Source organism: Copadichromis virginalis, linkage group LG11 (assembly GCF_057382275.1).
Source record: "Copadichromis virginalis isolate Kocher_CV1m ecotype Utaka linkage group LG11, C_Virginalis_male_GT1.1, whole genome shotgun sequence".
NCBI lineage: Eukaryota > Metazoa > Chordata > Actinopteri > Cichliformes > Cichlidae > Copadichromis > Copadichromis virginalis.
The window spans coordinates 17,018,510-17,162,688 of NC_140628.1; the positions used below are offsets into that span (position 1 = coordinate 17,018,510).

Below are 144,179 nucleotides of genomic sequence, written 5' to 3' on the forward strand. Positions count from 1 at the left end.
CGATCACATTATTGCGGATCCACAGACAAATCACCTTTTTAAAAGACATTTTAAGAGGTTGCCCAGAAAGGCAACCAGATGGGGCCTGGAAAAATCCTGTGCCTTCTTTTATTTTCCATCTGTAATCATTCAGCTTGATTTGCGCTCACTCTTGTGATGCATGAAGTGTTGTGCAAGGATTTATAAAATTCAGCGACGGGACAGATGCTTGAGTTTAAGACATGTGAAAAGTGAGAATTGTCTTTAAGTGTCTGTTTATACGATCGCATCACATGATCACTTTATCCTCCGCATCAAAGTCGAAGTGTTTAATATCACATTTGTAGTTCACTCTGAGAGCTCTGTCTTCTTCGTGGACGAGAAAAAAAAAAGCCTCAAGACATCCAAAGCAATCATTCTTGTCTTGTTTGCTGTAAATGTTTCGGTACATATGCAGAATGTTTATGTTGAAGTACGCTGTAGCGCGCATTAGGGATGCTCTTAATGGGCTACAGTAAAAGCCCTTGCTAGTCAGGAGTTCAGGCAGGTGCAGACTCTTACAGTAGATAAAGGAGCCTGGCACTGCAGATGAGTTCACGACAATCACTGTGAGGCTTTTAGACGCCTTCTCCAAGCTCAATCTTCATTTCCCCTGACACTGATTTTGCAATAAGGATCCGGAGAAAAGGGGAATGTCCATCTATTCATTTTAATGATCCCTCATTATTGACTGCTGGCAGGGAGGGGGCGGGCAAAGGTAATGATTCTTTGTCTTTGCTGGCCAATCACTCCTCTTAAAGGAATAAGACTCTGAATAAGGCCACTAATGGATGCCCAGAGTGACCTAAAGCTGACCCCAGATGCAACCCCTGCGATCTGACTTCCCGAAACGATGGACTGTGAGTTTGCTTCTTTAGTTATTTATTAATTCGTTTGTTGTTGTTGTTTTTTATACTTATAAAGTTTTAAAACCCAACATAAAATTATCAGTAAAAGTCTTGCCACAAATTCTTTGTCATCTGTGAATATGAATTTAAACTGCTCCCTAAACTAACATTAAAAGTTACCATCAGAACCAGTTGAGTTTAATTAACCTAAAGACTGAGAACAATAACAGAAGATGTTAAAAATATTTTTAAAAACTGAAGTATTTTAGATGATATGAACGTTCTTAAAGATATTTTAACGAATTTTTAGGGATGTATGTTTAGATCTTTCATGGAATATAACTCTGAATTCAAACTAGTTCCTACAAGTTGGAGAATTTAAGCAGGTATTAGTCTGGCTTCAGCTGCTAATATCTGTGTAGTAATCTGGTAAGGATCTAAGCTAGGCTTAACAATAAGAGAGCTAGCCACCATCCCTCCTCTCAAATAACTCAGCATTGCCTCTCTAACCTGAGGTGTCCCTCTGATGTACTTGTTTCTAATCTTGTCCATCCTGGTAACATCCAATGAAATCTCTTTCTTGATGATCCACATGTTTGAATTGGCAAAGATTTTATGCCGGATGCCCTTCCTGACGCAACCCTCTCCGCCTATTCAGGCTTGGGACCGGCTACAGGAGTACCCTAGATTGTGCGAGTGCACTCCTAGTAAACAGCCTCACCCTCTCCAAAGCTTCTTGTGTCTTAAAAGTCACTGAAATGAAAATAAGAAAAAGTTGTTTTACTGTGTTAATTTGTGATGTTCGTGATCATGCTGTTTTGCTAGGATAAGAACTATTCTGCTTTCCTGTTTCCAGTATTTACTATGGCTAATCTCCTTGCCTGCTGGTAGATGTGATGTCAATATACTGTACTCACCCAACGTTCAGCGACAAAATAAATAAAATAAACTCTTTGGCCACTAAAACCTTTTCAAATGCAAACCTAGCATATTTACCACAGAGTACATTTCAATGACTTGCTCATCACCACATCTCAGTGAAAGCAGTACTGACTGTAGCATCTCGGGCATCATTTATGCAAAATTCTACTGTGCATAGCACAGCATCACTGATAGCACATTACTGAGCCTTTATATGTGTGTGCGTGCACCTCAGCCATTCTTACTGTAGCTGTCATCAGCCTGTCAAGGTAATGAACCCTACTTTACTGCTGCCTCCAACAGCTCTTTAAGGCATACTTCACACCCCTGAAGAAATACACTCAGGTATTAGCTGCTCTGCCTGCATTCTCTGGTAGCTGATGGGTGGGCAGGGATGTTATTAGGAGCATTCATCTACAAGACTCCCCAAGCAATACTATACAGAAACTGACCACAAGACAACCCTATCATCCTCAAAGATTACCTGTCTCCTGCACTGTATATGAATGTTTTATCATAAAAGCTTTCTCTTTTTTGCTAAGTGCCTCCTTGAGTGTTTGCTTTTAACTTTTGATTACTTTGTCTTGTTTGCGTAGAAGAAAAAAGAAAAAGATAAAGAAAGAAAAGGCCCCGCCTATTTGAATATAATGGACTTAACGGGAAAGGTAGCCTCTCCTGCTTCACTGAGAGGATATATAGCAGGGGTTTAATCTTACTCAGAGGGTGTGAAAGCTTGGACAGTGCAGCAATATCAGTGCCTCAGAGTCTGTTGAATTTCTGCCTTGACATTGTCAAAGTGAGCCAAGCAGGTGAGGAGAGAAACGCAGAAAACAGACATGACACAATCACATAAATAAAACAGTGTGGCAGGCTTTGTATGGGATCCACATGTTTCCATCTGTCAGGAAATATAGGATGTCATGCATTACAGTGTAAAAAGACTCATTTACAACCATTGAAAGCAATCCATCTCTGCTTTTGATGTGGCCCATCACATCTTGTTTGGCTTTATACATATATATATATAAATATACATGTGTGCGTGCGTGCGTGCGTGCGTGCGTGTGTGTGCGTGCGTGCGTGCGTGCGTGCGTGTGTGTGTGTGTGTGTGTGTGTGTGTATGATAGCCAAGTTTCTCTTTTATGAAGTCTTGAGTCGTTTAGAAGAAAAAATGTTTTTCTCTTTTTTGGTCTAGACGTTGAGGTTTCCAACCCTTATCCAACCCCCTCCTCCCTTTTCCTCCTGCTAGGTTTTACCAGACGTCGCGTTGTGAGAGGGGAATGGTCGATTGCATAACGTCAGGCGAGACTTGATCGTTCCTGGCCTTCTCACAAAATTCAATCATTCTCTGCATACTCCAATCCCATGACGGCCCATTAAAGAGCAGCGCGGGCTAGGATTTCCCCTCATGTGTTTTAAATTTAAATTACTGTCACAAAGTCTGCCATATGCAAGAATCGAGGAAGACAAGGAGCTTGGGGGAAACGGAGATATCACAATATTTAAAGGAAAAAGAGAGAGAGAGAGACGAAGATAAGAAAGGCTGCACTCTTACACTTTTGCTTATTATGTTGCCTAAATCATGCTTCCCCCTTCTCACCCCACCCACAGTCATATAGAGCAGGCTTTCTGATCTGAAGTCTTATCTTAATCTCAATGCATTGTTCTTTGGCTCGTTTGGATCATTACACAGTTTCAGAAAGAGTGCATCAAAAAATGCTTCTCCGTTTTCAGACAGTAAGCTGTTGTTGAGATGATTCCAAACCGTTGTGCAGCTTTTAAACTCTGCACGCCATAAGTCACAGAAACTACAGGAAGCGATAAGGAGAGCAGGTGAAGTATGAGACAGCAGGAGATGATGACCCCAGATGTTCTCCGGAGAGCCACTGGGATCTGAATCAGCCTCTGACTGGCCATGAGTTCCTCATTCCTGTTTGTCTATGTGGAATAGAGGAAGGACAAACACACGTGTGCAATGCACACGCAAAACAACGCACGCACACACATTCTCGCATCCACCTACATGCATAAGACATTCTCTCCCGATTTAATGTGACGAGCATATGATGCACCTTGACTCTAATAAGCTGGGGGAGATGCATACTGCTGATGTTGATTCATATATATATATATATATATATATATATTTTTTTTTTTTTTTTTTTTTTAAATATATTATATATGTATATATAATTTATACATATATATATATGTATAAATTATATTTTTTGGGGGGGAAACCCCAATATCTAGGCAGAATCAGTATTTCAGCACAGGTGAATGTCTGAACATCTCAGTGCTAATTTAGGTTTGCTTAATTTATCCAATTTAACCACAGACGATCTTCCGTCAGTGCCCCATTCACCAGCTGAGGTTCAATAAAGCGACACTGAGAGTTCTTTTTAGAGCTCACACCCTCAAATCAGACCACAGCCATTTAAATGTTAAGCCTTGACTGCAGCTATGAGAAGTTCTTGGCGATATATTTTTTTTTAATCAAAAAGTGACATCTAGTGGTGATTTTGTGAATTACATAGATATGTAAGATTCAGATCAAAGAGTTTTTGGTAAATTACAACTATAAATAGGCAGCTAATTGGCCTAAAAATATTGTCTTTTTTTTTCTCTAAGCCAGCCATTTTTCAGTGTTTAGCAGACCAATGTGAAGGCATTACCTTTTAGATTTCATAAAACAAAATTCATGTGATTTGAATGCCTTTGATCTGCATTTAAACACATGTGACCTGTGGAGTACATCAGTGCTGCCAACTGTCGACGATCTGTTGATGATATTTTTTTCTTTTCTGTTATGAATGTAGTCTTTTACATCATTGGCCACTTCATTAGGTATAGCTGCTACACCAGGTTCAAGTGCTAGTTGATGTTGTATCTAATAAACCAATGACATGGCAGAAGCTCAGTGCCTCAGTGCAGTCAGAAGGGGAGGTTTATAACACTTTGAGTTAGTGATAAAAGTAAAATATAATAAAATAAAACAAAAGTTTGTACGCCTTATGTATGAAAACAGACCCATTCATCGACAGTGTGCCTTATGGTCCGAAAAATACAGTAAATTTATGAATAGATATAATTTATCTCAGGGCTGCAGACAGCTTGTTCCAAAGAACAGGACCACAATAACTAGGAACAGTTAAAAGATCTGCACGTGATTAACTGAGGGGTCTAACTCAGTTGTAAACGGTGAGCAACTCAGCAAAGTATTGTTTGGCCAAACCATTGAGAGGTTTTTTAGCTAGTAAAAATTATTTAAACTTTGAACATGGCATCTGTTGCTGGTGCCAGATGTGCTTTTCTGAGTCTGAGTATTGGTCTGAGTATTTTAGAAACTGCTGGGATTTTCCTGAACAACCATCTCTATGCTTTACAGAGTCATTGGCAGTTTCCTGCAAGAAAATGGCCAGACTGCTTAGAACTGACAGCAATTTATTTAACCAATCATTATAAGAGCATCTCTGAATGTGCAACATGTACAACATTGAAGCATATGGGCAACAGCAGCAGAAAACCCACATCAGGAGACACTTCAGTCAGTTGAGTCAAACAGTCAGTGGAGAAGCAAAGTTTGGAAAAACATCGGCTGGTCTGATGAGTTTAGATATCTGCTGTCACATTATGGAGGATGGGGTCATAATTTCGATCAAACAACATGAAAGCCTGGATCCATTGTGCCTTGTACCAGTGGTTTAGGTGGTGGTGATGTAATGTTGAGGCCTTGGATTGGAAGAAAGCTGGTATTAAGGCGCCCAAGTTGAGTGTCGTTTAAACAAACTGAGTATTGCTGCTCAGGATTGTCCATTCCTTTATGATCACATCCTCTGATGGCCACTTTCAGTAGAATAATGCACCAGAACTCATTCAATTCAATAATGTTTCTTGAACATGATATTAACTTTAAGGTATGCAAATGTACTCCACAGCTACCAGATCTCAAACTAATAGAGTACCTGTGGGATGTGCTGCAACAGTAGGTGGCATAATCAAAAATCCACTGATACATATGATATTCTGTGTCCACTTCATTAATTTTACATTATTTTGCCTCTCAAAATTTGCCTAAGATGCAAATTAGCCCGAATGTTTAATTTTCTTGCCTTAGTCCTGTTAAGGACTGGTGGCTGGTCCAGGGTTCTTACTGCCTGCAACCCTTGGCAAAATAGTTCAGAGGATGAATAAAATGTATGTATAGAGCTCAGTGTAGGGATGAATTACAAAAAGAAGAAGCAATTTTCTGGATAAAACAACATGCAAATTTGCAATTTTTTTAGACAGTAATTAAACAAATGTTTTATTTGGTATTGTTCAACAGTTTCTCCACTTCAGTAACATATACAAAGCACATTGTAGTTTTATTTAAACAACACAGTAGTCTATCCCCCAAAATGCCCAGGTCATTTTATAGAATTGAGGCACATTTTAAAGGCGACAGTACCATAACTTCTTATAAAGCAAAATCAATAAAGTACATGTTGAACATCATCATCTGACATGATGCTCAAACTTCAAGTAAAATAGCTTTGACCTTTTGAACCAACAAGGTTTTGTATATTATATTGATATATTCAGTGGCAGAACACTATTTAGTTTGGTCTTTTTGTAGTCTGAGACACTATAGATGGATATAGTGCTTAACAAATTTATTAGATCACCATCCAATGTAAGGTTTGTGCCACAGCAGCTCTATATTAATAATACTGGTAATTACCAATATCATTATTTTATGTTTCTTTAATGAATTAAAGAGACTGCATCAATTTTTGCAAGTAGACTTTTCAAATTTTGTGTTTCACAAAAAATAAATAAATAAATAAAAATAAAGCTTGTCTTTCAATTATTTTTCAAAATTAAGATGACAAATTATACTCATTTACTTGTATTACTGAACAGAAAAGTTTGTTTTAGTGGTTGAATGTTGTGCTTGATTCTGACTTCTCAGATAAGGTCCAGTTTGTCCGTTCAGATTTGGGTATAAAAGTGTGAATTCAAGCTTTGTGAAATTATTTGTGTTTTCTTGTTTTTATGAGAGGTGGTCCAAAAAATTTTCTAAGCACTGGGTGTATGTGTACTTCATACATCATTAACTACTGATAAAGTATATGAAATTTACAAACAGAACTTAGGTTAAAAAAAAACACGGAGTGATACTGTGGTGGATTTTCATCTATAACTTGCCAGCTCTCTTACAAGTTGGAATAAGTGCAGTTCTACTAAAACAAGTGCAATTAATGCTAGAATTCTGTACAGCAGAGTTGAACTTAAACACATTTTACATCTATGTTGGACACTTAGTGTTGCAAGCATCACCCGATTTAAAAAACTGATAGAAACCAACAAGTGGAAACATGGTTAGAGCACCAAGCATTGAACCCAGCTGCACTACAGCTCCACACCACACGAGGGCACTGTGGCCTTCATCCCTCAGGATCACCCCAATGATGACTTTGACATAAGACAGGGTGAGGACAAAGAGTATCCAGGCCAGCACCTGCAACAGAGAATTTGTTAGAATTGTGCATTGAATGACTTACTCTTACTGCTACTACTCTTACTGCTGTAAGTAATAAGTAGGAGCTCAGAATATCCTGGTTGGAGCTTGGTTAGCTTAGTAGCATTCAGTGCGTAGCCGCTTGGTTTCTTATTCAGTTTGGTGACTGAAAAAGTATTTTAGCAGTTAACACCATTTTAGTATTAAGTACTTTTGCTCCGAAAAAGTGTATTAGGAAAGGCACATCTGACAGCAAAGTGGAGGCATAGTTGCCTGTGCCAGTGCACAAAAACAATGTACTCTTTTTGAATGTTTGACTCATTGACTCATTCAATGGACTTTCACAGCTCTTCCATGACAGCATCAAGTAGATGAGACTAAGCTGACTTAACATTATATTGTAAAACCTGTCAGTCACACTACACACCTTAATCACAGGAAATCTCATAAATGCTAAGTGAGTATTGCAAATGGGTGGTGGCTTCATGCTTTTATAAGATGCAAGATAGAGCATGAAGTCTGAAATTTTATTCTGTGTACACAGTAAGTACATGCAAGAAAATAAAGAGTCTTACTATGACTACAGTTCCAGAGGTACTGTGGACCAGCAAAGGACAGGGACTTAGAACAGCCATGCCCATAATGTAGGCTCCAAATCCAGTCCCAAAAATGGTCAAAACTCCCATGAAGACAAGAGACCTGGACAGAAAAGATTTACAAGCTATTGGTGACTTAGAACTTATTTCTTGGATCTATGGTCTTGATTAGTATTTTATAATTATTGTAGTTTTTCTATAGCTCACCTTATTGGTATGAACATGGCGATGAAGCAAGCCACAGGGTTAGCAACAGCTCCCATGGTGGCAGCTAGATGGTAAGCCTTGTTCCCGTAAGGCATGCATGAGTAGGACTGCACTGAAGGCAGCACTGCATTGGTCAGAGCATTGACCCAAGCCAACACTACAAAGATAAAGACCACCTCAAAGATACTATATGTCCCCCTCCCGAAAGAACTCCTAGGTTCCCTCTTGCCAGCCTCCGAGGGGCTGATCATGGGCTTTTGCTCTGGTGTCTGGGCATTCAGAGATAGGCCTTGTTCTTTCTTCTCACGATCAAGTTCCCCACTGAAGTACCGTTCGCTTTTTCTCTCACGAGCCACAGCTGGGTGGTGATTGAGTAGGAGGAAAGCGACCAGACACACGACCATCATTACACTAAGGAATATGAAGAAGACCTGTGCAGAGAATTTAGCAGGCTGGTAGATGGCCTGTAGCATTCCATTGTCAGTTATGTTGGAATTATTAGATAAAGTGGCATTTTCACAGTGAACTACACCAACGCCTTGAATAAGTGCCACCACTGCAGGCACGAGACCACTGAGGCCCTCACCTGCAAAATACGTTGTGAGATATTGTGGACGCAGCCGCATCATGAAAGGAAGAAAGGTAACAGATGAGGTGCAGTCCACCACAGATAGCAGGAAACTCAATGTCAGCAGTGGAACACTATGCACAGAGTTTCCGAAGGTCACTGTATGCTTCCAAAGGAAAGCCAGAAGGAATGTAGCAACGATGCCCAATCCTACAATGCCGTAGATGACCGGCCGCTCATCGAGCACCCCTGGGCGGAAGCGGTGCATCAGCGTGATGAAGAGAGGGCCTATGTTGGCCATTTGGATGAGGACTGTGAGGTAGGAGGGCAGCAACCAGTGCTCTGGGATATCATTTACGATCAAGGGGAGCTCCACCCACATCCCATTGATGGCCACCCAGGAGCCCATTCCAAACAGACATGCCAGCACGTGAGTCAGCAGCGACATGATGCAAGCAGAAGTGAGCAAATGAAGACCTACAGAATCTGAAACATAGAGACACAGCATAAGCGCGACTGATTAGTGGCATTTAAAAGAACAGTCATTAAACCTTCAGGCAAAGAAATGTTTATGTGTATTTTGCATGCATTTGATGGATTATTGCTTTATTGCATTTATGTACAAATGAGCTTCAATGAAGTGAGTTGTAGAGTGTATCTTTTTTAACTGCAATTAGTTTAAGAGGCTTCATCGGTAGAGGTTGATTACAGTGGAGCTTTGAGCAAAGGTTGTCACTGATGTTCAGCATGTATGATGTTAGTCATGTTCATCGTGATTTAGGGTAACATTTACTTTTGAACAGTTTCTAAAGTTATCTTGTAGGGAACATGAATTTGTGCACTATATTTCATACCAATATATCAATTCCTGAGCCAAATAGTATATGAAAAGAAATAATACTCCATGGAAGTCTTTTTCTGACAGATTTCGAAACAAGTAAAAAAAATTCTCTCTGAAACAAAGCCTTCAGATAAGGTGGCATAACTAAACAACAGCAAAAGGACAATGAGCTTTTTCATCATCTTTATTCCATTGTTTCGACACAAAAGTTAATAGATGAGTTCTTCTATGGAAACAACACATAGAACATTGGTGTCATAAGTTAATACTGTCCCCTTAAGCAGAAATAACCTTGAGAATCTTGTGAATTATTTTCAACCAGCCTCTGATATCCTCTAGGTCTCTGATATCCAACCAGGTTGATAAAGCTTTATATTTCTCTTTATTGCTTCAGTAGCAATGCGTTCAAGAGTTTTTGTGCATGGACTTCCCATTTCAAATCCAAAAGATTTCAAATTGATTTAAAAAAAAAAAAATTTTCCTGGCAAGGCCTTAATACTCTGCAATTTTGCTGTAATAAGGGTCACATGTTAGAAGAATCTTTTATGACATCTTGGTCAAACTGTCTGCTTGTAAGCAAAAAAATTGGAAGGGCTGTGGGCAAAGAGAATACCAAAGAGAACACTTCTCTATCTCCCTGACAGCTATGTTCTCATGTTATCTGACAATCTTGGATCCACTTCATCGTCAGTTCGCCCAACTGTAAGAAATCTGGGTGTAACTTCATCGGACATTCAGTTATGATTAGCAGGTTGGTTGTCTTGTACAAACTTGTTTTTATCATCTGCAGAACATTGCCCATCTTAAATATCTGAAATGGAATTGAATTTACATGCCTGTATTTAATCACGCCTCGATTATTGTGATTTTGGTTGTGAGAGTTTTTCATGATCAGATGCCTCTCTGTGTTAGTGAACGACTATACCCATACATAACTACCAGGTCTCTGAGTTCAGCTGTTCAATGGTTGTTGTTGGTATCCAGGTCTAAGTTCAAGACAAAAGGAAACTGTTTGTGGTTCCCAAGTTATAGAGCTTGGTTCCTTTGGACTAAAGGGACCAGAGTTATTAAGGTGTTGAGATGTGTTGCAAATGTGGCAAAAAGAAAAAAAAGTACAAACATAAAGCAGTGACAAAATTGCATGCAAGAAGTGGAAGCTGATATTTCTGCAACTCATCCTGTTGCATTTGGTTTGATATTGAAATGAGCTGACAATTCCTTTGTTTAAGAAATGCGCCTCTTTTCTAAATCATCTGTAAAACTAAACACACCTATAAGCACTATTTGGGATTGCGCTTACACCCTGTTTTTGCCCATTTAGTAAATCTGGCCCAAGATCTTTGTACATGGATGATACCCTTAAAACGTTTGAGACGCACTGTGTAGGCTTGGTCTTATTTATCTTTATATATTACTAACATTTTAGTCATTGTATCTTATTTTATATTGTAAAGTGTCTTGTGATCTTTTTTCTTGAACAGCACTATATAAATAAACTTTACTTACTCTACTTCTGTCTACGCCGGCTCTCTCTTACCCTTTACCCGCCCTGTTGCTTGTCTCGTGTTTCTATGGTGTATTGATAGTCATGTGCTTTTGTGCTGAGGTGTTTTTTCTTTTATCAAACTGTTCTCCCACTAGGAGCTCAGTCTGAGTGGAGTTTTTTTTTCTCCTCCTCTTACCTCATGTAGTGTATTTTCGTTGTTTTTTTCCTATCAGCCTACCTTCTGACATGTCTGCCCAATGTGATGTTTGTGTAAAGTTGGTCAGAAGGTTCCTTTGTGAGTGCGCATGCGCCATTAGCGTGCTGCCTGCTGTAACCCCTAATTTCCCTCGGGATGAATAAAGTATTCTGATTCTGATTCTGACTTCTACTTGGCAAGCCCATGGAGGTTCTAATCACTAACCCCTAATCTGGAATCCCTGTTTTTTGGGGATTTCAATATGCTGTCATATACTGTGTTACTATCCTGTTCACCCACTTAAATGAAATCATGCATCATTACAGCTTAATTTGCCATTTGATTACACTTTTTTAAAGTCACTGTTTCAAGTAGGAGCCATTGACCTTCACAGCATTTGTCTTTCTAAGCTTCTTCCATCCTTCTCACATGTGCAGTCTAGAAATGGATGCCTGACCTTTCGCACACTGACACGGTGCTCCCATAAAAACACCATGTGGTTCTGACATAAACATATTTATCAAAAAGAAATCATTGTTAAGTAACTTTAAAAATAATGTAAGTCTTGATAATGACTATGAACAATTAGTGCCAATCAATTAAAGATATAAGCATGTTTTACGTTTAGGGTTGGCTATATAGCACAAACGCAATATATTGTGTCAAACTTCTAAAATACACAAGATTATATGTCATGTGAATCAGGAACGAGTAAGAATCTCTGGCTGTTACGTCAGGTTACCTTGATATAACTTCCTGATCTTCCTAATCTTGATCTGCAATCTAAACTTAATTATCTGGTGCCTTTTGTAACCATTTTTATATGCATTTTTTCATTTCTGTTACCTTTTAATGCTGGAGGGAAGCAGATGGACTACAGCACAGAACAGATGGACTGAAAGACTTGAGGCTTTAGGATCTAAGATAACCAGGCAATTCAATCACCCTTACTTCCGTCATACATCATTTCTATGCTGCTGTAAGTACACAAAATCAATCATCCTACCTGTTTCAGAACAAGGAACAAGAAACCACTCTCCCCTGGCTTCTCTCCTTCCAAAAACCTTCACTCTTGGCTGATTCGACCTTTTTTTTTTGTTACATCTGCCGCAAATGTGTGTGTGTGTTTTTATGCCCTCCCCTTTTCTAACCTCTCTACACACACATACAGGCTTGCATTCTGCTTCCGTTTTCCTCTGCACTTGCCAGGGGAGGGACTGCACAGGCGCACATGTCCTCTACCACCATGAGTTAGGTCGGTTTCAAAACCAGGCAGCCATGTGCTCGCTCTGTGTTTCAGGGAGCTTAGGAAAAGAGAGCCGGTGGAGGGGGAGGTGTCAATAAGAACTCCTCCCTTTCCTGTTTCCTCCTCCAACCAGCTTGGGACTTTATGGTCTCCCCTCCTTTAAACACACAGGCAGCAGAGTGAGTAGGAAGGTTACGGCTGCCTTTGGATTCACAGTCAGTAGAGTTATAGTTTATAGTATATAGTTAACTCCATGCAGCTGGGGCTTCATTCTTCTGCTCTCTAATTTCTAATGCTTTCACTGTATGACTATGGATTATGGATGACTGTTTCACAGTCATAGATGGTGTAGATGCAGTGATTCATCTAAGCAGACCAGTTTGTCAAGTTCAGCATGACATGGCACTTTAGCAGCCAAAACCTTCACTCTTGGCATATATAATTTGAATATATGGAAAGACTGCTAAAATAGGAACGGGCCAAATGAAGTAGTGTTCCAGTACTGCATTGCAATATTAATATCACTATCTTTATCATTGTCTTTATTTGGTTCATTTATTTTACACAAAATTAAATGAAAAAAAAATACATAAATAAATCAAATGACAAATCAAAAGTGAGTAGGTTGGAGCTACAGCCTATGTAACACATACACCTGACACAAAAAAAAATCAACGTAAGGAAAATGAAATCATCCACATCTTTAACATCTAATTTAAATACAGTTATGTCAGGGATTATATGAACTCCAAAGAACTATCAGCAAGTCTTAGATTAGCAGCTGCAGACGCAACTTTGTGGGAAAGCTGCTATGCTGAAAAGCCTTATTTGTTTATTAAAAATGAAAGAATTTTTCCTGTATTTCTAAAATGCAGATTATTAGTAACAATAATCTCTTCATCTACTAACCTTTCACATAAATCAAATACACTAAAAACTAAAGACAGAAAGTGCTTTCCATTAATCACTTTATACCTGTTTATCATTCTGAATTACAAAGGGAACACCTACCTGCTTGTGGGAAGCAGAGTCAGTTATAATGAAGGTCGCTCAGACGTGTAACAGCGCAGTCTCCTTCTGATATACTGTCTATAGAGTATGAATGCACAGTGAGATGTGGGCTTTGTACTTTACAAGAATCTGTGTCATGTGACCACTGAGGAGGGCTGAGCCAGGGGTTCAGTTTGGGAACCAAAGTTCTTAGCAGTAGAAACAGTTGGATAACAGGAAAAGGTACACACGGAGAAAAGAAACTGTAGAGAAAGGGGTGGAAAAGGCAATTTATATGTCATATAAAAACCTGTATAAAATCTTCTATGGCATTATTACAGCAACATGAAGGTTTTTCCCAAATTGGGTAGAGTAAATTCTGGCAGTCTAGCCAACCAGAAGATGACTTTGGACAGCTTTCTGACTGGCTGGTTCGTTGGGGTCAGTCTTGCTTTTGTTCAGCGCAAATTCCAGCTCAAATGAATGACCCCTGCTGACTACTAACGTCACTGGATGGCTTTTCATTTGAGTGTCCTTGCACCCACCTCAGCACTGACTGGTATTATATGCTCCTTTCCTGAAAAACAAAATTCTTTGTAATTTGATGACTGTTATATGAAACAAATTACTTTTGATACATGATAATTCTACATAAGAAAATCTCTCCTGTCCCTTAAATTTCTTCTCTGTTTGCCTGTCCAAAAATATATAACATGTCACCATTTCTTTAGTTGAATCTGTGAAAAATGCCAGACATGACAACAGCTGACAGTCATAAAATAGCAGTTTTGCACCAACGAGATGATTCCCAAATGGCTGTTAGCTGAAAACGGGATATATATTGGCATGGTGTGAAGGGTGTCCTTGAAAAAAAATTGTAGAACCTGGACAAGTGGAGGACAAAAGAATTGGCGGTGGCGAATAGCCTTCAGTAATAGTAATAAATCACACAGCAATAGTAAATCCAAGATACTTTAGTGGCACATCTCCCAGGTAGCTAGCACAACTAAAACAAGGTAGTTGCAGTAGGCTTAGGCTAATGTTAGTTTTTTAAAAATAAGATATTTCTTTAGGTTGGAGGTGGAGTCTTTTGATGCTGAGAGCAGCTTGGTTGCAGGCAAACAGAGTTTGCATTGCATGGTCAGCTCTCGCCCATCCCTTTCTTCTTTAAATGTGAAGTGATGTCGGAATTTCCAAGTAAGAAATAAATTCCTGCCCATGCACTGCTGGCTCTGTTGTCCTGGCTTCGGGTCCATTGTGTAACTAACGCCACCAACATTAACAGGACGCTTACATTAGAGCCTCTTATTGCGTGTTTTGTTTGGATTGAAGGAATAGCCAAACATATGAAACAGGAAAAGGCCGCCGTGTAATCAGTTTATTTCAACAGAGTAACTGTATTCTAATTATCACCTTTTTAAATGGTAACTGTAGCAGAATGGACGATCTGATTTCCTCGTGTCAGCGTTGTTCCCACATCATCATAATTAATGTTGTTCCAGGTTCAACATTGCAAGTGACCAATCACCTTCTTGTGACGTCATTCCTTTGCGACTTCGAACACCGGTACATGCATTCTATTACTCCCCAACACTGTTTGTAGTTAACACCAAGACTTACTAACTTCTGTTTTCAACCTATGCGCATACTTTTGGAAGCAGAGGGCTGACTGATGAAGAAAGGATTTTACTTATAATGGTAGAAGGAGAGTCAGACTTTTAGACATTAGAGCAGGAAGGAGGGAGTTCCAGAGCACATACCAACTTTTGTGGAGCTCAAGCAGGGATAAAGCGACAGCACGCAACATCAGTTATTGATAGAAATCAAAGTGTAACCTTCGGCTCTGAAAATCTTTTTGGCATTACGATATTCAGAAGGGGAAATAAGAGCCTTTTCAGTTTATTACTCACACACAAACACACACACTGTTTTCTACAGTCATTGACACACACACATGCATAAATGTGGAGTCCAAAATCAGCTAAATATTTCTTAAAGTGTTGAATTATATCAATTAATATTTGCTGAAAGTGCAGAAAACTGTGCCTCTCCTTTCTTTATCAATTCATTGTCAACTCTATAAAAACTGGGGCGAAAGACTTCAACAGAACCATGCTGGCCACAATCACCAAACACTACTGATTACATCAAGCATTAAATAGGCAACCGGGTTTTTGAAAATGTCAAAACACACAAACCACAGAGAGGTGCTCATGTCTGAAAGCACCCTTAAAACTTAAAACATTCTTATAACCAGTTAAAGAAATGTTGCCTCATGATAAATGTGTGTTTATCACTGGGAAATGAAGACTGATATCCAGTCACAGGACAGAAGTTGTTTTGAAAAACAAAAAAAGAAAAAAAAAACAACCAAAACAAAAAGCCACTCAGGACTGGAAGTAGGCTAAAGGGCACTCCTGTGACCTGGATTCATAATGAATATTTGTGTAGAAGTACAATACCCTGCTTTCTTTTTCAAAACAGCTGGGCCCATGTTTAAATAAATATGTCTGTGTTTTTGGTACTGCGTGTACTCTGCAACGGAGTCTGAAAGAGTCACCAACAGGAGGGCAATGTTCCTGAGAATCAACAGATTACATTTCTTTGAGAATCTATCATAAACACTTGACCTTCAGACACATTCTGTAGTTAAAGTGACTGACATGTTCTTTTAGCCTAATATTTAGATGTTTCTTTGTCATACCATGTCAGGTAATATGGCAGATTCAGTTTAATGTTATCAAACAAAATGTTTTTTGGAATTTAAAAGGAAATAATTAGCCAATCAGCTTATACTGCTATTGAATCTTGTTTTGAGCATCTGGTGCCCACCTGTAAGCATTGACCCAGCTATAGCGGTCAGTTGTCCAAGCATGCCTTGACAGAGAGGATTTGTCTTTCATTGATGCAACCCACATCCTCAACTCTGAACTGACAAATGCATCAAATTTGGCACCATTTGAGAAAAAGCAACGAGGCTTTCCAACAGTGTAAGATGTTCTGGGCCTACCCTGAGATCTCTTCCCAGTCTGGCATGGTTGGAAAACCTTCATAGGGAGCAGCCCATAAAACATCTTAACTTAATACCTGAACCACCTCAACTGTCAATGAATATGACAAATAGGATTAGAGATAAAGTTCAACCCTGGTGGAGCCCAACATCCACTGAAAACATGCCTGATTTTGTGCCAGAAATGTGGACAGCTCTGACTTTGATTATACATAGACCCCGTGGCCTGTAACAACAGACACACTCCATACTCCCACAGTTCACCCCAGTAAACTTTCTCCAAATCCACAAAACACATGATTGAAGGGAGGGTCAAACTCATACGATCCAGCCAAAAGTCCTGTAAGGGTGATGACCTGGCCCACTGTTTGGACAGAACTGGCAGTGCTTTTCCTGAAGATCTGGACCGAGGTTTGACAGTCAGCCGGAGAATCTTTTTCAAGATCTTGATACCCTGAAAATTTAAGCACACCCACTTTTTGGTAAAAGGCAACCACCACTCCACTCCACAGGCATTGTCTTAGACCTCCACGTCAACCAAGTGTCAGCCAAGACAGCCATACAATGGCCAGAACCTTTATCATCTCAGGATTTTGGAATCTCATCCTAGCCTGGCAACTTGGCACCACGGAGCTTCTTAACTACCCCAGTAACCTCTGCCATTGTAGTTGGTCTTCTGCCTCCTCCACAGAGGGCATTTTGGTAGTATTAGCAAATGTAATAATATTAATAGCAAACTATTTCATATTTTTATACAAAAGTTTTATTTTTTATACAAGTGGATGTAAAATTATTAGTGACATTCATCTAAAGTTAGACATCAGAATGAGTGCTGGGTATAGAAACATTTACAGTACAGAAAGATCAGGGTGCATAGCAATCGAAGTGAAATCTGGCTGTTGTAATTTTTTACAGTACAGTAAATTATCAACTGTCTCCAAACACGAGGCAAAGAGAAAATGTATTCCATCACGTAAAACATTTTTGACTTTAAAAAATTTAGTTGACAACTGCATAGACCAAATGCCATGACATAAGCTACTGAAGCTACTCAACCTCAGGTGGATCTAGTACAAAGGGACACTTACAAACATAGTGGTTACACATATTGTAAAGTATTAACTGGTCTATCATTAACCCGCAGAATAAAAGCTTTGCAACACTACCAGTGGATGATGATGATGATGATGATGGTGGACTTGTAGTTGATTATTTCTCAAGATAAATGTGGTTTGTTGTTTATTGCTGAAACAATACATACTGTTATGTCCAGGCTCATGTGTTGTTATTAAGGAAACTAGTGTTGAATGTTCTTTTTAACATCTTTGGAAGGCGAATAATGAATTAACAAATGCGAGAGTTTCTGAACTGATTGAATGGCAGAAAACAAAACAAAAAAACGATACTGTGTTGCTTAAAATGCCAGAAAAGCATAGAAACTAATAGAAATATTAAATATACAACCACTGCATTCTCATGACATAAAATTGTCAACATTATTTTTTTATGAACCCCAAACTAAAATTATAGTTTGTATAAATCATATGTAAGACATCCTCTTACTTAGCACGACATATCTACAGTAGTTGGACACAGAAAAGTGCATATTTATAAAGACAAATGCGCTAAAGAAATTTTTCTAAGTACAGTGTTATGAAGAAAAAAACACATCTACATGTTCACAGTAATGTTCCATAGAAACATACATCGAAAGACACAACCAGTCCTGAGAAAAAGAATCTCTACAAATCAACAATGGCCCGTCGTACTTCAGTGCATTGTTCGTTAAACAATCTCCAGTGTTTAGAGCATCCTTACAATAAAGAATAAAAATACATTTATATGAAAACATGCTGTCCAAAAAAATTAAAAGACAAAAGAAAGTGTGGCCCTGCCAACAATATCCTCATCATGGAATGACATAAAAACAAAAAAAAATATTACAAAGCTGACGGACGGCATACTGTACCCTTTATATAGTTATGATTTTGGTATATGAGTATTTTTTTTGGATGTTGATAGCAGAGTCAGATAACACAACACCTTTCAGTGCCATCATATGTGAGTCTTAGCACTATGTCACCTTGAATCAGTAACAGAGCGTTACTGACATCTCCCGACACCGTCCGACTTTAGCTCATCTTTAGCAGGCTTGGAAAATAAAAGCAGTTCTGATTAAAGCAATGCTCTGGCTATCATGCAGCAAGTATCCATGCAGAAATTCTTACTCTCTACGCAATCAGATACAAATATATGAAATGAGGAAAAAAGGGACAAAAAAAATCTCTGCCTTGCATCTGGACTGACCCCTCATTGTCCACACTGAGACATTCTTCTCACGCAGATTACCTAAAGCTGCACGCCTGTTAGCAGCACTTTTGGTGACCTTTCCTGTATTTTTCCTTCATTTTCACCTGGTCAAATGTGAATGATTCCATTATTTTCAGGCCCCTTCTAGCACCTAACTTTTGCTTGTCACTCTTTTGGGGCTTCAAGGCTGTGTTTGGGTTGAGCGCTGCAGCATACTCAGGGTGCTCAGAAGGAGAGATAATCATGTGGGCAACCTCTCAGTTTCGTCTAGAAGGTGCAAAAGAATGAAAACAGACAGAATCGGGTTAACACAACAAGTTTCTCAAGTTCTAAAAGTGAATGTTGCAACTTTACTGGATGCACGAGAAAGCAGTTTGCCTAAAAAAATCAAGCAAAAAATGAAAAATAACCTGGTGGTGATGGAGAGTTATCCTCCCCTGTTGTGGCAAACTGTAGGTCAGACCCCAAAGCAGCTATGGAGCTCCTGGGGCGAATGCAGCGGTCACCTGAGAAACTCCTACGAAGTAATGCCTAAAGCCAGATATGTTACACCAATTACTGATAAATGTCTCCATAATAAAATACATTTACATTTTTTCTGGTTGCTACTGTTCTTCATTTGAGAGGTAGACAGGTGCAACTTGATCCTACATTGTTATGGAAATTCTCTCATTTCAATATTAGAAAGATAGGAAGTTGCTTTACCCACAGCTTAAAGCTTACCTTGCGTGTCATGGGGCTGGTGGGGGCAGAGGCACTGCTGTACAGGCTGAGGCTTGAGTTGGACCTGCTGACAGTCAAACCTTTAGAGGTGCTCCCAGCTGGGGACAAGTACTTCTCTTTTATCTTCAGGTTGGTCCGACCTTTTACTGTTGGAGACACAACAGAGGGATTTTACAGAAAATGGCAAAACTTCTCATTATTTATAGATACACCTATTATTATAGTCAGCCAACATGTAGATATTAATAAGACTAAAGTTTTTTCACATACGCTGTGTTAACAACCCCTCCAACCCAACAAAAACTCAGTGAAAAGATGGCTAAAATATGTTGAAGACAACTTTGCAAGATGTCTAAAGAATGTTGAGATTTGGTTGAAGGGTGAAAAGAAAAAAATGCGTATAATTATAGTCTAAGGAGCTTGGAAAGAAAAGCGTCAAATGGTGGAGAGTCCCAGATTTAAACCCAGTGGGAGTTTCCCCCCAAAGAGGGACAAAGGACCCCCTGATGATCCTCTACCTAATCACATGAGCCAAGGTGTGAAAGCGGGTGTGGGTCACAATCAGCCAGGGTTTCAGGTGAGCTCATTATGAAACCTGGCCCCACCCTAGCATGTGATTTCCTGAGGTCAGATGGCCCAGGGTGTGAGTGGGCGTTTAGGCGTCTGGGGAGGGATCTCAAAACTGGATTATAGATGGCAGATAGTTGGTGTTGTAAACCCCCGCCTCTGTTCAAAGATGGTCGCTCACAGTGGACATAAATGGCTTATTTCACTCCTCCTTCAAACCATCTATCCTCTCTGTCCAAAATGTGAACATTGGCATCCTTGAAAGAGTGACCTTTGACCTTTAGATGCAGATGGACTGCTGAGTCTTGTCCTGTGGAGGTGGCTCTTCTATGTTGTGCCATGCGCTTGTGAAGTGGATGTTTGGTCTCTCCAATGTAGAGGTCTGGGCATTCCTCGCTGCACTGTACAGCTTACACCACATTGTTAAGTTTGTGTTTTGGAGTTTTGTCTTTTGGGTGAACCCACTCACACCCTGGGCCATCTGACCTCAAGAAATCACATGATAGGGTGGAACCAGGTTTCACAATGAGCTCACCCGAAACCCTGGCTGATTGTGACCCACACCCGTTTTCACACCTTGGCTCATGTGATTAGAGGATCATCAGGGGGTCCTTTTTCCCTCTTTGGGGGATACTCCCACTGGGTTTAAATCTGGGTCTCTCCACCATTTGACCTTAGAACTGAAGAAGCTTCTCGGATGAGAGGTGAAACGTCTTCAAGCAACTTAAAGAAGTCCAGACGCTTTTCTTTCCAAGCTCCTTAGACTACACTGACCTGGATGACTGAGAACCTTCACAGACATGTATAATTATACACTCTTCCTCATAAAGACCTTTACAAAGTCTTTCCATAACCAACAGATTCAAACCTGGAATCTGCCGTTCTGTCTTTCCACATGGGAAAAATAATGTTTTAATGTCCACAGGCTTGTCCTAATCAGCTTACCATGTGACAAATAACAACAGGAGCCCATCAGAAACAGAAAGTTTGCATTTTTTTCTTTAAATATAAGAGGTCAACAGCCAGCTGTGATCTAGTCATCTATTTGACCTTTACTTTTGACCAGATTTAACCCGATTTTAGCCTTGATGGCTCTACATGTAGATCTTTTTGATTGCAAAAGGATTTTTTTAGTGCTAAACATGAATTGGTCAGTTCTTGATATTAGTTTGTTTCACCTTTCACTTTTTAATCTAATTCACCTGAATGTCAAATGAAAAGGCCATTATTGGCCAACTAGATATAGCTGAAAAAGCAATGTTAAGAGATGTTTTATCCTTTATGGTTTGTAACAGCTTGTCTTTGAAAGAAAGGCATTTAGTTATGCAGGAAATAATGACTATTACAACCTCTGCAGGGATCATTTTTAACCAGGAATTCATCCAGAGCAGTCCAGCCTCCTCCGACTCTGACCATCAATGTGCTACGCAGGATTCGAACCATCCTCAGTTGTTGGGAATCTCCAAACTGGAGCAAACATTAAATAATATAATATTACCGTGTTACAAGTACTGATGGACAGAGGAAATCCATGTAAGACATAAATTTCCTCTGTGGTCGAGGATTTTAGCATTTTAAATATGAAGTTGCATATCTTTTGAATCAGTGACTAACAGTTGACTCACCCTGTATCTGTTGGCACTTATTTGCTCCACTTGAAACCTCTTGGGACAGTTACACTGTGCTACCTGTCGGCTCACCTAATAAAGGCAGGATAATGACAGCATGAGTTGAAAAACCTCATAAGGAGTACATTAGTTTAACTTTTTCTTAATTATTCCTTATGAACACGCTCTTCTTACCTCTTCATTGATCTGATCGGCATCCAGTGTTTTTCTGTAGGGATCTCTGCTGGGATGGAGCGCGCTCACAAACTCATAGTAGTCGATGAAACCGTCGTTGTTCATGTCAAAGATGTTGGCGACAGCGTTCATCTCTAGAGAGCTTGTGGGGAATTCTACAGAAGGAGTACAAAGCCTTATCTTGAACACCAGCCATGCAGATCTTAACGTAAAGAGTTAAAGCACTATAATCCAGAATGAGAGCTACATTAGTATCAGCAATGAACTGATTATTATAGGTAAGAAAGTCTCACTAGAGGCAAGAACATAATCGATGAACTCCTTCTGGCTAATCCGTCCATCCTGGTCCCGGTCGATGCTGCGAAACACGTCCAAGATCCGAGACTTCAAATGACTAATCCACTGTATGTAACGCTTTCGCCAAATGTTAAAGTCAAAGTTTGCAAATTCTTCCATCTGTGGGAAACAGCAAAATATCACAACCTTTTTAAATCTTTGAATGTCAAAATGTCTCTCCTAATAATAATTTCAAAAACATTTTTATTGTTTTGGCCACCTACAATGGTACCAGAGTCTCTCAACGTTATTACAGTTATGTTGCAAAAAGCACAATGACCTCTTTGAGCATTTGCTGGTGTTGTTCCAAGCGGTTTTGTCTCGCCACAGACAGGAGCCAAAGTTTCTGCCACTCACTGACCAGCTGACTGAGCTGTGGGGTCTGAGGGTCAAGGTGCTCCAGGGGGACTGGTATAGCAGGCTGCAACTTCATAGCGCTCCTTCTCTCTGGACAAAGAAAGTCATCATTCATCTCAGTCAAATGATACTGTATGTGCTTGACAGGTCATTAGCAGTGAGCTACTCAACCTTTAACCCTTTACGAATGCATGCACAGAATGCTGTTTTCACAGTGGCTTACTGGTGAGGGGCCGTTTGCTTGGGGAAACTTGCTGCTTCGAAATGCTCTTGTGTTTGCAGGATTTTGTGGCATGTTCTACCTCTGGGAACTTTTTATTTAACTCCTCCATGAATACCTGCGGAGAGGAGTCCATAACTGAGACTACAAAGTACAGTAAGCATGTTGTAAAACTGGGGGTTTTGCAGTGCAAACATGGTAAATAACTCATGCTCTCAAAGAAAAAGAACTCATACTGTGTGTTGCTCAATGAGTTTTTGGTTATACTCTGTGGCCTCAGGCAGAGGCTCTTGATCTCTGAGGCTGAGGGCTTCCTCTGCTGATGAGATCCAGTCCAGCAGTCTTTGGACTTCCTCTCTCTCTGTCTCCAGTGCTGTCAAACTGGCTTGGATCTTCTGGCCCTGCTGCTGGGCCCAGGTCTGAACCTGACTCGGAAAACAAAAGAGGGGGAGAAAATTACACAGCTCGCTGTTTATACATTGATAAAATGTCTTCCAGCATTCAAGCCATTTTGGTGACTGATAGCAACAGTTACCTAAACAATCAAATGATTTGTTTTTTAATATAATTAAAGGAAAATAGAACCTTGTGTGTATTACTTTGGCACAAAGGCACTCACTTCCTCGTAGCGTGTCTTAGTGACACTGATCCACGATTTTAGGGTGATTATGGAGTCTGGATGGCAGGAGGCAAGAATCTCCTCACCCAAACACTGGATGTTCTCAAGCTCCACTGCCTGAGCCTGCAAGGCAGACAGCGACTCCTGTGGCGGAGCAATAAAAAGACTTGGATGAGTTTTTTGATGCTCGAGGTAGCCGTCCTTACAGCTACGCTCAAGCACAGCTTTGTTTAACTGACCTTCAGCCAAACACTAAACTCTTATCAGCACCAGCTTCTTCTGTAGCAGAGTCTGTCCTCTGCACTCACTGGAAGCTGATAAGCTGGAAAAAAAATAATTTCTCTACAGGGAGTGACAAAATTTTATACTGACCTCATGCTGTTTGCGGAAGGAAAGCAGACCTTCCTCCTCCTCTGGTATGACCCCGTATTTTAGGATCCTCTCGGCCTCAGTGAGCCGCTCCATGAAACAATGAACGAGCCCGTCGAACTTTTCAGCCTAACAAGAACGAGGAGGGGAGTTTAGCTCCTTATTAGTGCTTCACATCATGTGTTTTTTCATGACTTTTGACAAAACTTAAAGAAACACGACTACCTGTCAGTTTTTGTGCAGAAGCTATCAGTATCAGTGCAAAAGGTTATGTCTTGACAGATTAAGTGACACAGTCGAATCAGCATTTAATACCGAATGTCAAAATTCCAGCTTCTACTTTTAAAACAGCTGTTGCACACACAGGACAGCCTCACAGCCTTTACTATTCGTGTACAACACCTGCTGAAGCGCAGCCTCCAGCCTGTCCTGCTTGCTGACTGACAGTTTGCACACAGCTTCCCAGCGGCCCTCCAGTTCATCCATCTGCTCCTGCAGCCAGTGAGCGTCGGCCGTGCTGCTCCTGGTCAGATCTCTCACAGAGCGCTTCAGGGTCCTAATGCATCCGGCTCGCTTTCCCAACTCCTTCTGGAAGGCCTGAGAGAAAGAGAAAAAAAGGCTAAAACCAACTATTTTATTTTACTCATGAGGAAGGACTGTGAAGAATGAGCTGCAAATTCAGAGTACAACAAGTAGCACTTAACATTAATTGTATGTATATACATTAATAATACATGTGATATACAACTGTTAGTAAACACTTCATGTACAAGACTGCATTACACCCTCTAATATGAAAATGAGGAAATGAATAACACTGCATTTAGAATGAAAACATTAGAATAAGTCCTGTGGGTTGGTTGCAAAGGCTGATTTTTTCCAAACTGTATTTGTGGGTACCTTGTGTTTGTCTATGAGATTGTTGACCATGTCTTTGTCTCCACCAACAGGTACGTCTTCAGCCAGTTGGGGTTCTGCTCTATACAGCCAGTCGTTCAGTGCCTGCAGAGCATCAGTGAATCTTCCTGAGAACAGCAGTGCTTCCTCTAGCTTGTGTTGCCTAAAAGAAAACAGAAAACACAAACACTTTGAGTACACTTTTTTTTTTGGTTATTTATCTGTATTAATGTGAATGTTTGGCTCATTTATTGGTAGAAATTCAGTTGTATACGGTATACAGTTCTGTACCTCTCCATGGACTTGCCACTGATGGTGTCCCATGTGTCTTTGAGTTCAGCCATTAAGTTCTCCAGATGCTGCCTATCGTGGGAGGTTTGAGCTCTTTCATGCAGACTGCGACCGCTCTTCAGTGTTGCCTCGTACATGGGCCTCTTTGATCTCAGTAGTTTCTGGAACTCCTAATTACAAGAGCGATCGGCAAATGAGTGACACATAAGTGAACAGCAAAGGTGCTTACACACATACAGCATATCACCATGTTTATAATGTACCTTTTGCTCTGTCAATTGTTGCTTAATCTCTTCGTGGGACACCGCAATCTCCTTATGTGTGTCTAATGTCTGTTCGACTTCTGTCATCCAGTCCACCAGGAGGCGCCAAGATTCATTAAACTGAATGAGATAGAAACATTTTATACAAAGCTCTCCGTGGGTGTGGCACATTATATTCATATACACGCGTGAGAAAGATCAAGGTTACATATCTCTGTATATTAGAGATGAAATATACCTGCTTGGCATTCTTTTTAACATCCTCCAGCATCCTTCCTCTTTCTGAAGTCCGCTGCTGTAACTTTTTGTATCGATCCTGGACGGTCATGATTAGGTTATGAATAACATCACAGTCGTCCTTTCTGCTGAGCTCAGTTAGTCTGAGGCCTGCGTTCTCCACTGTGGTCTTCTTCTCTCCATAATTGTTTACCTCATTCACCAGTGTCTGTATAGATAAAAGCATTTCATAAATGAAAAGCCAATACATATTACAGGGTTTAGATCTCTGGATTGGAAGCAATAAAAACAAAAATACAACAGGTATTTAAAAAAATAAATAAATAAAACCTACTCTGTGACTGTGCAGCTGTGCACAAACTGTGTCCAGAACAAAGCTAGGAGCTGGCAGGTTCCCCATAGACTCTTCACACTTGCTCATCTTAGTGAGTAGCTCCTGGACACTGCTGTGAAACTCCTTGGCCAAATTGAGTCCCTCTGTGAGCTGTGCCTGTAGAAAAAAGTCCTACACTCTGATTTACTGTAATAACATGTATTTGCAATAAAACACACTAAATAAAACACACTGGAACTGAAAACAAATCTCAAAGAGGCAGCGTGTTGACTGTGCTACATTAAAGGACCTTTCGCTCCTGGACTTTGCTGTAAACAGACGCCCATTTCTGTTCAAGAATCGACAAGCTGTGTTCGGTGCTCGATCCCCGCACAACACCGCTGCTCTCCAGCATCCTGTGAATGGCATTCTTCACATCTGTATAGGTGTGGAGCTTTGACTCCATCTCATTACACAACTCCTGTCACATCAAGTCAGGAAAGCCAAAGAATTAGAACCAATATCTTCACATGTATGTTTCCAGGATTATAGTTGACATTTTTAATTTTAAACTCTAATCAGCCTCACCAAGTGGGCATTGAGCCTTTCACTTGCAGAGTCCGGCATGCCCCACATGATTTTAGAAGAGGACAGTCTCAGTTCTGTATTCTCCAACCACTGTAAAAGGTCCTGAATCTCCATTGTAACATCTTGCACCTGTGCCAACACAATATACATATATCGTGCATCAACATTTGTTATAAATAAACTGAATCGTGTTTTACAATCAAAAAGACTTCTGATCCAGTGTAACAATATAATTCTGTCTTCACCTGACTCAGTCTGTTCTCTAATTCCAGCTGCCTTCGTTCAGTCTCACAGCGGACAAACTCCCAGCTTTCATTGAGATGCTCCAATCGAGATTGCAGACCATGTGGACCTTCTGCGGACCCAACCTCCAGCAGCCCCCTGCCTGCCTTGTTGAGGGATTCCACTGTGCGAACATGAGACATAACATCATTCCGCAACACCTTTGAGAAGGAAAAAGGAGGAGGGAAGAGATTAATGCATATGTATAGTATTTCCGCAATGTATTGCTTGGATTGTTTTGGGCTAAGTGTTTTCTGGTGTTAGTTATTTCTGACTCTTATAAGATGACTCAGATAGGTGGTGTGTAAGCATACAATAAACAAGACACACACATACACACACAAAGTTTCCAGCGTTGACAAAGTAGCCTACTGAAAGGCTGGATTGAAATGTTAGTCACAGTATATCTGTATTTATTAAGGCCACCACCAACCTTGTGTTTAGCCAGCTCTATTTCACATGCCTGCAGGTCAATGCTGATTGGCTGGCTGCCCTGCAGTTGTTCAGTGGTCCTGGAAAGCCAAGTGTGCAGCTCATCCAGTGTGTTTTGGAACTGACCGAGACCCAGCAGAGCACACTCTAACTGATGCTGTAAACATAATGAGTGGATAGTATATATCATTAGAAACATTGGAAACAGATCATTTTTACACATTTATTACAGGCTAGCTCACCTTTGTTTCAGTAAAATGTCTTTTGAAGTTGTGGCACAGCAGATATAGCAGCTAATAGCCACATTAGCATTAGCATTGCATCACTCTACCTGCTGTCATCTTCTTACCTGTCTGTTGACAGTCTCTGACTCCAGACTGTCCCAGCGCTGTCTGAAGTCACACAGTGGCGAGATTGAGCCTGGACGCTCTGAGCCTGGAGACAGCCGACACACAAACCGATGGTTCAGACTTTCTATCTCAATCTTCTTTTGGTAAAGTTCCCGCTTCAATTCCTAAAACAAGGGATACCGTACGCAAACATATACCAAGAGAACACATTACTTTTAATAGGCAAAGGTGCCGTTATGAATGAATGTAATTGCAGGTTCTAGGGCAGTATGGAGAATGAACCCACCTTGAGGTCACATAGCTGTTCTTTGACTGACTCCAAGTCAGTTCCTACCACGAACTCCTCTGCAGAACTCAGCTCAGCTGATTTCAACCACTCAAACAGTCCCTGATAGTAAAAAGATGTGGTGTGTTATTTAATATAGCTGTGATAATGACATGTATGTTATTATAAATTTATGCATACCATATAAATGGTTTTGTATTGCACTTGGACACATACCTGCATGGTATCTTGATAATGCAGTGCCATCTGCAAGGAGTCCTCCAGCTTTTTGTGACATTCATTCCATAGTTTGCTTAAGTTGTTCCACGTGCAATAGAGCTTTAAGCCAGCAAAAATATATGGTTTTATGTCAGTGCACAGTTTAATCAGCTGAAAAAAATTACTTTCAGATATGTTTCATACTTCATCTAGGCTCTTTGTGACATCTGGTTTGTCAGTATCCCCGCATGCTGACATCAGCTCCATTCCCAGAACGCCAAGACTGTCCAGATCTCCCTGCAAACTGTCTATATCCTCCCTGAGAGTCTATATTTTGAAAAAATGGAAAAAGTTACAACATGTCTTTCTAACAATATGGGTTCTTCACGCACGCTTCCTTTTAAAGTCTCCAGACCAACCTGCATGGTTTCAAGGCTCTGACGTATTGTTTCAGAGTCTGTTCGACTAGCATTGAGATCCAAAACCGCCTGCTGAGCATCATTAAGAGCAGCTGTGACATCGCCGACATCGCTCCAGTATTTAACGGCAAGGTCCAAGAGTTTGAGCAGCCAGGTTTCCCTCTCTTTAGCTTGATTATGTGTCTCATCCCAAAGCAGGGACAAGCTGGACACTCGCTCTTGAATTGCTGGGATCACAAGGATATGGCAAGCAAACTGCTTAGAATTTAAACTTTTCCACATAATTAAAAACATTGCAGCTTGTGGTTTTGTGTGTTTTCAGGAGATCTGAGAATATGGTCACCTGTGCTGATTGATCCATCCCCGGCAGCCCGAGTGTTAGCCAGTAGTTCATCTGCCTGTGTTTTGACGCTGCTGAGGCCTAACTCAAGTTTGGACAACTCAGCCAAGGTTTGCTTGTTGTCCTGCAGCTGCTCTTGGATTCTTGGCGTGAGACCTTGAAGTAAGGTGGGTGTCTGTATGCGACTGAGCAGGCGGTGTAGACTCTCTTTGATAAGAGTCATCCTCTCGTTCAGCTAGAGGAATAAGAAAACATTAAGCTGTGAACCAGTATAGGACAAACTGGTGAACATTTCCAAACAAGGATTCTTACCTGAGTGAATCGAGGCAAGGACTCCTCCAGTAGATTGGCAGTCTCTCTCACGCGGTCTCTAATAGCTCTATGCTGCTCCTCAGCCTCTGTGGCCTTGCGGCAGAACTGATCCCCCTGAATGGAGTTTAGTTCTGACAGGCGTTTTGCCAGAGAGCATAAACGTGCAATCAAAGGTCTATGTTCAGCTATAGATTCCCGAAGACCCTAAGCACAAGAGAGAAAAAAAAAGTTTAACAATGCAGAGAGCACTTTATTTACCAGAAAGCATTTGAAATGAACAGGGAAAGGACAAAAAATCCCTTTGTGTCACTTGCAGTGACAGGCCTGACACAACAGACCTGTCATGAAGTAAATTACATTAATGAACTATGGTTTAACAGATTAGCACATTTACCCAGAGAAAAATAGTGGCAGTGGCTATAAAGTCTGAAAGGACTTCATTGTTCACCAGCACAAAAAGGGTGATGAAAGAAGAGAAAAGCTGGCACTCTGATATGGGAAAGCAGGTTTCTTTACCTGTAAAAGGTCCTGTTGTTCCCGAAATGCCTCATAGCTAATTGTGGTGAGGGACAGCTGGCCAATCAGGGTCTGAGTTTCTTCAAGCCACGGTGAAACCTCAGCAAAGCCCTCAGAGAATTGATGGAGGAGTGACTGAGCATGCTCAAGCTGCAGGACCACGTGGGAATTGGTAGCTGAGGTGGTGTTGCATTGTTCTTGTAAAGCCTCAATTGGGGTCTGCAGGAGATGTAACAGTGGAAAAAATACATTCAAACCTCCCGAGTCATGTATGTGTTTGCTTCATTGATGAAATTTTAGTTGAGAGTGTACCCGAAGATCGCCAGTTTCCCCTTCATCGCTGTATGTCATCAAGATTTCAGTGATTTTTACCATCTTCTCAATATTGAACCGATGTTGTAGAATCTCAACTGCTAAAATCTGTACAGGTAACATTATATCAAGTTAAAATCAAGTTAAAATCAGTTACCAAACATTCCTATTGATGGACTTATAAAACTGTAGCATGTACTGTATAATATATCGTGTCTGTGTGTGTGTGTCCTGACCTTTTGCTCATAGACCTGTTCTGCGATGAGCTCTGGATCAAGATCAATAGTTTTCAGCTTCTCAAGTTTGGCTGCTGTATCTTTGAACCAAGCTATCTCCTTTACCACTGCTTTTTCCAACTGTTAAAAATACACAGTATTGTCACATAAACAAAACAATTATCATTCAAATACAAATAGATATGTTCTGAAGGCTTCCAACATCTTAAGTAAAAAACACCATGTGACAATAAAGAAATTACACAAAACCTAATGGCTTTCTCTCAGAGTCTTCAGGTCTCAGTTAAATCTTAAAGTTCATGAAAGTGCAATTAGAGCAAGACTGTCCTACAACAACACTGACTTGACGGCAGCTAATGCTTGGTCAAAATTAGATCAGGTGACAAGACAACAATCCCAAGAACGTCAAGAAACCTACAACAGACAGTCCCAGTTTCTTCTTGGGAAAATGAAATGCCAACCCCAGCTCCACAATAATATGACAGATCGATGAAGTCATACAGAAGCAATTACTTTATTGCTGCTTAGATGGCTCTTTTGAATTTGGTGGCGTACTTAGTTCTTCACATTACTTTTACAGAGTCCTGTGAAAATGTTTTTTTTTTCCACATATTACATTAGCTTTGCACTTCCACTTTTCAATGGCGATCAAGTGGTATTTCCTTGTATAAACCCTAAAAACCTTTAATTATGTGTAAACATTACCCTTTGTCTCTCAGCTGCACATAGTACTGCATCTCCAGCATGAGTCTGTGCCCCTGCTGCCCCCAAGAGCTCCCGCTCAATGCGACCCAGCCACAGGTGGAGGTCCTCTTGGCTGGAGGTACAACGACTGGAGGCCTCAAGCGCTTGTTCCAGTCTCTGCAGCACGTCCAGACTGCTCAGACTCAGCACAGAGCAACGAATACGCAAAGCATCCATCTTCTCCTGTACTTGCTGGGCTTCCTCCTCTGAAAGAAAAGGTAAATCCAGATTTACACAGTAGCCATTCATCAAAATAACCACCAGCATCACACTTGGCAGGTGTACTGCTGAGGATGCAAGGAAGTGCAGTGTTTGGTTTGAAGTTGTTTGAACGAGTGGTAGATCACATCTCAGTCTTCTCATATAATAGTGTTGATTAATCAAGGAGTTATCAAACAAGCGACAAGGGACAGACATGGGCAGAACTTCTATTATTAATATATCCATCTACAATAACTAATTTAAAGATGTATGTAAACATTACCTGATAATGCTTCCATTAGCTCATGACCTGACTTCTGTATTTTCCCTAGTTCTGCAGTTTTAACTTGAATTTCTTCAACAACAGCCTGAAGGAAGAAAAAAAGTGTTTAAAATGTATTGTAAAATCTATTCTTCTATTTAAACAATACAATCCACCTTTACTTTGCATGGCAGTCCATTCGCTTTAGATTTCTAACCTTGGCCCGGTCGGAGGCCTCTGTGAGATGCAGCATTACTCTTTCTGCATTTCGAAGTTCAGCTAGAGTCTGTTCCATAGATATGAGCCATTGCTGCAAGCTGTCCACTCCTTCCTGGAACAGCTGGGCCCTGGGAAGGATGAGCTCCAGGCTTGCCCTCCTACGAAAGTCCCCGTAATCAGTGAGTGATGTTTGTCTCGTGATGCAGTCTTGTCAAATCAATATTGATAGTAAAAGTGGTTCACCTTTGTTCTGCTTCCTGTTGTAAGGCCTCCCACTTCTGATTAAGAGTGGATAGTTTGACCTTTACTTGCTCCCCTTCTTCTCCCACATGGGCCTCCACCAGCTGAGTGCCTTCTGACATCATGGAGGTCATACTACGCCTCCGGTCTGTTAGGAGACGCTGCAAGAGCTGTGAAACAGCTGAATATCTCAGGTGAAGTGATATTATGTGGAATCACAAACACTATTGATACTGCTATACAGAAAACCTATTCTTAACATTTTATGTACGATTTCTGAGACACGACATTGCTTGCACCTGTTAATATTTCTTAAATCCGCCTCCCCTTTTATTTTTGCTTTTTTTGTTTTTCTTCCTGTTTTTGTGCCAGTCAGTGAGGGGGGAGTCCTGTTTCACAAACCTACATTATCAAGAACCAGACAGGTTTCACCTCCTCCAAAGAGCGCACAATGGGTGTGACTGCCGCTGAAAGGTGAGAGACTTCCCTGCTTTTATATGCCCTCAGGACATGTAGACAAAGACTTACTGAAGCTCATTGTGGTGATAAACACCACCCATTCACTGCTGAATAGAGCAGATTTACCTTAAAACGGAAGCACTAGAGCATTTTCCATGGATTCAGGACATCTTCCTATAGGTAATTCTTTTTGCCCACTGCAGAACTCAGTGGAAACATGAAACTATGATGCAATGTTGAACGTAACAAACCTTTTGTTCTTGGAGCTGTGCTTTCACCACTTTCACCTCTGATGATGGGGGTTTCTGATTTGCTGTGAGCTCCTCTATTTCTTTGACCCATTTAAGCAAAGCTTCCAGGTTTTGGAGAAATGTTTCAGAATCTGTAGAAACATCCTTTAGTGCCAAGGCAGATCTTGTTCCCTTGACAAAAGACCACAACATATCAGTATCAATTTCTTAACTGTGAATAAAAAATGTTTTCTTTAAAACAAGGTTGTTTCACCTGAAATATAATCGGCTTAACTACAACAGAAATATGATATGGGTAAAACCTACCCTCCATTTATCCAGGGTGGGATCCTGATCTGAGCTTGAACTTTGGAGCTGCAAAGTAAAGACAATCCTAGTGTTTTGTCAATTCATAAAAATTTTGATATAGAAATACCCAAAAAACATATTGCCTGTACAGACAGAGAGAGTTCTAGGATAGAAAGAATAATGGAAAGAGTGAAAAGAAAACCAGATACAACTTCTCATATTTGAGAGTCGTGTTGTTTTCAACCTCTGCAAGTTCCTCCGCGACACCATTCAAGACTCTCACGGTTCTGGTGACAATCGGGTTCCCTCCTTTATCTCCTGGTGGATACTCTGTCACTTCCACAATTTCTGTTACAGTTGTCTCTGTCACCTCTGTCACTTCTGTGACCTCACGTGATGCCACATTCTTCCAGGACCAGGGGCTTCCTTCTCTAGAGTCTCTCCTCTGGAAGCTGGCCCTCCTCTCTGCAGCGGTTTTCTCTGGGTGAGCCAGAGGTGATCTGGCGAACTCAGGAGGCACTGTCCTCCTTGTCAAGGTGCCATTTCGAGAAGTTTTTATGGGAGATGGGCTGCCTTGCCAAGCATTTTCTAGAGTACTGGTACTCCTGATTGTTGACGCAGGAGAGCTGTGAAGGGGTTTATCTGAAATGGGAGTTTCAGCTCCCTGCTCCCTTTTAAGATCAATTTCCTGGGGTTCCTTGTAACTCTCCACCTCTCTTTCCTTGCTCGCATCATCGTTGGCTTTGTCTTTGATAGTCTCTTCCTTTTTGGTCTCCCCATGTTGCTCTGCGGGCTGCCACTCTTTTCTTCGTTGGTAGCACTCCTTCAGAAAGTCCTCATCTGACCTGACATGCTTGGACTTCTGGCCCAGGCAGCTGGGCCGGCTGATGAGGTTGCCCATAATCCTTCAGCCCAGTGGCTAATGAGGTAATAGGTCAGGTAAGGGCCAGCGGCCATGCATGCGGGAGTTTCTTCAGCTACCTAAAATAAGACAAGGGGGTCATCATGCAATGAATAATTGCTCAGTTTGTGAATCTACAAAATAATACTTATTTTAAAAGCATAGCTTCCCAGTTTCAAAGGCACGAGTTACTCCTTGCATAGCTTACACGTCCAGAAAACTGCTAACAAATAAAGTAAATCAGTGTCTCACATTCTCCATTTGCTACATTTCTTTGCCAGTGTTGCCCTTTTCTTGGCACTGAAGGACCATAGGAAAATGCATCAGAGATACTTGGCCAGGATACTCCCCATCCCTTTGTCTAGATTTCACATAAACACCCGCAAACACGCGCACTCCCCTCTATGTCACATCACCAACCGAAATATTCTGGGCTTAGAAATCAATGTGACAGGCTTGTCGAGGATCCCACTGTTGAGCCTGGCACAGAAAAAGCAGTGGCAATCAGCCAGCGCTTTCTGTAACTCAGCCTGGACCAGTCCTGGGAAAGCCGCTAAGGATCTGATCAAATATGACAGCCATTAACACGCAGACATCGCCTTTCTAGAGGGTGACAACAAGAGGAGGTGCAGGAAAACTAAGCGGCATGAGAGTAGTGGGGGAGTTGTTGGTGTAACAGACACCAATCAGTAGCATACCTTACAGTATACACTGTTATTACACAGACTGATAGCTGGTGACCTTTATGGAAAACTAAAGCCTGACTCTCTCCTATTACCACACTACTACTGCAGAATTCTGAATACAAAAATGATCTGATCACCATCTAACCTGATCAAAATTACTACATGAGTGACAGTTTACGGTGTTAGCCTGTCTGCCTGTCCCTCAGCTCAGAGCCTTCATTGTTTTAACAGGAAGGTTAAAGGTGAGAGTAATTATCTCGGTCTAGTGGAGCTGAGGTGAGCCCATCAGGATAGCACAGGGAGGGGTGCTGTTGAAGTTAGGTCCTCCTCTGAGTCATGATTGGACTGGTCCATTCAGAATTATTACAGGTCATTTCAGGTCATGCTCGGTGACTAAAGATCTGTGGGGGGCCTCTATGGGTCATCAAAGAGGAAATTGGGATGTTGGCTCCTCAAACTACTGAGAATGCGGAGGATGTGGATGTACAGTGCTATAAAGATAGACAGTTATTCTGTATATTACACCCATAATCGATTGCTAAAATAATAGCCTGTAGATGCAGCTTCTTTATTTTTGCAGCTTCTTAGACAAAAAAGTCTACAGCCAAGGAGAACGTCTCTCTACTGTCAATATACAAAACAAATTTAAATCAGATCTGCCTTAGGCGGGCTTTTTAAAGTCCTTCATTTGGTTCTCCTTTTTTGTTTGACTCAATTCTTATTTATTATATATATATAGCTGTATGTGTGATGATGTTTATGAAAAGTTTCATTCAAATTGGCACACCCATAAAGGAGCTAAGGTTACATATGCTTGATCACTGTAGTAAGATGAAATCTGACAGTGTTTAACTGGATGGGAATCTAAATATGACCTATGTTGGTATGATGCCTCCATGTGCATTAAGCTAGCAATTACCTACATCATGCATGTTTCTGCTGAGCAGATGATGCAGTTAAGAAACCACAGGGGAGTACACAGTCAGATCAGAGAGTAGTGCCCAGACAAAGCCCCAGCCTGAAGATCAATGATTACCCAGTTAGGCCAGATCACTGCCCAGCAGTCTCCCGAGGAAGCGAGAGAGTGTCTGTGGCTCTGTCCATATGGGTTAACAATTCAGCAGAGAGGGTGTGCCTTCTCTGGTTACCGCACCACATGTGTGGTCATTTACTAAACTACACGGCTGCTCTTACAGTGATCTCACAGCACACTGTGTGAGGATATGCTGAGGACCACTTTCATCACATGCTACAGTAAAAAGGAGATTCTGTTTGAAATACACAGGCTTATGTACTCTTATTCTCATTATGTTGCCTTGACCCCTTAGACCTGATATAGAGTGAAAAAAACCCCAATAATCATTCAGTTTTTAAGGAGGACATGTACTAACACAGTGACCTACATTATTTCATGAAAGAATCCCTTCTCAGCATCCCTGGATCTGATATACACCTCTCACCTTTTTGCACAATGGTAGATGAAAGGGAGCCAGGCAACCAGAGAGCCACTCTACTATATAACTGATATTGACCTAACCATCCCATCACTTAACCACCTTTAAAATGGCCCTTAATTCAAATGGCCCTTTCTCTGCTCTCAGCTGTGATTTATGATACACGACCGCAGTCCATTTCCTGATGAATTCGATTATGACTATAGTATAGGGACTTGTATATAGTATAAAAGCACGAACATCAAAATTAGCAATATTCATTTATATGTGTGTATGCATTATGAGCATCTAAAATACCATATAGAGGATATTTGTATTGTATGTTTTTCATCATATTTATACACTGATTTGGTGTAATAAGCTCGATACGAGTGGACTGGTAATTAGTGGCGAACAATAATCATCAATCAGAACAGTAGAGCCTTAATGTTGTGTCACTGTTGTGTGCTGGTTTCTGTTGAGGGAGGTCCTGAAGTAGTAATCATTGTAGTGGTCCCTAATCAGGGATGGCAGCTGTGCATTCACCCATGAGACTCATAACATTTTAGGGTGGATAATGTACAAGGTTGCACACTGTCCTCTAAATGTGCAATACAGCACTACTATATAAAATACAATGTGCTAGTTGTAGCTGTTGTAAAAGGGGCATGTCTCCATACAAGGAATTGAGAAAATGTTCACAAAGAATATATAGCTGAACTAAATAAAATACACTTATGTACTTACATTTGAATGATCCATTCATATTGATGCTTTGGAATATTTTATTGCCTCTTGAACTGAGTAAATGCAGAAAATCCTTCAGTTGGATCTCTCACTGCTACGACCTCTTAGTTTAATCCCTGACCGGCAAAGTGCAAAACCAAAGTCTCTCTAGGCCAGCCCTGACTTAGTGGCAGTTTTGGCGGTTAGAAGCTTACGTGAATTACACTTACCCCGAAGCACAGTCGAGCCCAACAGCATGAGTAAAGGAATCCAGCTACTCCTCAATCACCGTTCAAAAAGAAGACAAAGATAGAAAAAAAATCCAGCTTTGTTTGAGCATCCCTTGAATGGCCTCCCACCTCCAACATCCTGAACTGAAGGCTCCCCGAATGCATACACATGCATGCTCCCTCCAGCTCACACTCAATCAAGTGCACTCATTCACACATGCTCGCATACAAACACACTTTCTAAACACACTCACACATGTCCTGATAACTCATGCTTTTCCGTTGCCCACAGTCACAGGCAAACAATGCCCTCCTCTCCCTTCACAGTGCACCCTTCCCCTCCCGTCACTTCACTTCTCCTCCCACCAGCTCTGCTCCTCTCCCTTTCTTCTTTGTTATGGGAGCTGCGATGGAGGAATTCTTTCCTTGTTAACGCCACCGATGGGATAGTGCGCCCAGATGGAGACAATGTATTCCAACGGCTCAGTTGAACTCCCACAGTTCCCAGCCAAGAGCAGTTTTCACATTGAGGTCAAATTGTGCCAGTTCCATATAACGGCGTGGCAGCGCTATTCCCACCAGTGCTGCTGATGCTCAGGTTGCTCCTGTACCGGGCAGCCTGGCAGCAAAGTGCCCCCTTTACCTTCCCCAGGCTTATTTTTTCTCTCTCACTCTCCCCCTTCTCATCCAACAAAGCCCCTCCTCTGGGTCCGACTGTGGCTCAGAAACTCCATGCTGCTTCTTCATGAAAAATGGGGTGGGGGGCAAAAAAAAGGAGAGTTTTCTAAAGACCCCTGGGTCGCCCTTGAAACATTCACATGGTAAGTGACAGCTGCCTCGGCCCATTCCCTCTCTCGACGGCGAGGGAGAGTAGTGCAGGCTACAAAAGAAGGGACCCACACCCACCCTGCCATCCACCCACTTACACATTCACCCCAACCCCCTTGCAGTCCCCGATTCCCCATTCTGAGGCAGTACAGCAGTCTCCACAGCAGCAACGAGGACAACTAATTACTGTAAAACATCTCAGATTACTTTTCAACTCACTTCCAGCCACTGCAACTCAACCCTGTAAACAAAGAGGCTGGAAGCAAACACAAAATAGAGAGCAACGGGAAGATAATACAGAGTCTTTTCTATGCTTTTGGCATGGGAAAGCAAGGAAAGACCCCTATGGTGGAATTCTATCATGCCCCATTTAAGGAAGTCACAATATTTGCCTTAGAAATGCAATACACCAAGCATTATGTATGCCAACGCCATTACAAAAATACATCCTTATCATTTAAGGTGAATAATCTGGGCAACCATGTTTTAACACATTTCTGGTATTGCTTCAAACATGACCAATGCCATAAGTAACGCCAAAAAATGTCTGGAAATGATGTGAAAGCGGGATACATAAACACATGCATTTATGCGAGTACCTTAGTAACAAGGCCAAGCTCTGCCCTCTTTATCATTTTTCCTTCTATCTTTCTCCAGCCAACCAAACAATCAAACAACTGACTAATTCTCCAAATGCACACATGCATGCACCTTGCACACACACTCTTTTTCACTCTGTCTCGCCTGTACACATCCACTCAGTCGTACATGTAGATACCTGCCACTCAGCCTGCTGCCTAAGCCACACTTCTCAGCCAGTGTTGCCATGAACTGCAATATCTTAACAGCAGCAGGAATGTTAATGTGCATTCACTGAACAGGTACTTATATCATAAAATCGATATCAATTGTTCTCGTGTGAAGTGCCTACTGTGTTACACGTGAGTAGAAATGTCTTGGAAGCTGTCACTGTAAACTTTGTTTGCATGAAATGTGCGCCGAGTCCTGGTTTATTCAGTTTGTGTCTCAGAGCGACAACGTAACTCCGTTAACAAAGAGTTACAATCAATTAAAATAAGCAATATACTTTTTTCATCCCTTTAAAATGAAACACATTGCCCGGCCCAAGATTACCGTTTTTGATAATCTACTTTCACTTTAGACTAAACACCAGACAACACAAAACTGGTCTAGAGTCAAACCAGCGGTCTAAATAATGTTAATTTCTGCTAAATGTTATCATATGCTAACAGCTTCAGCATCTTAGCCTTTATTTAACATGCTAATAACCATGATAACTAACAATTATTGTAGCTGCTGGAAATATTTCTGACTTTGTCAATCAACCCAGGTGCAATCACTATTTTCTTTTTCCTAAATTAATTCAGTATTTATTAAATACCCCAACAAAACCAAAAACCAAAAAAAGGTCATCTGGACCCAACGCAAAAGTATGAAAATCACCATGAGGATTCATCCATATTAATGGAGGTAACGAATATCTTTAGAAATATCTTGTGAGATGTAGCATGGACTGACCAATAGTTGGTAGTATATAAGCTGTTTGATAGCATTACTACAACATATACAGTAATAATATGTTCCTGATTCAAGACCGGAAGGAGCCACATAGCCAGGATATGGGGAGTGTCACAAGCTAGTCTACTCGTAGTGCTGGTCCCAAAGCCCAGATAAATGGGAGGATTGCATCAGGAAGGGCATCCGGTGTAAAATCTGTGGTAAATGAAACAGGGAGAGCCATCCACTGTGGCGACCCCATGGGTAAATAACCTAAAACGTGCCATTAAAACATATAATGTGAAACTGCTCTGTTGGGTCTATTAAAAGTGGATGTGGTGAGGTTGAGCTAACAGTAGGATTCTGTCCCTCTGTCTTCTGACAGCTAACACGGCTATGTTCTGTTTCTAAAATCTTTCATAGTGAAATTTTGGTTAAACAGTCATTGTTCTATTGTGCTCAACAGCATTCAAGACCTTCCTGTGTTAATGACACATGAAGAGTCTTGTGATGGTAAAAATAGGCTGTTTAATCTGCTTTGAATGTGTTTCAGGTTTTCGGTGATCCTCAACTCCTACAACAGTGCCCCACTTCTGACCCCCAGCCCTCTACAACTTAAATTTATGCAACTGGTGTTTGGAAAAAAAGGAAAGAAGTAGACGATGTCATAGAGGGAAAAAACTGGGAAAAAAAGCCTGTCACTGTGGCCAGTGAGAGAGTGGCTTAATTGAATAGAATGACCTCTGAAGGTCAAGTTATTTAACCTCTGAACACTCCAGTGCAGATTCAAAGCTTCGCTGTCTTGTCTTATAGGACAAAAGGCTTTCTGTATTACACACCCCTGGAAATGTACAGTAATACAGAAAGCAGTCACATACCATGAACACCTTTAGCTAACGGTTTAGCAGTAAAAGATCCACACATTCATTGATAGCTGTTTCCTTAGGTCACTTTGAGAGCTTTTGTCTTTAGCTGCTTAATGAGAAAGTAAGTCCCACATTCCCCGTCCCCCCTTTCTTCTTTTCTGAAAGGAGCTGGCAGTAAAGGGGCACTACTTTGCCAGGAAGACATTGTTGTAAATCCATGACACCTGATCCCTGCTTTCACCATCCTCCAGTCCCCTCAGTACTAATTAAATACTTTGCCAAAATCTCCCCTCTCCATTTCACAGTAGGTGCACATAGAGCTTCAAATAGTTCTCAAAAAGAAGGCTGGTGTGGTTAAAGAGCAGCTGGCACTTTGAGCTATGCAATGATGCAATAAGCTGGTGAAACTGTAGTGAAATCATCTCATTTTTCCTTCTGCCGAATCCAGATTCCCAAAATGCATGTGATAATGGAGTGGACACAGGTTTGAAAATTGATTAAAGCCCAAATTAATGTGATATCAAATTAGTGTCCAGTGGGAGCCTAAATTTGATCACAGATCCCGTGTGCCAAAGGACCTGAGAGAAAAGATTAATTTTACAGGCTTGTTTTCCCCCCTCCTCCCCTATCTCATCCTCTCTGCTGCCTTCAAATTAAATAAGACCTCAATAGCTCTTCTACAGAACATGGTAATTAGCCCTCTTCACAAGAAATGAAAAAAAGAGAAGGTCCCTTTTGAGGGTCAAACCAGAAGCACTATTCAGCACACACACACTGTCATTTATCACCAAAGAGGTCCTTTCCAAGAAAAGTGGATGAAAAGCTGATGGGTTTTCCTGCTGGGTTGCTTGGGCCCTACTGGGCTGCCTGGATACTGGAAATCACACCCGTGGGTGAGAGAAGGATTCAGCCACTCGAGGATAGAGGAGTTCAGCCACATCATCAAGTATGCATTTGATTCAATTGCTGCCAGGAGGAGAAAATTTAAAGCCATAAGTCTGCATTTTATACTGAGAACAGGAAAGCATGGGCAGTAAAAGAAGAGACCCCATACTGCTGTGGACAAAAAGTCTGTAATGGACGAGATTACCCAAAGTGCATTAAGATGAAAATGAATTAGATGCGCTACGAGAACAAAAAGAACATCAAATTGTTTTCAAAATAAGATTCAAGTTAAAATAAACAAATTTACTTCACGGCCATCTGAGCCTAATGGATTATCCGTTTGCCTTTTCGGCAACAAGCCTCGTCTTTCCTAAAGGTTATGACAGCGTCAGAGGAGGGTTACTGTTTGCAAGCTGTCAGGGACAGAGAGGCGCGGATAATAGGTTCTGATCTTTCACTGCCTTTCCTGAGTTTGTTTTGTTGTTTTGAAGTCGTCCTCACGGGGTTTAGTTGGGATGCAGAATCTGCCAAAGTCTGAGCTAAACCAGAGACCTTTAAAACACAAAGTGTCTTTATCTCATCAGCATGGACTGGGGGCGGGGGGAGGGGGGGGGGTGATGGAGAGAAGAACTTTTGACCTTAACCTTTATTGACAAAGCGTTGTCACTTTGACGTGTCAGTCACATTTTGTTCTGCCACCGTACAAAAGGAAAGTTGAAATTACCATCGCTGCAACTGCGGTTTTCAGCCTCTCTGATGCGTTTTCATTTTTAAAGTGCCAGTGTAGTGGGTAAAATTATTTCTACGGTGATATATGTAAAGAGAAATGTAGAAAGTGCAGCGATTGTGCTAATAATTTCATTAACACGTTAATCAACTTGCTCTTAAAGTGGCATTATAGGTTCAGAAGAGAGATGAGAAAAAGTGCAGGTAAGGCAAAGTGGACGGAGAAGTGTATGAAATTACATTCAGTTTCTGTCTTGTTAAACAGATTGGAAATTTTGCCACTTAATTAGTTCTATAACTTACAAGTTCAGATAAGCATGCAGTTCAGATTAACCATCCTGTGAGTCGGACAGAGTAAAAAGAGGTAGAGAATGATCTGCTGTGGTGTTCCCAAAGAAGTATTAATCCATTTAAAAAAACAATTTTTTACACTTGCATATCTCTGGTTGTGCTCAGTTGTCATGGTCCTGGGCCATGTTGGCCCAGTATTCTTAGTTTTTGTGTGTTTTGTATTTTGTTCTCTATTTATGCCTTGGTTCCTAGGTTGTTTAGTTAAGATGTTCCTTATTTGGTTACCTCCTGTGTGCCCCTTTATGTATCTGTGAACCCTTGTTTCCCCTCCTTGTGTTTATTCCATGTTTTCAGTTATGTCTGTGCTCTCTCCTCCTGTCTGAACCTCTGTGTACTTCCTGTTTTACTTTGACAGTCTCTCGTCAGTATGCGTCATGTTGTGTTCACCCCTGCCCTGTCTCGTTACGATTATCTGTGTCAGCTGTGTTTCCCATGTGCTCTCACTTCCCTCGTTTACCCTCTGTGCATTTATGTCCACATCTCCCTCAGTTCAGTGTCGTGTTCTCCCTCATGACTGTGTGCCCCTCCGTGTGTTTCCTTGTAAGTCAGTTCCTTAGTACTTCCCAGTTCAGTTTCATATTATTTTGTATCGCCGTTATCTTTTGTCAGAAATAAAGCTGTATTTTGAGTTCAGTCCTGTTTTTTTTCTGTGAGTTTGCGTTTGGGTCCTCATCCTGCCTGCACAAAGCCTGATCATGGCATCAATGTTAGCAAATAACTTGTTACGACTGCCAAAATACTACTACCAACTATGTTCAGGTTTCTCTGGACTGTAAGAAACAGATGCACAAATTCCATTTAGATTTTTATCACATTCATAATTTACAGTGTCCAATTTAAAGCTTAAGGCGTAATTGAGAGTTCATGGGAAAACAGAGTAAGATGCTTCATTGCTTGTTTTGTGTTAAGGAGCAGGTGTGTAACTCTCTCCTCTGCTTTGGAGAAGGGTCTGTATTGTGGCGGAGGGGATGCCAAGGGATGTCCTTATTCATGCTGCTAACTAACAAGTCCCTCAGGCCAGACTGGAACCAGCAGTGCAGCAGACTAACAGCATTACCATGACAAAGGTCTGTGGTCGGATGCAGTATGATAAAGGAATGGTACAGATAAAAGACACTCCTTTATTTCACTCCTTTATTTATTTCTCTCGCTGGGGTTCAGACTAAAGCTTCACTATGTTTCCTTTTGAAGATTAAATAATTATTTTCCCTAGAGAAGACATGGAGACTGAGATTGTGTTGGACGGCTGCATCAGATTTTAAGTTAATATGCGGCTAATCTGAATGATGCTTCTTTCTTGTGTCTTTGAGTTTTCTAAACAACACTGAGATTGAATAAGACCCTGAAGCACCGTGAATTTATTTGCGTCATTTATTGTATGATTTGCCCCTGTTGGGCAACTCTTGTCCAGCTGAATTGTAGAAGCAACAGAGTCTTTCTTCTGGAAAAACTTGAAGTGCTTTTTCTTCTTTTTCAGGCACACTTCCTGCAGATCTTTGTTCTGTGCTGTGAGCTTTGTCATCTCTTGGAAAAGCTCTTCATGCTGCACCTCAAGGTTTTTACACTTTTTCTCCAGTTTTTCTAATTTTTATTGCTTTTCCTCATGCTTTTCTTCCAGTTCCTCATATTTTCCTTCTCAAACTTTCTTTTCCTTGTCATTTTTTGTTTGTTGTACTTTGTCATGGACGGCCAGTAACTCTTGATGTCTGCTCTGCAGATTGTGAAGCGTACACGGGATGTCTTTATATGTTTTTTCCTTTTTCTGATCTGTAATATTTCCTAAAGTAATGTTTGTGTTTTTGTATTTCAATTGCAATTGTATTTGTTTATTTTTAATAATTTTAAATCCAGATATGTATAAAATTCATGCTCTACATTAATATAAATAATGCAAGCTATGTCTCAGCCATTGGAAGTATGAAAAATAAAAAAGGCTGAAGCTCACCAAAACCTTCCAGCTATGCGATAAGATGTGGCGCCGTATCTTTAACGTTGGTCCCCAAGGAAACGGTAGCCGCTTTCAGACACAAAATGTAAAATGTCTGAAGAATGAATAACTAAAAAGAGCTTCTGTTTTAAAAAACAAAAGATATACGTACAGGTTTATTCTGTTCCTTTTCAGTTAATCAATGCCTTGAAAATTCAGTCAGGACTGTGAAACCCATGCCCAGACTAAATCAATCAAATCAAACACCTCTTAATCCTTGTGTGCAACCGATTCACAGATGATTGAAAAGGTGCAGTCACCCCTCACTAGGAATAATCACATGAAATATTACCGTGCCTTCCTTGTACCCCACAGAGTCGTAATATGTTAATGTTATGAGCAGGGATAGCTTTCATTTACTGGACAATAGGGTAACCAAAATGAAAATGTTCCTTTATTCAAAGCTGAATTAATTATTTAAGTGATAATAAAGCACAAAATGCTGTGAGACAAGCAGAAATAGTAAATTAGCAAATTTAGATTCACATTTAGAGTTTAGCCATACATGGTCTCTTATAGTTGTATAAAACTGAAGTAATTTGACTAAAAAGTAACAGTTGATGGAAACATGACAAACTTCATGGGCAGCTAGACTGAAAGGAAACCCTTACATTTTAATAGCATTAACATTTATCGATAAAAGCAAGAGAGAGTCCAACATTTGAAGAGCAAAATGGCATTCCACTATGACCTGCATTTTTCTAATACTTGTTTGGTTTTTTGATTATTATCTTGCAATTTTCTCAATCACCAGTAACCCAGTTAGTAAGCCTGGTTGTAACTGGCTAACTGTAACTGGGTTCGGTTGCGACAAGTTGCATTTATAAATATTTGTAAAAAATTTGGTTGTATGACTAAATCTAATTGTGTTCAGTAAATGCCCACTTAGTTAGATCTGAATGCTTTTACCGTAAAAATCCTGCTTTCCTTTCTTTTCTTTTTTTTCCTGCCCCCTTGCCTCTTCCTCCCATCTGAGTCTGATGTCTTTTCAATGTGTTCGCTCATGTGTGCAGAGGGCCTCCAGTGCCAAGCACTTCTCTAGCCCGGTTGTCCAGGCCAGGCACAATAGGGTCTGATTCCCCAGCCCCTCTGTCCTCCTGTGGTCTAAAGAAGTCTCTCTGCAGGAGGGGACGAGGACCATCTCAGTGGCCCTCTGAGTATTTTGACAAACTTCCACACTCCTGCTCCTCTCTTTCAGTACACTCAAAGGTCTCAGTATAGTGACTTGCATGAGTCATTGGTTTAGCTTCCCTTTGATTTCTTTGCTCTCTTAGTCTCCACATCGTTTACAGGATCCAGTATACTATTGTTAAAACGGAGCCTAATCTCCATTAGGAAATTGAGCAGCTGAAGTAGAAGACATAAAGACAGAGTGACATTACATGAGAGTGATAGACAATAATGAGGGAAAAGGGCACAACATTGAGTGACAACACAATTGATAGTGATAAACAATAAAAATGATGTTCATGCATGGGAGTGTCTCTCTGACCTTGGGGGGAGTTGATTGCTTGTGTAAGTATGGACAGAACTGAATCTCTCATTTTCTGCCTACTCACGTAGTTGCCGGCCGCTACAACTTCAATTTATTAATTATTATAATTTTTTTTATTATTATTTATTAATCTAATACAATTATATTTATATAGTACAAGGTGCTTTATATTGTAAAGTAAAAACCGTAGAATAAAACAGAGAAAACCCCAACAATCAAATGACCCTCTAAGAGCAAGCACTTGGCGACAGTGAGGAGGAAAAACCCCTTTTAACAGTTTTAACAGGAGGAAACCTCCTAAAAAAACCTCCTAAAAAGCCGCAACACTGCCTTCAAGTCAGGGGACAGGGCTGCGTATAGGGCGGCCAGGGCAGACCTGAGTAGAGGCATCAGGAAAGCTAAGGCTGCCTATAGGAGGAGGATTGAAGATCACTTTGCTGACAACGACCCCAGAAAAATGTGGCAGGGGATCAATCACATTACCAACTACAGAAGCAATAACCAGGCAACATCTAGGACTGATGCCTCACTGGCTGAGGATCTAAACCGTTTCTTCGCCCGCTTTGAGACGACCAAGCCCTCAGCTGCCACACCACTTCCACCCGCCCCCAGCACTGGCACACTAACACTCAGGGAGCACCAAGTGAGGTGTGTTCTAAGGTCAGTGAATCCCAGGAAGGCGGCAGGTCCTGATGGAATACATGGAAAGGTTCTCAGAGCATGTGCTGACGAACTGACCGGAGTCTTCACTAAAATCTTCAACCTTTCCTTGTCATCAAACACCGTCCCGCCCTGCCTCAAAACCTCCACCATCATCCCCATCGCCAAGAAGACAGCTGTGGCCAGCCCAAATGACTACAGGCCTGTTGCACTTACGCCTGTAGTGATGAAGTGCTTTGAGAGACTGGTCTGTCAGCACATCAGGGCCGGTCTGCCTCCCACTCTGGACCCCCACCAATTTGCCTACAGGACAAATCGTTCCACCGAGGACGCTATCACCATAGCGCTCCACACTGCGCTGAGTCACCTGGAGCACCGAGGAAGCTATGTGAGAATGCTCTTTCTGGACTTCAGCTCAGCATTCAATCATATCATCCCGGAGATCCTGGTCCAGAAACTGTCTCACCTGGGACTCTCCACCCCCATCTGCCTCTGGATCAAGGACTTCCTGACAAATAGACCACAGTCTGTCAGACTCGGCCCCCACCGGTCCAGCACCATCACACTCAGCACCGGGTCTCCACAAGGATGTGTTTTGAGTCCCCTCCTGTTTACGCTCTACACATCCGACTGCTCCCCTACCCATCTCTCAAACACCATCATAAAGTTCGCGGATGACACCACAGTGGTTGGACTCATCTCAAGGGGGGATGAGTCGGACTACAGAGATGAGGTCAACAGACTGACTGAGTGGTGTTCAGTTAACAACCTCCAACTGAACACCACGAAAACTAAAGAACTTATCTTGGACTTCAGGAAGGGCAGAGCAGACCCGGCCCCACTTTACATTCACGGGAGCTGTGTGGAGAGGGTACACTCCATGAGGTTTCTGGGCGTGCAGATATCTGATGACCTCTCCTGGACTGCAAATACTACAGCGGTGGTTAAAAAGGCCCAGCAGCGTCTCCACTTTCTGAGAGTGCTCAGGAGGAACAACCTGGAGGAGAGGCTGCTGGTGACATTTTACAGAGCCACCATAGAGAGCATCCTAACGTACGGCATAACAACATGGTATGCAGGGTGCTCAGCTGCAGACAGGAAAGTACTGCAGAGGGTCATCAACACAGCCCAGAAGATCACTGGCTGCTCTCTGCCCAGCCTGGAGGTCACTGCAAACTCTCGGTACCTCAGCAGAGCTGGCAATATCATCAAGGACCACTCTCACCCCAGCAACCAACTGTTTGAACTATTACCGTCAGGCCGACGGTACAGGTCACATAAAACCAGGACAAACAGATTCAGGGATAGCTTCTTTCCCAGAGCTACCACCGTAGTAAATAAGCACAAAAACAATTGAACCTATTCCATACCGTCACTGTCATTATATTAATGCTGCTATCCTGTATATATTGTACATACTATTGTTTGAGTACTTACGATTGTTTTTTTTGTACTTTTTATATTTTACATTTATATTTATTATTGAAACTTGCACCAAGGGAGTGGCACTCCAATTTCGTTGTACTCTGTACAATGACAATAAAGGCTATTCTATTCTATTCTATTCTGCAGAACCAGGCTCAGGGAGGGGCAGCCGTCTGCCGTGATTGGTTGGGGGTGCCGAGAGGGAGGCAGGACAAAAGATTAATTTATTTGACTTCCACGAGTGTCTCTTCTTGAGCAATGAAATAAAAGTCCTCACCTTGTATTTCTTGTTCATGTGCATGATAATATGCTAACAAAATCACAATACCCTTCGTAAGCTTGCTAAACATTAGCATTGTCATAGCAATCATTTAGCAGGGAGAGATTAGTGCAGCTCAAACTGCACTGAACTAATAAATGAAAGTAGAATGAGAGTAGATTTTTTTTTATTCTAATCTTGTGACCTGATAATAAAGTAGCATTGCTGAATTGTTTTCATGTGTGATTAAAAATGGAATCCAAAACATATTTTTGTAAAAGTACTGTAGCTGGCATAAACAGGGAGTCAGGGAGAGAGAAAAGGAAGCAGAGGCACGACAGATGGATTTTAATTATGTAGACTTGCTTGGCAGGAAGCTCAAAGATGCTACAGATTTTAATAACAACATCAATTAATTAAATATACTATTTTTTCCCCTTTATAAAAGTGCCAAACACCTCTTTTTTTCTTCTTCCCTGGAAATCAAATACTGCTCTTTTGTCACTGATATCTCAAAGTTACATACAAGGTGTCCTTCAGACCTGCAAATAGTCACTATACATTACATTTAACTGCTATTGTGCAATTACACACTTTTGGTGCTCAGCACAGAGCTCCCAGAAGTGAACCTACTTGCTTCACTATCTGTGAGATACCAGTGGCATCTAATGAGCATCACAGTGTTCAACTCACTGGGATATTAACACAGTATAAACATACGCAGAGGTGCATTTTTTCACCAGCCCGTGTCATACGATGAACTTTAGAATGCAGGCAACAGCATGCAAGCAGACACACACACAGTAAGGCAAACTGACCCTGGGGTCCAGAGGAGGTAGCCTCATCTCCATGCTCTTGAGCCACTGTCTCAGTGCTCTGATTTGACCCCTGAATTCACACTGCCATTGGCTCATGTCCTCTATTTCCCTGCTGAATCAGAGAAGAACAGGAGAAAACGTTGCATTGATCACATTTTAGTCAAATACTATTACCACTGTAATTTAGAATCATGCACATAAGGATTGTACTAAATGAACTAATGATTGCAAACACAGCACTCAAACAGCTAACATCATTAATATTCATAAGTAAATACAGTTATTCATTGGTAATATTTAAATATTCATATACAGACCTGCCAGATCTTTTTTTTTTCTTTTTTTTGCAGTTTTATGACTACTTTTACTGGTGCGTGTGAACTGATGGCCTGTCTTGGTTGGTTATACTTTTTCATGCTAATAACAGTATTCATTTTGCTATATCCTGATAATGACACAATACACTGCTGTTTGTGGCTCATCATTTTATTGCTACTTATGTGTTACTGTTATTATAATGAAATTACAGCTACACAGATATAGTATCAGGATTTCTTGGTTTAAAAACTTTCCAAAATAGATCATTAGGAAGGCATGTGCTCTCTCTGTCTGCTGGGCTGGAACTTTGGTTTTCTTGTTTAACTATGTTCCAATCAGATGCTTTACACTTAGTGCTTACTACACAATTCAAGACCCTGTCTTTGTGTCTGTGACAAATGGAAATGCACTGGTCCACAAAGCTGCTACAAATGACCGTTGTCACAGGCTGTTGGTGGCCGCTGTCAATCTGGCAGTCATTCTTTTTTCTTTTAATGTGCCTAGATTGTTATCTGTTGTGGTCCAGAGTATTTCATTCATTCATTTTGCTTTTAAATTCGTTTACAGTAGCATACCCATAGCTCTGATCCTGTGAAGTAGCTCCTGGTGATCCAAACAAGTAGCAGCCTTTATCCTGCAAGAAACCAGTGGGTAAAATATACAAAATGATCCCTGTTCCAGTCTCTCTGCTTTAGCTGAGACTGTTAATGGAGCAATTCATTATTTTATAGCATTCTGTATACAGTGGGTTTTATTTCTCTCTGTGTGCTTACCTCCCGCTCATCAAACGCAGGGAGAGTTGGGGTCAATTCAGAGTAGTCAAGGGAGCTAAGTGAAGAATTCAGGGTGGTGAATGCCCCGGAGCTTCTGTTGGCAGGCTCTTCCATCAAACCCACTGGCTAATGTTGGCACACAGAGCAAACATCTGTATGCATGTAGTGTGAAGGACTTTGGGTGTAAACAAACATGCATACCCTGAATTCAGAAACCCCATTCTGGGGTCTTTTCACTCTGATTTATGAAAAGCTAGAAAAATAGAAATTGTATAGAAAATTGACTGTAATTAGTCGTGAAATGCCTAATGACAGAAACTCACTTATGTGATAAACAGAATAAACAGTGGGTTTAGGGCAGAGCAGGAGTTGGACCTGTGGCGCTTTCACCTGACTGAGCTGCTTCCTTGCAGAAAGTAGGTCTGTCTAACACTGCCCTCATGTGGTTGACTGTTATTTATTTTTTCCTTCTCTTCTATCAGTGATAAGGTACTTGTTTCAGGTAATAGTATCATATCACATAGGTAATAGTATTATATCACATCTACAGGCGTATTAAAGCAATTGTTCTATATAGAATACATACTTATTTAATCAAATATTAACGTAGTATTTATATTAATGTAAACTGAGGCAGAAGCAGTGAAAAAGTACTCTTAAAAAACTGGGTACTGATATACAAATGACAAGAATGCTTCTTCAGAGCATGTTTATTTACAACATAGTGTTAAGTTCACATACAAGAGGTTTTTTTGCCATGTCGCTGAAGCAACATCTGCCCCATAACAAAATCCAACCAGTTAGTTTGTCGTTTTATATATTGCTGAAACTTAAATTGGCACACTTAACACTTACTGAAGTTGCTTTTATTTTACACCAACATTTTTCCCCCCCAATATCCTTTAAAAAGTTAGTAAAACATGCAAGACATTCATAATATCAAAACCATCATGAAAACAAAAAGATTTACAGCAGTAAAACTTTAAAGATGCATAACAGAAATAGGTCATTTGAGAAAATAACTAAGCACAATTATTCTTTGTGCTGTCTTTGAATCTGCAAAAAAGGAAATTTGCAGCAAAAAAAAAAAAGGCAAAAGAAAGGAATTAATTTGAAAAAACATAAATTCATGCAATGTGGTGCTGAATCAATATCTCAGTTCTCTAAATTACTTTCATAGGTACTTCAGTTGAACTGGATATGTAGTCAGGAATAGCAAAAAAAAAGTCTAGATGTATTGTTTCGATTGAAATGTACACATAAATGTTTTTATTCTGAGTGGCTTTTCTCTAAAAATGCCAGGATATAACATAAATATCAGTATTAGCATTCAAGTAATAAATACATGGCAAATGGTAATAAATGAAGTGTTCCTAGAAAGGCTTCCCAAGATGATGTTGACTCAGCCTCAGCTTCCTTCAACAGTGATGTACAATGGAAGAAAGGACATACTCAATGGTATCTAGAAGCAAAAGGAAAAAAACTATGTAATCAAAATAAACCAAACAATGCAGCGAGAAATTAAAAAGAAAGCAATGAAATGAATACTGCAAAACAAATCTTGATGAAACAAAGCTTAATCTTTGAAAAACAATGATGCAATTATGCTCTGTACCTGTGTTACAGCATGAGGCTGGCATGGACTCACAGATCCATCCAAGGTTAGAAGATCGTATTCTCCAGCCAGTTGAGTACATGTGACCAGATGTTGGATTCTGAGTGACTGAGGCAGCTGTGAAAAAACAAGGAAGATGGTGAAAAACAACAATAATGAGAATAAACAGAGAAAGTTGACAAGTGAAATGACACCAAAGGCAGTGTTTGGGACTGGCTATTAGTTGTGATCAAAACAAACAGAAGAAAATGGGCAACGAAAGAAAAACAAATACAAATAATAAATTCAACTTACAAGAATCAAAATAACAGGAGCAGGTCTGTGGAGGGGATCGGGATCGAGTCTGACATCATCTTGGGATTTAGTGGGAGCACTTGAGTGATGATGGTTATGAGCAGTGTGTAAAACAATGGTGCAGTTAACTCAAAAGATGAAAAGACATACTGAATATAAATGGGTGTAAAAGCAAAGTAATGACAGATCTAAAACTGATTTCAGAACAGTGTACATGGATTTAATTGTGGAACTTGTTGTATTCCTATAGTGTCTCTTTGTGTAGTGTCGCAGATGTATTCTGTGCTGCAAGTTACTGGGTGCATAATGCAGTAACCCAGACAATTTGTAACATTAAAAAATTAACACATACTCTGTGCATACTCTTTACAAACATTCAGGAATTTTAAATGCATCCAAATATTTTAGTTAAAAACATTAGAATTATGTTAACATTTGGTATCTCTTTACCAGTACTGTTGAAAAAGATAAAAAATAAACAAAATTTCTAAGGAAACATGAAATATTCAAGAAATATTTCTGTTTGATATACAGGAAGTATATATTAGTTTCAGAAAGTATAAAGTATACATCTTTTGAATTGTGTTATATAAAAACTATAAACTCAAACAGCAGAAAAGGCATGCTTTGCTTTGAAAAATATAAACTCACTTTGTCATCTGTACCAGAAGATATGAATATTTTATATATTTTGCAATGCCTGGTTATGTTTCTACATCTAGAGCGCATGTTTAGACTGATGTTATATGAAAAAGTAATAACCTAGACAATTCTTGTTTTGGCCACATGCAGGGAAGAACAAATAAATTATATTTTCTGTTACTTTAACTATTTATTTCCTGTTAGAAATGCAACTGTAAAGTGCATTAGTACTGCTGGTTTCTAGTCAATATATAAAATCTAGAATCTGCGGCTGTAGCCAGAAGAAGATGTAAAGGAGGAAGATGAGAAGTTCATGCTAAAGCCAGAGCCAGCATCAATACTGCCTCTCCTGGAGCCTGATCGGGATCCGGTTCTTGAGCCACTCCGGGAGCCATAAGCCGATCCAGAGCCACTAGCATTGTAGGGACTGTAAAGGCCTTTGCTAGACTGGGAAGAGGCTTCCAGAAGCCTTAAGCCGGAGCCTTCCTCAACCATACTTTTGTCCATGGCATCTTTGAAGGAGATTTTCAGTTTGGTTTTTGGGCAGGTCAGATATTTAGAATAGGCACCGACATCCCTCAGTTTCTGGGCAGTGCGAGCATCGATCGTACCCTTCCTAATGGATTCATCTATTGACACCCTGCCCTCAACATCAGGCTCAATGAGTCCACCAGTTAGATATTGGACCTCAAGGAAACGCTGACCAGCCTCATAATACAGCCAGCCCTTTTTCAACGCCTGGGAGGCAGACATCTTCACTTTAGTTCTGGGGTCTTCAAATCCATTGAATGCTTTTTGAGCCAGGTTCAGACGATCAACCATGATTTTGTCCACAAGACCTTTTTCTGTGGCCTCTGCAATTGAGTATCTCTCTCCACTTGTGGGGTCAATTATTCCACCTGTACATGCCTGGGCCTCCAACAGTCTTTGACCAGTGATGTTATCTACCAGATTTCTGTGGATTGCCTCAGTGACAGACACTTTTTCCAATGTGTCTATGTCTAATATTCCTGCTACAGGGCCAGTCTCCTCTGTTGGGTCATTCCATATGACTGCAGGTGGTTTAATTGATGGTAGGGGGCTCATTGAAGAGGAGTAAGTGGAACCAGTGGTAGAACCAAATGAGGATGATCGTGAACGGAAGCCTCCCATGTTTCCAGAAAGCAAGTCAGCAAACTCTGTGATGGACAGGTTTCCAGCTCGGTATGTTTCAAGAGCCTTCTGGTCAATAAAGCCACGTGCAATAGCGTCATCAACATCATACTGTCTTCCTGACTTCCTGTCAATAATGACGGATTTTACAGTGCCATCAGAAGAAGTCATTGTGATTTCTTCCCATTCACACTCCTGCTCAGCAAGCTCCAGGTAGGTTTGGTGGTCAATGAGCCCCTTGCGGTAGGCCTCATACACAGTCATTTCTTTGCCAGTCTCTGGATCTACAATGACAACTCTGCGTTTACGTACTGAGGATTTGGAAGAGGTCTTTCTTTCCCGCTTCTTCTCTTTGAGTAGCAGAAGCACCAGGCCGGTGTCAGGATCAGTGATACACCTCTCCATCAGCTGGAGGTAGGTTAGGTTTTCCTCAGTGTTGGGATCAAAAAAGCCTTTGGTATCATCAGATGGATCTGTCAGTATCTCATTCATTTCCTCATCGAAGAAGCCACGATTGTAAGCCACCTCAACTGGCAGACGGTGACTTTCCTCCGGGTCAATTATTCCGCCAGTGGCAATCTGAGCTTCGAGTAGACGGATACCATGATCTTTTAGGATAAGCCCTTTCTTCATGGCCTGGAACAAAGAGATTGTCTTGCCTGTATAAGGATCTCTATATCCTGTTACTGCACGCTCAGCAGAGAGAAGCTTGTCTTTGAATTCTGGGCCTACTATTCCCATCTTTACTGCTTCATTGACAGTCAGTTTGAGGTTTTTGATTGGATCGATAACATATCCTGTGGCTGCCTGGGACTCAAGGAGTTCAAATGCAGTGCCTGGCCTAATCATGTTCTTCTTCATAGCCTGGTAAATTGACAGCCGTTCCTTTGTGGACTCCAAAAATACACCAGCAATACAGCCTGTGCCCTGCAGGTACCTTGATAGCCTATTACTAATCTCCTCTACTGAAACAAGACCTTCATTCAGGTCAGTGACGGTCTGCTGATCAATGATTTGTGAGCGAATCAACTCCTCAATTGTGATTTGTTTTCTCAGACCCTTGAATGTCAGCCGCTGGTCTCCCAATGAAAGCAGGCGCAATCCACCATCCAACTTGCATCGTTTGAGTAGCTGTGCATAAGACAGTTTCTCATCAGTGACAGGATCAATGAATCCTTTCACATCATCATTCAGTTTCTCATTGGTTTCCTTGTTGATATAGCCTCTTTGCATAGCGACATCTGTTGGCAGGTGGAACTGGAATTCAGGATCAATAATACCACCAGTGGCAGTTTGTGCCTCCAACATTTTGAGAGCATAATCCTCTGGAACGAGATCCTTTTTCATGGCCTGGAAAAGTGCTATGATTTTTCCACTGTAGGGATCTTTGTATCCTGTGACAGCTCTTTCAGCTGAAAGAAGTTTATCATGGATCTCAGGGCCAACAACACCCTTACGGACAGCTTCATCAACAGTGAGCGTTTCGTTCTTCAGTGGATCAACAATGAATCCTGTAGCAGCTTGGGCTTCTAGGAGGGTGAGGCCTATTTCTGGGTTAATAAAACCTCTCTTCATTGCTTGGTATATGCTTAGCTTGGAGGTCGAGTCTGTTGTGACGCCTGCGACACAGCCTGTCCCATAAAGATACTGCTTTACACTTGTCAACTCCATTATGTTACGGATGTCTCTCTTGCCCTGTTTAAGAAGGTTGTATGTTTCCAAATCAATGATGCGAGCATTGTAGAGCTCCTCAATAGTTATCCTTCTCCTTATAGTCATATATGACAGTGGACTATCATTTCTGATGATCTCTCTTTGCTCCATGATCTCAATAATGATGATGATCATCCGCTCTTTAGTGATTTTACCAGAGCGATATTCATCTAGGAGCTTCTGCCTCTCTTGCTCTGGAAGCAAATTTGAGTTCATGATATCCCAGAGATTCATGGGTTTATCAGCAAGCCCCTCAATAGGAATGTCAAGCTGGGTACTGGACAGCTCACTCTGTGTTTGCTCCTCTGTGTAGAGGTATGTCTTCTCTACAACAGTTGGAGACTGCGGCTTGGAGAGTGAGAGCATGTACAGGCCGGTGTCTTTATCTTTTTGGCATTTGTCTTTAAGTTGTCTGTAGGTTATAGTGTCATCAGTTTCTGGGTCAGAGAAAACTTTGTTTTCATCACATGGTTCAGAGAGGGTCTTGGCAATATCTCTGCTCAAAATGTTCTTCTGATATGCAACATCAGTGGGGACACGATGGCTTTTTACAGGGTCAATAATTCCTCCACTCACAATCTGGGCCTCCAATAGGGGCATCGCATGTTCCTTTAAGATTAGATCTTTCTGCATTGCTTCAAAGAGGGAGATTTTGTGGCCTGTGAATGGATCTTTGTAACCAGTGACAGCTTTTTCTGCAGAGAGGAGTTTTTCATGTAACTCTGGACCAACAACTCCTGACTTTACTGCTTCATCTACTGACAGGCATTGGTTTCTTACAGGATCTACAATGAACCCACTTGCAGCCTGAGCCTCGAGAAGTGAAAGGCCAGTGTTATGGCGGAGAAGCTTTTTCTTCATAGCTTGATAAATGCTGAGTTTCTCTTTTGTTGGTTCCAGGTAGAGTCCAGCAATGCTACTAGAGCCCTGGAGGTATTTACTGACATTGGGATTTTCACTGACTTTCTTGGGTGTAGTTTTGCCTTGTTGAAGCAGGTCAAAGGTTGGTTTGTCAATGATTTTAGACTCATACAGGGAGTCTGCTGGAACAGGAGCTCTGAGTCCCTTGAAGCTGGACTGTTCTTGTTTCTTGGCTTCTTTCTCATCTACAATTGTGATGATAATCTTAATTATCTTTTCAATTGTAATTTTTCCTGACCTAAACTGTCTGAGCAGGTCAAGTCTCTCTTCCTCAGTGAGGTATTCAGAGTAGATAATTTCCCACAGGGTCATTTTCCTGCCCTTAAATGGTCCAGAGTTAACTTCTACAGTAGCCTGAGTCATAGCCTCTTTGGTCTGGGCTTCGGTGTATGCTGTTTGTTCCTTAGCATTGATTGCTTCATCAGAGAGAGGGAGGACCCGCAGACCAGTTTTCTTGTCAGTGACACATCTGTCAAAGAGCTGAGAGTATGTGAGATTTTCTTTTGTGTTGGGGTCAAAGAAGCATTTAGTTTCATCATTTGGATTACTCAGAGCCTGCTTCATTTCATCATCAAAGTAGTTTCTCTTGCAAGCCACATCATGAGGAATGCGATGGCTCTTTACTGGATCTATGATGCCACCAGTTGTCATTTGGGCATCGAGTAAGCGGAGTCCTTGTTCTTTAGGTATGAGATCTTTTTTCATTGCTTGGAATAGAGATACAGCTTTTCCAGTGTATGGATCTCTGTAGCCTGTAACAGCTCTTTCTGCAGACAGAAGCTTTTCATGCAGCTCAGGACCAACAACACCTGCTTTGACAGCTTCATCAACAGTATACTTCTGATTGTGAACTGGGTCGACCAAGTAGCCTGTACCTGCTTGGGCTTCAAGCAAGTTCAAGGCAGGCCCGGGCCTCATCATGTCCTTCTTCATGGCTTGATAGAAGGACATTGTCTCCTTAGAGGAGTCAATGACTACACCCGCAATACAGTTCGTGCCCTTTAATGCTTTGTGGACAGGCTCCATTTGAGACACCTCACTGACAGTCATGTTGCCATTATGCAATTTGTTGTACAGATCTTTATCAATGATTTTGGATTCCAGAAGGTCAGTAGCAGGCACGGGTGCTCTCAGACCATCAAAGGTAATTTCATTTTTCTTCTCTTTTTCCTCAGCAACAGTGATAACAATCTTAATGATCTTTTCAATTGTGATTTTGCCTGTCTTGTACTGACGGAGGAGGTCCTTCTTCTGGTCTTCTGTAAAGTATTCTGAGTTGATTATCTCCCAGATCGTGACAGTCTTTCCCTTGAATCTACCAAATGGTACAGACACAGTTGTTTTGCCGAATACATCTTTGGTCTCTTCCTCTGTATATATACTAGAGCACTGCGCAGCTTTGTCGGTGATTGGCAGGAGTAACAGACTGGTCTCAGGGTCAGTAGTGCATCTTGCCATTAACTCAGAATATGTCAAAGGTTCCTGAGTGCTGGGGTCAAAATATCCCTTTGTGTCATCTGATGGGTTCTCCATGATCTTATTCATTTCTGCATCATAGTGTCCTTGTTTATAGGCTGTTTCAGTGGGCACACGGTGACTGTTGATTGGATCAATGATGCCACCAGTAGCAAGCTGAGCCTCAAGGACTCTGATTGCATGATCGTGTTCTATTAGCCCCTTTTTCATGGCTTCAAAGACTGAGATCTTTCCACCAGTGTATGGATCCTTGTAGCCAACAACAGCCCTCTCAGCTAAAAGCATTTTGTTGTGCAGTTCTGGGCCAATCAGTCCTTCCTTGACAGCTGCATTAACAGAAAGTTTCTGGTTCTTAATTGGTTCTAACATGTAACCTGTGGCTGCTTGTGCTTCAAGAAGGATCATGGCTGTGCCGGGAGTAATTTTCTTCTCTTTTGATGCTTGATAGATTGACATTTTTTGATTGGAGGGTGTCAAAACACCACCAATGGCATTCTTTCCTTTGAGAATGTTTCTTAGACTGTCAGTCTTGCCTAACTCTTCAACAGTGGTTTCACCATTTTTCAGTTTATCAAACTCCTTCTTTGGTAAGACACCAAGCTCATGAAGTCTGCTTGCAGGTACTTTGTCACGGATGCCATCAAAAGCCAACAGATCTGGCTTTTTGTCTATACCATCTACCACATCACCAACATTCTGACCATTGTAAACTGTCTTTGTTGTCTCAATCGTTGTTAGATGGATAACATCTTTGTGACGGACAGTTTCTCTAGTGTGCTGATCTTTTTGAGCATCCTCAAGCTGCTGTAGCTTCTCACGCAGTTTCTGGTTCTCTTCTGCCAGAATCCTTTCCTGCTCTAGTCTCTGCCTCTCGAGTTCTTGCATTTCTTTTTGCTTTCTAAGCATTTCTTCCTCAGCCTCTTTCTGTTTACTAAGGGCTGCATCCATGGTAGCCTGGAGTGTCTTTTTCTCCTGCTCCATCTGCTGTTTCTGGCGTTCCTGTTCATCTTTGAGAGCCTTGGCCTTTTTCACTTCCTCTTCAAACTGGCTCTCAAGCCTCTTTTTCTCATCTTCAATGAGTTTCTCTTTCTTTAATAGCATTTCCTTTTCTGTCATGAATGTCTGCTGGAGGACTGTCTTCTCATGCTCAATTTTTTTCTGCTGTGCATCAGCCATCTGATGGAAAAAAAAAAACATAAAAAGATAAGTTACAATATGTTCACAGCTGTGGCACCGAACTACGTTTTTTATTTTTATTTTGTTCTGTTTAATAATTGCAACAAATTTATACAATGCACTCTGCTTATGCTAATGGCGCAAAATACTAAATGAAATTATAATGTGAACATGTGTGCGTTCCTGTTTTTTCATGATTATGTTATCATTTTTTAGCCAGTCGTCTTCTTCTATCTATTTTTAGTTACCATTTTAATAAGATTATGTAAAAACTGTTGTCACTTCATATTAGCATAGCTAAACCTGAATCTAATGTCTGATACACATTTTGTTGTAACCTGTTACCCCTGGTCATGTGTATCCACTAGAACTCCCACTGTTGTTCAAAAGTTTGGGGTCCCTAAGAGATGCTTTTGTTTTTACAGAAACGATGTGTTAGCTCTGATCTAATTTTTTTTTATCTCATTCATCTCATTTAAAGAACACTAAAACTGAACTGAAAAATGTTAATCATATTTAATTATTATTGATATCATACCAATTGTTTTAATGGAAAGATTTTTAATAGAAAATCTGCATGGGTGTCTAGGGGGCCATAGAGGCTGAACCTGTTGGGGGGAATTAAAAAGTAATACATTGACCTGAGCAACAGCCTTTGAGAGTTTGATTCAAGTTTCAAAAAAGAACTTGGTGGCCTCGGGATTTCATATCTGCTTTTTGTAAATGATGTGGTTTTGTTGGCTGTATTGACCTTGCGCTAAGGTACTTTGCAGCCAAGTGTGAAGCAGCTGGGAAGACAATTAGCACCCCAAAGTTCGAAACTATAGCTTTTGGCTATAGCCGCATATACTGCTACTGTACTAATATGTGCAGGTTTACACTTTTTTCCCCTTGGAAACAGCATGCCATTTCAGAGCAAAGAGAGGTAGCTACAGGAGATTCAACATGTTTTTGAAAAAATGTTGAATTCGTCTGTTAGAATTTGTTTTTGACATTTTGGAGGTTGAGAAAGCCATTCTAAGGATTAATCTGACATATTTATGTCATAACAAATGCGCGAGCATAAAAATGATCCGAGCAAATAATTTCATTGCAGGTAAATTCCTCGCATTTAAATTCAGCAACCCACAGACGTAGAACTTAGTAGCTGCACCCACAAAAGGTACCATCGTGCGTGTAAGAGTGTCTGCTTTGCACATGCTTCTACAGTTTTACAGACAACAGTGCAGAGGCTTCAGAACCTTCCTTAGAACCCTCTGGTTTAAAATATTTCTTCAACATTAAAGTAATACAGTGACAGTTGTCGGTGTTTCCACTACTGCATTGCAAACAGTAACTGTTGATAATTAACCCTCTGTGGTCGACGGATGTGCCGACATGTCCAAAACACATGACCAATTTAAGCAACTAATAGCAACAAGATACAGTCACACTGTGTCTCCATTTCAACTTGTGTTGAAAGTGTGGACTTCAACTTATATACCAGTTTTTAAATTGTGTTGATAGGGTTAGGGTTGTTGAATCTCCTGTAGCTGCCCCTCTTTGAATTGGCATGCTGTTTCCAGGGAGAAAAATAAGTGTAAACCTGGACTCACACAGCATTATTTTTGTTACATTACTTGACTTGTTGTACAATGTGACTTTCTGATTTGTGCAAAGCTCTCGCATGCAAGACGGCTTCTTTATGCACGCGACTGAGTTCTACTTGACAGGTTGTTGAATTTAAACGTGAGGAATTTAATTGCGCTTGTGAAATAAAATTATTTGGTCTGATTATTTTTTTTGCTCGCGCTTTTGTTATAATATAAATATAATTTCACACAAGTGAAGCACAGAATTGCATTAGTACATATAACATTGAAATCTGTGTATAACAACTGACCTCTAGAATCTATCCAAATGCTGGCAATGCTCTTTTATTTTTCTCAAAGCTTTGTGATGCTACTTGTACTTATCAAAGTCAGTATTAGATATTCCACTGCCAGTCATGAAACTGACACAGTGCTTCTAAGTTGGGTCACAGTGGCAGCAGGCTAAGCAGAGTATTCCAGAGATCCTCGTCAGCGCAGTCGTCCTATGAAGAAAACTCATTTCGCCCCCTTGTATTCGCAACCTTACTCCCTTGGTGATTACCCAGATTTCATGACCATAGGTGAGGGGGCTTTAAAAATATTACAAAAAATACTCCTACTAATTGGAGTAAACAATGTAAACTCATAAAATATACCTGACAAAACTATAATTCCAAAACAACAGATCGGTTTGTTCTTGGTGACTGCTGTTAAAAAAGTAACACGGTATATGGGAAATATGTTTAACAAACTTAATGTGGATTATTAAGCAATCAGTTAGTTTGTTATCAAGTTATTATGGTAGCTTTTTAAATCGATAATACAATTATTAGGATACTGGGCTTTTGGTGGTAATAATGACAAAGCGACCAATCTTGCTAACTATAGGGAATTTCTATAGATATTGCAATATCATTATTATTGTGAGGTTTTCTTTTGGGAGGGGGGCTTGAAAAACAATTATTATGACTGGACATACAGGGCTCCATATATTAAGTCAGCTCTATGGCAGATGTACTCTTGGCCTGCAGTGGCAACACAGTATTCACAATGAAGGTTATACTGTCCCTCGAGTTAGTGTAGATCTTCTCTATTTCCCTCTGTTGCTCAAATTGCTGAACAGTTCATCTGGTTTTCGAACTGTATTTATAATAATGTTTGTTTTTAATTTTGTCACAAGCTAAGGGATAAATGAGTTTTGAAACTGAAAGAAAAAATGAAGCATGTCAACATTGCATGATACGGCTGCACATTCAGGTTGTTTTCTGCATGAGCACAGTGCACTGTGAAAAAAATTAAATCATATTCAGTAAAAAATATGGTGATATGATTAGTGTAAGGAAGGAACAGAGGAAACTTTAAGAATGAAGTGAGTTAGCTTTTTGATAGAGTTAACAATGACATAAGCTGCTCTGTTATGCCATTTTTGACACAATACCTCTTTAGACTTATTTTGACGTTCTTCAGCCTCCTTTTTCAGTCTAGCCTTCTCGTTCTCTAGGTCTGCAATAGCTTTGCGTAAATCATCGGACTCTTTGCTGGTATTTAGTCTCTCAAATTCCAGTCTTTCCACTACAGTCATTTTTTCTTGGGTAGCAATTTCAGTCTCGTGAAGACGGGCAGCAACTGTATCGGCTTGTTTCTTGAATTTTTTAGCCTCTTCTTCAGCTCTGGCCTGGGCTTCACTGAGCTGAGAAACCTGAAGTCTGAGTCTTTCAGCTTCAGCCATGATCTCCAATTGCCTTTTTCGCTCTACTTCCAGTGACTTGTGATATTCCTCGGATTCCTCCTCCAGGCGCTGCTGCATTAACTGTTTATCCTCCAGCAGCTTCTGAGCCTGCTCCTGAGCCAAGTCCTTCTGCTTCTGGAGCATTTCTGCTTCAGCCTTGAGTCGAGATGCTTCTTGAATTGCTTGCATTTTCTCTTTGAGCATCTTTTCCGCAAGTGCCCGTTGCTGATTAAGGTCATCTTCTGCAATTTGTCTCAAGCGTGCAGCCTCTTGCGCTTCCACACTAAGCCTAGCAGCGTCCTCTGCAAGCTTTCTCATGTTCTCAGCCTCTTCAGCAAGCAGTTTTTGTGTGCTGTCTTTGTCCTTCTTAATCAGACGCTGATTTTCCTCCTCAATTTTATTTTTCAGTTTGAGCAGTTCCTCCATCTGGACCTTGACTTTGAACAGCTCCTCCTCCACCTGGCCCCTTTGTTTGACGGCATCGTCGACCTCGTCTTTGAGGCGCTGGAGTTCTTCATCTAGGACAGATTTTTGCTTATCAGTTTCATCAAGCCTCAGCTTAACCTTTGTGAGCTCTTGCTCCACTTGGAACTTCTGTTTTAACGTTTGCTCGGCCAGCTTTTTGTGCTTTGCCATTTCAGCGTCAGCTTGCTGCTTCTGCATGAGCGCTGCAGCCTCAGCTTGGGCTCGTTTGGCAGCTTCAAATTCAGCTTCCTTCCTCAGTCGCTCGGCATCTTCCTGAGCCTTGGCTTGGTTTGCGGCTTCTTCCTCAGCGGCTGCTTTCTGCCGTTCTGCCTCCTCTGCTTGCTGACGAAGGAGAGCTGCCTCTCTTTCTGCTTTCTCCTTAGCAGCTTCGGCCTCTTTGGCCAGCTTCTTGGCTTTCTCATACTCTTCCTTGAGCTTCTTCTGTGTGATGCTGTCTTCTATCTGTTGGGCAAGGACGCTTTGAACCTGTTGCTCTGCTGCACTGCATTTGTGGGCTGCCTGTTGGGCCACAACAATCTGTTTTTCAGCTTCTTTGTCAGCCTCATCTTTCTGCTTTCTGGCTTCTTCTGCTTTCTTCCTCAGCCGTTCAAGCTCTTCTAGGGCTGCCTTACGCTGCCTGGCGGCCTCTTCCTCTGCAGCAGCAATCTTCTTCACCTTTTCCTCTGCTTCCCTCCTCCTCTTCTCCTCCTCAAGGGCAAGCTTCCTCAGTTTCTCTGCTTCCTCTTCGGCTCTGATCTTGCTTTGGTGGGTTTCATCTGCAATGTTTTTCAGCTTGTTCAGTTCCAGCTCCAGATCCAGTTTTCCAGATGAGGCCTTTTCAAAGTTGAGTTTAAGAATCCGGATTTCTTCTTCGACAATTCGCCTCTGTTTGAGTGTGTCATCCACTATGGCTTTCTGTCTTTCCATTTCTGCCTCAGAGGATTTTTTGAGTTGCACAATCTTTTCCTCAATCTCTTGCTTGTGCTGGTTGGCCTGGTCTTCAAGAGCTTTCCTCTGGTAAGCCTCATCCTCAGCTTGCCTCCGGAGTCTCTCATTTTCTGCCTCCTTCTCTTTCAGGGCAATTTCGGCCTCTGTTTTTAAGCGAGTGGCCTCACTGATCGCAGCCAGCTTCTCTTTGAGAATTCTCTCAGCTTCTGCCCTCTGATGAGCTGCCTCTTCCTCAGCAATCTGCCTCTGATGCTTAGCCTCCTCTGAAATGGCTCTAAGCCTGCTTGCCTCCTCAGCAAGGTCCTTCATCTTGGCAGCTTCTGCCTCAAGTAGTTGCTTGCTCTTCTCTGTATTAGACATGGACTCCTTTTCTGCCTTAGTCTTCAGCTGAATGAGGATATCCATTTCACTCCTAACTTTGGCCAGCTCATCTTCTAGCTGCTTCCTTTGTTGCTGAGCTGCAGCGACTTCATTCTTCAGGCGGTAAAGTTCATCTTCAAGGAGGGATCTCTGCTGTTCTGCGTTGTCAAAGTCCGCCCTGAGTCGAATGAGCTCCTGCTCGGCAGTGAGTTTCTGCTGGGCTGTGCTGTCGGCTATCTTCCTCTGCCTCTCAAGCTCTTCTTCAGCCATTTCTTTCTGCTTCAGGGCTGACTCCTCGGCTTTGGCTCTCTTTTTAGCCTCACGCTCTGCCTCCTCCTTTTGTTTCTCAGCTTCCTCTTGAGCGAGGGTCTTTTTGTGAGCTTCTTCTTCGGCCTGCAACCTCAGACGAAGAGCCTCATTAGCCTTCTGCCTCCATTTCTCGAGCTCTTTTTCAGCCTCTTCTCTGGAATTTTCTGCGTCTTCTTGTTGTTTCTTGAGGCGTTCTGCTTCCTGTTGCAGCTGAAGGACAGCACCATGCTCCTGCTTGAGTGATTCCTCCAACTTTGAGGTCTTTTCCGCAAATGACATGTGCTTGCTCTGGAGTTCAGCTGCAGCACTTTGCTGTGCAGCCTCATGAGCGACCTTGATTTGTTTTTCCTTTTCAATCTCTGCTTGCTTCACTTGTCTTTCAGCCTCCTCGGCCTGCATCCTGAGGTTTTCAAGGTCCTCCAGAGCTTTTTGCTTTTGTTTAGCAGCTTCCTTCTCTGCCTCAGATTTGCGCTTGAGTTCCTCTTCAGCCTGGCGCTTTTTCTGCGTCTCTTCACTTACTTGTTTACGGAGCTTCTCAGCCTCATCTTGGGCAAGCTTTCTGAGTTTTTCTGCTTCAGCCGCTCTATCGCGAAGCTGCTGGAGCTCAGATTCGGCGGTATACTTTTGTTTTTGTGTTATCTCGAGTTGGATCCTGATGAGGCGGATTTCCTCTTCGATCTTAGTCCGGCTGTGAAGCGCTTCATCTACCTGATGACTTTTGTCCTTGATTTGCTGCTCTGAGAGATTTTTGAGCTCCTGCAGCTCCAGCTGGATGTTGGTCTTTTGCTTCTCTGCATCTACAGCAGCAATTTCTCTCTTGCTTACTTCTTCCTGCATTTTGAGCTTCAGCTCTTGAGCCTCTTTCTCAGCTTTGGCAATAGCCTTCGCGTGAGCTTCAGCTAACTGCTTCTGTTTGTCTAACTCTGCCTGCATCTCGGCCATTTTTTTCCGCTCTTCTGCTTTGAGTTTCTCTGCAGCTTTCTGCATTAGTGGAAGCAAATGGTAAAGAAAGGATTATAATCAAGCATGACAGGTTAAAGGTAATACATCACATTTGACCTGCTCGAAGCAGTGTGAATTAAAATTGTAAGTACTGTGGTAATCACAGCCAAAACACACACTGCAACAAGCATCTAAATGTACTGTATTACCCAGGCAATGTTAATGTTAAAATTAGCTTAGTAAAAGATCATTCACTAGTTGCAAATTAGATGCACATTCATCAAAGTCATGTTAAATTCACGATGCAAGTAAAACGATTCAGATGGCAGTGGATCTATTAATGTATGGGAACAAAATATCACTTCACAACACAGCAAGAAAAACATGGCATGTGACTGTAGCTGTAACTGAACTATGTCAATCTGTGCCATAAAATTGGATCAATTAAACTGTTTAAATTAGCACTATAAATGGATTCACCACACTCATGAATAGAATTTATGGCGAGCTTCTAATGCTCATGTTTCCTGCATTTGAAAGTTTGTGAGAAAACTTAAGTGAGGTTTGTTGAAATAGTTTAATGTTAGAAATCACCACTCTTTTTTTTTAATCTTATCCCATGCACTGGGGGTTCTTTAAATCACTATTTGTGACAAAATGGAGAAAGCAAAGGCGAAGTCAATGATAAGAGGCTCAAGTCAACCCAGTGTATATTAGGAAGCTCGCTTATGGCTGTGTTAATTTCAGGAAAAGTTGTAAATTTACAGGATGAGCTGTTAGTAAGAATATTAGTGACTTTGAGACAGTATGAATGGCTGCAGTGTTTATATAAAGAATGGAGTGAAAAAAATGTCCGATGGAGTTTGACAGAGACAAAGGATGATGAAAGTAATAGGGTCGGTAGGTACCCCAAAAACACTGAATAATTTACCTCTTTAATGCACAGGTTAAGCATTCATCATGGCAAAGCACTGGCAAGCAGTTAAGAGAGGCAAAGAAGGAAACAAAACATCAGGGTTAGAAAATAATGTAACACTTTAAAGTTGTGTTACTGTGGAAAAAGAAAGCGAGCTGAAGATCATGATAACCAGGTTGAACCTTAGATCAGAACTTTGGGTTTGACCTCGGGAATTAATGCGAAGGAAGAAAAAGGAAGCTTGAAAAGAGTGAAAGAAAGAACCCCTCGTTCTAAGTCTATAAATGACACAACACACAGAATGGATGGAAATGGAGAACCTAACACTCCAACTTAACAAATCTACTTTCATACTGCATCCACGTGGGTGAATGAGCTTTATACACTGTTTGTTTTCTGGTATTTTTAATAACCTTAAATACCATTTTAACTAATCCCTATTAGATATTAGCCTTACGTGTGTATTTCACTGGAAAAAATATCAGCTACAGCAGGCCAATGTTTCACGCATAACCAGTGTAAAGAATCTATTTGTCACCTGTACATTAAATATAATGTATATATGGGTTTGTGTGTGCATAAAACACACAAAGAAAAGTGCGTGCTTGCATGCCTGTGGTTCAGTGACTGGCAATTTCTCATCTGTGTTGGTTAGATGTCAGTTTGATTGGTTTGTTAGGTTAATGTTAGATAGAATTTAGTTTGTTTGGGATCCTCGGCCAGTTGTCACGCACCTCGTCGTCGTCCAGGCGGCGCTGCGTGTCTGTGATGAACTTGATGTACTGACTAGTCAGAGTCATCAGTTCGCTGTACCTGGTCCTCAGTGTTACATACTGATACAGGAGAGAAAAAAATAACATTTAGAAATGCAACAGCTTCAGGAATATTGTTTTCACAGGGTCAGTGGTTAGTGGTAGAGTTAACCTTCAATTAAAAAAAAAAATTACCTTTTTTCTGTAATGATTTCCAGTACTCATAAACTCACCTCCTGAATAATGTTGTCAGAAGCTGAATCCAGTTTGGTTTTCTTGAGGGGCGAGACAAGAGGTTCCACCTGAGCTTTGTAGGCAACCAGTTGGAGTTCATAGTCCTATTAGCATGAAACACATTACAGGTTATTTCAGTAAATGCTCTAAACTGCAAGATTTATCGAAAAAAATATGCAGAATAGTGTTATTTCAGGCTCGCCTTGATAGTATCAATGTATGCTTTAGCGTATTTTTGACACTCATCAACTTTGTCTTTGTTCTGTTCGATCTCCTCCAGCAGTTTCTGTGTTGAAAGGAAAAGGGTTCAAATAAAAGTTAATCTCAGCAGTTTCACTCGAAAATAAAGCAAATAATGGTGCTAATATTAGATCGTTGAACATACTTTCTCCTGGGCAAGTTGCTCCTTCAGCGTTTTGCTGTCGGTGATAGGCACAGCCTGAATCTTCTCCTGTCTTTGCTTAGCATCGGCAATCCAGCGGATTAGCCAATCATAGCTCTCACGATAGTAACCGAGCTGGCGGCCGAGCTGCTCTAGCTCTCTCTGGCGAAGGTCGATCTGGGTGAACACGGCCTTCCAACGATCCTGGAGGCTGGACAGCTGCTGGCGGAAGTGGTCGAGCTCAACGTCGCGCTCGCTGTGCACACGAGCCATCTTGTCGCTCACGGCAGAGGCTTTTTTCAGTTCTTCTTCCAGGGAATCAAACACTGGCTGTTCACCCTCAGCTTCAGTGCGCATTTTCTGCAGGTTTTGTACAAAGAACACCAATAAACAGTCTGTAAATACATCAGAACCGGGCAAACCTACTATTAAAAGTGTGACTTCTATTTCTTAAACAGAATCAATTGAGAATAGTTCTTTGTAACATAAGTAAGATTTCTGTAAAAAGAGGCTTGGCAAGAAAATAAGTCATGTATTGTTTACCTTAAGCTTTGCTCTGTAAGTCTCTACTTCCTTGACATCACTGGGCACAGTGTGAACTTCACGCAGACAGTCCTCATACTGCTTGAGAACGCCTTCAGCACCCTGTGTGTTGCGGATGACCATTTCCACAGTCTTTAGCCTGAGACAAGGAGCAATAAATTAATTAAGGAGATCTAAGTGCACTAGAAAACAGCACATTTTCTCTTTGCAGTCAGTTTTTAGGGACTTACTTCTCAAGATAAACAGAGGAAAGAATGTGGGCATGATCCATCTTCTGTACAGTGAGGTCGAGCTCTGACCGCAGCACAGGAGCTGAGGTGGAAGGCTGAGGGGAGGCCAAGACTTCTTGTGTCTTAACAGACACCTTATCAAGGTCCTTCTTAAGGCTGTCAAGTTCTCCCTGAACTTTCTGTACAACAGAGAAGACAAGCATGAAGAACAAAGAAAAACCCAAAAAAATCCAAGCCAGCCGACTATGAACAACTGAAAGAAAAAAAGGAACATTTAAAATTTTAATTAAACTAAGCTCGAGGAGAGCAGGAACCAGAGGCACATGGCAAGTTTTCTGCCATCGTTAACAATTTAACCCCATTTTTATGTGTCAACCAAACTCAAATAACTCAAAACTTTTATTTTTGCACAAAGCCCTAAGCTGAACTTCACCTACTAGCAGGGCTGTACAGCTGCTGGATTGACGCCAGCATCCCAGCTCTCATTGAATTACATATAAGCTGTTAAGCACTTAAATTGATTTTAATTCTCTGCTGCGTTTCCACATTTTAAACCTACTGCAACGATTCATTAATTCAACCCCCACTCCATCCTTCTGCATGGATTCTGGTTCAGTTAGCTACTTTTGCTTCTCATCAATAACACATTTAGTCAACTATCCAACAAACCTATCCGTCTTTTAACCACAGCACAGCTATTTTTGGTTTCATTTGATGCCTCATTGCCATTTCTGCACAGAACACATTTAAATTTGAGCTCTGTACCTTCTGCTCTGTGGTCTTCTGAATACACTCTTTGAGAGGCTCTTTTTCCACAGGTTTGCGAATGCGTGCCACAGTACCAGCCTCGCAGTCCTCTATACGCAGACGCAGGTCCTTCAGCTCAGAGATGTAGTTCTTACACAGAGTCTCATTCTGTTGACCTGTGAACACATTTGTATTAGTTTAGAATCGTAGGAATAGAAAAGATCATCCGTTTTGAAAAGGCTATATTTGAATTTCCCAACTCTGGGACTAATAAAGACTATCGATAGTCAAACTCATCCCATACTTTTGCATGAATGTCGAGTTGCAAAAGTCACTGCTGTTGTTACGCTACCTACCAGCAATGGCTGTGAAATTAAAGCACTCTGAAATTGAACTATTCTTGTTAGTATGAAACATTCAATTCAATTTTAATATGACACATCCTAAGATGTCATGTCCACAAATAGATAATGCTGTACTGCTGCACTGTAATGTTTTCGATCACCTGTGTCACACCTTCCATGCAGTTCTTCATATATGATGTGTAAAATACACGCAGCTCCAGCCATATCTATAGCATACACAACATCTGCATTACCCAAGTACCTAAAATCAGAACACATATTCTACTTGGTGCAGAGCTGCCACAAAAAAATGCATATTGAAAATCAAAGCAACATGCACTCACACATGACTAAAGACAAACCCGTGTTTTGGGACATTCCATCAAAGGCTGGAAGGCGTGTACACATATTAGTTTGGTGAGCAGTAGTTTGTGCTTGCTTTAAGTCACTCACCTTTAACCCTAACGACCATTATTCCTGAAAGGTGAATTGACAGTTATATACTGTTCAGTTGCTACACACTTGACCTCGGTAAAACTATGAATCATTAAAATCAGTTTGTTAAAATCAGATCTCACCTTTCTCCATGGAGCGAAGCAGGTTGTCGAAATGCTGGGTGGACTTGGTGTAGTCGTCCTCGACCTGCATGCGATCATCGGGGCCGAACAGCTGCGAGTCCTGGCTGTCACGCATGAAGTCCTGGTAGTGAAGCTCCAGATTCCGCATGATCAGCCTGTACTCTTCTGGCTTCATGGTCTTTAACTGCACACAATGAAGAGAAGCAGTGGAGGAATTAGGAGACAGGACTTGGCGCAATGTCGTCAAAGCACAAACAAGGCCCCTTTTATCGTCAGCTACACCAAACTTGGTACACACTGAAATGGAATTTCCATTTCCAAACATGGAATGAACCACAATGAAGTTCCCCTCTTTGTCAGCTCTACAAGTTTTAGGTGATACTTTTACTTTAGTACCAACCAATGTTCCCTCTAATTTTTCACGTGTCTGAGCGAACACACAAACTCCCTGAGCGATCCCTTGGACCACTGTGAGCGGCAATCAGACGTGTGCACTGTGGTCACGCCGGCATCTAATCCATCCAAGTGACATGGTTTATTAAAATGATCAAATTACAGCATTTATGTTAGACTACTTTTAATTAACTGCTTTAGCCCACTTGCAATGAAAATGTAAAAAAAAATCTAGTCATTGACCTGTGTAGTATGTTAACACTATTGGAAGTAAAAATAACTTGAACTCCAATTTTGAAAACACAACTTTCTTTCTTTTTAAAGTAACTCAGTTTGGCAAACAAAGTTTTTTGCAGCTATTTTTTTTTAAATGCAGCCAAGGCGGTTTTTTTTAAATAAACATTTCAAACTATTTTTAGAACAATCAGCTGTTCTGCATCAAATCTGATGCCACACAAATTATTTGTGCCACTCCAAAAAAATAATTTCTGTCCACTATGAGATAAAGGAGAACAGCCTGAAACTGCAGGCCTGACAACAGGAGATGTATCACTGCTGTAACACCTGTAACATTCAGCAGTCGCCTCATTGTTCTGACACACACAACAAAAACTACACTAAACACTAACTACACAAGATTTGCGCTAAACGTCTCAAATCTCTCACATCTCAAAGCACCACCGTCACTCCTAAAATTTCCCACCGTTTCTTAACAACTAGATGCCACGTTGCCATATCATTTTTTGATTGGTCGACATGGTACTTTTTTGGACGAATAGGAAAGGGAGAGGGGGTGGAGTTTGTTTTTGCTCACAGGTGGAGAGCGCTTTCGAGCCTTTTTTCTTATAAAACGCCGTTTTTACCGTTTATTCCCGCAGTAAATATAAACAACAATAGTATTCAGGAAAAAACAAACAAAGATTGCATATATTTTTATCATAACTCTGGTTTTACGTGGCCTATCAACACAATTTAAAAACTGGTATAAAGTCCACACTTTTTCCGTTAATTGTTTCGTCTGTCCTGCTCACATCTCCAATGGTTGTTCACGTTGTCATTAATGTGGCTTCACTCCACATCAGCCACGCCGCTTTGCTAGCTAAAACACCGGCGTCGGCACATAAGGACGCTGTCATAGCCTGTCAACCATGTTGATTAGCTGCGTATATACGAATGTAAATCGCATCATTTGCTGGACTATGGGATAAGGTGGCATCGTTCTAATCCCATATGGGAGCAGCCAGTCACTTACTGACTAACACTGCAAAACAGAATTGTTAAATTATTCATTTTAATTTCAATTCAGGTTAGATTTTTGTTGTGCGCAACACAGATTTTCTCTGCACAGAGACCGTGCCAGCAGTGCACAATTGCGCACGTGCGCAGCTTAGAGGGAACATTGGTACCAACCATTGTGATGTTCCAGGAGCGTATCTGTGTGAAGTCTCTCATCAGGTACTGCCATGACAGTAGACTCTTCATGTTTATATGGAGCATCTGCCACATGGACACCATTCCCTGATGACCTGCATCCAGACTACAGTAGGACAATATTGTGCATTATGGGAACAAAAGAAAAAACAAATTAAATAATTGACATGATCAAGCCAAGATGTCGTCGTCACATAGGGGATCAATTTTATAGCCACACCTGGACACACCGTCCACAGCCTCCTTGTTGACAGGAGGTACAATGAAGCAGACAGAAGGCACCATCGCCTCGTGTCCAGAACGGTTCAAGACCTTCCACTTGAAGGGCTGAGAGTTGTTGAGGAGTGCACACTCATCTCCTTTGTGGACAGTGATCTGAAAAGAAGCCAGGATATATTAAAGTAGATGTAGTCTCAGGATCTGTGGCAATCATGATTGCAATGGTGAATGATTAAGCATTTCCACAGTGGAAATAATCCAACCTCCTGCTGTTTGAAGTCACAGACAGCCTGAATGGGCAGTTTGCCTTTGATGGAAGTGGTGGGGTTTCGTGGTTTCAGCTGGATGATTGACCTGGATCTCTTGTTCAGGCCGGCCACCACAGTCTTGAATTCATTCAGCTGTTCTTTCTCTTCCTGTTGAAAAGAAGATTAAACTAGATTACAGTAAAAGAAAGCAGACCCCTATCTTGATGCTTTTATTAAAGTGTGTGTGCGGTACGATGCATTTGAACATGTACATACCGCAGCATCCTGCAGCAGATCCTCTAGGCGTGTGGCTGTTGTAGAGCGATCACAGCTGTATTTCTTTTTCATGTTCTCTTGCATTTTCTTCATCTTGTCCTGAGCCTCTTTAACGTCGGCAAAGAACTGTAAAGAAGGAGATCACATGAGGCGGACAATATTCCTGACTCTATAAATATGAGGGATGATTATCCTGGAGATTTATATTCCTAAATATCTGTGTTCCATACCTGGTAGTAGGCTGTGTTTTCTTTGAGATGAGCCTCTATACAGCAGCACAGCTGGAGGATCCAGCTCCACTGAGTCTGCAAGGCAGCTGTGAAGGACTGGTAGAGATCAAGAAGATATGACAATGACAGTGCATTAGTTTGGACACATTTAGGTCTATATTCTGCATGCAGATGTCTTCTGCTCAGCTGGATTAACTACTGCAATTACCTCAATGGTCTTCTTGCCTGGATGTCCATCCCTGACAAGTCTGTCTCCCAAAGTCTGGATGTCATTGACCTTCTTCTCCCTCAGCTCCAGTTCTCGCATGAGACCCTGAAGAATTGAACAGATGTAGTTGAAAATCTGCTTATTTGTTGAACATCTGTCAGTGAATCTACAGGGCAGGATTAGGGGATAAAAATGAGCAACTGTGAAATTTTAGATTTGGTTCTACTTCTTAAACGCACCGAGTAATTGTCTTTCTTTGCTGTCATGTTAGTGTTCCTGTCACTCCAGTCAAAGTTGACCTCTTCCTCTTCTTTGTCATTCAACCACATCAGCTCTTTAGTAGCAGCGCTGACAAAGGCATGCAGTGATTCCAGATTTCTTAGGCGGAACTTGGAAGAGTTCTGAAAAAAAGAAGAAGGAATATTTACAGCTGATTAAAGATCCATAGCTTATATTTATAGCTTCAACCTTTTGTGCTGAGTGATTAAAATCTGAAATCAGATTATTTATGAATATTTACCAGTAGTTTGCCATACTGAAGGTCCAGTTTTCCCAGGTATTCTCTGTATGTGGCCTTGCTGACAGGAGATAATTGGGTCTATTGTATATGAAAACCACAAAATGACATTATTAGGAAATAGGGAACCACTTTTATACATACTTAAAATCCGTATGTAGACTTTTTAGTGGTCCGATAGAAACACTACCTCATCAGCCTTAGCCCGTTCGATTTTGGATTTGAAGTCCTCCACGGTCTGATGCAAGCCTCTGTGGCTGCCCAGCTGGGACTCCATCGAAGGCAGATCAGATCCCCACTCTGCGTTATCGATGCGGCGCTGGTTCTCCTCCACCCAGGCCAAGAGATCTTGAACATAACGCAAGGTTACGTCATCCAACTCGGGCCGTCCCTTCACGGAGGTCTGCTGGACGCTCTGGGTAATAGTCACGGCAGACTTCAGACGAAGATTGTAGTCAGTGCGCAAATTCACCAAGCGCTCATGGAGGCGGTAAACTCTGTCAATGAAAAATAAAAACACAGACACACACAAGTACAGACAGACAGCAGTTAGTTGACAATGCCCTTGCTTTTTCAGCTTTCTATTTTGAAAGTTCACTTAAATTCAGCACACACACAGCACTCACCTGCGGTACATCTGTTCAGCCTGAGGGTGGCGCCCATCCTTGAGTACCTGCACGTCATTGAAGAGCAGGCGAATGACATTGTCTGCCTTGTCCAGCTCCCTCTCCACCTCTGCTGCGTGCTGAGCTGGTTTCCCTGCATTCAGCAGACGGATGTCCTGGAGGAAAGGAAGCCAATTAAAGTATTAATCTTAGCCTTGTTCTTAGTTGGTCACGCACATCAGGATACAAAAAAATGCTAATGACAGTGACTGGAAAATGCATTCCTGTGATTTTTTCTTTCCCTTTGTACACTAATCACTCGGTTTCTGGATTTCATGTCAGTTTGTCAACTCATACTGCAGTAACACATAGCAGTTTAACTCACCGTCTGCAGCAGGGTCTCCAGGTGGGTAAGCTGCTCATCACACATTCCTGACTCCTTCTGGACTTTACCACAAATCCTCTGAAGTCTCTCGAGTCTAGATATGATCAGAGCAATCAAATTAAATCAAGAGGAAAATGGATAAACTGTCCTCCCCATTATTTAATAGCTAAACGCCCATCGTGTAACACACGCCAGAGCTCACAACAAAACCTTCACAACACTTACGGGACCCTGCGTTGCAGCAGATACTCCAGTTTGTGAGGGTCAGTCACAAAAGCCATATCGCATTTCTTCTCAACAGATTTCAATTCAAGCTATGAAAAAGTTGGCTCTTCTTGGCTCTCACACGCCCATTACTCTGCCACGTACGTGCCCAGAGGGGGACAAAAATGCCTTTCTTACAAAGAAGTCCGGTCAGTCCATTCAGTCATTCCACATCCCAGAGAACTCCATAAACAAGGCTGCGAGACTGCAACATGACGGGGCTGTCTTGTGACAAGAAACCATCCCATTTTGTCCCAAGCGTGACACAACGCTGTTCTAAGTACACAAAAATGTACAATTTTCTCATACCTAATTATGTCTTTATGTGCGTCCAGTTATGGGGAACACAACCCTTTTATCTCATTATAGAGCAACCCACAAATGCAGAAAAATACTCTTAGAATGTTTTAGCTACCAGAAAAGAACAAATGTGCTAAACAATTTGGCTACTCGAGAGGGGGAAAATGAAGGCAATTATTTATTTAACCATTCAAATATTAATATATAATGAATAAAATGCAACTGGATATTATTTTGCCATTCCCCAATGAACATAACTGGCTAATTTAATAAAGCTAAAGACAGGCAACAGGCTCACTGCCTTTTGTCAATTATCATGAAATGCCTTTGATAAAACTGTGTCTTTGTGTTTTAAATGGATTTAGTTTACTAGCCTATGATCATCTGTTTATTCCAGTTGAAAATATGTCCCTTACTAGGATTTAATGTTAGCTTAGCTCTTTTCCCAAAGTTAACTATGAAGAGTTAAACTCTTTATTATTTTTAGAAAAACAAATGCGTCACATGTGTTTTATTTATAACTTGGTATATTTGTGCATTATTCCCAGTAAGGTTGACAATTATATCACCACCTTCTTATTAAATATGGCTCTCAAGGGATTTTTCTTTTGCAGTTTGTTGTTAGCACAGCAGTCCTTGCTAAAGAAAAACTGATGCAATTCAATCTTGATCACAATCATCATATGTCTTATAAATCTGTCCCAACCTCTCAAACTCGATCCTGAGGAGTCGTTCTCTCTCAAGAATGGCCACGTGGAGTCGACCCCACTCCTTCTCCACATCAATGGGATGGTAGCCTGGAGGGACTTTGACCTGACCACCATGCACTGCACTCTGTATATGGAAGTAGAAAGCATTTAGTTGTGAAGCGTTGGTATAACAGTGCTGAAGGAACGGAACAGAATTCAACTTATTAAATTAAATGATTGTTGGTTAACTTGCCTCAAAGGACTGGTAGATGTGTTTGGAGCGGCTCTTATCAGTCTCTTTCACTGGCAGCTCTGTCTCTTTGAACTTCAGGAACTGGCGCCAAAGAAGCTTAAAGGGAAAAAAAGAAACACAAAGAAATTGTTTATTTTTAAATTAGATTTCCCTTTATTCATTCTAATAATTTTATAGACCTCAAATTATCTATAAAAGTTCCTGGTATTTTTTTTTAAATCAGAATTGTCAGATGGTAAAACCCTAATTATATGAGTATGAATACAATAAAGTAACACATCCTGTGACAGCTCTGTGACCAGCAGTGGGGTGAAACAGTATTCACACATTCCTGTGACCACAATAAACTCATTTAGCCTCGGAAATCTTTCTGCCCCAAAGTGTCTAAATGAATTTGATTGAGTATATTAAAAAGAACACCCTAGCCTGCTACTTTTAATACAAATATTCTACTAATACAGACGTTCAAAGAAATGTAGAAAAATACTAAAGTCACGCTATGCTTTTGTAAAGGGAGTGCTGACAGGGAGTGGTGATTCTCCCGAGGATTAACTTAAGCATTATCTGCCTTATGGCTGTCTTTTCTCAGCTCCAGCACTGCCCCACCTTCAGTACAACAATGCTTGTGAGTATAGTTGTCTCTATCTGCCTACAGCCAGACATTATGTAAGCATGTCCTTTGATCCAATAATGGATGGCTGCAAACGTATTCCCATTTTTGAGACAGGTGCTATGTTTTAATTGTTTCTTAAGAACATAATGAGAACTTATCGGTGTGTCTTTCGATATTGCTCAACTGCAAACATGCCTGTAACAAAATCCCTGGCCTAGAGACAAAATAAGCGCATATCCTTAGCATATCGTCTCACCTCTATCTCCTCGTAGCTGGCAGGAAACTTCCTCTCTTCGAAGATCATGACATGGTGACGGATCCACTGGAGCAGAACAGTCACCAGCTCGTAGTACTCCTGCCAGCGCAGCTCCAGCTCCTGCAGCCAGCACAGCAGAAAAGATAGCTGCGAGTTTAACAACAAGAAACAGGAGGGCTCTTCTCCTGCATCTCCATTTTAGTTCACTCACACACAACCCTAAACTCAATTAGGTGGCAACAATCCAGGTCTTATGCGAGTAGACAAAGAAGCAGAGGCTAGAGGAGAGGTTGTTAAAGTGTGAACTGCTGAAGGAGGAAAGTGGGAGAAATAATAAGTGGGGCCAGACAGAAAGGAGCATGGTTTTTTTAGCGTTTTTTTGGATTTCATGTACGTGGGGTCATAGCCACGCCTGTGAGGACAGTAATGTGAAAAGAAAAAGTCCTCAGATGTATTCAATATTCACTATAACACAGCTCAACTTTAAACTCTGGACACTGAATCAAGTAAATGAGTTTGTGCGTGTGCGGAAGCTACATGTTTTTCTATAAACAGACAATGGGTGACAATAAATGTTCAAATCCTCACTGTCTTGGTAGCTGTAAACACCACAGGTTGTTCATTTCCTGTGATACTTACTTTCACAAGACTTCAATTTGTCTTTGAAGCTTTAACAGGATAAGAATAAAACTGACTACAAAAGCTAAGTTTAGGCACAGTCACAAGCTTCTTCAGTCCTGATTAAATCTAATAGAGCATTCCATCAGATCAAATTAAAGTGCGCGTTCATGTTGCGACGCTTTATTTTTTTATTTCACTGTCTCCATGTTTTCCTTACGTTGGTTCTCATGCCGTCGTGTACATCAGTGCGAGGCATGGCATCATACAGGGAGGACACGTAAGTGATGATGGATTTCTCATCTGGGTGTGGGACATCAACATCTGAAAGGATATGGTAAATTTATGTGATGTGACATAGTCACCAGGAGTTTGTGAGTAACAGAATTACTTCAGCTGAAATCGGTCTTAAAAAAAAAAAAAAAAGGTTGTCTGTGTCTGTTTGAACACATTTTTGAACACTTTTACCTTCAGGGTCCAGCAGGCGGGTCACACCCAAATCTTTCTCAGCCACACTGAAGGCTTGTTCTAGATTCTCCAGGTTGGTCTGTTGATACACTTTGCCCATGTTGATGAGTCTGGGACTACGGAACACAAAAATGCAACTGATTACCCACAAGGCCACAAGGCCCGCGAGTCCAATGTTCAGAATAACTCCCAATAACATTTGATTCTATATCCTAACGTGTAATAACATCAGACTTCTCAAAAGCACTGGTTTTGAGAAGTCCCCAGTGGGTAAGTAGGATGTTGTCTTCAAAAAAGCTGCATTTGAAAGGACTAGAAACGCTTCCAGCTTGGCGCACATATAAAATGACACCACCAATGCCTCAACTCAGAGGAAAATGATAGGAAGATAAATATCACACCTGAATGCATTTGCAGAATTAATGCAGTCTCTGCCAGCACGTTTCATAAACATGACCCCAATACAGCATATTAGCAGTAGAACCTCTTAGACCAGGGGTGTCAAACATAAAGCCCGGGGGCCAGAATCGGCCTAGCAAAGACTCCAGTCTGGCCCACTGGACAGCTTTAGAAAATGTTAAGTGGGGCATGGATTCCACAGTAAACATATTAATGTGAATGAATGAAAACTTTATATTTGATAATAAAAGCACAGAGCAATGAACTACCAGAATATTTTCTGTAGTTTTACACATTTATCATGTAGTTTCACTGGTCCGGCCCACTTTGGACCAATGTGGGCTATGTGTGGTCCACGGTGTAAAATGAGTTTAGCGCCCCTGTCTTAGACCCTCTGCCTGTGGCTGAATGCTGTAGGAGAGCCCGCCTGTTCAGTTTCTGACAGAGCTGCATGAGCACCTGCCTTTTTGTCCTCAGGGTGTTTGACGCTTTCTGGCAGATGTCAGAGCATCTATAGGTGGAATGTAATTTACAGAGCAGCTAACATAATCAAAGCTGACACAAGTTAGGCTGGCAACCAGCCGCAGCTTCACTCCCACAAGAGGCAAAAGTTCAAATTTCCAGAGTACAGAGCAGGATGATTGAATGCCTCGCCTTATCTCCTTATCTATCATGCACGCAATCCCCATTACAAAATTTTCAATCGGCAGTTTTAAAGACATTTCCAAATCTACAAATTCGAACGTGCAAGCAAAAGAGAGTATATGCAGATACATACAAATCTCTCATCGTTAGAGTGGAATGGTCCCCATTGTATCTGTACACAGGAGAAGACACAGCATGACGGATTTCTCGAACAGAGTATTGTTTTATTGGCGTTGGTGGACTGCTCATGCTCTGACCCCCTCTTCCGTGAAAGCTTCGGGACCTCCATCCATGCCCCAATTCTTCGCTGCTTGAGCGGGCCCCTGAGCTATTAGAGCCCCGTCCTGAGTCCCAGGAAGATCCCTCTGATGGGATATCCTCACACAACATGACCACCCTGTTGTCCACATCGCTGACACTTTCTGACAAGTTCCTAATGAAGCCCAGGCTTCCCTTCTTCTTTTTAGACTTCTTCCTCACACTGAGCATTTTAACACCAACAAGAAGGTCCAAAAGCTGTATCGACTGTAGTTAACAGGTGCGTTAATTTGAGCAAATCTTTTTTAAGGCTTGCCCATTGCATGTAAATGCATCCTGGCATTGTCTCAGGTGTCCATCATCTTCAGAGGATCTGCTTAATCCTTTAGCTGTGATCCCTGCTCGAATTCTTTGCCCTGAAACCTAACTTCAGCTGCGTCTCTGCAAATCCACGCTGGAAACCATCACACATGTGCAGAAAACCTGGAAAATCTTGAATTCGCCGGATGAATGACAGTTCGACAGTAGATTACCCTGAGTTATGCCTCAGCACCAAGTAACATTACACTTTTCATGTAGCAGACACAGAGTGCTACAGTTACGCCCACACACCACACCCCTGACCTGCATGAAAGGCAGCAATGAGCCAGCCTCAGCAGCCTCCTACAAAAAGAAAAAAAACAAACAGTGCAGGTACGAGCTGAAGTTCAAGAAAACTTGCCCCTGCAAGAGTCTTTTCTCTTTTCTTTTCTAATAATGGATCTAAAGAAATACACCTCTGTCTTATGAAATGTAGCTTTTGTCCCATTTGTACTCTGGAATTATGTATGAATACCGTCATTTTAGGACCAACAAAATACTTCACTTCATTTGCGGATATCCTGAGAAATGCACGCATGTTCAATTCCCAGGATAATAACACACAAAGCACCCACTAATTCTACTAAGAAGACCCACAACAGATTTGTGGGATGTAGCATATTTAGGCTTCAACAAAAAGAGCTTTGGATTTAGCTTTTCAAACTTAGGTTCCCAACAATTTAACAAGCCAGCTGCATTTAACGCAGGAATTACCATCTTATAACGCAGCCAAAGGAGGCACAGAGTTACTCGGGGCCAACACCTACCAGTGGTATTCTAAGCCTTAAGGCTTGGAATCTGCATGAAGGCTCTTTATTGAAGCAGCATGAGCATGTGCACAGTCAGGTGCGGAAAAGTATCTATAAGAGGCATTTTTAAAGGGAGATCGTGGCAAAAATAGTCCAACTGTATCACTGAGTTCAAACAAAGTAAATACGTTTGCAGCTATGCACAGTATGTTGAGGCTCTGTATGGAAGGAGCTATATGCTGTGACTTATTGTCTCTTAGTTAAAATAAATCAGCCATAGTAGCTTTTAACAGCCACTTGTGCTTATCATGTCTAAAAAAAATTCTTTCTGTCAATGCTGAGGCCGAGTTTAATTACAGTGCAGGCTTAAACTGGCACTATAAAGTGTAATTTGACATCTGAAAGCGTTCCAACATCACACTCCTGCTCCAGTGCACTCTATACTGAATAAAACTTATGGATGGATGGTTGTGTGTCATGACAAGACCGTGCAAAAAAGCTATGAGAAAGTGCTCCATTCTGGAGACAATGCTATTATGTCAGTCTTAAATATGTTAAGTCTTGTTATGTTGGCAGTGCAGGCTTGGAACAGGGTCGGTACAGGGACCTGCAGCGGGCTTTTCAGTTTGTTCTATGTAATACTAGCATATTTGTTGCCATTGGCGTTGGGCTTATTTTCCATAAAAAAAAAAAACTGTGCACACTCACTAGTGCTTGTGTATGACAGCATTGAAGAGTTTGCCATCCCTCCAGCTGGTGGTGAAGTTGTCACAGCGGATGCCCTGGTAGCCATCTGTCATCCTCTGAGACCAGAGCAGCAGCTTCTCCTTGGCCGTCATGTCTTCTGACTGGCCGTTGACCTGAATATCTGAGATCTGTAACAGTTTCATGCAAAAGAGCGTTAACACTTGTGGAAGACAGAGAGGATTTGTGGCTAACGCAAGGAATGTGGAAGCAATCCATCATTAGTGGAAACCCAAAAGATGCAGTTTAAAGTGGACCTATTATGCTTTTCTTAAATATAGCTGTTTTCGAGAGGCAGCCAATCAGAAGAAAGCTGGTTTGAAAGAAACTTTAGTGGAATTCAAGTTAAAAAATGGAACTGAAAATAGTCACAATAGGTCCAGTTTAAACAGAATTGCTCAACACCACCTTAATTGACACCTTAGTCATTTCACCTTTAATATATTTCATGGCTGAGAACAGAGTGTCTGTGTTTCACAGGAGGTAGTCGAGTTTTGCCTGACGGATTGCTGGAAAACACCACTGTGTCTGTGGCATCTGGATAACGTTTCATTTGGGGATTTTGATGGTAGGAAAGATGAGTCATAGCAGTCTTGGTTTTTCTCTTTTTTTCCAATTTAACTGAGGGTAAATGAAGTGTAAATGGGCGAGCTAAACTCAGATTCTTCTCTTCTAATAGCTCTGTTCTACAGATGCGATAACACTTTAAATATTCAATTCAGTAAAAAAACAAAAATAAGAAAATAAAAAGTATAAAGCCATCATTACGTCATTACTAATACTCACCCCATTACTGTATCTCGAGACTGGCAATTAAATCTGCAATTAAAATCATCCTCCAAAGATTTCTTGGATCAAACCATCTTCTTTCCTTTGTGATCAAGTTAATTTAGGATAATCGGATCAGATTTGTGGGGAGTAGTTTTTCTCTTCCCTTTTAGTCTGGAGCCTTTATGACTCATCAGCAGCCACAGCCCAGCTCTCTTATTTTGCCTCTATTGTATAAAAGTATAAAGACTCTGGGAACGCAGTGTGTATCTAGAGGGCACAATACTATCTTTACCAGAATGCCATAATCAAACCACGCCACTCTCACCTTTTTTTCCCTCTCTGCTTAGCTTCAGCTTTCTGCAATCAAAACCTCAACCATTTTTATATGACTGAGGGTGAGGCCGTGACTATTAGGCTATCACCCAGGGATTTCTGCCTGGCAGCTTTTGGCGTACACAGGAAAGGCAGAAAGAAAGGCCTGGAGAGTATGTGGTAGGGCGTGGAGGATGCCATCAAGCTGTGCACTCCAACCTGACACGCCCTCCCCCTGGGAGTCAGGGAGAGATTGACTCACACTAACACACCCTGACAGTGTTATATTTGTTTAAACGGTTCGTATTAGCTACTAAACTCTAAATACCTGACTAAAGTTTTTATGTTAAAATAATACTTCTATGAGGAATATGATTTAATGAGAGCAATTGATTAAAAAAAAGTCCTTTATGAGAGGTTTTGAAGAGCAGAGTCCCCTCTGATTGGCTCCAAGGAGATGGGAAGCAGCAGCCGAGAGGTTCAAATCCCAGAGACAGAGGTAGACAGCAATAATATAATGAAACATAACACTGACAGAAGAGGAGACCTGGAAGTGGAGGATGATGGTCCATATTAACCCCAGGGTCAACTTAGGGTTCCCATCAGCTATGTCATCGTTTCTGATGTTAACCAGTTTGACCTAAGAAAGCAAAACACTCACGTTACTTGCAGGATTACAGCTGAAACTATCAGTCATCTTCTAACGATTGATATTCGCAGTCTGGTTTTTAAGGGTTTGATGTATCGTTATACATATCATACCTGCCGATGTCTGAGGAAGTCCAGTGCTATCTGTACATTCTGAAGTTTGTGGAATCGCATGCGGCCTTTCTCTCTAGGCTGAAGAGGTGAAAGAACAGATAAAGAAGTGTTTAGTTACATTGCAGACACTCGGTACTCAGTGCTACTGCCATTAGAAAGGACCAATAGCAACAAATAAAAAACAAAAAATGTATGATGTAAAAATCAAAATGAAAATGAAAAACATTTAATAGAGAGGTGAAATTGTTCTCCTTTCTCCGTCTTAGTCCTTTAGTTTACCAGAGAAACAAAAAAATAAACTTATGGGAAATTTGCATTAGCTAAGCCAAATTTAAGCCATCTGTCAGGAAGCAAATATATAATCATGTTGCGTGGCTTGTTTCTGGGCTTCTCAAACAGAAATCAAGGAGAAATTCTCAAACAAACAGAAATCAAACTAAATATTTTCTTGTATACGTTCACAGCAGCTACATGATGAAAGCAAGCCTGTCAGCACAAGAAACAAAAAAGTCCCAGCAACAGAACTCATCATGGCTTGAAGTTCGTGGATACCATGCGCAGCCAAAGAACCGGAAAAGTGCCGATAAATCATTAAAACAAAAACATAATGCCTACTGTAAGTTCCAAACCCACTCACCAACCGAACGCTCCTGGCCATGTCTCTCTCCCTCGGCTAGCCCCAGCAAGAGCAGTGCAAAGGAGAGGAGGCGAAGGCCAGACGGCAATGATCAGCACACACAGAGGAAGGTTAAAGGAAGGCAAACGGGAGAAGGAGGAGCAGAAAAGAAGAACCGTCGATCAGATAGGAGCACAGTTCACAAACACGCACACAGTCTAAAGTGGTAGCAATGTGTTATAGCTATGGATGCATTGTGAAAATGAGCAGAGCTGAAGCCGGTGGAGGGCAGCAGCAGCAGAAAAGCTTTGTGTACAATTTTGAACCCCAGGATATGAAATACATAAGCGTTACGCAAAACAAAGAGAGAAGTAGAAGAAAGTAATTTAAATATATCGAGTGAAATAGGAAGAAGAGGACGGTACACTGAAAAGGAAGTTAAGAGGTGTTTGCTTAGCGTAGTTCAGCTCAGGTTAAGCTCTTGACTGACAACTTGGCAGCTAATATTTTACATTTTGTTGCCACAGGGGTGGCATTCCAGGTCGACCTCATTAAAGTAATCCTTGTGTAGTTAGTCGGGATTAGGTTTGGGTTTGGATGCTGGAGGACTGCGAAAGAATAACTGACAAAAATCAAGAGACTGTACTCACCAGTGTTTCTCCAGAGAGGACCTCCAACAGCGAGATCAGGTTATGTCCATCTCGAAGGTCTTCATACAGGTCTGTCACATGACGCTGTGACTGTCACGGTGGGGAAAAAAAAAAGGAAAACACAGCAGAGAATATGTCAAAGGGATTCATGATGATACAACTTGGAATAACCTGTTCCACGTGAGATTTGCAAACTCAAATTGTGGTGCAGTTTGCTGAAAGCTGACGGCTTAAAACACCTGCAGAGTCACGTACTGTAAGTTCTCTACAGTGCTTTGAGCACAATTCTACACATGTCAAGAACCATAGCTACGAGCAGCCAAGCCCGACTGCTGGCAGCTGGCAGCCTGACACATAATGAATAGGACTCTAAATAAAATAAGAGACCATCAAGGGTTAGAAAAAATGATTTAACCTTTTGGATTTCAGTTAACTGAATTCATTGTTTATGCAACAGATGCGCTGTGCTTTTGCAACCAGACAACAAAACAAGTGAGGGAAAGCAAAAAAGACAAGGGAAAGATGTGATGGTGCACAAACATTGAGGGAGGGGAGACAGCCTCCATGCAGTGAGATACTGACCAGCTACATATTTACTGCCAGCACCTACCTCTACCCTCGAATGCTGGTGGTAGAGAAGAGAAGAGATGATATGAGTAATGGGGAAAAAGAAAAGGATAGAAACAAGAGAACGAGAAAAGCGTATGAACAGAAATTAAGTGATAGTTGGACTTTGGAGGATTTGATGGTGGACATGATGATAAACTGATGAAAAACAGAATAATTAAAGTACTCTCTTTTTTCGTAGTCTGCAGATATATTGGTCTACTGGGTGTGTTTTCCATGTGGGAAATGGGCCTCAGCCCTAAAATGGAATGAAGGCATATTTTCCCTTGCAAGTTGCAACAGTGACTGATTTATCTTGGCAAGAATTTCCGCACCTTCCTACCATCCATCTATCCATCTTATGATATGCTCCTCCCTGCCTGCAGAGAGAGATGATTAAGCGAAGTGCACCACAGAGCTAAATTTAGGGAAGGGAACCAACACTGCTGCCACTAGAGTTCACTGTTTGCACAATAAAAGCTCTTCTACTTTTTAGGATGGGCCATATTGTTAAAGTCTGCACCCTCTGAAACTGTCTGTCAGGGCTCTCTCCAATCAGATCAGTACCTGTTTACACAATTAAACGATGATGATCCGGTCTTTCTTTGTCAAGTAATGCTGTGATTTGTCCTCTACCTTGCTGAATCTAGCACAGCCATCTATCGCCACTCCTCGGTTACTTTGTCCTGCTGCTGAAAGTTTACTAGGCAAACTGCAGCCTCGGCAGTAAAAAGGAGCTGCTTTCAAGGACAAAGTCATTAGTGCACATGCCTTACACCGGTCCCTCCAGTGGTCTGTGAGCCACTGTCTGGAAGCAACATGCTTAACATGCCTCAGGTTTTATATCATCTTGTGGAGTTCCTCTCATTTTCTTTATCCTTTTTCCTGATAACCATCCTTACAGAGTAGCCTTGATGTGCAACAGTTCAAGGTTCTAGACCTCATCACAAGCAATTTGTAGGCATCTACTAGAAAACAGATGTTCATCCCATAGCTGGTTTGATGTTTCACTCTTGTCTTACGCAAGATGAAGAGATTTATTGAGCTAGGTGGGGTGGAGGGCATAACACTCAATGGCCCTTTACAGCTCTTCATGGTTGCACCCAACCTCCAGCCTATCCCACTCAACCATTAAGCCATTAAATCAGTTTAACAGCGGTTTAACCTCACTAGAGCAGATCAGCACATTCGCACACATACTTTAACGCTTTCCCTCCCAAACGTGTGCATTTGCTTCAGTGAGGTTCTTTACTATGGGCTGTACGTGGTGATAACGCTTCTTTTTTTTGCTGCTAATAAACACAGACTCAAACTTTTCTATTAGAATACTGATATAATTCGAATATATATGGATTCATGTTGTCATCCTGAGAAAATAAGTGTTATCTAATGAGCACCTCTCCTTTAACTACACTCGCTTTCAAGTCATGGCAGAAAGTAGTCTGCAGAAAAAGCAACAGACTGAAACTGTACCTGGAAAGGGCACAAACAAATTCTTAAATTCATGTAGTGTTGCAGTATGCGGGTAACTGTAACAATAACTGGATGGGAGTACTTATGAAACTCCCCATGCATCAATGCATGCCTTTCAGTTTAAGGCGTGCACTGATGCCAGTACAGCCACCCCTACCGAGCAGTCTGTGCAGCACATGTGCTACCGTTGGCCTAACCCACCATGGGCTCTGAGCCCAGACCAGAATTTGCCTCTTCAGAGGGAGCTAAGTGAGTCCAGATGTCTGTGACTCACCCTCGAATATTCACAGTGGACACTTAAGAGAAACAAGAGGGAGGAACTGAACTAGGTTCTCATGCAGTGGTAAAAGAAACCATAGCTCTGCACATTTATGGAAAGGATAACACTTTCTTTGTGCTCATTTGTTTCCTCTTTCTTGTTCCATTAAAAAAAAGAAAGAATGGGCCTTATGTCTGTGGAGTGGAGCACTTAATGGTTGTAAATGTAGTGCTGCCAATTGGAGTTTTCTGGAAGAAAAGTGGCACAAGCAGGAATATTTTTAGCACTCTGGGAGAGCGGTATTGTGTTACACGGGGCTAATTTGTCAACCTTAATATGGAGGTCTGAAATGAGGACTATAGTCCTTTTGACTTGACTCGCCTCCTGACCTGTTCACGTGAGCCTTCGGGCCATATTTTGCGAATAGAGAGTGAGACAGGTGAGATTTGAAGAGTGCTGATGGACGGCTTACACACTCTCTCAGCTGATGACAGATGAGACTTCTGGTAAGCCTTCCGATCGCGGTGCCGTGTTAGCACGAAACAAAAAACTGTCTAGCTAATGTATGTTTATGCAAGAAGGGAGGGGGTGAGGGTCGCGGTGGCGGTGTTGGTAATGGTTTCTGCAGAGATGTTAACAATGAACACACGCTGACACTCGTTCAGCTGCTGTAAGATTTTGCTGTTATGTGGTTCTTTGTTCACCTGAGTTTGTGATCTTTAAATTGGCACAAATCTTACAGACTGCTGGAGCTCTGTGTGGATTCGACAGGTTCCCCCTGTGCCTGACTGAGCTCTCTACAGGTACTCATTCTTCCAACCGCAGTACAAAAACACACATGTTGGCTTGGCTTGGTGCATAAGTCTGAATGTTCTTCTCTGTGCTAGCCTTATAACAGCTGCAATAGACTCCAGCAACCCTGAATTGTAAAAGCAGTTATATAAATGGATGAATGGAAGAATGCATGGAGTGACGTATGTAATGATCATACGTGGACATAATCCCAGAATACATGAGTTGCAACATTTATACAGCTTTATTCAACAGCCTCCTGTTGTTAAATGAGGGTCAGGGCAATCACTCACTATGCAAACATCTGCAGTTTGACACTGACAAAAGCTATGCTTGTTGCGACAGAAAACACCCGTACACGTGTTTGAACAAAAGGGAAATTTGTTGACACTCTTCTGTGACGTCCACACTTATGTTTCTCCGTCTTTGTACCTTAAGTCATGCTATGGATTGAGCGAGTGTGCGTACAAAAACTTGACCGTCAATGTTGCCTTAGTTACAACACAGAGAAAACCCAGAATAGGTCCTCACCTTTATCAAGTGCTTGTTCACCCACTTTGTGAAGGTCTTTTTCTGGACTCGGTCTCGTTCATCTGCAACACAGAAAGAGCACAGTTAAACATCGGACTCGTAAGACGAGGAAAAGCTAAAACTAATTTCAAAATGAGTAGCATCAGGTGTGCGATTAATGTGTTTCTTGAGTGTATTTCCAGCTGCATGCTAAGGAGGAAATCCCCAAGACTGACTGACAAGACTATTTTTTCCTCCTGTAGAATAAACACAACTCATCTCTGGGTGGAAAACGGCTCTTGTGCTCCTGTTCAAGCCTGCATCTGAGTCAGGGAACATTTGAGACCATTCACTGTCTGTAGATGCACTTCTGTTGTCTAGAACACAGGTTTGTAAGGTCATGTCTCACTCTATGACACCACTGGCAGCTGTGCTCTTAAGACGTAAACAAAAAGGAAAGGATCAAGGCTGCAGAAGTGAAATATTATTAAAGTGTGAAGATACTTGGGCGTGATAACCGTGCGACATAATAGCATAACTATTAGTCTGCAATTATCCGACAAGAAAGAACAAGGCCTAGGCATGGAATTCACCCTCTAACAAAACAAACCTTCATACTCCCTCTTATTCCTGTTCAGTTCAGGTTTAAATAAAAAAAAAAAATAAAAAAAACATACACACCTACACAAACACAAAAAGGTGTGCCACTACAATCATTTATTATGGACGCAGTAGATAGATGAGTCTGTTTGCTTTCACGTTACCCCACGTGATCTAAAAGTTGTGGTTTACTCAACTGTTCAGACAGGTTCAGGAAGTGCACCACCCAACTTCACTGACCCACTCAGCAATTCCTTCAGATTATGCTAGAATGTCCCACAGACATACCACAAAATCTTATCAGTTTTAATGGGAGTGACCCATCCACCCATATATGTTGACACGCCCAGCAATGAAAAGCAAAGGGTAGTGATTCAGTGCTAACATAAAATAGATGCCCAGAGGCTACCTTTTTTTCCTCTTTAGAGGAAGTTGCCAGCAACTTCTGGACAACTCTGTTATGGAACTGAGTTGCCATGGAAACATCATACTGAGACCACCAGACCTTTAAGCCTGCGTATTTTTCATCTGTACCAGCATTGGAGATAGTTCCATAAACTATCTCCACGCTCATACTTCCTGTCAAAGATGCAAAATTCCACATAAATAGGAAGTGTTACGAGTTGCACCTTGACCTGTGATTGGCTGTGCCCTGTTTTACCTTTTATAATTAAATTACAACTCTTTTCATGTGCTTTTAGAAAGTAAAGGTGAAGGTGAAATTTTCACATGTCACCACACATAAACATGCTTGATTGAGGGGTGGAGTTTATGGTCCAGAAGAGCATATGACTATAATAGAAAACACTCTTTGGAAAAACTACATTTACTGAACTATAATTAACGGTACTTGAAGATGCTTTAACTACATTTCAGAAGAAAATATTTTATCTTCTTTTTATATTTGCAGGTAATAGCACTTTAAGATACATTTTAACACATAGTCAGTGTATACTAGCGTATACTCTGCAAAGGCTCAGTAAAACTGTAAACGGTAAAACAATAGTGTAAGAAACGCTTTTATTTTGATATGTCATTGAAAATAAATATAAAATGTAGTAAGATTTGGTATTAGTATGTGACTGAATTGATATTTTTACTTGAGTAAAAATTGGTAGGTTTACATGAGGACATGCGCAGGATGAAGCAAGGCTTTTACTGAGAAATGACTTTGTGGAAACTTTCAAAAATATCCATCTTCACAGGAATAAAGAACAATTTGAAGGAGAAACAGGAAAAAGAAATGTGATGCATGGAGTGACACATCGTTCATTTTGGCTGCAACCGAGGAGAAACAGTCTGTAGCTGGAGTGACTCACCCCCCCCCAACAAAAAACAACAAAAAAAAACACATCAAGCACGCCACACAGCAAAAGTTGTGAATGGGCTCTGCTGACCAATGTGAAATGAGGAAGCTGCTGATGGAAGGAAAGAGTGGACAGCACAGCCCAGCCTGACTAACTGCCACTGGATGTGGAATAATATGCAGCACATGATGCACGCCTGCCACTACAATAAAAGCAAACAATAAGCAGCAAAATAAAAAGATTATCATCTGGCATGCACGCAACGTTTAAAAAAAAAAAAAAGTTTCACACAAAGCTTTTCAAGCTCTCGCAGACAAAACGTCTGCAACGGGAACTCTGCCCAGTTTGGGAAATTAACTACACATCTCACCCCTTCCTGGAAAAAAAAACACTTAATTTGTGCCCAGAGGCTCCTCACACATGTGGGAACAAACAGATCAAGACTTGCAATTCAGCTATTTTACACTAAGTGCCACCATACTGGTACCTTTCCTGCCGTCCGTGGCCTTTAGCATCCCTTGGTAGTAGCCGTCATCTGAAGGCACCCTCTCCCTGCCAAAGCTGTCAGAGGAGAAATTCCTGTACCTCTGCTGCTGAGAGGTCATTGTCGCCGTTTGTCAGGGCACAAAATAATATTCCTAAATGATAAAATATCCGTGGTGATCTTCCCCTTTGACAGGATCTTTTGCTTTTTACTTGTATCTATCCCTCCAGCGCTACAGTTGGTCCCAGAGTAGGCAGTCCTGTGGCCACAATCTCTTCTTTTTTTCTCTTCTTCTTCTTTTCCTCTCTTAACCTCCTCGCTCCCTCACTGGGTTCGGCTCTGCCCTTCTCTTTCCTCCCTATGTGGTTTTTTTTTCACTCCCTTTTTTCCTCTTTTTCTGCTGCTCACTCTGTTCCCGCGAATGGTGCCTGTGGGCTATGACGTCTGGGCCTGTCCTTATGTGTGATGTGCAACTGTGCATTAGCGGTGGCCCTAGTGTGTAGAGGACACTCTACACACTAGTAAGGTTTGTGGGTGGGGCTCTAAACACACGCCTACCTCTTGCAATGTGAGGCAGAAAAAGAAGAAGAAGTAGGAGAGGCGAGGTGTGGCAACCTGCATGTACTATTACCTATTCACCCAACTTGCGCAAGAAAAGACACACGCACATGCACACACACCAGCTGAGTAAGAGGACGCAATAAAGAGCCATAAAAACTGATGCTCATGACCTTTTATGCTTAAGAGTGAATTAAATGTCATTTAAATGACTAAAATGTCCAACAAGAGCCTAAAAAGTAAAAGAGAATTTTCTGAGTATTGTACACACATCTCCGGTTAATCATTATTTATGATTCATGCTGTCAGTCACTGTGATGTAAAAACAGTAGAGATGAGGGATGAAATAGTTTTGAGAAATGCTCTCATAAACCACGCCCTAAACATCTCAGATTTACTGAGAGATTATGACTCCATGTTTGAATGTGCCTGTGCGTGTAATTATTTTCTTTTTCACTACTGGTGACGGAAAAATACATCCTTTTGTTTATTTAAGTCTCCATGTAGAGCATGAAGTGCTGTCAAGTGTTGTATTTCACACTTCTAATCAAACAACACGTCTGTCTTTTCAATTCTATTTCAGGAATCAAAAAGGTTTTTTGTGTGTGTGTGTGTGTGTGTGTGTGTGTGTGTGTTGGGGGGGGGGGGGTACTTAGCCAAAGTAACCTCCTTTTCTCAGCTTCACTACACATTTCCTGCTGTATTTAAGGGAACAAAAGATGCATTAATTCCTGCTGTATAAACTAAATGATTTTGCCAGGCAACAAGAGGTTTTTTTGAACAGCAAATTTCATAAAGCGAGCGAAAACATCCCTCTTTTTTTAAGAAAAAAATAGAAAAAGAAGTCACAGGTAAAAATGAATTCTCTTTGACATTTTTTTACTCCAAGTTCCACTAATGTCACTCTGCTTTATCGCCCTGTGGCAATAACTGGAAAGCAATTATTAGAATACACCCTAATGATAGCGCCACAGAAGACGCAGTACAGTTAGCAAAACAACACAGTAATACTGTAGCGTTAGAAACTATGAGGTAAGACTGAAGCAGCAAAATGAGTGGGCCTATTAACATAAGCAATGTCATATTTACTTGATCATGTCTTACTTATTAAGAGGATGGTTTCATTATTGATTACTTTAAAAGTAACATACTATCAGTATGTAGTTTCACAGAGTTCCAGCTCTGTGTCTAAAGTTCCACAATTATCAGTTGATCAGAAAACTTTAGACCCTGCTTTCATAACAGTCCCCTATAGAGTTGCTGTACTATGTGCTGACAGCTAAGCTAGAGGCCAGGGTGTGTCTAAATCCTGCCCCCCTTCAGCCTAAGGTTGGTTATATATCCCATTTGCCCCACCATGGCTGACATCACTTTATCAGGCATCTGAAAGTACATATTTTTTCTTCAGTGTAGTCAGCATGGCCTGTGTGGACATGCAGGCACTTAATGTGTCAGTGTGAGTGTGCTTGTTTGGAGGTGTGTGTGTGCAAGCGATGCCTGACTCATTTGAGCCCTGCTAGCAAATTTGGAGACACACCTTTCTAGTTTCTACATTGTCTAGGCAAGCTGCAGAACTAAGGTGCGGTATGTGGGCAGGTAATTAAATCTGAAACAGGAAAGGAATCCTATCAAAGGCAGAACGTGCTGTGAAAATACTCAAAGGATATGATTTTGAAATGGATGGAAAAAGGTGTTTTTCATCTCCTAACACAAGTTAGAAAAGAAATTGATTTACAGTTGATCTGAGATGCAGAGGAAACGGTAGATGGTAACAGATATCAGTGACGATCTGGCGGGCAAAAGCATACAAGCACCTACTTGACCTGCATTTCTGTCAGTGCGCCCCAGGGTGGCTGTGGCTACAATGTAGCTTGCCATCACCAGTGTGTGAATGTGTGAGTGAATGGGTGGATGACTGGATATGTAAAGCACTTTGGGGTCCTTAGGGACTAGTAAAGCGCTATATAAATACAGACCATTTTACCATTTACTCTCACTGGAAACACTATAGCAAAGGAGACCCAAAGGAAAATGGGCGAAAATGTGGAACATCTTAGTCCTTAGATCTTTCCTCTAAAAAGGAGGCATATCATTAACGTCTCAACATGCTTATTACACTGCTCCTTCATCTGGCTTCATCAAAAACCAGATGGAACACTTGGGTTTTTTATAAGAACGGAGAAAGTGTGGTGAAAATATAGAGAGTTGCTTTTTTTTTTGATGACAAGTTTGATGATGGACTTGATAAGGGCAGTGGTCATAGTAGTCCTGGATGCAGTGTTGCTGTTAGCATGACTACTAGCAATATAGTACAGTATCTGCTATTCTCTGCCATTAAGATGAGGCTTAGGCTGTCTTTTGTATATACAAAAATCAGACACAAATAAGCTAAACTAAATTTGGGAACATGGTACATATCATGCCTGCATGGTCTGTCCACGACCTGCATGTTAGCATGCTAATGCAAATGCAAATGTTAAATTTTGATTAAAATGTATTTTTGTTATTGATTTTAATTAGAATTTTGTGCATTGTTTTATATTTTTCTGCTATGGTCTTTCTAACCATGTGTTAAAAAGTGCTTTACGAATTAAATTTAGCATTATTTATTATTGTGCATGCTGATATAGCAGAAAGCACCACTAGCATGGCTTTTGACCCTTACTCCTTTTACCACTAATATACTGTATCATCGTGGAAATGGTTTGGTATAATTATCATAAACACATGTGACAACCAATATAATGGGGTTAGGCAGTTCTGTGTGCTAGTGGTCCTGAAACGCTAACTTTGTGTCTTTTAATTAATGGTTGTGTCATTTTAGTTTTGCCCTGTTTGCTATCCTCTCTCTATGCCTGTTTTTCCTCCCCAATGGTACCAGGTTGTTACATAGCTGGAGTTTTGATTTATAATGTTGAAGGCTCCTTGTTTTACAATATAAGTGCCTTGATATATGAAAGTGAACTGAAATTAATAAAAAGAAATCTGTATTTTCACATATATAGATGTAGCCTCGCCAGATGGTGAATTCAAACCCAGGACCTTCTTGCTGTGAAAACTGAAACAGGACCATCACACTGGATTTATGTGCTTTTAGCTGATCCCTGTGACACCGCTAAGCCTTCCACCACTTAAAACTACAACAACCTTCATTTAAGCACTATGGAGCAACAAAGCAAAACAAATTAGAGGACAAAGGAATTCTAGGAATGTGTCATTATGGTCTTTTCTAAGTGCTGAAGCGCAGGGAAAAATAAGGGTTTAGACAGAGGGAGGACGCACAACACCTTTCTTTGCAGAGGATGAAAAAGCTGCGAAACAAGGTTTGCTCCAACAGTTCAGGTTACATGCCTCTCTATCTCTCTCTCCCATGTTTCTCATCGTTGTTTTTAACCCCATGGCTGAATCACAGCAAACGCTATCTCATATTTCTGATACGGTTCGGATACATACAAAAGTCATCAGTGGCATGACCATCCTTCAGAAGGTTCTGATTCACACAGATCACAAGCTGTATTATCCAAGCTGCATACTGAGTACATGACTCAAACATTTAGGCAAGCAGCACACCAAAGCAAACACACCTTAAACCTGCTTAATGTTACCTGGATGAACTCCTGTAAACATTCAGTGGAAATAAAAAGAAAAAAAAGACATAACACAAACTATCTGGCAATTTTAAAGTCATGGAAAACTTATGAGAGCACTAACTTTATGCTATCAAATCCAGTGGTTAAATTGGCCCCTAAGTGTGATAAATGCTGTATTTCTAATCCTGTTCTATTAAGTGAAAACTGAAAACTATGACCAGAGATATCTGTATATGTTTTTACATTTTTACACTTTACATCTTTATTCAGATATAAACAGATGTTATGCAGAAGTTAATGATTGGCAATGTAATTTTAAAAAGCTACATTACACAAGTAAGACCCATTCTAATCACAGTTAGTCATAGCTGTGCTGTGACACACCGTACAGTTATCACTGCCAGCCATCATCAGCCTGACAGCAGACTTTGGATGATGTTGTCAGAACCAGCTCTAGTGATGAAACTCCAAACCCAATTTAACTCAGACTCAACAGGCCTTCAGATTAGCCACGGCATCTGAGGTTTAAAATAGCTCGGTCCTGAGCTTTGCAGGAGTCTGTGGAAAGCACCGCATCTGGGGTCATGTTACTTGTTAATGTGCAATTCTGGTGACTGAGATGTAACTTAGTTGACTGACTGGCACGCGGCGGCTAACGTTTAAAAGCAGCATGTGTCTCCCCCTGCAGGTCACAATGCAGTCATTTGGCTGACAATGTACACATTAACAAAAGTACCTGAAAATGTTTCAGATAAATCAGATAAATAAAAGTTAAATAACACAAGATAGTGTAAATGGAACTATTTAAATTCTTGGCAATCATATAAAAAATGTAACTGAGTGTAAATCAAAAAAACATTTGATGATTGTCAAGAAAATAAAAGATTTTTTTTAAGTACTAATCGGCTGAAATTATTTTTAGGAATTAAAAAAGAAAAACAGTCAGTATCACATGTGGTATTTCCATCTGCTAAATCACCCTCAACACTTTTTTGAAAATGTGGAGAGAAAAAAAAAGGGAACTTGAGAGACGCTTCTATGACAACATCCACAAATATACAGCACTGTGTTTCTCAGTGGTAACTATTACTGAGTCTTACTCATGGGTGTGTTTTTAGGCAGAGACAGAGGGGTTTCCCATAACTGACTATTTGACGAAAGGAAAACGCCACCCTCGCCTCACATGACACTTTGGTCCTCCACTGGCTGAAGGTAGTGAAATATTCTGACCACTAGATGGCACCAGAGTACAACCACACCCACCTGCTTTACACTACATTCAGTCATCCACCCATTCACACACTGGTGATGGCAAGCTACATTGTAGCCACAGCTGCCCTGGGGCACACTGACGGAGGTGAGGCTGCCGGACACTGGCGCCACCGGGCCCTCTGACCAACACCAGTAGGCAACGGGTGAAGTGTCTTGCCCAAGGACACAATGACCGAGACTGTCGGAGCCGGGGCTCGAACCGGCAACCGATTACAAGACGAACTGCCAACTCTTGAGCCACGATCGCCCATAGAGGGATGGACATGGTCAGCAACAATACTCAGCTAGGCTGTGGTGTTTAAATGATGCTAAAATTTGCTCTAACTGTGCCAAGGAAATACACCAGTACACCACCAGTATGATCCTGAGCTGCTGAAACAAGGCAGGATGGATCCAGGCTTTTGCATTGTTTCTGCCAAATTCTTACCCTAACATCCAAATGTGACATTAGAAATTGAGGCTCCGTTAGCTGAAGGAGAGGCAGCTGGTGTGGTCTTCTGCTGCTGTGGCCCATCTTCAGGGTTCGACATATTCTGTGTTCAGAAATCTTACTGCATATCATAACCTTGGTAATGAGAGGTTATTTGAGTCACTGCTCCGTCCCTATTAGCTTGACGCAGTCTGGCCATTCTACTCTGGCATCAACATGGCATTTTTGGTCAGAGAACCACTGCTCACTGGATATTTTCTTTTTTTCAGCCTTCTCTCTGTAAATGCCACTAGATCAGCAGTTTCTAAAATACTCAGATACATTACAACTCAGAAGCATGCCACATTGAAATCACTTAAATCACCTTTATTCCACATTGACATACTCAGAACTTCAGAGGGTTGTTTTGACCATTTCTACATTTCAGTTTCTGGCATATGATGAGCCACATGTACCTGAGAAAGTTTCCAGTGAGTGCAATCCAGAGAAAAGAATGAAATAAATCAGAGGTGCCAGAGAAATCTCTGAAGTCCAGAAAACAATATTGCAGCCCTATTCAAAACAGACACTTTAAATTCGTGCAAACAAATTACTCCATGGATTCAGGAACACTTCAGAAAACTATCATCACTGAATAAAGTTCATAACTGAATCCACAAATTAAACTTAGAAGTCTGTCTCACAAAGAAAATACATGTATGAACAAGATTCATACATGTCTTCTCTGGGCTGCAATAAGGTAAAATGAGGGAAACCATAGACTTCCCAGGGTTATCCAGGTTATTATTAATGTATAGATAGGAACCCAGCATCAATCATGGTGTCAGGATTCAACAGTGCACATTTGCGACATCTGCAAAAGAACCATTAATGCTTAACAATATAGGTTATGGAGCAATTCGAGCTGCCATCCAGACAAAATCTTTCATTTCAGCAAGATAATGCAAAGCTACACTACGACAGCATGTGTTTGTAGCACAACAGTCCTCATGCTCCAATGGCCTGAGCACTGTCCTGACATGTTACCCATCAAAAACATTTGACACATAATGAAATGAGGCTTCAAACTTTTGAAAAGCTAAAATCCAATCAAGTAAGATAAAGACGTTACGCCAGAGGAATGAGATAAGGTCAACATCACATTACACAGCAACAACAAAACACTTTTAGAAGATAAGAGCACAGGTTGCACGAGTTGCACAAGCATTTCCAAGTGTTATAACAGAAGTGATGGTGGGAAGTATTAATTGTATTGTTTTATGGCAGATGCATATGAAAAAAATAAACACACACACACACACACACACACATATATATATGTATATATATATATATATATATATATATATATATATATATATATATATATATATATATATATATATATATATATATGTGTCATTGCAAAGAGTCTGTAATTAGATCTGTTTCAAGTCATACAACTATGTTCATAATTGCCATTTTTGAAATATCTTCTAATTGCATCTGGACTTGAAATTTTTATGTGAAAGTAATTCCATAAACTATAAATGTAGTTTACCCCCAACCTTCCGTCAGTCTCTCTGAGCAGGACTGTCTTGTACCACCCATGGAACATTCAACACAATGAAAAACACAACACACCAAACTCCTCCCTACCGTGTCCTATAAATCGAGTCTCACCACTCACCTGCACAACACATCTTGCTGTACAGGTATCTGGTTCGTTCTCCATGCGAGCTCATCTCATGCAGATAATTCCCTCGCTCAAAGTTCCACATCCCAGCCATGCTGATGCGAATGGAAGTGTACACAGGTAGCCTTTTGTGTTTCAGGTAAACTGTGCCAGCTGGTGTAAATAGTGGAAACAGGAATGACTTTCAAACAGAAAGTCGTTTCTTTGAGGGGGGCAGGGCCCAGCCCAGTGCTGGGCTCTTTTAAGGACAAACACAATAGACAGCAGACTGGTAGCTCAACATAATTTTCATAGTTTAATTATGACGTCCTTTGACTTATTAGTCATTTGGTTGAGCATATCTGCTCCATGAGAACCATGACAAATGTAAAACTGGAAGCAAAAGCGCTTTGTTGCCCTACAGCCATCCATTTATCAGACTGTCACTCGTCTAGAGTCAGTTTACAGTTTGTACAAGCATTTAAAAAAGAGGTGTTTGTGCACCTGCAGGCACGTCGGTTTGTGAGACTATTATGAGGCTTCACTGCATCTTTAATGCTAATCCAAGATAGCAGACTAGACTTCTGTTGTGTTATGATTAGTATTTAGTCCAACTGCTTTAACCTGAAACTTTCGTCTCTCACTGCTTTTTTCACCTTGCAAAAGCTGAGTTTCAATAGCCTGCATCTTGCCAGAATACAATGTATTTATTCAGATTAGTCCCCAGTGCTGTCTGAAAATCTTCAAGCTTAACAAATCCTAAGGCACATAATCCTGAAAGTAAATACAGTGAATATGCCCCTACCCATTACCGGTTTACTTTAGGATCTGGATATTTAGGACGGGACAAAGCGCAGTAAAATGTTGAAGGGAAAGTGCAGATCACTGATCTCTGACCCAGGACTACCTGTGTACCAGGATCTTATCACACTGGACGCTGATACGGATACTTTCACTTGACCTCCTTGATTTTATTTTACAGGAAACTTTAATGTTTTGACATCAAATAAAAAGATAACGATAATGTTGACAGGGACATTAAGACCTTCACACTGACAGCTAGCATTTGCAGTGCCACACTGGATTCTTGGACTCTACTAAATTAGCATTATATGACTCACTGTACAAAATAACACTTGTTGACTTAATTCTGGGCCTATGAATTAATATATCATCTCAAACAAGCTGTTTTAGCTCCCTTCACTGTCCCTTTATCCACTTTTCTTTGAAAAAAAAAAAAGATTTGTATAGCATGTTGGTGACGCTTCTGTGCTATATGACAAAAAAAGCATAATTAATCTGCCTTAAGGAGGGGGTCAGATCATAGAAATCGTATTTGTTTCTATGATCCCTGTGCTGCTCATAAATAAATCGGCTCTATACGAGCTCCATCTGACTGTGTGTCTCATCACAGCTTGTTCATTATTCCCAGAGAACATGAGAGCTGTATCCAAACCGGCTTCCATAAGCCCCTAAGGAAAAAGTGTACTGTTTAATTTATGACTCATGCCCACTGGTTTACCAGCACCAACCACACTGGTGGAGGCCATTTAGACTTTTTTTTTATATACTCACGAGCCCTGGAAAAAACAGACACATACAAACCCACACACACTGCTGTACTGTATTGTAAGTAGTAATTGGATTGCTCCAGAATAAAACTCCTGCCTGTTTCCAGGAAGAATGCTGGCTTTTCCATGAACCAAGCCAAAGCCATAACCAGAAGTCAACCATCACAGCCCACACAGCTATGAGAGGGCCCCACATGTAGCTCTAAACGAGCATTTGCTTGGCGATTGAATGTCATCCATGCGCTTAGCGTGTCAAACCGGATGTTACACTTCACAGCGTTCTGTAAAAACTCTGACACCTTCTGGGCGACTGCAGAAGAGTGCTGGAGCAAGAGCTTTCCATAGCTACAGCAGCTACATGTTACGCCTGAAAATTCTCAACCGATCATTTATGCAAAGCAGTTTAAGCAAATTAACAGTCTGGTTCCAAAACAGCCATCAGCCAATGTAAATAGTGCGACAGATCTGGGTTCTGTTGCACCATAAAATATATTCATCCTGATTTTGATTGTCTGTGTGAGGGCAGACAAACAGAGATGAAAGGTCAAAGCTCAGGAGGAGAATGCAGAGTGAGGCACCTTGTGTGTGACTCACAGCATTTTCCCCCCCGCCCCCACCCTTCTCACGATCTTTCTCCATACTGGTCATCGATGGAGTAAAATGCCAGCATCAGCGTTTCCATATCTGCACATGCAGCCTATCACGGTCAATAGCATAAGACCAGAAGCTAAATCACAAGTGGTCAGACCGTGTGGTGTCTGCTCTCACTCCTGTATAAGTGATAGCTCGAGCCATTGAGCTAGTGAGTGGATAGAGGACAGAGCTGTCATCATGAAGAATGGGTGCCAGTGAAAAATAGGACAGCTAAGAAAAAAAAAGCCCCCCGATGGGTCTAGACCGAAGGGGACAGATCAGCAGGAAGAGCAGCTGCATTAATGCTTCAGTATCAAAGACAATAAAACATTATCCAAAAGGACATCATAGAGTAAATGTCAGGGCACATAACACGAAACTACAGCCAAAGCAACTGGGCATCAAATATTCGTCTTCGTGTCCTTAGAGTAGTGAGTCAACTTTGAAGAATATTACATTTTGCGTAGTGTTGTGTAGGTCAATGCATTCTTTAGTGTTGCCTAATGCCATTTTAGCCATGGGAAATGAAGTTAACGTTTGCTTTACGCCCTGCATGAAAGCATCTCGGCCAGCTTTCTTTTTCGAGTTGTCTCACAACAAGCGCTTTCCTTTTACTCCTATCTTAGACTGATAACATTAACACTTCCCATGAGCAAGAGCAAGATACCACGCTCTCTAACTTTAAACTTTATCATGATAACAACGATGAGCCATGGCAGCTAAACTACAGACACTTTGGAAATCACTCAGGACTACTAGTGACACCTTAGACATCTTAGAAACCTGGGTTTCGAACAGGGTTTGGACTGATCAATAACCAGACTTGCACAAGCATGTCTTAAAATTTAAGCAATTGAGTACTTTTGGGGTATCGTGTCAACAACGACTCGTGTAAAGGCATTGGATCAAACAAGATATTATTTAGTGTAGGACTGTATTATCTGTTAGCTGTTCTGTGCACACAAAAGCTACATTTATCCAGGATAAACCAAAGAAAAAGTCATCAAAGTGTTGACTCATGGATGCAGCATCTCTTTTGTAACACTGCTAGGGTTTCAAAAGCTACCGGCTGGTTTGGAAATTGGCAGTGCCTCAAACCAAGCAGGTGTACTGAACCACTACCGGACTTTTTTAAAGAAATACAGGAACAACCTTCGGCAAGAACACACATCCACACTCAAAAACAGACAGAGACATATTGATCTGAAAGCAAACATGGCCCAACAGGTTTGGGAGGGGCCTTACCAGCAACTGAATTACCAAAACACTGCTCAGCTACAATACCGTGCAGCAAAAGAGCTTCTGTGGAAGTTCAGCTAGGTGGAGAAAGGGCCAGTACGCATCTATGTTGTGTGACCGGTCAGACCTACGTGTCTCAAGAACCTGCAACAGGCTTTTCATGCTGTCTGGGAAATATGGCGGTGTAAAACTGGCACATTATGGCCTGGTGGCACCTTTGACCTGTCACAACTGACAAATTTTCAAGGTTCCACATGACCTATACAGACAGTAAACATGCTAAATGTGAAGCTGCGCAGAAGAGAGTTTTAGGTTTAGTAATGTGACCTCTTCAGATCAGTATCACCAATGCAACAGAAAATATCTCTAGTAATCTCTTGTCAGACACAGAGAGGAAGAGATGAGGCAAATATATTTTCTGATATCTAGCTGCTTTACCCTGAAACTTTAGTATCTCACTGCTTTTTTGTGTAAACTTTGAAAGAGCTTCAATACCTTACATCCTGCCACAGTTATGGTTACTAAATGCCCCAAAATGAGCAGCCTGGGAAGAGTGGGTCATGGGTGGCTTTCCAGCATTAGTCTGGACAGAGATAACGTAAAGGGTGTGAAGAAACAAGCCTCGTGACAGGTGGGCCTTCATTAGGAGGGGGAGGGATGGCAGAGGCGTGGCAGGGACATTTGAAACTGCAGGGTCTCTCTGCCCCCCCCCCCCCCCCCCCAAAAAAAAGATGTTTTCAGAACTTAAAATCACCTCAGTGATTATAATCATTATATCATCAGGATTTTTTTTGTTTATTAGGAAAAAGGATTTTGTTATGATTACAGCATCCTTCAAAAGTTTTATGACTTAAAAAAGACTGAAACAGCACATGATGACAATTCAATTTGTTGTATGGCAGGACCTAAAAAAAACAACTCAACAGGTGACATGGTGATATAAACAGTAGTACAAATCCAGGACTTTAGCTGCCACCTGCTGACATTTCTTAACAAAATGCGTTGGTATTGTGCTGGATGCCAACAGGTGTCCATGAATATGGAGACTTTGGAACAGGTGGACTTGTTTAAACACTCAAAAAAGGCAGAAGTTATCTTTTTAATTTTGTGGATTTCTTTCAAAATGTAATTCTAATTTAACTGAAGAGGATTTAGAGAATTATTGCAAAACAAAACATGGCGCAATGCTAAATGGGTGGATGAAAAAAATGTAAATTAAATGAATTACACAGAGCTAGTTTTACAGCAATGTGAAATAGCCAGGAGAGACCCACAACTATCTGACACACACAAGGGCACATTTAAACACGCTGTATGAGCCGCTGCTGATTGTTGACTTCCATCAGATGTCACAAGAGGTAATAGCAGGGGTGGGGGTACTGCAACCCCCCTCCTCCCAAATTCTCACCCTCACCCTCCTTCACTTACATACCATCAAATAAATGAAAATACAGAAGGCAGCCAAGAATTTCCTCACAACAGCTCAGTCACACTGTGAACAACTATGAAAGGCAATCCATGCCGCAGTAGCTGTTTGTGATGGGAATGTGTGTGCCTATGTCCTGTTAGAGTGAGTGTGTACGCACAACAACAAGACATTACCCACTGCCTTTGCCAAAATCCCAACAACAGTCATCAGCCAGGAAGACAAGCACAGTTAGACACAAAGACACAACACAGAAACTTCAATTGTGTGACCTACCAGGTATGATCTTCATCTAAAAGAAGGTATGTGGAAAGAAGAGGAGGACAAGGGTGAAGAAAAAAACAACAAGCTGGACAGAGGGAGAATGAGGAGGACAAGAGAGCCGCGTGCTTGTTTGCCCCGACTGCCTTGTTTCTCCCTGGTCTTGAATTTTGACAGGCTGTGCCTGCTGCTTGAATCCGTCAGCCTGCTCTCCTTTGGCCAGGGGAGGAGGGATGACACACCAAGCCTGGGGAAGGGGGCAGGGGTGAGGGGTTCTGAGGGCTGCCAGGGGGGAGAAAGAGGGCTGGAGCTGACTGGGGGTTATAAATATCCACTAGAGCCAGATGATCACACAGTGCTCACACTTAGAAACTGATGGAAGCGCTCTGGCGGGACACTTGGCTGTTCTCGTCCTTTAGAGACACCCTCCACAAGCAAGCCCTTCCATCCCCCCCCCTCCCCTCCCTCTCTTTCTCTCTCTTTCTCTCTCTCTTCGAGGATGATGGTGGGAACTGTTTAGGTCACACCTCTCACCCAGAAAACACATCACATGTCAGAGCTCTCTTAGGCTTAACATAATCAAATCATTTGAGTAGTAAGTAAAGTACTCATCCCAATTAAACCACAGGAAAGTGTGACACACTGATACAACCGAATACAAGCTGAATTTAAACACACAGAAATACTGCGGCTGGAAAGTCTGGCAGTAGATGAGATGGATTAAACTGGATCTTATTCAGTAAAACACAGTTTAGTGATGGATGCTCTAGAGAGCAAGGCTGGTGACCTCAGTGTTCATCCCCTTATTGCTGCGGGATCATATCAATGCATGATATTCTCTAAATATAGTAAGTTCTAATATATGCATTTGGCTTGGGCAATTGTAGTGCTGACGACTGGCTCCACTTCTCTACACTGCTAAAAGCAAACCTGTCTGGAGAGCAGAGTGAGGACTGCATTCTGTTGTGAAATGCTGACATTATGTATGGATGTTCTATAGTGAAATGAAAGCAGCTGTACTGAGAAACCATTGAGCAGAATTAGACAGGCTTGCAGGAAATCCTTCATCAACAACTTTATGCGCAGCAATCCCAAACTCCTGAACTCAACAGGCTTTCTACACACACATGAATCATGTCAGGACACATGGCTGAAAGGTATTCTAAGCTTATGTCCCTGGGGAAAATACCAGTAGCCTTACTCTTCAACCACACTGTGTAGTGCAGATATTCATTCTTGTAAACAAGAATGCTCCTCCTCTACTCACTAAGCTGGTGAGAAAATACTGGATAAAATTAGGGTTTTATGAACTTTAAAATGAAGGCCAAACTCGCATCCCTCTCACTCAACTGTAGTCACATTAGTTTGGTCTTCTAATAAGGTCTAACATGCACCCTGGGAAATGACTAACGTCATAACCAGTTTGGCCAAACCCTCAATATATTCCACATGTTATCAATCCTGTTTCCAAAGTTTGGCCTATTGTGAGTTAACCATTACACTGCCACAAGAGATCCTCGATCCTGCATCACTCTCCAGCTCCTGCTATAGCATACCATTTAATCTGATATCAAGCACTCTGCGCACGTAAATGCGGCAATTCAAAGTAGCAATTTGAATGCACAAACAGCTGCTGGAATGGGATTCTGTTTCACTTTTCAAATAGGCCTCATAAATATTCACCTTTTGTGACTCCTGTTCTATATTTGTGCCATCATTTTTCCAAAAATTTGCACTTAAGCCAAGAAGAAATCATCTCAGGTTTCATTTCAACATCCCTTAATGATCAAAATGTCTGTTTGGTCTGCAGGTGTCATAAATTTTGAAGTGTACTCCAATATCTTCTGAGACTCTGAACTAAATATCAGAAGGGGTTTCACAGGCAGAGTCAGCAGTTAGAGACATGCAACAGCTAAGGTCATTTACTTTGTTTTGAGCAAAACAGCACCGTGGGCCAAGCGGCAAAAGCGGCAGCAGGAGATTAAGTTGCCAGTTTGCAACACAGTCTGCTGACAGACGCCAAGAGTTTGTCTCTCACTTTTTCCCTAATTTTTTTTTTTTTCTTTCAACAGAGAGGTCACGCACATGAATCAACTCCAAAATTTGCAAATCGCCCGGGGTGAGTCACGACATTAAAATGAAGTGGCACCATAATGAGAGACACAGAGCTGAAGTTCACTGTAGCTGTTCATTTATCCAATCACACAAGTATGCACCGGGCACCATTTCAAAGATGAAAACATGGAAGACCCTCAGCGGCACGTCTGTGATGTGATTTACTCAAATTGTGCCTGGTGCCATGTCCGCGCCAAGTTTAAACAGTGTGTACAGTCCACACAAAAGTGCTTACTACTCAGATTTAGTTTAAGTGCATCCGGAAGGCCACATTTGATGAAAACTGTTACTCTGAAATTCAAACCAGCTTATAGTCGCTGCTTTGAAAGCAACATTTTTGTGGCATAAGTCACATTTCATTCAGTACGTTCCTCCTTCCTAGTTTCCGCATTACTGATGCAAAGTAAGCTTGTAACAGAAACTGGAGGAGCACAAAAGTATGCATACTTAACTGCAAAAATATCCAGTGATGAGCTTTGTCTACCGACTGCCACTTAATAAAGCAACATACCAAGAATACTACACTCTAGGAATAAAGGTAGTAGAATCAGTATTTCTGGAAACCACTGCTCTAACAATCCATATGAGGTCAAATTAAAAGCAAAAAAGAAAAAAAAGTGGCTTTTTTATTACATGATAACAAATCTGAGCTCCTTTCAAAGACTTCTGCAGTGGAGTTGCAGCATTAGGTCTATGTGACAGATGAATATGGTTGTTAATGGACAGCAGATGTCAGCAGTGTGCTGCTGTGTCTGATGTGTGAAAACGTCACAGATCAGAGAGACCTCCGTAGTAAAAGTCAAATTAAAATCTTTGCGATAGTTCACCATGGCAATGATCAGCTCTTCATCTACAATTCAGGTTTCTTCTAGATACCAAAATGCACTGCAGAGAAGCAGAGTTCTGCTTATAATGAGCTCTATAAATGACTGTGTTTGTGTACAGCTGTCATGAAGTTTTTAATCGAACTTATTTTCCTGATGAGTAACACAGACTGGCTCAAGGAGCCAGGCTTCTAATTGAATCCAGAACGTCAGTCACGTGTGGATCCAAACAAACACACCCATGGATCTGTGAGCAACTTATTCCAACTTTCTGACTATCTGCATGCTGTTCACACCCTCAACAGACAACGCCCGAAAAAAGTCTGTCTTGCACACCCAGAGATATAACATTTTACATGGTGGTTTCAGCAACAACTTGCTTCGCTCGTGGAAGTTATGAGACGTTACATATCATATCCAAAACTCTGGAGTCACATGAATGTGCCTCAGCATCATCAGGATTTAACATGAGCCATATGAGTTTCACTTCAACAAAAGCTAACCGCAGCATCATGTGCCACTTTTATTTCTCTAAACCAGCAAAGGAGGATGGCGCACAGTACTGTGTTGACTTTACCCACATAACTCCCGTGTTAATGCCCTTTGCATAATGGAATGCAAAGGGCATGCATATCTCTCCAAAGAAAAAACAACCCTAGAACACAAACCAGAGCCAAGAACACAGCCTGACTAGAGCAAAGAGACTACTAAAGACTAATACTCCCAAAAGGACCACACCTCTCTTTTTCTGGCTTTAACTCACGGTTAGCCGTCTCTGCAGGGAACAGGCGAGGCTGGATCTCACTAAAACAGCCCCACCTAGTTGGAATGGCTGCAGATCTCACTAATCCTGCTGGCAAACACTCAGATAGCTCCAGAGATAACTGTTACCACTCACAACAGTGAGTATAATTGATTACACAATTCAATCACAATTCCCCACCCTGGAAATGTGGGAATTTTTCTTGTCATTTGAATTGTTTGTTAAAAATAAAAACTGCTGCTGATGCATGTGGAAACTTGAAAGAATAGCAGTAAATTATTTTTTGAGTGTTTACCACAGCAAAAAACACAGGAACCTGTGAAATCTGACAGCAGGAGGACAACAAGGGGCAAGCACTGTGTCAGACACTTTATCTCTTCTAACACAAAGCTAATTCAATCACAGCCACATCTCAAAGGTCTCCTCACCCTCTCACTGAAACTGTTCCTAAAAGAGGCTCCCTCTGCACCACATCACAAAATAGACTCTGGGCTTGGTAACATGTAACTTTAAGCCATAAACTGTAATCACAACACCCCAAATAATACTTTGAATGGGAAGTCAAAGACAATTACAGAATGGTAATGCTATTCAAGGTACATAAGTGCAGAGCACCAACAGTGCACCCTAAAACCTCAAATGCTTTGAAGAAAGGTGGGAATCTAGACTCAAGAGTGATTGCATCACAGAGACATTAGAAGTAGGTAAGCTGGCACGCATTCAAACAAACCTTCCATGAAGTTAGGCCATGTCTTCTCCTCTGGCTCCCCCAGTGAGTGGTCCCAGTCTACCTCTGGTGAGGCTCCTCGCCCCTTGCCCCTTGCCACCTGTGCCAAGACTGCCCGCTCTATAGCAATTTCTTGCAGAACATCCAGGTCCAGCTCCTCGCCTTCCTCCTCAGACTCCACAGGTGGAGGTGGTGACTGCTGTCCAGCTGCCTCCGGACTAAGGAGCTGCTTTACTTCAACAATCTCCTCCACTACTACTATTTTCCTCTTCATGGTGGCCTCGTCTATGTCAGATGTTTCAAACTTGCAGGTGTCCCGCTGGTGAGGCTGGTCAGGACGGGTCACGGGCGTGGCGGTGGCAGAGGGTGTGTCCTCTATCAAGTCCCTCTTCTTCTCTCCCTCCTGCGTTAGGGCCTCAGAAACAGAGAGCCTTTCCTCTGTGCTGCACTCTGCTGCCCGAGCGGCCGAATGTTGTGCAACTGTGGGAGGCTCCTCTTGCTCGAAGAGTGGGCTGGCCTGTGCCTGAGCTGCAGCTGGCTCTGCTGTTAGCGCTCTTGCTGCTGACGCTAATTCTCCGGCTGTGGGTGCTTCCCTCACACTGGAGGATGTTTCTGGTTTTGGAGCCTCCCGCTTGATTTTTTCTGCAAAGAGCAGGGCTGGCTCCACCTCCCTTTTGTCTGCTGGGGCCTCAGAGAGCACAGCTGCTGCCTGCCTGACTTCCTCACTGCACATTCTTTCAAGAGTCATCTTTAAAGAAACATTAGTTTCTGTCAGTCCGGAGGCCATGTCAGGGCTGTCTTTAACTGCAGCTTCATGCAGGGGTGTAGTGTCAGTTGATGGCAATGTTTCTGCTTCAGGCAAAGGGACAGGATTTGTGTTTATATCCTCTAACTCTGGTTCTTTAGGCTGCTTTCTACCTTTTCCCTTCTTCTTTCCCTTTAAAGGTTCCTGTGTAGCTTTCTCTGTATTTATGGCGGATTTAGCCTCAATTGTGGGTTTCTGAGGTTCTGACAGTGGGGCAGGGTTTCCCTGCTCAGATTTAGGGCTTGCTTGCACGAGCTCCACTCCACTTATTTTCTGCACTGTCACTGTTTCCACTTTGGTCACAGTTATTTCCTCAGATTTCACTGGCTCCATATGGGGCGACGTAACATTTGACTCGCCCTTAGGGGATAATGGTCCCTGTGCAATCTTTCCGGCATTGCTTTCCTCAGACTTCTCTTTTATTTGTCCCTCCACTAGGGGCGCTGCAGGAATCTGTCCTAGTGGCAGTGAGGCTTCTTCTGAATAAGCTGTTATTTGTTTGGGGACATCTTCTGTTTTCTCTCTGTCAGTATGTAATTTAACCTCGTTTGTCTTTGTTCCCTTTGAGCAGGTAGACACAATTAAAGGCTCTGATGAAGCCACTGGTCGGAGTTCAGTCTTATTTCCAGGTGATCCCTCAGCACTCTCCACACTCTTCAAGGCCTCAGCTTGAGATTTCTTTTTCTTTCTTTTTGATTTTGAGCCTCCCTCGACCGCTTGTTTGGTTTCTTTAAGCACCTCTGTGGTGACAGCATTTTGAGGAGGCTGAGATGTATCTGATTCATCTTGTACTTTTACTGTGCGCTCCTGCACGGAACCTTTAGGGGCTTCTTTTCTGACTGGGGGAATCCCTTTTGAATTAGTTTTCTTCTCTTCTGCAGTCATCTCTGCAGCTTTTGCTGTGACAGGCTGTGCATCTTCAGCATTGGTCAAAGGTGCTGCGAGAGTTGCTGTGGTAATGGTGGATTTGACTTCAAGTGTTGAGGATTTCTGTACTGTAGTAACTTCTAGGGACACTTCATCAGTTTTAGAATCTTTGACCTCATTAGTGGAGCCCTTTGGTTTGCTTGTGGCGCTGTGAGGTTTGGCTTTGGCAGTCTCCTGAGTGGCAGCTGCATCTGTAACTTTTTCTGCTTTATCATTTATAATTTTAGACTCAGCTGAAGCTGGAGGGGCCTTCACCTCAGTGGGTTTAATCAATTCCTTATTTACTTTAAGCTTCGTTTCTTTGACAGAGCCTGTTGAAGTGACAGGCATTACTTGTTGGGGCTTTACTTGATCATTGGCTGCTGTAGCACTCACATTTGCAACTTTAACTGGATCCACAACCACCATTTTCATTTTGTCTTCTTTGGCATCAAAATCAGGAAGCATTGTGAGAACTGGTTTGCTTGTAATCATTTGAGTAGGCTTGATTGACGTTTGTTCCTCAGCGATATTAGGCCAGTCCTTGGTCTTCATTTCCTCGTTTGTTTTGGGAGCAGAGGGCTTAGCTGGAATCTTTGATGCTGCAGCACCTGTGGCCTGAGCAACAGCAGCCACAGCTAATGGTAGGGCTGTTTTGGAGGATGTCAGAGTGGTCTGTGACACATCCTGCTTCAAAGCTGCTGTCTGAGCGGGAGCAGAACTTGTTGGCTTCTCTTTTTCGACCTCCAGTGCTCTCCTCTTTTGTGGTGATGCTATGGGATTCTTGCTGTAAACATCAAGCTCCTGGTGAGTGGCTCTTTTCCCCCTGTTATCCTCCATCATTGCTGTTTCACTTCTGAAGCTGCTGGTCTTCCTAAAAACGTCCTGAGGCTGGCCCTCCACTTCCCATAAGGCCTTTTCTCTGGCCGGTTCTCCAGCCAATGGGCGACCCCTGAACCTCGGGGTCCTATCGGGGTTATTCTCTCTTTCTCCAGAACCCACCATCTTATGGCGGTAGCCTTGGCGCTCTGCTAGTTCCTCTCTTCTTTCTGCTTCAGCCCTGCGTCCCGGCTTAGGAACATAAGACGTTGGACCTTCTACAGATTGGACCCGTGCAGCTCGGTGAGCAATGGCCAGAGTGGCGGCCGGCTTCCTAATCCTTTGCAGGGTGGCAGGAACAATTTCAGTGGGCAGGTGGAGGTAGTCACGCAGGTAAACAATGCCATCATTGGTCAGGTACCAGTAGAAATGTTTCCAAGCAAATGTTTCCTTTACATAGCCCCTGGACTTAAGAGACCCCATGGCACGAATTACTTGTAGGTTGCTTACACTTTGTACTTCTGGGTGTTTGATCTGCGGCCTCTTATCCTTCTTAGCCACCATGACACCATCTCGAAACAGGATCTCGTAGATGGCCCTCAGGTCATGCAGGGGCATCAGCATTCCAGCAACCATTGTTGTTTGATTCAGTAAACTCTCTCAAGTGAAACTAAAATGCACAATGCCAAACAAAGAGAACAGCACCTCACGCTGTGTTGTGAGAAAGAGTCAAGTGCCAAGACCGGCTGGCACGTGTTTCTTAATTCAATAAGGGTAAGAAATCCCTGTAATGATTTTTCCTTACTGTCTCTTCTCCTTGCTCTTGTCGATCCTTTTGTTATAGTGAAGAAAATAAATATTCCTCTGTTAATAAGTTTAATGCCCCCCCCTACATTCAGGGTGGCTGAGAATGAGCAGTCTCTGTTCGGGCCGAGATGGCAATGACAGAATGGAAGAGAGGGAGTGTGTGTGAGTGTGAGAGAGAGCGAGAAAGAGAGTGAGAGAGCAAGGCACACACTTCTCAGTCTGGCTCCTCCTACCTTCTCTCTCTTTCTCTTAGGAAAAAACTGTCATGGAAAAAAAATCTCACTAGAGTAAATAGTACAGCAGGAAGCTAGAAAGAGGGGGGGGAAGAGTGTCTGCAATAAACTGAAATAAAATTCGAGCAAAGTCAAATGAATGGATCAACACACCTATGGAGGGAGCACGTGATCTACAACTCTATGACTTTTATGAAGAGTCCCGCCCACAACCAAAAGCAAATGGCTCCTACTCACATGCAAACACACACACACACACACACACCTCTGAACGCACACTAGGACTGAGTGGCACACACCCTCTGGCGTGTGATGCACACCGGTCCAATGAATGGGCTGTTCTGTTCAGCGAGTAGATATCAGAAAGGAAGATGACTAGCTGGCATCCATCCGATCCTGCCCATGCAAGTTATTAAGTACAAGGTGTCTTTAGCTTTACACATTTCACGATCAGGTTTCAGTGAAGAGCTTTTACTATTCATGCAGGGCATGGTGCTCACATCTCATATGACACAGTCTTAGAATATATCATGAAGGCTGGTGACATTTCAAGAGAAACTACATAAATCACAATAATGTACTCTGGCTGGACTTTGCAAGGATATGAAAGGAGATGACTAAACTCTTACTAATTATCTAATATGACCCATGCCTATATAATAATAGCAAAACTAACGTTAAGTTTAATTCTATTCTTATCTTATGTATTCTTATCTGTGTTTGTTTTGGGGGTCTCCAAGCCGACAAGAAAAGAAGGCTAGACGGGCCAATCGGTGTTTCCTTTGCAGCTCATTAAAGTGATGCAACAGGCTGTAAAGCAGCCTAAAGTTGCACTGCTACTTCAGACAGTTAATATTAGAGCTGGGAAAGAAGAATCTATCTTGCACAACTATATAAAGAACTATGCATTATAGCTAACCTTTTCACCACTCCCAGAAACATGATATCAGTTTTCTATCCAGAGATCACTTCGCTCCCCTGTACATCTGTCTCCTGTTCGTCTCCTAGTGTCAGAGAGAGTGATCACTTGCGACCAGCGTTCAGCGAAAGCCGAACTGGAAGGAGACCTTACAATTGTCGCTTACAGCACAGTAGCATGCGTTCGTTTGTCTGCGCTGCAGACAGTGATATACTCATGAAATTATAGTGGTGGTGAATGGGCAGAGATGAAATGACGCATTCCCCCCGGTGTTTGAAACCACACACACTATTACACATACAAACACAGACAGAAAACTGTTTTAATTTTTTTTACCATGGCAACAGTCAAATGAAGTAAGCCAGTTCTGAGTAAGCCACATATCCGCTTTCAGAGCTGCAGTGGAGAAGCTGGCCATAAATCTGTTGGCTAGGCAGCTGGACCACTGTGTCAACTTATTAGACTGCTATTTGCAAGGACGTCATTATCTCATCATTATCAAAACAAGTTATTATCAGGTTATCAACCTTTCATCAGTAATCATGAAAGCAAAAACATGTCATGGCAAAATAATAGTTTCTTTTTAAAGACTATATACAAATGTAAAATACTGACATATTAAAATAAGGGAGACACCCCCCTCATAACTATTGCTGGACGCCTTTACTAATCTACTATCTAATAACAATTCCTTTCACGCAGGATTTGTGCAGTTGTCTGTTTTGACATCTCTCTCAGACTGGGTGAAGCCTTAAGCCATGTACTCCACCTACAGTATATACCCTGTTATCTTATGGTATTAACTTTAGAGATGTATGTACAGTCAGTGATTCAAAAAGCAGGGAGGAGCATTCATTCGGAGAACATAGAGACTTTTTCGGTTTATGCAACAAGGAAGACATTCCTCTGACTTGCGAAACAAACGTCTGCCTGACAGGGAAGTGTATGTGCATGAAAGAATTCTAAGATATCAGTGCGAGTGAGCATTTAAACCACATTAGGCTGCAGTCTAAGGCCGTGTTTGCTTCACCAAGGCAATGCCAAACCATTTTGCATGTATTCAAAAGTCTAGCAAAAAAAACACAGGCGCTAATATACAATGGAAATGAAGAACACCAAAAAGGACCCAAGTAGTTGAGCAGATGAAATCCTACATCAAGGAGGAATCTGCTTTCTAAACTTACAGCAACTACTTCCTTACATATCTTACTTATTTAAAAAAGATATCTCAGTTGTTGTTGGGTTGTTTTTAATTAGGGATTAAATGCAAATCACAGTTTTTATATCATTTGTAGCCACTACGATTTAAATTGCAAGCCCTAAAACAATCTCACTGGGGGAAATTGGCATCAGTGTGTAGGGGTGCCTTGCCCTCTGTGTTGCATATCACTGTGATTTCATGCACTGTTTATGCACAAAGTGTTCAGTGAACTTCAAGCGTCTGACAGTGACCCTTATCCTGGCTCAAGGCCCGACCTCTTCGGCCATCCAAATATTCGATTGTCACACTTCAAAAGAAACAGTGTATCACCAGGATTTGCTGCTGCTGCTTTTCAAAGGGAGTTGCTGGTTGCAAAAGCTATTTACAGGCTTGATGTGGCATTGTCAATTTTTCTAATAAGAAGCAGACTACCAGAAGGGAATGTCATGGCAATACAGAACTAATCTTATTCAGGCTATAAAAAGAACAAGAGCAGACCAACTACAGAATGAATGCCAATGTGATTGACTGAAATGGAGAAATAGGACTTTGGGGAAGAGTTCCCGAAGAGTTTCCTGGTTAGGAGTCTGCTCCTCCTGCTATGTTTCAGGCCTCCACCAGTCCCAAAATAGACTTGTCAGCACCAGCTGATGGTGGCTGGCTCATGGCCCAATGTAAAGGGCTTCACAGGTGCCCTCCACCCTCATATCAGATCCAAGCCACTCAAGGGAAAGCAAAGGTCAGCAAGGCCTTTCTTATCCACCAATGTAAGAACGCTCATTACAATAAGTTAAAAAAACTAAAAACACCTTCTAAACTGCAGCAGGAAAGATAACTCGTTAAATTGACTGATCCTCCAAATAAAAAACACACATACTGTTTCATATGAAATGTTATATTTGAAACTGAGCAGAGACAACTATCACGTTATTATGATTCAGGGTAAAGTCCACAACCGGCTGTAAAACAAAAAGTCCAAAATACTGTAAGCTGGTAATGAAAGCACACTGATGCATTTGAGCTGACTGCGTTGCCAGATGAAAACGTAAAAAGTTACAAAAGCACAAATCAAAATGTGGCCCTAAGTCTACCCTAAGTTATGACTTGTGTCTCTGTAGTTGTGACAAATTGTTTTGTGATGCACGAGAGCTCATTTTTATCCAGATGATAAGCCCGTTTTTATTTGAGGAGCTTGCCTCTTAGCTGTGTGTGGTTAGGCAAGTGACTCCATAGTCTGAGACAGCTGTGGCCCCTGACATAACTGGTGCATGTTAGAGCCCAAACACCCGACCTAGGAATCTGCTAAAGTTAGAGGTTGTTGTGAACAACTTTATATGGAGGTTTCCGACTGCCGCCAGTGTATTTATAGGCCTTCTAAGTAATTAGAGTAATTCAATTAATGAACTTGGTCATAGCTGAATTATTTTGCCCTATCTTTTTGAGCTACCTCCACAAATACATAGAAGGATGCTGGCCAAGTGGTTTCCGTCACAGTCAAGTTTGATTCTTTAGTTTATGACCAACAACATAACCTGCGGACATAATCTGTATTTAGCTCTAACTGTTAAACGTTAGCTTGCTCACATGCTAAAATAAGATGACAAACGTTCAGCACATACCTGCGAAAATTCACTGTGCCAGAATCGTCACTGGGAGAATGTATTCATGCAGAATGCTACATTTGGATCTGTATACGTCAGATAGAAACATCTGGAACTGAAAACTGAAGTTAATGTGGACTCGCTGGCTCAAAGAGTGAGTTAATCTCCAATAACACTCCTGTTAAAACTCACATTTTTGTAATACTCCTTTTTATAACAATTGTATGATGGTTAATTTAAAAAACAAAACAAAAAAAACCCCAATAATAATAGTAAATAAACGTTTTAAACTTATCCCAAAAGGTTGATTCAGTTCATCTGGACGTAGCGTTTTTCAGATAACTGTGCTCCAGTTTGGGGGAAAACTTCTAGGATTTTGTCGAACTACTCAGCAATGAGTGGCCAATTTTTATGTATTCATATATTCACTCATAATATATGACTTCTATGCCCAAAAATAAAGCTATAAATAAATTGTGTAGCCAATCTATACATAAATTTGTCTTTACTATTGTGAGAACCTGGCATAAGAAGCCTTAATCATATCACTAATATAACCCATCACTAATATAACCCTCGCAACAACCTTGACTGATTTCTGGATGGGTCAGCCTGAACAAAAATTAGTGCTTAAACAGGCAGACAAACAAGCTTTTGAAATGCAAGAAGAGAGAGGCTGAAAGGATTAACCCCTGGAGGTGACGGCGGGTGGCTGAAAACTTTGAGCGCATGAGACTAAGGACTTGAAGAGAACTGTGCCTCTTGTGCAAAGCCAGATATAGTTGGAGGGGTGGCTAAGAGAAAAACCCCAAACTCTTTATATTGTAAACAGAACAAGCAAACACAAAGCCACAAAAGTCAGTAAACCGCAGAACTGCTCCATACAAAGAAGCACTTTGTGTTAGGGTTTGCTGAGCATGGAAGGAGAGGGGTGTCTTTGGCATTGCCTACTCTGCTGCAAAAATAAATAATCAACTGTTCTTGGATAAGCTGAACTAAAAAAGGGGGGAAATCAAAGTGGAGGAGGAAAAATGTTTGCTTTGTTGCACTGAGAACAATAGACAAAGTTCTGAAATAAATCAAGGCACTATGGGACCTGCTGCTTGTTGCTCTGCCAATCCAAACTTTTGTTGACTTGTAAATATCTCTAGTGTTCAGTAAGCCTTGTTAAAAGCAACCGTGTAGTAAGACAACCTTTTTTTTAAATTATGGCATGAGTAACTAATAGAAAGAACTAGAAAAAGAAATTCTTGAGAAAAGCTTGACCAATAAAACCTGCAGAGACGTCACAAGTTAAAAAAACAACAGACTACTGTGAGAGCGTAGTAAGGAAAGCCAAGTTTTGGCTTCTGTCTTGCCAACATACACGTAAATGCACATGGAAAAATCTATAAAGTGATGAGTGTCTGAGGTAAGAAAAATGACAGGCATTGCTTGGGTCTTAGGTTCCACCAGTCTCGGATCACACTGACTTTTCCTTTTCCAGAGTGGAAAGAAATTAAGTCACAGATTGTGTCTCCTGTCGCCCGCCTCACCAGCCAAAAAAGAGCAGGAGCACCCAAAAAAGTTTTGCCAAGTCCCGTTCATCCCCGCTTACTCTCACTCTAACAAGCTTTTTGTCACGTCTTAGTGGAGGGTTCCTAATTTGCCCAACCTTACAATGTCCCTGGCAGCCTCTCAAATTTGGACAGCAGCCCGCCAATGACGGGGTAAGAGAGTCGACTGAAAGCAAAAAAAAAAAAGCAGCAATCTGGCAGACAGTCCCTACGACTGATGAAGAGGACACATTCGTTTCAATCGGCAACAATAAAATTTGCACTAAAAGTAGAGCATGTTTTGTGACTGTCTGATGTAAAAAAATGTAATAGACATCAGTCTTTTGTGTTAAATTCTGCAAACAGCCAGCAATTACAAAAAAATCTTTGTGCTGTAAATAAGTTCCAGCCGTGAGATCTGGACAGAAAATTTGAACCAGCTCTCAGCTCTCTTGTTCTCTCTCTTGTGAGAGGCGTATGCCAGCTCAGCTAAACAGCAGCCAGGGATCCGACTCAGCACGGAGAGGATGTATTACGCCATTTAGGAGCTAGAAAGGTTTAAATATTGCTGCACAAACCGGGTGAGAACTTTCAATTTATCTGTTCTGATTCGAAGATCTGACAAAAGATGTCTAGCTTACTTAGCCACACCTCTTTATGACATAAGCCTAATGCTAACCAGTGCACAGAATCATTAACTTGCTGCCTCTGTTCTCAGCTTCAAGCACTTATTATAAACGCTTACCTTTTTTTGGGCTCAGCCAGAACCGATCTCCAAGAGGATCTCCTATCTCCATGCTGCTTTGATCTGATCTATCATACAGAGAGGCCTCAGAGGCTCCAACAAAACACCTTCCTGCTTTTGCCACACACTCAAATCCACACTGCTACTCCCTTCTTTTCACATAGAGACCCACTGCCCGGCCAGCAGATCAACATGGCATACAATATGGGGCTAAGAAAGAGAATGAATGGGAGTGGAGGGCTACTTTCAGGGCAGGGAGGGTGTTTGTGAGGGAAAAACAGGGAACAAGGAAATCTTTTCATCTGTCCCATAAATGCAGAGTAACATCTACACTATAAATCTGAGGGTCTTGCCAAACTGGACACATCCTCTCTGCTGCCCCGGATACCCTGCAACACGTCCCATACATCTGTAGGCGCCCACGCTTTATTCCATTATCAGCCAGCTGAGGGATGAACAGTGGATACCTTGTTCGAGAAACCAAGCAAATTACAGCCCCAGACATTAAGATGAAGGGTACACAGGAGGGTGAAAAAGGATAGACAAGAGAACTACGCAGAGACAGAATACAAAGAACTATAAGTCAGTCTGTAAAAGGCACACCAAGGCACCCGAAATACACCCAACAACAACTCTTACTTCACCTCTTGTATATTTTGGTTGACATCAAGCAATTAAGCCTTTTGTTAACTGTTAAAAAGAAGCATGTTAATCTTAAAACTGCATTCAGATACGGGCAATCCAAAGGAGAAATGCTATCAAACAGCCAACTGCTGTACATATTTCAAGAGACTAGAGATAATACGTTTACGATTTTATTGTTTCTGGCATGTTTCCAATGGGCCTAAAGGCCACCACAAAAGTATGAAGCTGCTGAACTGAAAGAGAATACACAAGGTTTCAGTAAAGGAGTACGTTCACACAATGATGCATTAAACAACACATTTGTCTTATTACAATACAACACTATTTAATTTTTTTTTTAATATAGGAAGAATTTGTGACAATTGTATGTGACTCCATTTGCCCCGTTTATGATGACTGTAAGTTTTCTCATAACTCATCCTCTAAGAAGACTTACAGTTTGCATAAACCAAGATGTCTGCTGATCCAAGTCACAGAACAGGAGCTCTGACATAACATGGCTTGCTGTTTGATTAAAATCGTACTGAAACAATCCAACCATAGGCTCCAGTTTTAGAGACAGCAATTCTAGTTTAATTTGTAGGTCACTCAGCGCTAATTAGCAGGTATCTGTGTTTATTTAACGATACTAACCAAGCTAGCTAACATTAGCTAGCTTGATGCTTTATTTGCTAACTAGCTTCAAACTTTAACAAGTTTTAAAACTGCATTTTCATAAGTAACAAGACATTAAAAGTGGCTTAAAAGAACGTATGTATAAGAATTGTTCATCTCTGACTCTCTTCCGCAGTATGTCTCCCGTCTTACCCCCAACTGGTCGTGGCAGAGGGCTGTAGCACTTGGTCATAGGGGGATTGTTGGGGTTTTCTCTGTATTATCGTAGGGTCCTTACCTTACAATATAAAGTGCCTTGATGCAACTGTTGTGATTTGGTGCTATGTAAACAAAACTGAATTGAACTGAATGTGAGTATTGTATGAACAGAAGTAAATAACATACATTTAAATACATGTAGTCCTGGATGGTAGCAGCATTTTCATGCTAAATTTTCCAAATACTACTGTTTCAGTGAATGTGCGAAAAGTAGGCTTTAAATTTATTGACTTAATAATATTGGCTAGCTGTATATACTTTTTAGCTCTGATAATAAAAAATCATCAGACAATAAAAGAAAGAAAATAAGAAAAAATAAAAAGATAAAAAATAATAATCTAAGGATAAACCAGGCAAACATGACAGCACACACACTCGAGAAAACAAAAAAATCTGTAATACTAAAAAATAGAAATGTCCAAAATTACATATCTGAAGAGCATTGTGGGTAATGCTAGCTAGTCAGGTAGCATAACAAGGTGTTAAAAGCTGGAAGGGGCTCCTTGGCGTTATTAATAAACAGCAAAGACAGACATAAGATGAAGAAACGAGAGCAGAGATGCACTAAAATAAGAGAGAAACTTTCTGTGCTACTAAGAGACACATTTTGTTTTCAATTCTGCTTGTGTTGTGCTCCCAGTTCTCCCATGTGAGCTGAACCTATGCCAAATACTTTTTTACTGCCCTGTCCTTATCTTCAACGTCATGCTTTCTGATTCTGATTACTTTCTTTATTTTATGACAACATTTAAATGCCCGCTCATTCAAAAAAACTACCACTAATTACATAAAAAACGATATGCTGACGATGATTTGTGGTCATGACATCCATCAGTAAGTACCCAATAGTTTGAAACTGCATTTGAATAAAGGCTGGCCCTTCACAAAATGGAGCTCCAAACTGGTGAGTGAGGGTATAAAATGGCTGTAGGGAGTGCCAGGACTGGCAGTGCCAGCCAGCAGGGGCAAGTCCATTTGTGCCATCAGAGGCACAGACAGCCACTGTACTGTAACTCATTCATGATATGAAAAACAACCAAACAACAGAAGGTGTATCTGAGAAAATCTGTAAGACATTCCAAACAATGTGTAACATTTTTATCAAAGAGAGACAGAGAGAGAGAAAAAAAGATGAATATCTGCTTCATGAGTCAGCAACTGCTAACCACATATAGGAGTGGCCATGCAGGCTTTGGTTGCTGCAGCAACACAGCCCACAGGTTAGGCAAACACCATGTGCTGTCCACGGCTGAGGTCCCAGGGAACATGGACTTGCTGCTGCTGCTGCCACGGGCAACCAACTATCAAACAGCAAAACCTGTCACAGGATCTCGACTCTGGCCTTCCTGACACTGTCACAGTGTGCAGATTTGCATTGTAACCTGAAGAGCCTCGGCTTTATTTTTAGTCAGGCATCCTGACCCACAGAATAAAACAGACAAACACAATACAGGTGACTCCTCATGCACACCCATATATATGAGCCCTCACACACACACACACACACACACACACACACACACACACACACACACACACACACACACACACAAGCCACACCACCACCATCCGGGCAGAATGAATCAGTCGCATTCTTTCGTCCCTGGGCAGAGAGAGACACTAAAATGACTGCATGAGTCTTTCTTTCACAAAAGAAAGACGTGCAGTAAATTTAGTGTGTGTGCAAAGAAAAGGCCCATTCTGCCACAGCTTTAGAGTCCAGTTACAGACACAGTGGTGACTCATTACCACTATTATCTCCGTGACTTTCATAAACTAGATTTCAGTGTGCCAAAGTACCCACAAGAGGGCTCTTTATTAATGTAGGAAAGAATTGCAGCAGAGGTGGCGCTAAGGGTCAGTGTGGAGTTTTAGATTCAGGCTGTTGTTCTTCCTGACATATATTACTACTGAGAGTCTGAACTCTTTTTTTCAGGTTATCGGAGGGAACGGGAAGCGATATATAATACTTTTCTTCCTGAAATCCTGCCATTCCAAGACAGAGCACTGCCCCAGCAACATAACAGACATGAAGTCAATCAATGAAAATGAAATGAAAGAAAACATAGCAGGTGATGGACATTTTAGTGCTCGTTCAAGTGTTTTTCTTGTTTTTCTTTTTTCCCAAGAATTGCATAATCTTAGGAATGCTCTGGTTGTCTGGTATTATGGCAGTAGAGTATAATTACCCAGAGTAATAAACTATCCAACATGTCCTCACATGCAACAATGCAAGGACAAGAAGTAACTCAAATCCAGACACTATAATGCCACAATAAAAACTTGCAAGGAATGAAAGCCAACTCTGTGCCTGCAACAAGGCAACGGTATTAAAAAAGAAATTATTTCGTGTGCAGGTTTGGCGCCTCACTTTATGGGTGTGGTAATACATGCGAATTAATGACTTTATATTGTTCTCTTATGCCCATGGTTCTTGTTTTGTTTCACACAGCATTCCCAATAAGAATGGCTAGGCACAAAACCACAGGAGAAATAATACACCACACCCAGCGCTGCACAGCTGCAGGATTAATAAAATATCAGCTGACACACAAGTTCAAAGTACAATAGGCTGGAAACTACAGATGCACTGCTAGTGAAAATCTAGGGTCATATTTGATTGGTTACCAGTGCTGATACCAATTTTAGTAATCAGCCAGAATTCCTCTATACGTGCTTTTCATGAGCCAAGTCACTCCACCCCAAAATTCACATGTCTTCACTCCTGCACGAGATGGCTTTTTCTTTTTTTTGCTTGCTTGTTTTCCATCCGCAGGCTTGGAGTGGTTGGAGTGGTTCTGCATCCTGTTTTCCATTGTGACATCTAAAACTAAACCTCCTGCCTTTAAAGACAGAACAGGAGTCCAAACAATAGGCAAGCTTCCCGTCCCCAAATTATAATAAAACCCAGATGAGTAGGCGCTATTCTAGCTGTGCACTCGTTAACCAGCATTGGTGCATTTCTGCGTGAAAGAACTGTGATTTAGAAACGATTACAAAGAAGCAATTACAGGTAACCATTAAAAAAACAAAACAAAGTATCCTGATAGTTTGTCCTTGAGGGTGTATGTCCCACATTGAAATCAAACAGCAGAGTAACTACAGCCAACAGCCTATCAGGTTACTCCCCTGACAACTGTAAGAGCTGCTTAACATTTATGCAGCCAATCTCGCGATGCAGGCTTTGCAACAGAACCGCACTATGAGCTTTTAAAAGGTTTGCTGTGGTTTAATCAATCAATCAATGCACTTTTAGAAACATGTGGGACCACTTGTGCAAGTTGAACACAAATAGCAATGCGCTGCACTTAAAGTGTGATCTTGTAGTGAAGGTGAAGCCTTTTGTAAACGTTGCTTTGCTGAACTAAAGGTGCTGCAGGGTAATTAGACGTACTAGACTATCAAATGAACTGAACTGGAGAAAGAGAGAAATACAAACCAGTTGGATCACCTTTAACAATCATGCAACCGGCTTTGTCAGGATCTTAGGACCTTTATGCGAGGTGTGGCAACAGTAATAACTCCCCCTCGGGTAAAGAAATGTGAACCGCCATGCACTGGAGGCCACTGAAAAGTTACAGGAGGGCCATATCTCTACTAATACAATGAGATCCCTTACCAAACATCACCAGAAAGAAGTGTGGAAGCACAAGTTTGCTATTGTCTCAACACTCGCTGAGCACACACACAAGCACAGACACACGTTTTTGGCATTTTTGCTTTGTGAGTAACGTCGGGAGTAACTGAACAAGCATTGTTTGCCCCCACCCATGCCTCCAATCGCACATCCACACATTCACTTCATCAAGATCAGAAGCACAGCTCATCCTTTCCATGGAACACTTTGAGCTAAAAAGAATGAAGCAATGTGATGAGGTGGCCTTCTCGTGAACAGGTCACACCCAGGTGTTACAACCCCTGCATGCATTTCTCATACCTTGTGCTAAACATTGCAAATATACTTTAGAGGAAATGACCCCACCCTTGTGATTCATAGAGTGATGATTCAAGATTCAAGATAAAATATTATCTGTCATAAAATAAGAGTAAAAGTTTATTACACCACTAAACTAGTAATATAAGCACAAGTGTGTATCCAGCTGCGCTCCAACTCTGTACTAAGTCAACAAAACATGAAGCTTTTATTCATGTGTCAGCAGAAAATAGTTCTTACAATATCAAGCTGCACGCATTTCCTGTGTTTTATTCCACTCTAACACTACAACTGGATTGATGCAATCAGAGTACTTATTGGTTCATAGCTCCAGGTGTTCTGGACCATCATCAGTCAGCACGACAGAAGACAGAAGAGAAGATGGGACTCACCTGAAAAACAAAGAGAAACAAAAAGCAATGTTAATTGTGTAAGGCACATGCTATAGGATAGAAAAGTCGAGTTTATTTGAACTCCCTAATAAACGCACAAGGCAAACTTTAAACAGGACAGTTAAAAAGACAATGGAGAAGAACTGGTTTGTCATGTGGACTGCATTAGCAGCGCATGCCAAAAGTAAATGTGCGCTCTGACACTTGCAAAGACTTCAAACTAACCGGTCCCACATGCAGGAACATTCTGTTTCAAGAGTCGGCCTGACAAAGAGCTGAATTATATCCTCATGCTTCAACTGTTATGCAAGCGAGTTCCTTCTTTCTTTTTTGCACAAAAGAAAGGGAACATCTTGAGCCCATCCATTCCGATTCAGAGAATTCATAAAAAAGCATTCACTGGGAATGAGCGGCTAATTCAAGTTTACTGGGCAATAGCACCATCTACTGGAGAGAGAGAGGACAAAGGCACATGTTATTAGGACTCATCCAAACTGGTTTTAGGGTTCCTATAATGATTGTAATCTGCACATCCAAAGCACCTGTACACCATTCAACGTATGAAACACGATACAGACTGCATTACAGTCAAACCATCTCCACATGTTTTTGCAATAATAAGAGTAATAATACCATGCAAATTATTATTATTTTTCTACCTTTTATACTGAACTTTTATTTTTTAGTATTTTCTACACTTAAATAAATATTCAGAGAACTTTTCTGCCTTTGTATTCATCAAAGTTATAAAGTGAAGTTTAAAATTTCACAGTAAATACAGGCCAACGCTCTTGGCTTGAAAGTATTCCAGCCTTTAGGGACAGGACAGATCAAAGGCTTGAGCTCCACAGTTGTCCTTTATTCTGATGTCACGCCACTCTGCCCCCACCCAATCTTTACCACCCACATCGCCCTGCTACTGAGTAGGACATTCTCCTCAGCAGCACCACTACAGTTTCCAGTCTATAACAGTAACGCACAAGTACCGACTACCAACTTGCCACCCTGCTAGTGTTTCTCATGGGGAACCACAAGGTCGTTAAATCGTCACCCTTTGACACAGATGAACCGAGAACTAACCTGCTCTAAAATTGGACCTGTCTAACTTACGGTATGGCTTCTAGCAGCTGAACGTAACTGTTTATGGCGAATATTTGCAGTAAATGCTTGACATGATGTGAAAAATGACTGTGTTAATGGTGAGGGCAGTAAAGTTTTAATGGCAAATTTTAAGATTTTATGGATTCACGTTTTGTACTTGGTTTATGGCTTTATCTTCAGGAACTACATTCCAAGAAACAAGACGTTACTGAGACATGCAATCAAGAGGAGATGAAAATTAAAAAAGGTTTTGTCATTTGATATACTTTTTTGTGAAAATAGACATTTTCCAGTTAATAAAAAACTTTTAACTTCAGAATTATCGTCTCTTTTAATTTCTTAATCCATAAATTAGAAAACAGTAAACTGCACCCATCAAAGATTCTAACAGAAATATTACTAAGTTGATCATTTATCTGTTAAAAACACAAAGGTTTGCTGTAACACCGATGGTGTGAGCGAACCACTATTTTGTTGATGTGCATGATACAAGTTTTTCGATGATTTTTTATAGCAGGAAATCCATTTACAGGAAGTCACAAAACCAAAAGTGAAGGAAACTAAATTCAAAGACAACAGAACAACAGGATATGAGAGGAAGCATCCTGCAAGAGCAGGCAGACTTTCCTCTGGAGCAACCTCTGGTCACATTTCCTGCATGGACAGTCTGCTGACAAGAAACTGCACAGAAATATTTCAGGAAAAATATTGTAGGTCTCTTTGGTGCCTCCTTGGTGAGGCGTTTCAGGAATGTCCTGCTTGGAAGAAGCCTGGGGTACAGACCCAGGACAGCCTAGTGAAATTATGTCTCTCAGATGGCTTGGGAATGCCTCGCTGTCCACTTAGAAGAGCTGGAGGATGATACCACCACAGTAAATTGTAATTTAAACACTCAAGATGTGGCTGAAGTCCAGACTTGTGGCTTTAATTCACTGTGTTTTCCAAAATATTGCATTAGCTGCTGCCTGGTGAACCCTGCACCCTTTTATTGTACAAACAAATTAACAGATTAAAGCAGATAATTTATTATCATCCCAGACCTTACTTTATGTTCTCAAGGACACTTCAACAGGTAAAGTAAGGGCAGTAGGTCAAAGTTTAGAGATTCTCATTCTTTCATGCTACGTCACTGAGTGTATCATAAGTGTTACTGTAAATACAGTGAAGGCTACAAGCTGGTTCAAATGGTAATCATGCCTAACATCATGTGTCAAACACACCGCCTATTTGAGCTGCAAACTTTCCCATCTCTGCCTAAGACATGTCAGTGCAACCCAGGACTGCAGGCCTATGTTTCCAAGCCTCCCATGCTCCATCTGTAAGCTCCAGGGAGATATTTACTCATCACTCCCCATTTTCTACAAGTGACGTATTTGAAGTGAGTGATGAGTTTGGTGCCTAGACTCCAAGTTCTAACTATATTTTATTGCTGTAATACATCATTTTAAGCATAAGCTGTCTGACTAGACTGCTATTATGCGCTAATAAAAACTGAACACCCCTGCAGGTCGGCTCGACGAGTGCAGGACCAACGTAGCAGGGCGGAGCTTTCTACATCACCGCCCTAGGCTCGGTTTTACCCTTATCCAGATACTACTGTATCATAAAGGCCAAAATAACTCTTTTCAAAGAGACAGAGAGTCTAAAATCATGTGTTTGTTACTAAGCAAGCTTCATCTGCTAACAAATACAGCGAGAAACTGGTTTCCAGAAAAAGATTGCATGTGTTGCATACTGCAGCTGGACAGTTTGTCACAAGGTCTTCCTCATTACTTCAGGTTAAAGAAAGCCTAATGATCTGATCAACGACAGAAGCATTGATGACATCATCCAACTTTAGGGAAATTCCACAAGAAGCTTTCACTGACTAAATAAATCTAACTATGTTACTAAAACAACCCACAAAGACACTGACTGAAACTTTAAGCCTATTTAATAATACTCCATTGCACACCAGCTGATAGTGGCTACTACCAACCCCTGCCCAAAAACAACACACCAACACACATTTCCATCAGTGAAAACAACCTAAGAAACCTGCCCTGGGCTTTTACAAATCTCCAGTGCAAAACTGCTCACCGCCACACAGGCAAACCTTCTTCTGCCAAACACTCAGAAGCACCAACATAGTGCACCACTTCTTCACACTCTGTGGGAGGTCTTTGAATCATGCTGTAGCCTGATGGAGGCTCAGTGGGAACGTTTTTAGCCTGTAATCCCTGAGACTATGACAGTAAAAAGGCCTTTGAGTGCAAGAAAAATCCCTCCTTTGTGGGTTCTCGACTGAGAGTCAGCAGCACAGCAGCATCGCACTCAGCACACTGCACACACGGAGGGTAAAATACTGCTCGGGCTGCTGAAACAGGGACGTAAAGTAGCATATTAGGGAGCTGCTAGCAAGGACAAGGCAGTAAATCTCCGCAGGAGCACACGGCCACAGTCAGCATCCATTTATTACACTCTAAAAGCTTAATACATCTTCAGCACTCTGTTACAAGATCAGAGGTTAGCAAGTGTTAGTGCATCACTTACTGTACAACAGGTAAAGTCCAGTGACATGAGTAACTCACTAAATTCAGCTCTAGCATTTCAGCAGGTAACTGCACTGGCTACAATGCACCCATGTAAGAAACAGCATGCTATAAACCATTGAAAATGAATTGAGGATAGCATTGGTTCTGGCAGGCCAAGGAGCCAAGCTCCGTTAGCAATCGTGTCAGATCAGTTGATCTCAACACCTCATTCAACCAGGTGTGCTCAGCTGATCCCAACCTGTTCATCCTATTGGCACACCTCATATGGGCTATGCTATTACAACTCAGCTTGCACAGAGTTTCTGCAGCCTTTTCAGACCACTTTGCAACCCACCACCACCCTAACTGCTCCAATTCAGGCTTTCAAAGGCATTTCTGACTGAATCAGTGGCATACTTGTTGCCTTGTCTGTTCTATGAGTAATTCTTGTCGCACCTTAGCTTTTTGCACATGAAAGTCCCACAACACAGCCAATACTGGCAAATATGGAGATGGAAGATTGATTAACAGTCTTGATTACTATATATTTTTGTTTTTGCACTCTTTGATCCATACATTCTCACATGTTTGCAGACAGACACCTGTTACACATTTTCTACTGTTGTAGCTTTGCCCATGTGCAGTCCCACCCACTGAAATCCTCTTTTTGCCAGCCCTGCACCTGTATCACGTTACCTCTTAGCTTTGTTGCCTGTCTCCTTTCTCTCCTTTCAGCTGCATGTTTGTTCACTGCGTTTGCGTACCTTTACTCGAGTAGAAGGACTCCATGATTCAGACGCGTTCAAGAAGAACTTTGGAACCTCACGGCTTACTAACGGCGGCTTTTCCCTACAGCTATCTTCTTCTCTCCGTTCCGCTTTCACTCCAGATTTTTGACTTTCTCTTGCAGCCTATGTTCTCTGTCAAACACGTCACGCTGCGTAGATCAACAGAAGTCCCCCCCGCCAGTCTCCTCCTCCTCCTCACAGGTCAGAGCCGCCCTCCATAATAATACCTCTGTGTATGTGTGTGCATACTCATACATGAGTGTGTATGGAGCTGAAGTGTTTGACAAAGAGCTAAAATTTCAGGGCAGCAACAAAAGCAAACAAGGGCATAAAGATGAAAGAAAACAATAGAACACAAGTTAAATTCAATTAAATCAGGCAGCACTGCTCCATGTTCCCGCTGGACTGACAAAATAAATGTTTAACTCAATAATTAATCTCACATTAGAGTATGCATAAGGTTTAAATATAATCATTTCATGCAGCTTTGAGTGGGATGAAAAGCCCGCATTGGGATAGGGTGTGAAAAGACTATTAATCTGCTGATTTGGAGACACAAAAATGCTGGACTTCAACAGCAGCAGGTTTTTCTAATCGAAAAGACACTGAACACACAACAGGGAAATCAAAGAGAAATGACTATATTGCATGTGCACTGTGTAAAACACTGTGAAGATAAAGGTGGCGAGTGTTTGATGTCCACGAGGCGAAAGGGAGTCAAATTTATATATAGCATATGTATGCAAGTGGGCCATTTAACTGGGTCTTCTAAAATGTAACCACGCAAGTGACGGCGTTAGCCAACATGCATGATGAATTCGATCCTGCAGTGCAGTGTCAATGCTAGCCATAGCTGCATTTAAAGCTTGCGTGTGAAGCAGGCATTGGAAGCCATAGGGTTAATCATTAACACTTTTTCCTGAATTACAGCACACACTCACACACATTAACCCAAGCTAAAAGTATCCGGAAGGCGTGGGAGGAGAAAAGGAGAGAAAACAAGGAACTTTGGCTGCAAGTTGTTGGATTTTTTTTTTAAATTACTGTTATTTTCAGTATGAAGATAATGAACAGTACTTTTATGATATTAGAAGAGAGATTAATACTAATGGTTAAATGTAGAGTGGTGCTATAAATACACTAAGAAAAGAGGTGAATCATCATGGAAAGCCCTTAACAGCCTAGGTATATTGCAGCATAGCTAAAGAGAGGATTCAGGGTCGTGTAATCCATCCCTAAATATAACCTTTGTCAAAAAGGAAATATTTAAGCCTAATTCAGATAAGAAAGTAAATAGAGCAGAGAGGGCTGGTTCTGTCCCCTGGCTTCTGTTTGTTTACCATGAGGGAGACACTAAGTCATTTCACAGCTGTTGCTCTCATTAAGTATACTATAAGGTCTTTCCCCATAGCGCTAGAAAGCCATAACTAAAAATAGCTCAACAACAGAGAAGGGAAACTACCCATGATGCATTTCCTTACAGGGGAGCAGGGTTAACCATACGACAGGAATGTCTTGAATTGTGTGCAAATTGCTGTAAAACATTGTGGACATGAGTGTGAAATGATTCCACAGAGCGCCTGCTTCAAACAGTGCAGATGTCCCAGATGACAGAAGCGACAATAGGAGCGTGGAGGCTTTGCAAACAGCATAAAGCACGCCCATAACAAATACTGCTTGTGTTTCTGAATTCAGGGCTGGGTCGACAGCTGGAAGATGCCGCACAGAAAACAGTTCAGGAATTTGATAACTCCCATATGGTATTTTAAAAAAGGAAAAATGGGAGAAAAGGATGGAACGGTTACAAGTAAACAGATTTAAAAAAAATGTCCTGTCATATCTTCTAAAACAGACCACATGGTTCGGACCACACAGAAATCATCGCCTACACAGTTGGGTTCTCATCAAATTACCCTCCTGTGCGAAGCAGACTGAAAGATTGTAAACAAATTTAGGCCTTGGCTGCTGAATTCGCCCATCACAATGGGGAGAAGGGGGTGATAATAAATCAGTCTGTCTTTGTATCTGCATTGTTTTGGCTTGTTCTTAATGTTCGGGGGTGCGGAGATGTCGAAAGAGATCAACAGCGGTCGATGGAGCAAACTGTATTTGAGTGGAATTTACTGACCAGCTTCATTGTGACATTTATGTGTAGCCACAACATTTGAGGCAAGCAGCCACTCCTGATTTACAGCATGGCAAAAGCATGGTGTCACAGATAAAGAGAAAACCCCCTGTTAGTATTATATATTGTGAACAGACTGTGTTTGAAGTTTGTGATTGGAGCAAAACTAAAGGATAATTAAAGTTAACTGTAGTTTAGCAGTTCTGTTTCACTGGATGGGACAGTAAGGTTTAGGTATTCATTATTTTCTGTCTGTCTTAAGTCACCAATAAGCTGACATTTTTGTTATTGTGTAAGGCAAAATATGAGGTCTGAAAGAATATTTAACACCAGGAAGCTAAAAAGTTTCGTTTATCAGTTACCATGACTGATAATATTGCAGGAGGTTTGTTATCATTTTAGGAGAATTCACGAGGACATCGTGCAGCCAGTTAGCATGCGGTCCCAAAAGATGAGTCATTTGCTTGTGGTCAGAACTGTGGCCTATGATACTGTGAGTCATTTCTTGATCAGACATCTTTTGTTGACATAGAAATTAAAGCAAACAAAACACAGATTGGCAAGTAACTAGATGAGTCATTTCCTTTCTGCACTATACATACAGTTTAAGAAGCTGTTGTTCAGCCGTCATTCTCTGTGCCATCGTCAGTTGAAGGGAAATGAAACACAGGTGACTGAATGGATGTGGATGGGAGAAAACACTCGAGCTGTGTAAAGACTTGTCCTTACTTCAAGTTCAAGGGCCTTGTTGCTGATCATTAAGTTCTGAGTCCATGAGAATCATTTGTTTGCCAAATTTCTGGAAATCCTACACGGTTTTTAATCTCTTCTTTTCAGAGATGTCTCATTCCATTCCTCTGACACGAAGCACTTATCAGACAGTTTGCTGCCTTTTTTGGCAGCTAGCTGTCTCTGATCAAAGACCAAATGGTTGTGGCCAAAGAAACATCATTCCTGACTTAAGAATTGCAGCTAAGATGGGTTACAATGATTTCATCTAAGCTACTGTAATACTGAACAAGCAAATATATCAATTTCCACACAGCAGAATAAAAGCAAGAAAAAAAGAATTGTTTAAACATTATATCAACAGTACGCTTTAAAGTGGCTACGATTTCCTGAAACTTGAAGAAAACCGTTTGTAATTTTCATTTCCTGTCTTTGTGCTCGGTCTTCAGTTCTATCATCATGGTCCCAGAAAATGAGACTTGGATCCAATACAACAGCAATTATGATAACAACTGTTAATAAAACAAGACAAGAACGCCAAACATCAGATTTTAAAACAGTATCTAGAACCTGTGTTGTTCAAACACTAGCTATACTGATAGAGACAAACGAAACTCAGATAATGAAAAACTTGCTATAGACTTACAGGGAAAAAAAGGGTGTCATTTAACAGATTTTTAAAAACCCACTATGCCACAGCTTTGTGATAGTGGTCGATTGATGTAATACAAAGACGACACTGATCTGCCAACGCGCATGTGCCAAAATGTTACGCCTCTGGATAATATCCTGTTGGTCTTTCTTGTTCTGCCAAAAAGTGCAAACTGCACAAGCAGGAAAACTACAGGGGCTCTGAAGGTGTGCTATGTCATCAGGTGTGGAGATAATAACAACAGATCTTTTAAAGCAAAGTTCCAGCTGCCAGGTGGAACAGCTACTATCAGATGTTCCCTTTCATCAGACCACCGCAGATAGGTATCGACTACTGCTGAACGTTAGTATCATATACTGAACTATCTGTTTTCTTAACTGCTTGCCTGTATCAGGGCTGTGCGGGCAACTAGAGGCTATCATATAGTAAAAGGCACATCATGAACAAGCCACACACATAGAGATAATCCCCCTCACCCTCTTCCACATCTACAGCCAACACATATCAATAGAGAATAAAGTCTAACCCATGTATCAGTGCTGCCGATATCAATATCTACTTTTATAGTGACCTTTTTATAACAGACTTATAACTGAACTCTTTATGTTTTCTTCATCTCAAAGGAAAAAAAAAATGTATATCAAGTCAACAAATAGTTGGACTATACTAGAGTGAACCAAACAGGGAGAACACGTTCTTCTAGAGCAAAGAAGAGATATGAGATAAGATAAAATAGTGATTTTACCTCAGAGAAACCAGGACTGGCTGGTCTACTTTATGTGACTTTTACATTCTAACGTGTTCTTTTCAATCTAAACTACCCCATTCATACACCAATAACAGGAAGAAAAATATTAAGACATGATATTTCAGTAATCTAAGGCAGCGGTCCCCAACCCCCGGGCCTCGGACCGGTACCGGTCCGTGAGTCGTTTGGTACCGGGCTGCGAGAGTTGAGGCTCAGGGATGAAATGTATAGTTTTCAGGGTTTTTATCGGTTTTCAGCGTTATTTTGTTATCGTTTTTATCATTAACTCGGTTTTCCTGGGTCTTTTCACGTGTGTTATGGATAAATCTTCTTTTTTTCGGTACCGGTACTAGTTTTATTTTGTTGTATTTATCCGCGACACCTTAAAGGCCGGTCCGTGAAAATATTGTCGGGCATAAACCAGTCCATGGCGTAAAAAAAGGTTGGGGACCGCTGATCCAAGATATTTCCCTTTTTAACTTCAATAAGGTGTTGGCATTTCTCTGGTATCCAACATCTTAACCATGAGAACAATCTCACTAGTAACACCCAGTCATCTCCAGTCCCAGCTGCCTGATAATAAAAGCATCTCTTAGAGTGAATCTCATAAGGCGAAAACCAGAATCTGTGATGAGGGATGAATAGATGGAAAGTATCACTACAGTGTTATCAAAAGTACGGTAAGGGCATGATCCACATGAGAAAAACACAGACAAGCACACAGCTGCAGAGCCTCGAGTATGCATCAGACATGCACGCACTACAACGCAACACTCCAGGGTAAACATACTGAGAGGATGTACTACCTCTCACTCTGCTGTTAAATGGGAATATATTCATCATTACCCCATGCTGTGGCGCCGCACTCATGACAGGCCTGAAACTATCCTGAATGCAAACAGTGTTCTCAGCAATCAGCAAAGTGGTGACAGAGTGACCAGCCAGTTTATACCTGCCACTCTGTCGTGTCACTCTGTGAGCTACATTTCCCACAAAATGTTGTACATCTTTGTGTAATGTTTTTTGTAAAGGAGACAAATCCAGAGGAACAAAGAAGGTTAACTCTCAGAGGCCTGAGGTAAACAAGTGAAGAACCTCCCAATGCTCACATTTGCTACTCATTAATTACACTATAATGTGGAAACCCACTTGCGCTGCTTCTCTGTTTATTTTACCTCATGACAAAGAGTGCTGAATGTCATATTTTGCCACTGGTTTTTTTTCTCATCAAAAAAGAGAAACTGCAGAGTGGAACAGAAGGAAAATCAGTGTACGTAAGCATACGCTACATTTCAGAAATGCGGATGCAATCTGTCCAGAAAGGGTCAGGGACAAAAGAAAAGGAAATTAAAGAAATAAATGCAAGGTTATGAGTGAGAAGTAATTCCCAAAATACCTACAAGCAGGTCATGGAATTTCCTCTAACCGATTCATGTGTGTACAGTGTGGAGCATGGCCCATCCAGACACTATAGAGACCATACTGCTTATAGAACAAGGGGAAGGAAGGGATCTGTTCAATCCCTCTATAAGCTTACCCCTAACATTTTCGGTCAGTCTCTACAGACAAGAACAAAGTAAAGTAAACATTTCATCTCTGAACGACTGTGTGCAGGCTCTTCTGGTGTTTTAGCCGGCTGGTAGACAAAGCTTGAAATAAAAACCGTTTCAATCTCTTTTTTCTTGAAACACGTTGGAAATGCAAGCAGATTTGCAATACTAAGAACATTTCCTGCATTACAAAAGGTATTTCCTTCAGACAATGGAGGACAGGGGGTCGCAGGATGCAGGGACCTTGTGCTGATTCTCACTTTTTCTCAGGTGACTGGAGTGTAAACTTGGTTGCTGACCACCTTTTTGATTTTTTTGAGCAGTGAGACCAATGTTGCATAAGTATACTTGAATGAAACAGTTATTGTATTTTGTTGTCACAGATTGAGCATAGCAGACATTTAAGAAATTGTTGCTCAACTTGAGATTATTGTGTAACATTTGTATTCAACTAAATGTCATAAAAGCTTTCTGTATTCATAAATATGTGATGTGTGACCGGATTGGCTGGTGAAACAATCAGTGTGAACTGCAGCATTAAGATATGATTTTATTAAAAGTATTATGATGGGTTAAAATAGACTGAGGTCACCATCAGACATGCCATGAATACCAATTTAACAGTTGTTAATTTGCACTTTGGCATCGCTAACCATATGTGTCATTGCACTTTAAAAGGGAACGTCGAGATTTAATCAAACATTTTTAGTTCTCTTAATTGAAACAGCACTTTTCAGATAACGACTAACTTACCTTCTCTGATTACATTACTGATATGCAATCACCTTGTTTGTCTTCTTTTATTTGCTGCTATTTGTTGCTATTTTGGTAAACAGAAGGTTTCAGGTGACAAATATGAATATGTGTGTTACTGAAAAGAGAGGAGAACCCAGTTTATATATATATTATTATATGACAGCCATGGTGGAGAAACTGGGGTTTGTATCATCGCAGTAGCTTATAGCATGAACACTACTGCCCTGTTAGCCTAGCATTAGATGGAATACACACAGCTTATGTGAGCTTTTTTGTAAAATAAAGAGTATATTTCGTGTTGGTGTAAAGAACATGTATGTAAATATAGGCCAAAAATAGTTTTGATAACTACATATAGGATGATACGTGAGTTAGCAATGTCTTGTGGCTTATGCTAATTAGCAGGGTTCACTACTCTCATGCTTCCACACAAATTTAATGCCAAATAAATACAAATAAATAAAGATGAAAGCCAGTACTTTGTGAAAAAAGGTTAAATAGGTTAAATAGGTTAGGTTAGACAGATTAAAATGAGCAAGCACCTCAAACAAAAACACAAACATTTATTGATAATGTAGCAGCATGCTAGGCCAGAGTCTGTGGGTTGGGAAAGGCCTCACTGTGGATCGGTGGCAACTACCAGGTTTGGCAGATCCCCAAGGAAAGCATATGCTGGGTGGTTGTGAGCATATTTCGAATAAAGTTTGATGAGTCCACAGTCCCTCTCAGTAAGTCTGGTCAATTTTTCTTCTTATATTTCTGTTTTTTTTTTCAGTTTTCATGCCTAAATTCAAAGACAGTATTTGTAGCAGTGACTACTACAGAGTGAGCGTGCATGTCTACCTTAATTATCATGATGTCTAAAATCGTTAGTATGTAAATTTTACGGTCTTTAGAGGTGTATAAGAGGAAAACACATTAAACAAGCGTCAACACAGAAAACGAGCAGAGACCACAGAGAGTCAGTGACTTCTCGCAACGGGAGAAGAGACTGTGGGCAATGTGAACTGGGTGTCCTGAGTTAAACTTTCAGCTTCTAGATGAATGTCTGAAGTATGCTGGCATATGAAGCGAGGTAAATACATTAGAGGGTAACCTAGGCAACCAGACCCTGGAATGTCCAATACAAATGGCTACAAGGCAACAAGTGAATCGCTTCCTGTGTAGACATTCCTTTTATGGCTGGCATATATTTGTTATACACTACACTTCTATAAGCGTTTGCTTGTGTTTTTTAGCAACTAAAACAGCATTGCAATATGTTTCCTGGTAACAACGGCAGTACATTTAGCTGTTTCATAACCTGCTGAGGTTAACCATGCCACCCACCCAATCTGATACTTGACAGCTGGCAACCCTGTAAAGTCACGCTACTACCAATTCATACAGAACTGCATATCCGCTTGAAAAGCCAGACAGAGCAGTGCAACTGCACGCACAGTGTTCTGGTTTTATGGAATTCAACTCATTACCTATTCTTGCAAGATCTGACCCCCAAAAAAATACAATACAACCCAAAACAAAAGAGACAAGACTTGAAAATAATTTATCAGAGCAGGAGACAGCCCTACGGCTCTCATCCTCATAAGCACACATAGTCTGTGGCTATGTGTCATGAAGTAAAACGGGGGAATTTATGGCTGCATGACTCCTTCAGGAAATGCAAACTAAGGCCGAAATCAATCTAGAGATGAGATGGAGAGACTCAGACGCACAGAGAGAGAAAGCCTACCGTTGAGATCACATTAATCACACTGCCTGAACCTATGACAGCTTCTTGGAATTGTAGCTCTCATTTGCACTGATCTCTCCTGGTAGCGTACTGTGCATGAACGGGCCTGTTTTCTATGCAGCAGTGTGACATTACTGTTCCAAGTGTCTTAATGCCACAGATAAAAAAGTCTGATGATTGAGCGTCACACACTGAGGTACTCTGTCCACATAAGTGGAAGCAATTTCTGCATTGCAGCGGGATCCAGTAGTTTCCTATTAGTGTGACTGTGTGAAAGCTCACACAGGCCGTCTAAAGAAAGAACCAAAGTGTCAGACAGTGGCACAGCTGTAATTACAAAAGGATTTATTATGGGAGAAGCTGAAAGAGCTGAGAGCTGGGAAGAATGTGTAAAGCTCTGATCATACATACTGTTGGTAATTTGGTAAAATCATGCTTAAAGACACTTCCTATAAAAAACTTGAACAGGAGAGGGATGTCTAGAACCATTCCTGTTTTTCATTAGATATAATTAGATATATTTTTTAGTCAGCATGGTGCTCCTTTTACAACAGAAAATCAATGCTGAACACCTCAGTCCCCTACCATTTTTTCCAACCCTAACAGCTTGAAACAAATGAAAACATAAAACATAAACTCTAAAGAAGAAAAGCAAACTGCTAGAATTCTGCATTTTGCATTTGTTCTGCATACAAAAATATTCATACACTGTTTCTATTTGCCACCACATCAGGCCAGGCAGCACTCATGTTTGTTTGAACTGCCTCTCTTGTGGTTGTGCTCTAGTTTTCATCCAAGCCTATAAAGAAAAAAGACTGTGTTCTAAGCAAATAAACAGAAGGTGACTTACTGCACCTATCTGTCTGCTATTAGCCTGTCTAATGAAGCATTTACGTATATAAAGCCCTGTTTAAAGACAGATAAGAAATGCACTTGTTTTTCAGGTTATACTTAACATGCTGAGCTAAGAAGTTGCAAAACTCTTCTCTATTATCTTTCTGGTCACTGTCTTCCTCTTCATTGTTACTATCAGTTTACCAAGCATATGGCCATTCATAGTTTACGCTAACTCTAAGTCATTCATCAACAGAAACTACACGCAGCACGTGTGAATAACTGGTTCAGAAAGGTAAAACCTGACAGGTCGCATGCTGAAATGATGCAACTATGAAAGATTTACTGTGATGGAAGGAAGCAAACACTGAAAACAAGCAAGAAGCATGGCGAAAGAAAAGGTGGACAACATTCCTCGTATTCCCTGGTTTGCGTGATAGTCAAAGAATGCTGTGCTACATTTTCCATCACTCTTTCACGGAGCTACTGTACAAAAATAAAGCCCAGCCTGTGTAATCATTAAGCACAGTTTCACCATTAATTTTAGATAAGCCAAGAAAATGGATATTCCAGGTTTGCATAGAGGGTTTGCATGGCAAATGTGAGGTCCAAGTGTGTCTATCAAAATACCAGCCTGCTTTACTCCTTCAGTATTTATCTGTTTAACAGACGGTGAAACAATGGCACACATTTTGGAGCACAGACAGGCAGATATTAAAACAGCCGAACACAGGTAAGATTATTATAACGGTAAAATGGTATCTCTCAGTTTAAAATACAATTGTGAGCGGCTAGTTAAACATGCCTGAGCTTCCACTGCTTTTCAAACAATGACACCCCTCCCTTCCTATAGATAGACTGATACAATCAAATGTGACCCTCATTCTTTGCTGCCTGGTATGTTAGCCTGTCGATAGGCACTTTTTCTGTAAATCAAAAACTGAATGTTAAATACCTTTTAGAGACGTAATCTCATTCTGGATAGACCTAGGGTTGCTCATTGTCACTGTTAGGCCTCCTTTTGAATGGTGATGATAACAGATACTGGCAATGCTGATGCTGATTCAAGAGCTTGGACTCCTTCCCCTCAAATGACGACAGGACCAATGGTGTCTCTGACTAAATTCCTGTGACTGACGTCTGAGTAGTACAGAGTCTTTTCTGGCTTACTTTGATCACTTTCCTCTTGCTACTGCAGGTCTGCTGACCGGGACTCTCCTCTGTTTTGGTTCCTGTGACACACCATGTGCATGCACACACACTCATTTACACACACGCACAAACATCCTGTGTGTGCCGGCATCTGTTCGTGCAAAACCCCTCCCTTGGCCCCTCCTTTTCTTCCTCCACCTTCTCTTTTGCCCAAGACTGGGTGAAGAATCTGCCACAAAGACTTTGGTCACAAACCAGCGAATCGTGACACAGAGTAGAGTATCTATCAATCAGCCTGCTCCAAAAGATTGACATTAGGAAGTAGTTTGTACAGATGATACAGACAAGAGAGCAGGAGTAGAAGCAAGTGAACGTTTAACATGTATATGCGTGTGCATGCCCATGTAGTGACACAGAATCCCAGCACCACCCCCAGATCCCTGTAGTAATTCCCAAGTTTAGCCAGTGCTCACTCAGAGCATCCACAAATACATAAGAGGATAAAACAGCTCTTGCTCTAAATCCTAAACAAACTAGCTTTGTACTAATTGCACATGTAGCAGCTGTATGAAAACAAGGGTTTTTCTGTGAGCGTAACGCTCCAGCAACACACTGTAGCTGGAGTACAAAGGGATATTCTTCTGAAATAGATGGGAAAGTATTTTACAAGTTGTGTAATTTTAGCAGAACAAAGAAACATAAATCTGGAATTTTAAGTCACCAAAAACTACTAAAATTACTGTGACTGTGAGTAAACTTCTTCTTTTTTAATCACCAGGGGGCAGTCAAAAACAGTCATGTTAGAAAATAGTTGTTATTGTTTATTAAGGAACAATTTCCGGAGCTAAAATAAAATGAGGCCATTGCAGGAAACGCTAACAGACTGCAGGGGCCACAAAAGGCTGGCTTCAAAGGAGAGTCAATCCCCACCCACTCCCATGTTAAGCTTCACAGCATAAAAAAAGATGAAAAAGCATATTTTAGACGCTGGTACAAAAAAACCAAAAAAACCCAAACAGTTTTGGTCCCTATCGAAAGTTTTTTTTATACCTTTTATGATCTGGATTAACGCATATCATGGGAATTGGGATTTCTAATAAATCTTTTGTAAAATCGTATTATTTAACCAATAATAGTTAAATGTGTGATATGTTCATGCAAAGTTTCATTTAGATTGTCCAACCCTTTAAGGAGGAGATGAAGTATGTATACATGCAAACCTATATATAGCAATTACTGTAAAGATGGTCATCCAAGAAGTTTGTGAGGGAAATTTTAATATTTTATTTTGTTTCTTAGCCCCAGCCAGCAGACATGTGTGTCCGTGGCACCTTTACAGTTTGTGGATGTAGCTGCTAACTAAGCTAGCTAGCGTTAGCGGATAACTTTGCACTCCACCCTGTTGTCCAGATATTTCCGGCTCCAAAAAACTGACTTGACAGCAACTAAAACACCGAAGCTCCTAAAACCAATGGGTGAAATTGTGGTAACTACGTCCATCTTTTATACGGTCTTCTGAAAAACTCCTTCTAGGGCAGGGGTCGGCAACCTGCGGCTCCGGAGCCACATGCAGCTCTTTAGTCCTTATTGGTTTGTGAAAATAAATTAGAAGTATTTAGCTGAAGTGTATTTTATTTATATTAGTTCTTTTTTAACTTGTAGTTCTAAATTGGAAGATTATTGTGATATTGAAATACAAAAAAATATATATTCTATAATTTTTTTCATCACTCAAAATAAGCGTCACACTCGCGGAAGCCGGTATACCCGCCGAAACGCCATGCATATATCGAGACTTTCAACCCCAAGTAGGCCAATTATGGATCTTCGGATCCACATTATGTCAGCAGCTATTCTCCACCGGGAACTATGTTAAAAACAAACACCGCTCACGCCTCACAGATGACAGCTTACAGTCCTGCGTAAAGATGAAAGTGACTCCGTATAGCCCCGATTTACAGACGCTGTGCGCAGAGGTTCAGGAGCAGAAGTCCCATTGTAAACATATCACGGCAGACCCGACGATGTTTCCATGAACATGCTTTTCAGCATCTACCACTTTTCACACACAGTTGCTGTACGCATACAGCCGGCTGTAGCTTTTCAGCTCACAGCCCGACACACACCAACACAACAGCATAGATGGCACAGACGTTAAGGCGGCGAGGCGTGATTGCGGGTGCGCTCAGGTACGTCCGCCTCACCTGCAGCAGCGCTGCAGGCCACGCCCCGCCACACACATTAACCAGGTAAAATACATATTTAGGCAGAATTTTGTAAATATTTTTTTCTTTTTAGCAGCATAGTGCTTTTTTCCAATTATTTTTAAAAGCCAGGTCAAGGCTCCAAAAAGCCCAAAGGCGATATAAGGGTGGCGGCTCACAGCAGTTTTTGTTTGCTACATGGATCATTTTAGTTCCTTTTGTTATATTTCTTTAAGAGTTCAAAATGTGTTAATTACATAAATAAAATGTAATTTTCTCTGTAGCACTTCATGGATTTCATAAGCAACACACCTTAGTTGTTCACACAAAGCATAAAGGTAAAAAACAACGTATACAGTGTTATCTTCATTTTAGATGTCAAAAAGTATTTGCGGCTCCCAGAGTTTTCTTTTGCGTGGAAACCAGGTCCAAATGGCTCTTTGGGTGTTAAAGGTTGCTGAGCCCTGTGCTAGGGTAAAGACTTTCACGTACCCTGAGTGTAGGTCCCCATTAGCAAAATTTGCTCTTTCATACCTGTTTACCTTAAAGAAAATGTATTTGATTAGCTAAGTACATTAAAACTCTAATCTAATTTGTAAAGTAAGAAAAAAAACAGAGCCCTCCCAGTATGACAAGCTAGGCTAGGAAAAAAATGAAATAGCTGAAGTGCTTTCAAAACTGCCCAATTTATAAAAAACAAATACAAATCCTGGCTACCTTATCCATGTAAACTGAAGTTGTTTGCCCAGCATGCTAAAGCTTGCACCACAGGAAGAGGAATGATTACTGGATGTGCTATTTCATATCTGCAGGCACTCTAAAAATGCAATAAACCTGTGTTTTCTCCTTCAGTGGGCACAAGCAACAGAGACACAGCACAAGCAAAAAATAACAGCTGCTAGTCTGCCAAATTGAGGAAAACAAAAAGCAAAAGACACTCCCAGTGCTATGTCCCAAATCAAACATCTACTTCCCCAAACATAATGAACTCACAGTATTAATAACTTCCTAAAATCTGCTGAAAAGCTTTAATATCAGAATGAAACTGATGAGAGACTAACTTGGCTAAGTCACTACATAATCAGTGCCTCATGCGACTAAATCAATAGCAATCCTTAGTCAATAAACCGCATTGACTTCTGTCGTAAGCTTAAACATCAACTACTAAAGAAGCCCTGCCGATACCCAGTAGAACAGGCTGTGGTAAAAGCCACAGGAAATGGACTGGCGTTTACCAAAGAGAAATTAAACAAAATAAATGATGGCAAATCAATCCACCCACTAGTAATCAGTTAGCCTCCATCTCCGCTCAGACAGTGGGTGGCCTTGTTGCAGTGCTATTATTTGATTCAGCTCTTGTATGGCCTCTTGCACATAATAAAGGACGTCTGGAGGAAATGACTGACACATTTTTGGCAGCAGGGGAAATGGGAGTCTTGCTGTTCTTTACTGTCAAGGAGAATTCAATCATCTGTGTATATTCGAGTGTGTGTGTTTTTTCAGAGTGTGTTCAAGAGTGTGCAGCTCTTGGAAGCAGTTGAAGGAGATTTCGGAGTACTTCTAGAGAATTTGTTTCCATACTTGTCTTACAAGAAAAAAGACCCATGCAAGCATGTTTTGTGAATTTACAGAAGGGCACAGCTGAGTGTTTCTTGCGTATAAAGTGTTTGACTGCTTGCTTTGGCTGACATCAGTAGCGCTCTGGATCTGTGCCCATCAAACTCTTTCCACTCCCATCACTTGTGACTATGACATGTTCCCTTAAGAAAAGCCAGGCATTGCAACTGAAGGATGTTTACAAGGACCTTTAAACAGAAGACCCTATACTTCTAGGTATACATACTAATACACCAATCAGCTTTCCACCTATTCATCTTTTTTCTTAACCACTTATACAACTTATGGTTGTGGGTGGGCTAGAATATATTCCAGCTGACACAATGAAAGGTGCAGTAGATCCTTGATGGGGTTCTGACGAAGACCAGGGAAACTCCACACAGAAAGGCACAGTATATGCTTTGCTATGCTTCTGTCAATGAGATTAACAGGGATTTTGTTTTGTTGTTTTTTTACATTTGGTGACTGACTGCAAGTAGTTGCTGTGATCAGCTGGTCAGCAAGAGGTCAAATGTGCAATACCTCCAACTTCCAGGGCACAAGAAGGTGATTGCACTGGTCACCTGGCTGGAGGTCCAGCTCAGAGTCACTGCAATTATCCACAGAGAGGTTTGCAGTCTAATTTATAAACAGCAAACAGTCAATACGTCCTAGTCAGACTGAGTCAGGCTGCACCGATGAGCATGACCCAGCTCATCAGTGCAGCCTGTTTTTGCACTAGTTGCAATGGGCAACCATGTCAAAGTTAATATGGATTAAATTAATCCACAGCTGCACTCAAATAAGCTGCGAAAGAGTTATTTGTTACAGTTATGAAACCTTTAGTTTTTAAAACAAGTAACATTAAAGTTAAACATAAATATTGCACACATTGTGACAATACGAAAGGAACGAAGATACTCTAAGAGTAAGAGTAAGAGTACAAGAGGTGATTGGTATTCACACCAACATTTTATAGGTTCTTCCTCCAATAAGTTTCATAATACTCGGCTTCATAGTTTTGGCAAACTCTTGGTGACAGACACAACATCAGGATAGTTAGCTTAGTACAAGTAGGAGCAAAAAAAAAAAGGACGTGCTAGCCAGAATCAAAATATGTTGTATTTCTAGACAGATGAGAATACATGAAGTTCTTTTCTTAGTTTGAAACCTCACCATCACTGTGAAGATGTCAGATCCACATCTAATCAAAGTAAGCTAACTACTAGCAGTAACTACACATTTGTCCTAAAATTCTAAGAGAAAGCATATTTCTTAGACTAATGTCTACACCTCCACACCATGCTGCCTGCATTTAAGCTTAGCTACAATATTTTAAGTCAGAACATAATCTTGATTAAGTTCAGAAAATAAACCAGAAAATGAGCAAAAAGTGTTTGTGTGTTACCAGTATGATTAAAAATGAGCCAGAGGTTTGTAGTCAGGTTGAAGATTTTGTTATATTAAATCTAGAAAACATTGTCTAAGGCTGTTGTCTAAGAAATACCTGCTTTGAACTTTAACTAAATACAATACATAAAAGCATAAAACACATACTGTTCAGAGGTTCAAGCATCTTAAAATCCTGTTAAGTATTTAGTTCCTGGCATTTGGATCAGTGCAGTTTCCTATGTTATATTTTCAAATATTTTAGAGAAATGTAAAAAAAGAAAAAAGGCCTGCAGCTGCTCATGCGGTTACAAACTAGAACAAATACAGGCTACAATGTCAAACGCACACTCTTCAGCTTTTCAAGGTTACACAGGGATGAATCTCTCAGCCCCTAGCAGTGTTTCATAACTCGTTTCGAAAAGGAATGAGAGTTATGAGGAGCAGGGCTTTTGTAATGTCTAGGCAGAACTCCTGTTCAGTTTGTGCTGCTCTGGCTTTAGAAGTATCCTGCCAAGCTACACGAGCATTTATTAGCCACAGGACAGCCTGTAAATTGCTAAGATTTATTTGTCAAGGCCTGGTAAGGGAAATTTCTCTTGACCTTTCGCTAACAGTCACAGTCACTTGTTGGCTTTATCTGTCCATCTGTGATGAGTTTATCATTGCAATGCATGCCTTCCAGATTACTTCTGCTGCCTTTAAACCTTTCCTTTTTCAGAAGAGCTGGAGACAACGATTTAAAGAACTACTTAAGACCACAGTAATAGTAATACAATACAGTTGCTTTTAAATAGCTTTTGGTCAAGTAACTGCTGACACTCTGAGACTGGTCAAACAATAAATCATATCACATCACACAGACACACACAGACTGGCCATTGTGGTCATAAAAAGTTGTGTAAAGCTGCCTTCAAATGGATCTTGTGATAGATGTCATGGAAGGCAAGTCGTTGGTGTTACGCTGGATCACCTCTTCAGGACTGAAATGTTCATTTTTATGTTGTTGGTTGGTTTTTTTTTTTTCAATTTTACATCCTTTGAAAAATTAGCTTCAGTGGCTTCTGCTATTTCTGAAAACATTCATAACCCCGAGCTTTCAAAATATTTTCATTTCTGAGGTCATAAAAGTTCTCATGAAGATGATAAAGATGATCCTGTCCAAAGACCTCATAAATATTACTTTTTTCTGCCATGGCATTTCTGCTATACATTTAATGTTTTCAGTATCCTGAAAATCTCATATAGACCAAAGTCACCTCGAATGATCACTAATGGAAAATATTTCCTCTGAACCAATAGGATTACATTTGATTGTGCTACATAAATGTTTACTATAGGTAAAGACTTTTGTGCTTGCTCCATGAGCAATAAGCTACAAAAACACAACAGACAGCTTTGCCTCCCCTGTAGTGATGCAGTTGAAATTTCATTGCTGATCAGGTTAAGCAAACACTTGTTTCTCAGCAACAAAATTAGGTGCAACTGTGTGGCTACAAAGCAGCACGTGGACAGCTGTTTTTCAGTGATACCACTTTGATAGTTTGTTTATTTCCTATGTGGCCTCTTATTGTTCCATACAACTTTACCAACCACAATTTTTTTTTCTTTTTTTGTGTCCCGTTTGGATCTTTAGCCATCAGAATTGTTGTGTTAAGGCCAAGAAAGATGCCAAGCGGATTTATTTTACCAAGTGGATCATCATGGCCTTGCCATATTGGTCCATTTGATTGACCTTTATTATAATTATGAATTTATTTTATTTTCAGTTGCTACAAACGGGACAGACATGACTGGGGGATAGGACAGGGAGAAAGAATGAAAGAAAGAGAGGGAGAGAAAGAAAACCAAAGGGGAGAAGAGACGATGAGAAGGGGGGGAAGGAAGAAAAAACAAACAAACAAAAAAAACAAAACACCTGGGTCACCTGTATGGAGAAAAAAAACAGAAGAGAAAGCAAACAACAAAG

General features: G+C 41.2%; 3 protein-coding genes across 5 annotated transcripts; all 3 read right to left on the reverse strand.

The window, feature by feature from the left end:
- Window positions 1-5,739: 5,739 nt before the first annotated feature.
- On the reverse strand, window positions 5,740-13,515 carry slc52a3-2b (solute carrier family 52 member 3-2b). 3 transcript variants are annotated; one of them, XM_085473370.1, is made up of 4 exons: window positions 13,442-13,515; window positions 8,094-9,147; window positions 7,866-7,989; window positions 5,740-7,290 (listed from the first exon to the last, which is right to left on the reverse strand). In XM_085473370.1, exons 2-4 carry the CDS (start codon window positions 9,107-9,109, stop codon window positions 7,078-7,080), a joined length of 1,353 nt encoding a protein of 450 aa, XP_085329496.1. In that variant the 5' UTR covers window positions 9,110-9,147; window positions 13,442-13,515; the 3' UTR covers window positions 5,740-7,077. The 3 variants fall into 3 exon arrangements, with proteins under 3 accessions (XP_085329496.1, XP_085329494.1, XP_085329497.1); XM_085473368.1 differs by lacking the exon at window positions 13,442-13,515 and adding an exon at window positions 12,191-12,247; XM_085473371.1 differs by lacking the exon at window positions 13,442-13,515 and adding an exon at window positions 12,031-12,139.
- Window positions 13,516-17,170: 3,655 nt separating this feature from the next.
- Window positions 17,171-36,936, reverse strand: macf1b (microtubule actin crosslinking factor 1b). The gene is made up of 40 exons (XM_085473372.1): window positions 36,646-36,936; window positions 32,914-33,650; window positions 32,688-32,735; window positions 32,382-32,552; window positions 31,675-31,841; window positions 31,430-31,589; window positions 31,234-31,318; window positions 30,711-30,955; window positions 30,006-30,125; window positions 29,770-29,877; window positions 29,458-29,676; window positions 28,942-29,145; window positions 28,633-28,864; window positions 28,290-28,516; window positions 28,075-28,197; window positions 27,889-27,990; window positions 27,673-27,774; window positions 27,386-27,550; window positions 27,038-27,193; window positions 26,568-26,765; window positions 26,323-26,451; window positions 26,045-26,215; window positions 25,756-25,911; window positions 25,423-25,629; window positions 25,185-25,304; window positions 24,922-25,091; window positions 24,634-24,793; window positions 24,136-24,330; window positions 23,737-23,862; window positions 23,365-23,508; window positions 22,982-23,170; window positions 22,749-22,863; window positions 22,449-22,615; window positions 22,126-22,288; window positions 21,833-21,987; window positions 21,656-21,730; window positions 21,380-21,497; window positions 19,464-19,609; window positions 19,151-19,271; window positions 17,171-19,007 (listed from the first exon to the last, which is right to left on the reverse strand). The coding sequence occupies exons 2-40, from the start codon at window positions 33,568-33,570 to the stop codon at window positions 18,982-18,984; spliced, it is 6,342 nt and encodes a 2,113-aa protein (XP_085329498.1). The 5' UTR covers window positions 33,571-33,650; window positions 36,646-36,936; the 3' UTR covers window positions 17,171-18,981.
- A 13,310-nt stretch (window positions 36,937-50,246) lies between these two features.
- Window positions 50,247-110,602, reverse strand: LOC146698304 (plectin-like). Its single transcript, XM_085473373.1, has 36 exons — window positions 106,930-110,602; window positions 87,494-87,555; window positions 84,443-84,457; window positions 83,833-83,922; window positions 82,567-82,644; window positions 82,340-82,444; window positions 80,686-80,852; window positions 77,567-77,682; window positions 77,319-77,422; window positions 76,481-76,600; window positions 75,612-75,707; window positions 75,376-75,503; window positions 74,106-74,199; window positions 73,742-73,896; window positions 73,306-73,612; window positions 73,119-73,196; window positions 72,838-72,999; window positions 72,599-72,703; window positions 72,391-72,486; window positions 72,161-72,286; window positions 71,900-72,052; window positions 71,638-71,792; window positions 71,397-71,523; window positions 69,594-69,777; window positions 69,469-69,492; window positions 68,690-68,847; window positions 67,925-68,103; window positions 67,695-67,833; window positions 67,155-67,511; window positions 66,972-67,055; window positions 66,769-66,873; window positions 66,518-66,616; window positions 61,553-64,906; window positions 51,464-58,543; window positions 51,170-51,286; window positions 50,247-51,016 (listed from the first exon to the last, which is right to left on the reverse strand). Exons 1-34 carry the CDS (start codon window positions 110,090-110,092, stop codon window positions 52,364-52,366), a joined length of 16,665 nt encoding a protein of 5,554 aa, XP_085329499.1. The 5' UTR covers window positions 110,093-110,602; the 3' UTR covers window positions 50,247-51,016; window positions 51,170-51,286; window positions 51,464-52,363.
- Window positions 110,603-144,179: the final 33,577 nt, after the last annotated feature.

Coding starts and splice junctions, on each gene's coding strand:
- slc52a3-2b (XM_085473370.1), bottom strand. CDS start 9,109: ATGTCGCTGCTGACTCACGTGCTGGCATGTCTGTTTGGAATGGGCTCC. Junction 7,990..8,093: donor GCCATGTTCATACCAATAAG/GTGAGCTATAGA, acceptor TTTTCTGTCCAG/GTCTCTTGTCTTCATGGGAG. Junction 7,291..7,865: donor CCTCTGGAACTGTAGTCATA/GTAAGACTCTTT, acceptor TCTCTGTTGCAG/GTGCTGGCCTGGATACTCTT.
- macf1b (XM_085473372.1), bottom strand. CDS start 33,570: ATGGGCAACCTCATCAGCCGGCCCAGCTGCCTGGGCCAGAAGTCCAAG. Junction 22,864..22,981: donor AACTCATTGAGCAACACACA/GTATGAGTTCTT, acceptor TCCTCTCCGCAG/GTATTCATGGAGGAGTTAAA. Junction 19,008..19,150: donor TAACTCTCCATCACCACCAG/GTTATTTTTCAT, acceptor TGCACCTTCTAG/ACGAAACTGAGAGGTTGCCC.
- LOC146698304 (XM_085473373.1), bottom strand. CDS start 110,092: ATGGTTGCTGGAATGCTGATGCCCCTGCATGACCTGAGGGCCATCTAC. Junction 77,423..77,566: donor CCGCCTGCTGGACCCTGAAG/GTAAAAGTGTTC, acceptor ATATCCTTTCAG/ATGTTGATGTCCCACACCCA. Junction 72,704..72,837: donor CAAAGAAAGACAATTACTCG/GTGCGTTTAAGA, acceptor TCAATTCTTCAG/GGTCTCATGCGAGAACTGGA.